Raw genomic sequence first — 122,096 nt, 5'->3', positions numbered from 1 at the left:
TTCTCATTGGGGGAATAAGCAGAGTAAACACACCATCTGATTGAGAGGGCCCAGTGCTCATTACCAGCACACTGTCACCTCCACACCCAACACTGGGCCAGTCTCTCCCTATATAGGGTCCACACACACACACACACACACACACACACACACACACACACACACACACACACACACACACACACACACACACACACACACACACACACACACACACACTGTGCGACCGGTGACGCATAGATGATTAGTGTTCCCATCCATCTCAACTCTCAATGGATCAAGTAATTGTTCAATCATTGGATCACTGCTATATAAGAGCGTTTGATTTGCCAATCAATCAAAGAAAATTAATGAAGCTATCAAACAATCAGGTCATCTATCTATCCATTCCATATACTTATCTCTCTATCTCTTGCCATCTGCATCTATCTCATTGTCTCCATCCCATCTCTCTCCATCGTCATATCTCTCTATCTCGGTCTGTATCCGTCTCTATACAGCTGTATATCTCTCCCTCAGCCCATCTATTGCTCTTTCTTTCTCTTTCCTTCCTCTAGCAGGTTCATGCAGCAGTACAGGCTGAACTAGATCACAATGCATCGTCCCACCAGGGTGTCCTACTTCTGGCCCTCGGAGGGATTCACCGCCCTGTTTCCACATCGCTCCGGCAACGTCGACCGTGAAACAGTACTCTCTTCCATCCGGAGGAAGACGTGAGATGCGTTTTACACATTTTACTCTGTAATGTTCTTATTCCGTGTTAAGGCCTGAAGGCTGAAAACAACCTAATTATCAGATTCCCCGCAGAGTGTCACTACTCTGGGAAGCCATACTCTGGATGGCTCTGTAAGCGATGGTAATTTGATTGAAGACGGCGCTCGTTTTTGAAGCAATGTCCATGGCTTGTGGAATGTGACGTTGCGTGTTTTGATACAAGCCGCATAGATTTAGAGGCCTATTAAAATGTGATATAAGCGAACGTCAAGTCATTTCCTTTTTCTTCATTCTTCGATGCATTGGTGTGATGCCCCATGAAATGAGGTTGTTAACTTCATTAGGTATCTGTCGTTCTCTCTCTTTTTTATGGATATTTTTCCATATATTTACACGCAAAATGTGCACATGTGGTGAGCTAAAGAACAAGATCAACGCATATCATCAATACTTGAACAAAAACAAGTTAAATACTCCACAACCAAAACAACGGTTTCCGATAACGATATACAGATGCATCATGGCTCTTAGAAACACACTTTACACTGTGCCCTGTGCAATCAGTACAGTGAGAGACAGCCCAACCAAAACAACAACAACAATCACTAGTTCAATGGATAGTTAGCCGAGTTGTCCCTAGAATCCTGTTACAATCATAGAGAGCTAGTCTTGTGGCATTCTGCAAAGAATACAATGTTCATGTCCTTAATCGTTTGCAATCATTAGTGGTGCGCTCTCTTCCACGGGCAACGGGTCTGCGACAAGAAGTATAGGTTGGTAATGAAGATGGCTGGCGCCTGTAATGGAGATGGCTGGTCTTAATAGGGGGAGTTGGCTAAGCTGGAGATCACCATCCAAGAGAATATCAGAATCCCCAGCAATATGGTACTGCGACCTTCTGCTGCATAAATAATGTTCTAACTTGGTCCGAATCCTACAGATATGCATACATAAGATTTAGCATAACGATCAGCGCTGTGGTGATCGGAGTTCCCGGTTAAGCTTGCAGCATACTTCAGAACGACGTGAATGATGTGATCGTGGAGAAAACATTGAAATGCACACCTCGCCAAACTTAATTTTCAGGCACTTCTTGTCGAATGTGTCGAATGTTTCTTTGCTTGCCGAAAGCACCGCAGATGAAGGCAATGGAATGTACTGTGTGATGAGTTAGAAAATGAAGGCGGAAGGGTGAAGGCTTTTAGCTTCCTTGTCTCCATGGAGACCCCACTAATCAGTGACCAAACCAAAACCGAGTGTTTGAAGACAAACAAGTTTATCTTCAAAGAACTTATACGGCTTTGGCCATCAAATGCCAGGCCATGTGAAAATGAAAATCGCCTTCTTTCTCAATATGCTGCCTGCTTAATACAGAATGACTTCCTCTCTCCATGGAGAACACTTGCCGTGACCTTGGCCGTGTTGGAAACAATGACTCGTCATCAACCATTGAGCCCAACTCTTCTTCTTGTACCCATCCGAGTCCCATTGGCACGCCGGGTTTAGCCGCTAACACTAGCATCCCTTCAGAAGAAATTCGGTTGAGCAGCCAAATCTGCCCCACTGATCCCATTGATGTCTGAGCTTAGCCCTAATTGAGGAGGTGCATAACTCCTCATAGTCGTCTCCTAAACAGTTTTCCGCAAGACGAAAAAAGATTTGTCATTTAGCGGGAGCTCAGAGGACTCGCCCTCTTTCAAGATCAATGTTCATTTCCGACATCGACAACCCTGGTCCGTACCACTGTGGCATAAGCAGATGCTGTCATCAACGCTAGCTGTGACTTACCAACGTGCGTTATCGTGGTAGCATATCCTCTTGTCACCGCTAGCTGTGACCTAGCACTGTTCTGTATTATGTTAGCATACCTTCCTGTCAACACCAGCTACGACTTACCACTGTTCTGTATTGTGTTAGCATACCTCCCTGTCAACGCTAGCTGTGTCTCACCACTGTTCTGTATTGTGTTAGCATATCCTCTTGTCACCATTGGCTGTCAATTATTAACTTTCTGTATTGTGTTAGTATATCTTATCGTCTGCGCTAGCTGCCAAGTTACCACTGTTGTGTTATAGTACAACATTGTTTTTGCTGTCGTGACAGCAATGATACCACAAGGAGGAAAATGAACGACAAAACTGTATACGTCACGCAACTGTTGTGTGTGTAGTGTTGGCTCGGATGACATGCGCACACGCACCAGCACCAGCACACATATTGATATCTTAACCAATAACACGGCAGTGTAAGTGTTCACGGGTCATGTGTTTTAAATCAAAAGTGTCTTTTCAGCAGATGTTAGAGTTAGCCGATAGCTACTCTAACATCTGACACAGAGCGAGACACAGAGAGACACACACTGACACAGAGACACACACACACACTGACCCGAAGTGTCAGTGTGCTCACTTTAGACTGAGGGCTCGGCAGAGAATAACCCGGGTCATCATGGAGGTCATGTCCTATCATCTCCACCCTGGCAGTGGGTTGACCTTGGGGTGCATTCCCCTGGTAAGGATCCCTGGATGAGTCAGCTGTTGTTGGTTTAAGACAGTGGTGGTGGACCAGTCTGGCTGCTGTATGTGAATAAGGAATAAACCACGCTGGGCTGTCCACTTCGACGGACTCCTGGCATGGTTTATTCCGCTTATACTATAGTTATCAACTGGGATTTGATATTGGTTATGTTCATCTAATAATATTATTGGATTTTTATTTATCCACTTATTCAACTGAAATTAAAGTATTCTTATGTGGCATATTGTTTCCCCGTTGTCAGCGCATTGATTCAGTATTGTTCAATGAAAGAGGTGTCCTGAAATTGAAAAATAACACTTTTGAGCAATCAGACTAAAGGATCAAGCAAAGCTGTGGTGTCTGTGCCAGTATTAGATTCATATTCATATTTATAATCAAGTTCGATTTTTCATATTATTTCTCCTGCAGTGACTATCGTCCTTGAATAACAATCTAAGTACTTACTGAAGAAACCAAAAACTGAAGAAAAACCAAGAAGAGTTTTCAAGTGCGGTTCATTTGACCTATAAACTCGTCTCTGCGGTCGGCAAGGTGGGGGTGGGGGGTGGGGGGTGGGGGGGGGGGGGGGGGGGCAGCATAGTTGGTGGGGGTATAGACCGTCTGAGGTCATGAATGGGATACATGGCCTGAGGGGAGATACTTATCGTTATTTTAAACAAAGGATGCATCATGGGATTTTCTGGAGGACATAATATTGAGTGGACTCAAGAGAGTTTTAGCACTGTGAAATCAACATAAATATACTGCAGTGTTTCCCCTATAATTGTACAGACCAATGAGGACCCCCGCCAGGCAAAAAATATATATTATTTAAAAAGAAAATAACGCAGTGCTATCTTTATCTTACTTTATGCGAGTGAAAACAGAGTCCCTTTAATTTACTGCAGAGTGTATGAAAGAGCAAAAGCTCTAGCGTGGCATATCTATGCAGGTAGGGATGCAATAAGCTACATTTTAGCTTCGATATAATTAGAATATAAAAAATAATAAGTAATGAAATTTGAATGGAATCATAGAGAAAGATTGCCAGCTCTGTGTTCATGATGTGCTACAGTTTGCAAAGTTCATCTATTTTTATGCAATAAATGCACTTTATCATCCTCTCCTTGTGATCACTTGATATACCTTGATATACTTGATAAGGGAAAAAAACATTTTTTCCCTTATAAAAAACAACAAATATAAATTGCAGACTGCCTGCTGTGCCATCTCACCGAAGCCTACTGCACCAATTTGCCACCCCACGCCTTGTCTGTTTAGGGTTTTTTCATTGCGTACCTCCGGTCCTGAAAACAATTCTAGAAGAAACACTGTACTGTAACAAGTATCGAGTATGTGTGTTACACAGGCTTACACTGCAGTACTGCACAGATCTGTTAGAGGTGTGTGTGTGTGTGTGTGTGTGTGTGTGTGTGTGTGTGTGTGTGTGTGTGTGTGTGTGTGTGTGTGTGTGTGTGTGTGTGTGTGTGTGTGTGTGTGTGTGTGTGTGTGTGTGTGTGTCTTTTATATGGATCTGTGTGCATGCTTCTTTTTATATGGGAGTGTGTTTGTGTGTGTGTGCTGTTATGGAAAAATTGAATATGCGTTCTCAGTTGTTATCCATTGAATCCTGGCAATGTTTACTGAGTTGTTTTTCAGACTCCCAAAGCGTGCCTCCGGCTCTGCAGAATATACATTTTTCTCCCGCATATAAAGAATATGAGTCAGTGTTCAGGTTCATTTTCACTAATTGGCGTGTAGTAGACATTTCAATTGCACAACTGTGTGTGTGTGCGCGCGTGCACTGATTGGTCACTTCCTGTTCTCATGCTTGGGGCAGTGTAGCAGCCATCAATAGCCTGCTCGTACCCTTAGCGGTGGAACACGTATCAGGGTCAGTGGAGAAGCCTGGAGCCTGGATAGCGCTGTCTTCGAGCCACGCTCAAGTGGAAACTACAAGGCGTCTGTCTCCAAAGGAGGCAGGCTTCAACACACGGCCGGTGGCGTTGTGTGCACACGTGTCCCTCGCCCGCTCACATTTGTTTCAGGGAACAAACTAATGTGTTTCTGTCCTCCACGGCAGGCGATACCTCTGATGCCGTGGTGCCGTTGTCTTGTGGGCGCGCATGCACACACACACACACGCACACGTGCACACACACGCACACCAACACCATTGCACGCACAATCACACACACACACACACACACACACACACACACACACACACACACACACACACACACACACACACACTAACACAATCACACAAACACACCATCACACCATCACACACACACACACACACACGCAGGCACGCACGCATGCATGCACGCACGCACACACACACAGAGGCACTGAACTCACTGAACCCATCAAATCCTCAGCTTTGGACTTCCAACCTCTTGTTCCCATGTCATGCTACCACATAAGCACTAGAGTTTAAGGGCAGATGCTGTGTCATTTTGCTGTAATCTGAGTCCAAAGTGTGTGTGTGTGTGTGTGTGTGTGTGTGTGTGTGTGTGTGTGTGTGTGTGTGTGTGTGTGTGTGTGTGTGTGTGTGTGTGTGTGCGTGTGCACAGCCATCTCCATCAAGCTCATCACAGAGAGGCCGATTACAATATGATGTCATCGGATGGGATTTTGACCACACGGTCGGGGATCCGATGGCTGCTGAAGAACTGTACAGCTGAAGAGGACATATAGCCCATACAGGAACTTTGAGTGTTTGAGCAGTGCTGACACTCTCCATTATTAATGATGGATGTATTACCTGTCTTACACTCGTGCACATACCTGCCTATCTCAACACAACTATGTGTGACTTGTATTGGAAAATGTGAGGATATATATGTTTTTCCTGAATTTGTGTTTATTGTCGAGCGTGTGCGTCTGTCTGTGTGTAGGAGTAGTCTGTAGTTCTAAAACAAACAAGAGATTTCTCTGAGGGGCCTGTTTAGCAGCATAGTATCATAGCAGCCATGATGGGCTGTGATACAAAAACTGCCTTATACATGTCCCTGTGTCTGTGTCTGTCTCTCTCTCTCTCTCTCTCAGAGAGAGAGAGAGACAGAGAGAGAGAGAGAGAGAGAGAGAGAGAGATTAGAGGAAGAGAGTGCCCCCTGTCACTCACTCTGATCCTTCCTCTAATTAAGGAAGTGCTTTGAAAGGGTTACTCAGTCCATCAACGGCCAACATAAATCAACCAGCCTCTTCTCTCTGACGAGTCTTCACAAGCAGAACGCTTGGCACGGCAGCACAGGCTGTCAGATGTACCGCTGAATATTCATGAGCGGTTTCGGTGGCGTTTTTTTTTTGATGTGGTTGTTGTTGTTTTTCGCTAGTGCCTGCCTAGCGTGTGCGGGTGCACGTGCTCCACACAACACTTGTTCAAGCGTGCCTTTGTTTCACGTCGTTTGTACCATTAGCAGAGAGAGAGAGAGACCCAGCTGGAGGATAAAAGCGGTGGATAAAGATGCGGTGGATAAAGGTTTAACAAGGGTCGGAAGGTTGTGAAGACTCGTCTAAGTTGAAGGTTTTTCTCTTTCTTGATTTTTTGTGGAGCTAACGCCTGGCGTCTTATAGGGCTAATGGAGAACAGAACGGGCAGCTTAGGCAATTTCATGGCCATAGTGAAGAGGACGATAATCCGTTTAAATTGAAAAATGAAAAGCCTATGACTGCCTCGCTCCGCTTGTAATTAAATCCTCTGGTTACATGCGTGGACCCTGATGGTTTACACGATTAGGGTTGGGTTTGGAGACGGGATATTTCTCCCAGTCAAGTCTGGCTCTCTACCACCGCCACTGTGACGAAGAACAATGTCTTTGAGTATTTGTTTACTGATTGCCACTGGCCTGCCTGGAGCTGAACAAAAGAGAAAATAATGGTGGATTCCGATCTTTTTGTCATTAAGTTGTTATTTGTGACGCACATACACACACACACACACTCACACGCACACACACACACACACACACACACACACACACACACACACACACACACACACACACACACACACACACACACACACACACACACACACACAATGAGGCTGATTCCACGACATGGTTGGTGTTGATGGGAGGGCAGCAGAGTCAATCTCACTCCATGCCATCCACTCATTGGACCTCTAATGCATTCATCATGGTGCAGCTGGCGGTAATGTGTGTCAACTAGAGGCCACAAAGATAACCACTTATAGAAGTTGTTGGTGAGTGGCAGGATGTGGGCCCAGTGGATAGGATAACCTGTGGGCATCCTAAAAACGAGAGACCCACAAACCCTTTAGGGCTTGTACAACACAACGTCACATCGACACAGCGGCCATCTCCATTTTGGTGCCTAGGTGAAATGGTATGTTGGTTATTATTTTGGTACTGGTAGTAATTATATTTTGGTAATTGTTTTGCAATTGATTGTGAAATAGTTTGTTGACATTGTCTTTGAAACTGCCACAGCGTTTCTCATGTGAGACATGGTTAAACATGGTTTTCCTAAACCTAGGTTATGGTATATTTCAGTTGGATTTTACTCTTATGAGTCCTCTCAATATGAGTATCACCAATAAAAAATCCCATGATGCATTCTGCCGTACAAGCCCTCCCTAATGATATGTCTGAATGTAAGCCACTTTGCTTAAAAGTATCAGCCAAATTATTCAATAGTAAATCCTTTGGTTGGTTTGTTTCTGGTTACTTTGTCCTATCATTGATCACATATGTTGGTGAACACATCTCTAGGCATGTCTAGCAGTAGTTCTGTTTTTCTAAACTCAACTCAAGTCTAGCGGTTCCAGTTCTGTATATGTATTGGTAATTCAGCATTCTCTCTATTTCTGTTGTTGTTTATTTTGCACCCGCAGTCGCTACAAAATGCACACGGGACCTGCCCTGCTACCTATATGGAATCGTGAACCAATGGTGAACCGATGTCTCATGGCAGTACAGGGCGCAGAGGCCAAACAACTGTAACCTTCCAATAAGAATCTTTACATTCTGAAGGAGGGTTACTGTTGAGACTCCCCACCCCCCTTATTTTACATGGAAAAATACATTTGATTGGGTAAGCAACACACAGCTGGATTTCAGTGATCTGTGATTAATGTATGGCTTACTTTAAATATACTTTTGCTCCATGTTGAAACTAATCCGAAATGTTTTGTCCGTTATTGTGGAGGATAGATTCTCTGAAGATCTCCATGGAGATACAAACCTCCTCCACAAGCCCGGTCTGAGACCTGGCATTTGAAAGTCTTGACCCAACCTCTCGAAGGGTGTATTTGTCTCCAAAGGCAATGTGTGTGCATGAGCATGTGTCTGTGTGTGTGTGTGTGTGTGTGTACAATATTATACAATATGCCCCCAGCACTGCCCTTCCACATGGTTCTATTCAGCATACCATCTGATATGTAATGGAGATCACTAACCATGTTTATGGATGAAGTTGTAATGAGACATGCTCCTTTGAACTTTAACACCACTCCACCTCCATGTCCACATAGCATCTTCCTCTGAGAGCCTGAGCCTTTCTCTGGTTGCTAGAGAGCGTACGTGGACGCCTGCGGATGCTTACACAACCACAGCATAGCCTAGCATCTCTAACCCAAGAGTGTTTCGGCTTTTAGGTTTGCCGTTAGGTCGACTCGGGTTAAAAATCTCTGAACTTATTCTGAAAAGCACAGCCGTCTTCGCTGTTTCTTTATCGCTGTTTCTTTATCGTCAAATCACATAAGAGGTCAACTGTTAAACGAAAATAAAAAAAATGAGTATGATGTTGAAAGTGTTGCCTATAAATGATCGACTCTACAGTCAGTTTCTTTCACAAAACAAAACTGTAATGTTTTTCGTATTCAAACGATGCTCATCCCTCATGGATGTTATCGTTACTATGTTGCGCTAGGAGCTAAGGAGCTAACATGGCTAGTTGTCATAAAATCTGTAAACAAAGCATTTTATTTTTCACCACTATTCACCACTTCTCAGCGCCTCGCCAACACACTTCTGCCAAAGAAACCTGCTTTGCCGAGACGGGCTCTGATATAGCAAGCCCCTTTTGCTCTGTAAGCACATTACAGAAACGTTTTATCTTATCGTTGCCAAATATCCCCGTGGATTTCCATTTATCTGGAAGAAAGCCGGGATTGCTTTGTTGAATGGTGCTGGGTTGCAAACAAGCAAACACACTTGTGTGTGTGTGTGTGTTTGTGCACAAGCATTCTGTCATGCCCCAGAATTTTCCACTTGCAAAACTCCTCCAAGGTCGAATGCATCCCAGAGGAAAATACTGTGCCCAGAGGAGTTGTACAGAGGAGTCTTACAGAAGAATTGTACAGGGAAGTTGTAAAGAGGACTCCTTCAGAGGAGTTGTACAGAAGACTCCTTCAGAGGATCCTTATAGAGGGACTCGTACAGAGGACTTGTTCAGAGGAGTTTTACAGAGGACTCACAAAGTGGACTCATACAGTGGATTCATAAAGTGGACTCATAGAGTGAATTTGTAGGACTTGTACAGAGGACTCGTTTAGAGCACTCGTATAGAGTCTATTGATGCAGCACCAGCCACGTGCAGCCTCGCATTGGCAAGACGAAGAGAACATCAGTGGATGTCGTCGACTTGTTACCCCGTCCCTGGGGGTGTGCGGTTGGCCGACCGACTGGACTGGACCCACACCAGAAGGCGACCTCTAGAAGAGACTATAGGAAAGCAATCTTTGTTGTTAGGTTCCAACAGGACAGAATGACGGTATAGTCTCGGCCCTCTTCTGTTTCATCCGCACGCCAGCACTGTGCGACTCGTCCACGGTGGTTCTATCACTCTGATGAGACGCGGCTCTGCTAGGCTCGTCCATAGGTGATGGTCGGAGTGATGGTGGGGGGGGGAGGTCCACTCCTGCCCCCTCCCCATGATGAGCTGTGAGGCCATGAGGCTGGCAGCCATCAGACCGTCGGACACCATCTGTGGCCCCAGCATCACCCAGCCGTGACTCACCCTTGAATTGACTGTTTGATTGCTGTTTAAAGTGGCAGTAGGTATACTGTGGGAGCCATTATTTGACTTCCATTGGTTAGAAATGGCCTAGCCATACATCAGCTATTAGTGAGGGAAATGCGCTGGGAGAATAACCGTTGAGTTCACCGTGCCTGCCTCTGTATGAGCCAATTTAGATTTCAGACCTTGCCTGTCAATCACAGATGTGTGAAATGCAACACTTTTCAATGGCGGAGTAACGAAGAGAGGCAGGGAGTAGAGAGGGGGGGAAGGGACGTCTATTCTGCTCCCTCTCTACAACTCTCAAATCTTACCCACAGCAGCTTTAATTATCATCTATGTTACATCGATATTACTGTTGGACTTTTGCTGCTGTAACATCTGAATTTTCTCTCAGGATTACAGTTTGCTTTGTCAGTTTGGTTCTGCTTTTGTTATTAGCACATGCGGATGGTGCTTGCAATTGGGGTATCCTTGTTAGTACCTTTTCCTTGAGGGTCATGTTCACATCGGTAAATTTGTAAATATTGACGTGGGAAGAGGTGATGAAGTGCTCACTCTAAGTCTATATACATCGTCAACCTTTTTTTATTTAATAAAATGGTACCACAAACAAGTTAATCTAACAAGACTCTCTATAAATCCACCTTATTATCAGTTCATTGCAATGGAAGGTGTAGCCAACAATCTGATTTGCATCCTTTGGTGTTTTTTATTTTCTTTCCGTGAGCAGCTGATTCTCACTGTAATTGTTTTGTGTAGGAAGAAGCACTCTGGAGTCCTGTCTGTAGTTTGTGTTCGTACTAATTGGGACAATGTGGCACTCGCACTTTGACGCAAAGCCAAACACCCGCCCAGCTAAGTGAATGATTCAGTTTTAATGAAGTGGCACAGCTAATACTTGAAATAAGAAGGTGACTTCATGTCCCCATGAGTGGGTGCTCCACAAAGAACTTTCACTGAGTTAAATAGTAGCTCTACTTATTAACCTGCCATGCTTATTCAAACTAAACCATAAAAGTAAAAACTCGCATCCAACAAAAAAATAAAATAAAAAAGGGACACTTTCTATAAACAAGCATTTCAAACGGTGTCCTCCGATGAATTGATTTGGGTTCAATCGCAGTACGGACGTGCCGACCCCAACGCCCTGGCCAAACACATTAACAAACACCCTTGATGTAAACAAGAACACGCTCGACTCCACTCAGTTCATAAGAGTGTGCCCGTGTTCATAAGAGCCTGGTCGCGTTCATAAGAGCGTGCCCACGTTCACAAGAGCGTGCCCACGTTCATAAGAGCGGGTTCGTGTTCATAAGAGCGGGTTCATGTTCATAAGAGCGGGTTCATGTTCATAAGAGCGTGCCTACATTCATAAGAGCCTGCCTGCTCGCACTCATCCTCATCATCGTGTTCAGAAGAGCCCGGTCGTGTTCATAAGAGCGTGCTCGCGTTCATGAGAGTGTGCACCGCGTTCCCTTTCTCTTTCTGTCCAGCGGTTACCACTTCCTGTCTCCCTCCTTGTCCGCCTCTACTTCACACCCTCTAATTTACACTCGCTAATAAAGAGGGTTTTCACGCAACGCGATACGCCAACGATTACAAGAGAAGCTCTGTTGTATAAGGGAGGGGAGCTGGAGTATCTATGTATGTGTGTAATTAGCGGAAGCCAAGAGGCATTGACAATAGATTGTTGACTGTTAAATTGCGGTTATCTCCTTAAATTGGCTTTCATCTTATTGAAATCTTCAGTGTGCCAACGCAGTCCAAATGTGTTTGTTTAACAGAACATTGTGCATGTGTGGGTGTGTGGGTGTCTCTGTGTGTTATATACAAGGCTTGCTAAGTTAAAGAACATGTAATTGGAGTATTTGTACTTTTTTATTTAATAATTAATTCTGCATTATTCTGCCTTCTGTAGAAACTAGTTTGCCATTGCTATAAGAGGGAGACTTTGTAAAGTATTACACTTACAATTGAAAACAATTCTGCTCTGTATTTTTCTTCTCAGAAAAATAAAAAATCCTGCATAATTATATTAATATTAACAATCATATTCATGTTTATCAATCCTTTGCGTTACTTATCTCTAGTTTGCAGTGTATTAACCAACTGATCATGGTGCTAAAGAAGGAAGCAGGTGGGCTGTGCTTAACCTTGGCAAAGCAGAGATATTAAAGACGAGATGAGTAACGACAACCAAGGAGCCAGAAGAGAAGCAGAGACGTCGAGATGATGGTGGTGATGACGATGGTGATGATGGTGATGATAATGACTCATGACTTTGATGTCTCCCCTGTGTGTTGGATGATGTTCATCAACGATGTCAAAAGCAATATGAACAACCAAACCTTTCCTAAAACATTATTACTAATCTATTGCTTACTGGAAGGACCCGTTTTAATATTGCCATCTCCATCCCGCTCCACACACACACACACACACACACACACACACACACACACACACACACACACACACACACACACACACACACACAGGGGGTGAACATCTTCAGGGTTTTGAGGTTGGTTCTGCTGGTTCCCGGCAACACATGGGGTGATATATAATGAAACATTGCTCTTGTGCCAGTCGATAAGGTCTTGAAGTCCAGAGCAAAACCAACTCACTGCCACTGTAAGGAAATTCTAGCTGAATTCTCTGTTGAATGTTACGGTTGCCACAGAAATACCTGGATTTACATCACATGCAATATATTCTGCATCTGGAAGATGTCTTTGCAAAAATATAGGGGTGTGTGTGTGTGTGTGTGTGTGTCTGTGTGTGTGTGTGTGTGTGTGTCTGTGTGTGTGTGTGTGTGGGAGAGAGAGATTGGAAAGCCGTGCAGATGCGAGGAGAAACGGCTAGTCTTTTCCCTCGGGGGCTGAAGACACGCCCCCCCTCGGGTTGGCCTGCACAGATCACGGTTTCCAATCTCGTGACCACTAACCGGAGACTGGAGATGTAGGGGGGAGGGGCGGGGCCTACGGGGATTACATTGTGATCTGCTTATCATGAACGGATGAGACAAGCCTCCATGTATCTATACCATGCAGATCCATAACCTCTTAACCTATCCTGTTTCAGTATTCCTCTCCTGTGCTGTTTCTCCTCAGACGCCAGGGGACTCAACAGGAAATGTAAGGTGGCACAAATGGATCAGGGCACGAAAACATGCTTTCATGGCTGTGGTGTGGCTGGCGTGCATGGAGATGGAACAGGGTGTTATGCTCGGCTTTTTTTCTTTAAATCAAGTGCATGGATGACATATGGCAAATGGCTCCTTGATGAGGATGTCGCAAATGATGGACTTGCGTCTGTTGTGGAGCATCTGATCTTACCACACACACGCATGCATACACACACACACAGACCAAAGCAGGCTGTGTTCTTATTAACTCGTTAGAAACGCACTTCATAATAAGCCCTTATTAAGTAGAGCTGCTTCGTTGCCGGAGGACATGATGAAGTGGGCGCGTGTACCATAAGAAAGTGTTACTAATAGATGGAAGGAACGTAACGGCGTGCGACAGAGGACCTGCTCCGACCTGAATCCGGCCACCTGTATGACTTCATGAAGGATAATTTATCTGTGGAGCTAACTAGCAGTGTCAAACGCTCTGGAGACAGGGGGTGGGTGGGCTCTTTAGCTTTTATCACCCACTCACCGGATCAGGGGAGGCAGTCAGCGAGATTATTAGCTGATGATATCCACTGAGAGAGAGAGAGAGAGAGAGAGAGAGAGAGAGAGAGAGAGAGAGAGAGAGAGAGAGAGAGAGAGAGAGAGAGAGAGAGAGAGAGAGAGAGAGGAGAGAGAGAGAGAGAGAGAGAGAGAGAGAGAGAGAGAGAGAGAGAGAGAGAGAGAGAGAGAGAGAGAGATTTCAGTTTCCTTAAAATGTCTCCTGTAGTTGTTAACTGGTGTGCACAGCTTGCAGGAATCAGAGATTGCATTTCGGTAGCTAGGATAAGCAATGACCTTCTCTCACCTTCATTCCGAAGCGTCTCAGCCCATGATTTATAATTTGTTTGCGGTTGTTTAATCCAATAGTCATAATCCATTGGGTGCTCAAAGTGCGCTTGCCGTGAATGACGCTGCGCTGCCGTGGCGACGGATGGCGATGCCATCCGTCGCGCTTCAGCGATGGATGGCGTGAGAACACTTGTTGCTCCTGGTGATGAAGAGGAGGGGCTTTTAGTGAGGAAGAGGAGGGGGTGTTGGGGAGGAAGAGAAGGGGGGGGGGGGGGTTAGAGAGGAGAAGGTGGGGCTGTAGGTAAGGAAGAGGCGGGAGGGATTGTCTGTTCCTGTGCATCCAGACTGAAGGACAGTGTGTGCCTGCAGGGCATCAGCCACTTGAACAGCCGCTGACTGCCCATAAGCAGTGACTAGCAGTGGTTGTTGCTGCAATGTGTTGTTGCCTGTGGTAAAATACGTTATTATATATGCAAACTCGCTCTTACAGTAGAAAGATATAGATAAGTATGTGTGTTTTTCAATATCGATATCATGGCATATAGGTTCTCACATATAGATTTGATATGTTTTCCAGGGCTACAGGGATAGCCCAAGCTACAGTAGATGTTGCTTATAGGGCTTACAGGCGCTAAGGAAAGCCTGAGCTACATTAGATGTTGCTTAGAGATTACAGGCTGGAGGATAGCCTTAAGATAGTTGTATTTGGTAGGTTGCCGGTGACTTGCATGTCTTAAGCTCTAATCATGTTTCTCTGTGTACCCGATAATGATCTAGCTTAACTTTAACCCCTGTGAGGAAGAGGAGGATATCTTTCTAAGGAATAGCGGGGCCTGATCCCGATGGAGGTCCTGCAAGAGAGGCGAGCAGAGGGGAGGAGGGAGAGAAAGGGGGGGATCCAGTCATACTGATCAACCGGCCGGTGGAACCAGGGGGGCGGGGCGAGAGGCAGGCGGGAAGCCTGCTTGGCTGCCTCTACTGTTGGGATTCCCAGCCGTGGGGAACACTGCCCGTGTGGAGGACACGGAGGAGAGAGAGAGAGCTCTGCAGCTATAAGGACTGGAAATGTGAAGAAGAGAAAATAAATGTATGAATGGCATCTAAGCAGTAAGGCCGTGGTTGGGAATAACTCAGGACGAGGGGGGAAAATGTCATTGGTTGGATTAATTGGTCTCCACTAAACCAGATGTCCGGATCCGGTTTGTTGTCTAAGCTCAGAATGGAAGCAATCCTGTATTGGAAACTGTTGGTCTGATGACGGCCGATTATTAAACAATCATCAATAGATGATAGATTATTATATGAAATGCTAGTTGTCAGGTTCAAATGACAATACAGGTAGGGGTGATCAAACCATCATAACCCTAGTCTCTTCTGGCTTCACAAAACATCGGTTATCATTACCGATATAATTTGTCAAGATCCCTTTGTGCTGATACTGCCCAAGAGCATTTGAGCTGCATCACCACAAACATTAACAACAGCAGAAGCAGTTTGGTCTCGTTGATGAAACATTCTGTGAAGGACTTGTATATAACGATTCCTGTTTTATGTCCACTCACTCTGCACGGACACGACCCGCATTGATTCTGAAAGAGAAAGTGCTTTTTTTGAAGCCAGGAAGTATGGTTTAAGAGCGTGTTTTGTTTTTGGGTTGACAGAGAAATGAACATTGGAAATTGAAATTACCTTGAGCAAAGGAAGGTCTTTGCTCAAAACATTAGGATCATTACTGATAGTGATAGTGATAGCTACAGTACTCCACACTGTATCCTGTATGATAAGATTAGATGGTCATCTCTGGCTGAGAGAGGTATTAACCATTGGTGTTCATATTTTTATAAAGCCCTTGCCGGAAAACTGCAATTTCAATTTCATTCAACTCACTCCATTTCACTCGTTCCAGGACTGATCTTGGAAGGACAGCTTCAGTAAAGCGGACTCATGGAATATCTTGATCAAGCAACGTCACCTAAACATGGACACTTTAAGAATGTTTTTTTAATTTATTATGGTGTATTCTTGTCATTGTAAATGATGGTCCCTCTTAATGGTTCCTTCCGGGACATTAAATAAAGGTTGAATGAAAGTTGCCAACTGGACATTTTTTAGCACAGTCAATATTTGGCATTGATTCCCTTTCCCTTGTCGATTTACCATGAGTGATGGACTGTCGATTTCGATATTGACACCCCAGCTCGCTCAAATTAACTTCCTCTAGAACGGAAGCAATAAAGAAACCTTCTTGTACCGTCCCTCAAGAGCCAATCAGAATCCATTTCAACAGTAACTCAGAATAGACACACACACACACACACACACACACACACACACACACACACACACACACACACACACACACACACACACACACACACACTTAACTAACCAATTAGTTAACAGACTAGCTGGCTGACTGAGATTTACAGTGAGTGGTAAACACCGCCCACCAGTGTCTCCGTCACAAAGCGGACATTAACAACATCATGTAGGGAAATATAGCTGGCTTGGTACTCTGTCCCAACACCACCAATCTTCATACACATGTAATATAATGCCAGCTAAGGGCTTCAGCTCAGTCAAAACAGTAATTATCCGATCTGTCTGTCTCCCGATGGAAGAATAACAAAGACAAAATGTCTCTTGCTCCTGGAGACTCAATAATGACTGTTTAAACTTCGCCAAAAATTAAAATGGTGTGCCAAAAAGTGTCATTAATCTTCGAGTGTCTTTTCTTTCTCCCTATTTAATCAATGAGAACCATATTTAAACATGAGTTTGTCAGTGTGAAAAATATTGAAATCAAATACTGAATATGTGCAGGGAATGGAGTAATGAAGGGGGAGGGGTTGGCATCTGCCTGCACATGAGAGAAATCCATACTTCATGAGAAATAAATGACAACTGCACCTATTATGAAGAGGACAGTGTATTTTAGCAGTGTATCGGCCGATTCTCTGTAAACACACGCACACAGACCTTCACACACACCTACAGGCAACACCAACTCACTCACTTACTCATGCACCCACCCACAGTTATAGACACACACCTATGCAGACCAACTCACTCCCTCACAAACTCACGCACCCACACTTATACACACACGATTATGCACACCAACTCACACACTCACCCAAGCACCCACACACACTTATACACACACACACACACTTATACACACACACACACACACACACACACACACACACACACACACACACACCTACGCACGCCAACACACTCACTCACTCACCCAAGCACCCACACACACTTATACACACACACACACACACACACACACACACACACACACACACACACCTATGCACGCCAACACACTCACTCACACACCCACCCAGACACATACACACACACACACACACACACACACACATTCGTACTTGTGAGTTGTATCACGCTGAAGCGTCTCTGTATTCAGAGTATTGTATAATTGTATATCTAGAAATAAACAACTTTGTTAATCCATCCGATGAGTAATGGCCATCAGCTCATCTGGAGATGAGGAATTCATTATTCCTGCGTGCGCTTTTCATTACGAATGCTCACAATTACTGTGTGATTGTGATGTGGTTTCACTAAGTGTTCTGCTACTTTGCTCCTCGCTTATCCTCTCAGGAGATGGATGAGCCAGCATAAGAAGAAAGAAACTGGAAAGAACATCTGCGTTCAATTCGTGTGTGACATTTCAATACGTTCAGTTTGACGTACGAATCCCGATAACGCGTTTGCGGAATCAAGCGCGCGGGAACCGATTTTACTCGTGGATGAGAAGTGTATTGTTCAACCGATAGACACTTCCCACTGAGGTGTCATCATAGGACAAAGACAGGTGTCACTCACGACACTAAATATGAGTCTGCTACTTAGTGTAGTCTACCACCAGTGCCCCGGTGCATCAAAGCAGCAGACCCGTAATCAGTGTTGATGAGCGACAACTGTGTCCTCATCCCAGTTCTTGGCTTTGTTTGAACCCCACGTGCTCCGTCGGTATAGGTTGGCGAGCGGCAGCCCACTTCCTGCTGGGCTGCCGGTGCCGAAGATGTCACGCCGCCAGAGAAGGAGCCATTAATAAGAGACGATGTGGAGAGAGGAAGGGCCAAGCGTGAAATTGTCAATCTGGAAAGTCCATGTCCCGCTGGGTCTCTCCCACCGCGACCCACCGCTGGTTGACGGGCAGGGGGGGCTGCCTCGTCAGTGAGTTTAGGAGTGATCAAATAGCAGGACGTAAGTTCAGTCTATCAGCATTAAAATCATTCCTATTTTTAAACTGTAGGTCACCCGGTGTGGCAGGAGAACTTCCTGCCCAGGAGATTCCAAAAAATGCAAACTGAGGTAGTTTTTGTTTTTAAAGTTGTTAGGTGTTTGAGGGTGTTGTCAGAACAGCTGCTGTTGTTAGGGCATGTGCATAGCCCATAGAAAACAGACTGGCATTGTTTGCCAGAAGTAGGCCTATATCTCTGATGTTTGACAAAGTTTTCCCTGTTGGAAAACTTTCTACATTTTCTTCCAAAATAACTCACAAATCTTCACATAACACCTTGTGAGACCGAAACTGAATGGTTTTCAACTGAAGAACATGATTTCTGGGTTCAGGCCTGCCATTTAACTTTTACCCTTAAGCACATGATTGACGGATTACATGAATGAGACCTTAAATGAAAACTCATCCCGTTTTAATGGGTTTGTTTTATGGGAAAAAAGTATTATAATAACTGAGGTATCTCGTGTAATACTGATTGTACTGAATACTGACAATTCAATATGCCTACCATTCTAACAAAGGTGAATAAATATAGTTCTTATTGAAGTATCATTTTAAATGGAATATTATCCAATCAGAATCATGGCATTTCCATGTCACAATGGTTATTCCATGACTAATTACTCATTTCAGTACTACAAAGCCACTCAAAGATGCTAAACGGTGATGTTTAATTATTGCCCTGCTTAGAGCAGCGGAAATGAGCAACCTTTCTTCATCTGTGAAACGATGCCAACCTCATGCATTATGTCCTTTGAAATCATGACAAAAACCTTTTGAAGTTTGAAGATCACAAAACAATTACGAAGACAATCGGTGAGATGTCACAAGGGTGGACGTGGCTTATCTAAAATAGAAGGTGGCACAAAATAAATTCAGTCCATTTTTTCCCATGAATTAGCATTCCTGTCTTCTACTCCTCACTACCAAGGCTCCTACAACTACGACTACCACTACTACTACTTATATACTAATCCCACAATTACCTTTACTAACAACACTCCTGCTTAAAAGCCTAATCCTGAAAAAAAAAAAAAAAAAGGGCCTCAGAGTGAAGACTGGGAGGTTACATCGTCCCCACCGCTCTTACATCTGTGTATGCCCAAACCGCGTAGGACGCACGTCACGATCTCCGACGGGCACCGCTGTCTGCGGGAGGCGCTTTAATCCCCCAGTCCGCCCAGCCTCGTGCCAAAGCATCTCCGCGGCGCGCGCCTAAGATCAGGCTCCGCTCGCGCCGAAGAAAACCGCTCGCGTGGGAACGTCAAAAAAAGGGACGAACTTTGTGTTATTACTAAGGGCATTTTCGTGCGTGGACTTTGCGAAGAGTAGTTGTTATTTTTTTCATTATGGCATGCGTTGTGGCCATACATGTGCCTGGGTGAAAAAAAAACTGCAACTCCTTGGTTGTATTTGAAACCCATTCGGCGTGAGTATCCACTTCGGCCGTGCTGTGTGATGTGCTTTACGTGTTTATGGGCAACAGTAAGACGGACTGATTTGCCCAGATCATTCCGCAAATGCCCCGTGGACTGTGGATTTATCCCGTGGACCCGTGGGCTGCCGGAGTGGGAGACCAGACCGTTGTAGTTGGACAGCATGATCTCGCCGGTGTTTCACAAGTGGAGGAGCGCGCGGTACTTGGGGATTATTACCACGGAGATGTTCCTGCTGCCCCTGATCTGCTTCTTACATTCGGCCGGAGCGGCGCCACCCGTGACGACGGAGCAGCTGGACATGGGGGTGGTGAGTAAAGACCCCCGCTCTGTCCCCTCTCTCTCTCGCTCTCTCTCTCTCTCTTTCAAGACTTGCTCTGAATCCTCAACACCTTGCTGCAAACCTCACTGCAAGGACCGTGTGCACGCACACACAGCAGCCTGCGTGTGCGTGTGTTATTTGACATCCAAGGAAAAAAAAGTCTAAATTGCTTGAACACATGTAGCCTAGAGTTGAATGTGGGCACAGTGCCAGGGCAGCGCATGCATGTTTGATGTGTTAACGGCTTCATTAAGACGCGCCAAAGACGGGTTAGTTCCTCGCTCCTTGCGCTCGGTTGACGTAATATTTTTGAGGAAAGATAAAACTGTACGAGCTGTATGTAACTTTACCGGGTCGATAAGGGGACACTGCCAGATGAACGCTGCGTGACACCACGGAGGCAATCGGGCATGTAATTTAAATATGAGCAAACCAATTAGAATGTTTGTTACATTGTGCTGTTCTTCGATTGGCCAAATCATTTGACATCAATTAGAATAAGCCTAATTGGATAATTAATAACGAGGTTGTCATGAAGCCTATTGCGATAACTGCGTGACTATAATGAGCAAAAAAGGAAATTTGCACATTTGAGGAAAATACGGAAAAACTAGTGTCGTTAATTTTCCCACCAGATATTGAATTAATTATGTATTACCGCCGAGGTCCATTGTGGAAACTCAATTTATCATCTGAAATGTGTGTGTGTGTGTGTGTGTGTGTGTGTGTGTGTGTGTGTGTGTGTGTGTGTGTGTGCGTGTGTGTGTGTGCGCGTGCGTGTGTTAAGCTCAGCTGGACAGGCCAGTCGGTGTTCTGTTTTGTGAGATGTGAGGGAAAGCCAGGGTTATCCAGACGTGACAGATGAGCACCCAACAATGCTTCCTCACCCTCACCAATTGGGTCCTTCCCACCCGTTGTCATGCGCTGACTCGCTGCTTTCTCGTGCGTAATTACAGCCGCGAGCGTCAAAACAAAAGTGCACATGGATTGTTATTATTGTTATTTTCCCGGAGGTTTTTTCGCCGCGCGTCAGCTAAACCAGACGCGAGCAACACCTCACCCTGTCAGTTGGAGTGACACACACACACACACACACACACACACACACACACACACACACACACACACACACACACACCGAGAACACAATTTCTCAATGTTAAACATTACCCCAATAGTTTATGTTCCATTCAGACCTTTTGCCTCATATCTAACGGAGTAGCAACAGCATCTCCTCAGAGCAGAATCAGATGATGGTGGTGCTGATGATAGTGTTTCTTCCGCACCTGCCCAAATGTATTTCTATCATTGTTCTCTGGGGTGCTGCTTTAAAGGGGATTAAGTTGAACATGAAGCCTGAACATTGTCTCAGTGGTAATAAGCTAGCGTACGATAAGGAGATCCGCACTTGACCTACATTCCTTCATAGTCTAATAATTCAGCGTTCTGGTTTCATACTGCATAATATTGTTTTCTGCTCTGTGTGTGTGTGTGTGTGTGTGTGTGTGTGTGTGTGTGTGTGTGTGTGTGTGTGTGTGTGCGTGTTGTACCATTCTCTTGAAGTGCATATCCCTCTGGGAGCTGGCGGGGCAGCGAGGGACGCACCCAGCCGGCCCAGCTTTAATACAGATCCTCATTTTGGTTTGTAATTTCCTTAATGAGAACACCATCTGGACACACACACACACACACACACACACACACACGCAGCTCCTTGCTCCGTGCAACATATTTGGCTTTCTTTCATCTCAAGTCAAGTCCGTTCTGTGTGTCAAACCCGTAGAGATGTTCTCCACAGACTTCACAGGCCCACATTAACCCCCCCTTACCCTCAGGATCTAAAGGACCAGTACTCCCTTGAGGAGGTCCACCCGATCAACCCCCTCCTTTCTGGGATAATTAGAGGGCAGTAGGTGCTGCACCGCGCATGTTATGTTGTCACACGAGCGCCGAACAAAGCAGAGACTGAGTGAATGAATGACAGTTATTGTTTTTGGACATCGGGAGTCGCCATAGCAGGAGAATAAATCTCAATATTTACAAAAAAAAGGAAAACAGACATTGGAAAAAGTGTGTTGTAGTTAGAAATGGGCCTTTCATCAAGTCCTCCATATGTCTGTGAGGACCCTCAGCCGGTCTCCCAGTCGTCAGCTGGCTCTCTGCCCCACATCCCTGCTCCACACAGTGGTCCTCACCTCGGTCTCTCCCTGGAGAGGCTGGTACAGCCTTAGACAGCCCTTGTTGTGGCCCCTGTTCCCCCTTCAAGCTACTTCAAACAACCTCACCCTGACACACCCTAACCCCCCCTCCCTCGGGACCACGCAGCGCAGGTACTGACACTGGGGCAGGACTAATGGAATCACCAAACAGAATCACTGCACGCACACGCATGCACGCACACACACACACACACACACTCTCTCTCTCTCTCTCTCTCTCTCTCTCTCTCTCTCTCTTTCTCTCTCTCTCTCTCTCTCTCTCTCTCTCACACTCACACTCAGAGTGTGAGAGAGAGAGAGAGAGAGAGGGGGGGGGTCAAGGAAAGGGAGTGTTAGGCTAATGTGCGAGAGCAGTCTGGTCTCCTCCAGTTAAACAAGTAGCTAACACAAAATCAATGCCGCTTACTGCTCCGGTGAGTCTGCCATTTCAGGCTCTAATGAATCAGCCCGGAGATGTGCACCTGCGCGCCGCTGGAGAAGCGCAGTGTCTTCATTGTGCTTCATCGTACAGATGTGGCCCAAAACAAAACAGACGACGGGAGATGCTCTGTACCCATTTGGGGCCCAACGTAATTGCTTTGTGGTCTATACATTTGTAATTATTACATCTTGTGTCCTGCCGATTGATTACAACTGATTATAGCCATTTCAGGTGGATTGAGACCGTGTCCCTGTGCAGCTGGCCGTGCACGGGCTCTACATAATGTCTCTGTGGTGGTTTAGTGTTGGTTTAAATGTAGACGTGGTTTGGGGCTGTGCGATTAAGGGAAAACGGACACGCGAGCAGGGTCTCCATCTCTACTTTGGTAGAGACTACTTCTACTTTTTTTTCTCGGTTGTACCATTAAATGGGGTTTCCCGTGGACCCAATGAACTCCTTGGCTGATGAGATTCAACACAAAGAGTGTCAACATGTTAAACTTTTTCCACACTCCCCCCCCCCCCCCCCCCCCCCCCCCAGATGTGTGGTCTCGCGATTTCCGCACACTTTCTCTCAATGGAAAAAAATACATGATCTGCATGTGGTTTGGGCCGCTCAAAGGCCTTCCAGAAATAATAATAGAACGTTTCGCCTGCTCGTATTTATAGTTATAATTGAGTCGGTTTCTTTTTTTTGTGTCTCCGTAACCACGTTTCGAGCAGTTTTCCCCTCTCTTTGAAGTGGGTAAAATGCCAAGCGTGGCTAACGGCGGCGCGCTATCGGCCGTTCTGCCAATGAGTCCCAACGGTCTGCCTGCCCCAGGAAGTGCCCTGAGCTCGCCCGCCGCTGGCCTTCAGCCCCCCCCCCTCCCGCCCCCCCCCCCGACCCCGGTCATGGATGAGGCCTCGTGATGGGGAGCCGTTCTGTGTGTGTCTCTGCTGCGCTTGCTGTTCCTGGCGGGGGCCGTTCGGGACACTTTTAGCCCGACTCTCCCTCTTCCATCAGCCGGCCTGACCTTGAGGAGGCGAGGCGCCCCCGGGCTCAGATTCAGGCCGGGAGATTATTTCAGGAACGGTCGAGAGGGAGGGACTGAGGACGAGAGAGAGAGAGAGAGAGAGAGAGGACTGCAGTGCTCGGTTTAACTTTGGTTGAACTGTTTTGCTACCGTTATGGCGGGCCGATATGGCAGCCGTTGCACTTCTAACCGTCCCTGGGAGGAGGGATCCCTCTCTCGCTCTGTTCCCTCTCAAGGAGAGGGAAAATTTTGGGGGGGCTAGGGTTAGGGGGTGCCATAATGTGTGCCCTGTGAAGCCCTTTCAAACTGTAACTGTGATTAAGACTAAGAGCCATACAAATAACTTTCATTTGACTTGGCAAATGAGAGAATCTATTACTGATTGGAAGTTGACAGAGTTAGGCAAATATAGAGGAAAAGAGAAAGAGGTAGCTCTACTCATATCCCATATGCAAGCATCAGAGTTACAGGAAGCAAGTTCTATAATCATAAATCCAATCCTATAATCACTACTCTAATCCATTTGGCATTCTCAAGTCTTGCCAAGTCTTGTGTAAAGATGAGACTTTATGTGTCGGTGGAGATTGACCGATTTACCGGTACTGTCAGTTTGTAATCTCCCAGAGTCCTGTTGTGCAAAGTTCTTAAATGTCCTGCCTTGCTATTCGCTGCCCCTGAACCTTCTGGAATATACCCTCTGCCAATCGATAACAAGAATAACAAGATGTTTGTATTCAAGCTCCATTCCTAATAAACATCATGTGATCATAAACCCACGATACAAAGTAAAAGCATGAAGCAGCCAAAGCACACGTAGACGATATGTAGGTAGCCGCCCATATACCTTATCATGCTATTAGTCAGTGCACCACATAGGAACGCCATTCCCGATTCCTCTCCGACGGGACGGATGTCTCTTCAGTAGTACGGACCAAGCGGTGCCGCCACGACAGAGCGGGAACAAACTGCTTTTCACAGCAGAACCGCACGCCATCATCTCCCTTCCCCATTGGCTGCTGGTGATTTCATCGAGGTCGGGGCAGTGAGCTGGCCCTCTCCCAGCGCTCCCCGTATAGAAAGCCTCAAACCAGCTCCATGTGTCGCCGTGCCGTGGTCTCCGAGCCTAGGCCCACCGCCTGCTTCCTCGTCCCCAACCAGATCAAGGTCCCGGTGGCCACATGCTATTCTGGAGGGACGACCGCGTTGTAATTGGAGCGGTTTCCAGTGTTCGCCCCGGCTCGCATGCTGCAGCCTGAAATAGCCCACAAAGCAGGCGACGGGCTGCCTTGAAAGCACCATCAAGGAAAACCCCAAAAAGCAATAACAGAGCTGAGTCTCCAGACCTGGCCTGACTTTAACGCAAAGTGGTATCGCTTTCAATGTGTGCGGTTGGATGGTATTAGTGTGTGTGTGTGTGTGTGTGTGTTGATGTGTGTCTGTGTCTTTGTGTGTGTGTGTGTGTGTGTGTGTGTGTGTGTGTGTGTGTGTGTGTGTGTGTCTCTGCTCGCATGTGTGTGTGTGTGTGTGTGTGTGTGTGTGTGTCTGTGCTCGCGCGCGTGTGTGTGTGTGTGTGTATCTGCCTCTGTGTGTGTGTGTGTGTGTGTGTGTATCTGCCTGTGTGTGTGTGTGTGTGTGTGTGTATCCGCTTGTGTGTTTGTGTGTCTGTGTCTCTGTGCCTATGTGTGTGTGTGTGTCTCCGTGCCTTTGTGTGTGTGTCTATGCATGATGAGTTTGTGTGTGTATATATGCATGTGTGTGCTTGCTCTTGTTTGTTTGTGTGTGTCTGTCTGTGTGCACGCATGTGTGTGTGTCTGTCTGTGTGCACGCACACATTTGTGTGTGATGTGTGTCCGTCTATGCGTGTGCGTGTGTGTGTGATAATTATTCATAACTGGTCCTCGATTGTTCTTGCTGCTTGTGCATAATTCCCTGAGCTGATGTTGATTGACGTTTAAACTAATTTCACGTCAAAAAGAGCTAACCCTCATAAGATGACGGACATAATTGGGCTGTAAATGAATTCATAGTGTGTATAATGTGCTGGGAAATGAGGGTCAAGATGGCAGTCATGCAGAGAGTAGTACTAACTTGAGTACTTACTGAAAACATAAAACATCAAAACCCTCAGCTCTCAACAGTAACACACGATTTTATTGATAAGTCTCAAGAGAACGGCACTCAATATGAGAGAGAGAGAGAGAGAGAGAGAGAGAGAGAGAGAGAGAGAGAGAGAGAGAGAGAGAGAGAGAGAGAGATCAAATGTTGAAGCATCCTCACAATGTTTCATCTGCCCTGCCAGGTGCACTTGCACTATGCGCACTGAAAGTGGGGGGATGGGTTACTGTTGAGCATCACAACAAGTCAGAGACGGAGGTGCCAACGAATCCTGGCTGCCTGATCACAGAGTTCACAAAGTTTCCCACCATGAAAAGGTCCAAGCCTTCGGGTGCGCAATTTAGAAAATCTAGAGTAAAGAGGAGATGGAAATGAAAGCCCAATATAGTGGTTTGTCATCTTATATTAACATTATAATGCCGTTTAGGTGTAGGTGATGCTTCATATGTAGTCGCTAGCTAGCTACTCTGCAGCAGCAGCTACAAGTTTTGCTTGTAAAAGCCTAACTTTATCTACTCTATAACTGTCCAGATGCACTCTCTGGAATATCTGCAGGAGCCTCCAGCTCCTGAAGAAGGGATATCTGATCTCGACTATTGAACATAGCACCTTTTAAATCCATGTTGGTTGAAGCAAAGAATATTTTCTTGGCCCCAAATCCTTATCTCGCCTGGGGCACCAAAATGGCTAACCGGACCTTGACAAACACACACACACACACACACTTTGAATTATATCAAAATTGGAAAAATTTTGTCTTGTTGCTCTAGTAGCTTTTATCAGTCAAACACGGTTAACCTCTCATGTCTGTATGTGCTGCCTGTCGTATCAAGGGGATGATACTTCCTGTCCCCTCTTTGATGTGTGTTTTGTTGGCACCCAGCTTCACATTTAGCCTCTGCTAAATGACTAAATTAAAAGGTGTCAATGTAGCTCTGTCACTCTAACAAACCTGTGTGTGTGTGTGTGTGTGTGTGTGTGTGTGTGTGTGCGCTTGTGTGTCTGCCCTTGTGTGTGTTTGCTTCTTTGCCCTGCATGCCTTTCAATGAATTCTACCTGTATGTCTTTTATTTCCATCTGTGCCGTGGTCTTCTTCATTCTTTTTGTATTATCATAAGCGACGGAGCAGAGCTCACATGCAATGTGTACTCCACAATGGGTTTAGAATTGTAGATTGATTGGCTGATTTTATTAGGGACCGAGCAGAACCTGCAAGGTCCCTATTGTTATTTAATTTGAAATTACTGCAATCTGTGTGTACTTGATTTCATTTCCATATAGAATCCTGCTAACTTGCCATTCCTCTATTTTTGTAATCAACAAACATCTGTATTTATTTTCTAATCATGGCTGATTGAAAAGGCTGATTTGAAGATATATGTTCCGTCATCACTGGAAATGAACAGTTCACTGTCTATTATAACAGCGTGTGCTGCACCACTGGCTTTCTTGATTACCCCCATTGATTTATGAATATGATTGCATCACAGTGGTCCCATTGGATTCATAACACAATGATATGAGTATGGTTTAAACCCTGTAGGCATTAGACTATTAACAAGGAAAGTCCTCTTCTGAGTTGTCTGACAAATACAATCCTGATTCGCCTTGGTGTTAAAAATGTAGGCTACCTTCGAGCAATATCATATCATCCAGATATGATTTTATGTCTTATTGTAGCGAACTCTTCCATTCAAAGAGACTTGGTAACACTTTACAACAATGATACATTTATTAACCCTTAATGATATTGGTTTAGCTCAGGAGGTAGAGCGGGTTGACTTGTTACTGGAAGGTTTTTAGTTCGATCCCCGGCTCCTCCTGAGCAAGACACCTAACCCTAACGGCTCTTCGCCTTGCATGGTTGACTTCACCTTCAGTGTGTGAATGTGTGTATGAATCGGATTGTGTGGATTGTGTGTATGGTTTTGGATAAAAGGACTGAATACCTAAGTCAAACATGAGCATCATTAGTAAACATGAACAACATGAGTAAAGGGTGCATACCGGTGGACCATGAGGGTCGACCACCAGAACCTTCCCTGAGTTCTGGGGACAAACGCCCTGACTTCCAGGCTACCCTGGCCCCGATTCACCGATCAAAATGGAGAAAATCTATGAATTCGTCATCAGTAAAGTGAAGACCACAAAACATTGGTCACATGTCTTTGTGTGTGTGCCTGTGTGTTTGCATGGCTGTGTGTGTGTGTGTGTGTGTGTGTGTGTGTGTGTCCCTGAGTTTGTCATTCGTAAAATAAAGATCGCAAACACTGGTCACGTACAGCTTCAGAAATGCCCATGTTGTTTGCGTTCCCCTTTGTCGTTCTCTGCGGTTTTGCGGGTGTAGTCGGTTCAGACGACAGCGGGCCTTTGAGTTAGAGTGTTTATGTCCCCGCCAGCATTCTGAACGCCTCACAGGCCCGAGGGGAAACCGGACACTTCCTCGGTTATCTGTTTCAAAGCCTTCGCTACACGCTAGTGTAGACGCCAAGACAAGACGCTGGCACCGGGAACCGCTTTGGCCGGCTCAAAGTGTTTGGTCCTCACCAGAGGGACAGTGATGTCATGGAGATACAGAGAGCCCAGCTGGTTTGATGAAGCTGTTCAGAGGGGTGTACAGAAGGGTTTCCTCTGTTGAGTTTGGAGTACGTCTCTCTTGTGTGTTTCTTAATGTTAGCGTTACTGTCAAGCCGCTCTGTTCCATCTCTTTTCCATTTCTTTGCCTGACGATAACTCCACTCCACTTACCAAGCATGAAACGTAATGCTCTGCCTTTCAGAATGACTTACTGGAACCCAGTCAATGTTTAGTATTCAGTATTTGATAGCATACTGAATACTATAGACAATATTTTCCTGAGGAGTAAGGGTTGTTATTGTGGGACAAGTCAGGGGATGTTGTTGTGGTGGATATGTCAGAATGCCTATTCATCTTCGATAACGGTACAATATCCTTCAAATAAAAATCCCTCTGAATCAATGGAAACAGCATCACTGAGTCCTGTCAGACGGCAAGACACACAATGTGTTTTGTTATGGATTAACCCAGATTATTGTCAACCCTGTGGCTGTAATCCCGTACCACCTGTTAACCAATGAGGAGCCTGCTGAGAATAAGTGTGCATCACGGTCTACAGCATCACAGTGCCTAGTCGTCATCTCGGTGAGAAACTGTACCTGCATTCTCTGGGTTTCTCTTCCTTGTTGTTTGGGTGACTTGGAGGATCGGGGGGGGGGGGGGGGGGGGGGGCGTGGCGTAGGGGTGAGTTAGGGGGGTGAGTCTGGGGGGGGGGGGGGGTTGGGTCTGCAGTAGGGGTGAGTTTAGAGCAGGGGTGAGTCGGGGGGGGTGGGGGGGGGCGTAGGGGTGAGTCGGAGGGGCTGGCTCCACTCTTTGTGAGCACCGCAGGGCGTACGGCTGTGTTTGAAGATAAAAAAAGAACAACAAGAGTTTCACAGAGCACATATTCACAAGTGTGTGTGTGTGTGTGTGTGTGTGTGTGTGTGTGTGTGTGTGTGTGTGTGTGTGTGTGTGTGTGTGCATGCCTGTGCTTTTTGTTTGTGTGTCTGTGTGTGTTTGCGTAAACATGTTTTTGTGTGTGTGTGTGTGTGTGTGTGTGTGTGTGTGTGTGTGTGTGCATGCCTGTGCTTTTTGTTTGTGTGTCTGTGTGTGTTTGTGTAAACATGTTTTTGTGTGTGTGTGTGTGTGTGTGTGCCTGTGTGTTTGCAAGTCTGTGTGTGTGTGTGTGTGTGTGTGTGTGTGTGTTTGCCTGCATATTCACGTGCATGTTTGTGTGTGTATGTCTTAGGGTGCGTGACAGTGTGGGTGTATACTAAGCACATGATAAAAGGCCATGTGCCTGCATTCTTCAGCTGAAAAGTGAGGGACAAGTCTGTCTCCATGGCGAACATCCCTATAGCAACCAAGAGACAGCTGTCCCAGCGCTCGATACCTGGGGCTCCTTGCTCACTCCTAGGACAAAGGTTTATTAATACACAGACACAAACACACACATGCACACATACACATACACAGACATACACATACACACACACATACACACACAGTATAGTGTTACAGGGCTCCCTAACCAGGCCCTTATGGACACCCTGGCATGTGAGTTTTAGGCTGCTGCACCCCGACACACACACACACACACACACACACACACACACACACACACACACACAAACACAAGCACGCAGTTACGCACACACCAATGCAAGCACACAGACACCCACACCAATGTATGCACACACACACATACACATACACACTGACACTGACACACGCACTGACACTGACACACACACTGACACACAAACACACACGCATGAATAAGGACACAAGCATGCATACACACTAGGGATGTGAATAACTCAAATTTTTCCTGGTCGAATAATCAGTGGGTGGTATGAACGAATAATTTATTATTCGATGTGTGCCGACATTCACAAAGGCAGCCATGGATCATCGGCAAGAAATCACTCTTTAATATCTTTAACGCAAAAAAAAAACTTTAACAGTGATCAGTGTTTGTGTTGTATGCATATATATTAATATTTATGCTTGTGTATTGTGTATATTGTTTTTCTGTACATGATTAATAATAATAAAAAAAACAGTAACAACAAAACAACAAAAATAGTTCTACAGAACCAACATTAGTTCCGTCCGTTAATTCTTGTTTATTTGAATGGGAAAAAATGTTAACGGTCCAAATGTTAAAAATCGGCTTTGACCCTCGGGAACGAATAATCGAATAATTGAATATTCTGACCCATCCCTAATACACACACAGGAAGAGTGCTGGGAAGAGTTGATTTAATTGATCTGGTTTTATTTTGACCAGACTCTGGGATCCTGACTACTGAGGGATGTCACGTAAAAAACGTGAAAATGCCTGTAAGAAATATACAGTAAAACTACACAGTTACGAAAGTTACTAAACAATTGGGGGAGAATCATATTTGCGTGGAAAATGTAGAAGTCTCAGCAATCACAAAAGCACTGCATAAAGTCAAATTGGATTTATGGATTTATTTCCGGTTCTCTCCCCATCTGCCTTTATTTTTTTATCCCCATTGACAGTTACTGCGGGGTGCTTAACTTTGATGGCGTGTCACTCCTGTTATTATTCCAAGTCCAGTAAAACAGTTCAGTCATCCCGTGCTTGGGTCAGCAGAATGGTGATGGCTTAACGCACACGACACAGCGCTAAGACGGGATTGGATGGATTGTGCTGGGGAGCGGGGCAGGCCCCGACGCCGTTTAATGACATTTGGACTGCACACCAGATGAGGGACGCATCAATTTACTGATTGAAATACCGACTTAAGCAGGAACGGTGCCATGCTCTGCGTCAATAGGGGTGGGCTTAGCTGTCACACAAAGAGATTCAAGTCTGTCTCTTAGTAAATACTCACAAGAATATTAAGGGACGGGGTGCGGCAGGGAACAGTTTTGAGACATTTATTGTGAATCTGTTAACAAGGGCGGTTCTGTAGATATTGATATGTTTGTTGGATTGAATATTTTGTGTTCAGGCTTGGTAGGGTTTGGTTTCAGACGGTCCAGCTGGGTCCGCTGTGGCTCTTTAAAAGACCGTGGCCGCAAACAGCTGACTATCGGCGAATAAAATGTAGCACACTCTGTAGGGCCGTATGATTTGATTACACTAACCCTGACATTGATTTTTCCGGCTTGTAAAAATGTTTAACAATAAAAAAATAATTTATCTTTGAGCCGACCTGATGAGTTATAGTACTGCGGAAAACAAAGAATCCTGATGCTCACATCACACACAATCGATCGTTTTTCCCCCCATCCCTGCAGAACACCTATAAGAATCTCCCCTGCACCCCTGGCTCCCCTCTGCCATCACACGGAGGCTCCGTCGGGTCTCCTGTGAGGCTGGTCCCAGTGTGTCCACCCTCACACACCTCTGACTATCGGTCAGAGGTGTGCAAGGGATGTCCAAAGGAAATTCTAAATGGAGAGAAAGTCGTTTGTTTTGTACATTTGTGATTACTGCGACTCTACTCTGATTCCCAAGAAGATAACCCAACGATTAAATCAATTAAAAAACAATTTATTCCAATGTGATATTGAGTGATTTGGGCTATTTCACAGACTATAAATAACAAGCATCTGTCAGCCAACACTTGGCTACTAGCTTAGCATCCACAAAACACCTTTTGGTCGTGTATTGACGACATCTCTCGCTCGCTCTCTCTCTAGCACTCGCTCTCTCACACTCTCTCTCCCTCGCTCTCTCTTTCTCTCTCACAACCAGCTGTCTTTAAAACCCAGCATTACGTGATCCACTTAGCAGCTGAGTACCCCCCCCCCGACACACACACAAACGAACACCACACATACACTATCAGATGCACAGACACGCCTACATACACAGACAGACACGCACACACACACACACACACACACACACACACACACACACACACACACACACACACACACACACACTACTCGAATATGATAACAGATGCAAATTGGACACAAACATCCTTGTCAAATTGTCCGATATAGATGCATACCTCATTTGCTTCTTTAAACACAGCATTGCAAGGTTCATTTTCTTGGCAGTGAAAATGGGATTCTATCACATCAATATGTTGTCTACTGACCAGAGAATAGTAAGTGTTTACGTGAGGTTATATCAGCTCATCCCTGTACTACCAGAGAGGAAGGGGCCTCGTGTGTCGCTATAGCAGACAGAGCCCGCTGTGGATGGCTGCGCATGTATATCTGCCTCTCTGCCAAGCTGAGGAATTACACTTTCTGTGCTCAGTCTGCACCTCATAACCTTGTGGTTATGAGGTGAACCCCCTGGGAACCCCCTGGGTTTATATTAGCTAGTTCGGAAACAACTGTTTTACCACACACAGTCAGAAACCATATAACTGAATATACAAAGCTTCACATATGTTTTAAGTTAGCTATTTGGATAATTATGTCATGATTCATGAAAGACCAGAATATTGCAGACAATGTGTCCCTCTCATTCATGGCCTCTCTTAAGATATTTCTCCTGGCTATAAACAAATAAGAGACAAATGTCTTTGAAGGGGTGCCACAGCGTATCTGAGGACCATAAATACATACGTGTTGGTATTTCAACACTTCATTCTATAAGCAGAAGCCATGACGAAAACAAGTGTACATGTGGATCTCTTTCTCCTATGAACAGTAACAGTACAACCACCCAACTGTTAACCAAAGTTGTGAAACACATTAATACACACAATCAGTCCCTCTTGGCTTTTGAAAACGGATATGGACATCCCTTGCTCCTATATTAAGTCATGTATATCGCTTTCACGCAATCTATAAACAGCCATGAATGGTCGGCCATGCCTACAAACATATAAATATAACTTCCTGGCTTTCCTGACATGTACATCTATTTCCAAGCCCAATCCACACACACACACACACACACACACATCACACGTATGATTAAACACCCTTTGGATGTGCTATACAGTGTAGGCTCATATGAAGAGGACCTGATCCTATAGCCAAATCAAATCAATGATCAATAATCATCATAAATGGCATCAACCATAAATCCCACCCTTTTACTGTGAGTTCTGGGTGACCTTGCTGAAATCCTGAGAGACTCTAAAAAACGAAAACAAAAAGGGGAATATCAGCTCATTTCACAGATGGAAGGAGATGAGATACGTTCCCAGACGTCAACACATGCTCACCCTGATTAGGGGACTGGTTTTGGAGCTGAATGGAGAACGGTTGTGATTCCGTGTTTAGAGGACATGCCACCAAAGTTGACGTGCCATGTTTATGAGTCCTACGACCTACTGTGTAAACCTGCAAGGTCACGGGCCTGAGTGACTGGTCTCATGTCACGGTGTTAAACTCAATGTCTCAACTCACATTCCATGGTGAAGTGAGGTGGCTGTGTACTGTGTGTGTGTGTGTGTGTGTGTGTGTGTGTGTGTGTGTGTGTGTGTGTGTGTGTGTGTGTGTGTGTGTGTGTGTGTGTGTGTGTGTGTGTGTGTGTGTGAGCGCATGCCAGTGTCCATGCGTTGTTGTTTTTTTTATGTGTTTTTGTTGAATGATGAATGTTAAAATTAAAAAAAACATCATAATCTGCCAAATTATATTTTACAACTGAATTCATTCAGTTCTGCTCATTAAGTTGTTTAATTAGCTTTAAATATGCACAAATTTGACATGTTTATCTTTACCGCTGTAAATACTTATTGAGTCGAAGCCAGAAGCAACCTGTTGAAGTCCGTCAAAAGAATATTTCTGTTTCTTAAAGTGCAAGTTATACGTGGGTTGACACACAAGTAAAGGGTCAAAGGTCAGCAAAACAGTTTGTTGTTCACCACAAACTAACAATATTACACTTGTGTTGAGATGACCAAATGTCATGAGTACATATCCACGTCAGTAAAAATAGTGTGTGGCTTAACCCTTGACACCAAAACCCAACACGTTAAACTCAATAACCTACACACACGCACACACGCACACACACACACACACACACACACACACACACACACACACACACACACACACACACACACACACACACACACAAGGAGGCCCTCTCCCACACATGTACTGTACATCCTGCACACTCTGAACGCTCTTGTACCGCGTGTGCTGTGCCGGGATATGAAATACGATGTGATCAGCCTTTCAAAGTACAGCACACTTCCCCACAATGGCCCGCGTACAAGAGCCTCGGGACCCCAACCTGTGACTCACCACGGGCCCATTCCCACCGTCATGCATGTGAGCTGGTGAGCAAATCATCCTCCCACCTGTTTCATTGTGTGTGTGTGTGTGTGTGTGTGTGTGTGTGTGTGTGTGTACCTGTGTGAGTGTGTGTATGTGTACCTGTGTGTGTGTGTGTGTGTGTGTGTGTGTGTGTGTACCTGTGTGAGTGTGTGTATGTGTACCTGTGTGTGTGTGTGTGTGTGTGTGTGTGTGTGTGTGTGTGTGTGTGTGTGTGTGTGTGTCCGCAGTTTCTATTCACTGTGACCTACTAAATCTGCCAATTTTGATCCTTTTTGTCATTGTTTTTTCATCTCAGTCTCATCTTTACTTCTAGAGACTGGTTTAGGCCCACATCCTGATAATACATTTATACACTTTAATCTTTTCATACCCTTATCTTAATGAGACTTAAATGGGAGGCTGAAAACAATGAAAGCATACAATCAATATCGGGGCAAAGAATTATGTCCTCTTAACAATGTAACTACACATGTAACAGCCTACAACATCATGCACTTAATATGACAACCCTATGGGTTGTGTCATATAGTTGTCATATAGTTGTCATATAGTTGTCATATTCCTAACCTTCATCCCGAAACCTCCCCACACAGTAGTGTAGTTACACGCTGCTGCAACTACACAGCAAGTACAAAAGGTTACATTGTTGTCCCGTTGTTTATTACACAGCACGCTACCAGGAGACTATGGTGCCAGTTGGAACCGGAATGAGCCAGAGAAGGGGGAAAATTGGTAACAAAAAAAATCATAAATTGCGGAAGAGTTGAATGCTTTCCTGTGGGTGGCTCTTTGACATAAAACACACACACACACACACACACACACACACACACACACACACACACACCGAGAACACACACACACCGAGAACACACACACACACACACACCGAGAACACACACCGAGAACACACACGGATGAATAGACATTAATTAGCAGAGGCGGGCACTGGGAAAGAGAGGGTGTATGTTTGTATTTGTGAGACTAATCACTGTGTAGAGATGGCTGGTGTCAACAGGAGGAGTTAACCTTCTTTTCATTGTACATAAGGCGCCTTTTCAATCCAGCGCCCAAATTACAGCTAAATTAAACCTGCATCTCTAATGCTTGGCAACTGAGCCAGGCTTGTGTTGCTGTCAATGGTACTTTCCTCTGCTGCTTTGTCACATTATTACATTATTGCATACATACCCACCCACACACACACACCACATTCCATTCATTTATTTGAACAGCACAAAATTGGAAAATCCTTTATCTCTGAAACCCTTGCTAACCTGCTCAGAGCTGGACAGAGCAAGGCTAGGTGTGGGGCTCTTCTTACCCAAACAAATGTAAAGTAGGATGTCGCTGTGCAGTGCTGATATCTTGTTATCCTCGTGCAAGGCTTTTAGTGTCGATTCTGTTTTCTCTTCTGTTGGCGCTTCACATGGACAAAGGACTTTTAATGTAGTTGTCATCTTTTTGGCAAGAAGGTATTCTTATTCAAGTAAAATAACATTTGTGTATATATGTGTGAAATGTGTGTATGCCTGGGCACTTCTGGGTATGCCTGTGCCTCTTTATGTGTCTGTGTGTGTGCGTGCATGTCTGTATGGTTGTGTGTGTGTGTGTGCCTGTATGCGAGACAAGTGCATGTTTATGCCTGTGTGTGTGTGTGTGTGTGTGCGTGCATGCGTGTGTGCGTGCACGCGCACACACACACACACACACACACACACACACACACACACACACACACAAACGCGTTGATCAGCATCGAAAACCCATCTGCAGCCAATTCAACGCACATCATGTCGTCACGCGTACAACAGTAGTCCCAAGTCCCTCCACCGTGACCGACCGCAGCACATCTGCAACAGCCCCGCCCGTCTACATCCGAACCCTCTGTGGTCCTCTCAGCCTCTGTCAGACCTTCAATGAGACCAGCAGCAGCTCCACATTTAGCACCGGCACTGGGCTCGTTGGGAGGAACAATGGGGACGCTATGGTGGCAGAGTTCTGCCCCGAGGGTCTTTTGAAAGAGTGCTGGGGGGCGGTAAGGGTCGGGGTCGGGGGGTTACGCACTTCCGTGTGACGGGGCTGAAGATGAAGGGGCCACCCCAGCTGTTGGTCGTCGCTCATAAAGGGGAGCATTATGGGATGGAGGGAAGTCGCAGGCAGGCGGTCACAACAGGTTGCCATGGAGATGGTAATGACAAGGGGTGGGTTTGAATGTGTGCATACATGCCCAGATGTCATGTGTGTCAAGTGTGTGTGTGTATGTGTGTGCAGTGCGTGCATGTGTGTGGGCATGTGTGTGTGTGTGTGTGTGTGGGCATGTGTGTGTGTGTGTGTGTGTGTGTGTGTGTGTGACTGGCTCGCAGTGTTGAGGAAAGTCCGGATGAGTGCTGAGAGAGGGGGTGACCTGCTGTGAACTCTGACCTTTGGGAAATCAGGTTGTGATGGAAACACAGCTGACAGGAAGTGTGTTGAGGGTCTGGGAATAGTAAGGAGGGAACTGGAACACACACAAACTCACACACACACACACACACACACACTTTTTCCCTTTGTTAATTTGAAATGGCATGTACTAGCATGGAACATTGACATGTATTTTCCCAAGCAAAGGAGAACCAAACAAAATCACAAAAGCCCTAACATGGAAATGTTTAACCCTTCATGAAAATCTGGGAAAAACAGATAAAAGTGCTCTGTTTCGTATGTGTATGCATTGTGTGTGTGTGTGTGTGTGTGTGTGTGTGTGTGTGTGTGTGTGTGTGTGTGTGTGTGTGTGTGTGTGTGTGTGTGTGTGTGTGTGTGTGTGTGTGTGTTGGCCTCTCTTGCACTCTCCTATTCACACTCAATAGTTTTAAGAGTTCTAAGCCGCTTTCCCGCTTCAAGCCGGACTGTGCCTGGATTACATCGACACCAAGGTTTAGGATTACGAAGTGACATATATATATGTTTATACATGCACATGCACATTAAAGCGCGCACACACACACACACACACACACACACACACACAAAATGACACACTAGAGTGAGAATGAGCGATAGAAACATTAAGAGTGATGAATTATAACCCAATTCTCCTTTTCATTATCGGAGAGCCAATTAAAATGCATTATTATTTGTATTCGGTATTTCAAGAAATGCACATAATATACACCGAGGTTACCGTGTATTTGTTGTCAGGGAGAGTCAGAGGCAACCTTTACACGAGTCCCACCGGACAGCGTGACAGCAGGTGTCCTCCAGTGTCCACTGGGAACACTGGGAACCGCCATGGAATGTAAAAAGCCTTCCATTGGAGAATGCCTTGAACTTCAAAAGTGTGTTATTGGTGAGAGAGAGGGGGCGGGAATATCCGTTTCAGTTACATGAGAGGAGGGACTATAGAGGGATATCTGTTTCAGTTACACGAGAGGAGGGACTATAGAGGGATATCCGTTTCAGTTACATGAGAGGAGGGATTATAGACGGATATCTGTTTCATTTACATGTTTTAATATAGTTTTGTTAAATTCTTCCCCAAGAAACTCCACTATATGTATTCTTCTTGTCTTTGGGATTCTGCTTGTCACGTTATTCTTGTTCCGGGGAGTGGTGTGCATCGCTCAAAAGAAGTTTGACAACGTGAAATTGCGTTCGGGTAAAAAACCGGGACACCGCTACAATCTCTGACTCTCTACCACCCTTCAATGAGATATAACTCTGTACTCCTCCACGATTGGCCGACACTTAGCCATGTTTACTGTGTTCTCTTCCAGGGTTGGTTGAGTAAGTTCGGCTACCTCCCGCCCCCGGACCCTGTGACTGGCCAGCTGCAGACCAAGGAGGCCCTGAGCACAGCCATCAAGGCCATGCAGAAGTTCGGAGGGTTGGCAGAGACCGGAGTCTTAGGTAAGAGCTGGGAGGGAGGGTGGGAGGGAGGGAGGGAGGGGCCTAGTCCGATAAGGTTATTTAATGAGGTGTTTCAATTCTCAATTAGAAACCTTTGAAATGAACATGGTTCATAATAGGCTTGGCTACTTAAATGACGATGATGATGAGTCTCGATTCATTATAATCTTCATGATAGTAATTGAATAATAACCGGTAATGTATGGTAATGAATAGTATCCACCTGCAAATCACCCTGAATCTACTGATTGAATATTTTTAGGGACTGATTATTCTACTCTGTTCTATTCTTATCTTCATTGTGTCATACTCTATTCCTACTCTACTGTGTTCTCCTGGGTTCCAGACCAGGCCACGCTGGGCCTGATGCAGACTCCCAGATGTTCTCTACCAGATGTGTCGGAGCCAGAGGAGACAACGGGCCGGCGGAGACGCAGCCTGACGCCCCCCAACAAATGGACAAAGAGACACCTCTCCTGGAGGTCAGGATACTACAATACTGCACTATAATATAATACTATACTATAATACTACTCTACACACCTCTCCTGGAGGTCAGGATACTATAATACTACACTATATATACTATATATTATACTATTATACTACCCTACATACCTCTCCTGGAGGTCAGAATACTACAATACTATACTATAATATAATACTATACTATAATACTACACTATACCCGGGTCGGCTTAGCTCAGGAGGTAGAGCAGGTTGACTTGTAACCAGAAGGCGGCTAGTTTGATCCCCGGCTCCTCCTAGTGTCGATGTGTCCTGAGCCACTTAACCCTAACTGCTCCTGACAAGCTGGCTGTCGCCGTGCATGATTGCCTCCGCCGGCGGTGTGTATTAACCGTCGTCAGTTACAAGCCAGCGTTGTAAGCTAAATGCCGTAAATGTAAATGTAATTCACCTCTCCCGGAGGTCAGAATACTACAATACTATACTATTACTGTAATACTATACACCTCACCTGGAGGTCAGAATACTATAATACTATACTATTACTGTAATACTGTACACCTCACCTGGAGGTCAGAATACTGCTATACTAGAATATAATACTACACTATACACCTCTCCTGGAGGTCAGAATACTATAATACTATACTATAATATAATAATATACTATAATACTACACTATAATACTACACTATACGCCTCTCCTGGAGGTCAGAATACTATAATACTATACTATAATACTATACTACAGTACTGTAATACTACACACCTCTCCCGGAGGTCAGAATACTATAATACTATACTATAGTGATGTAATACTATACACCTCTCCTGGAGGTCAGAATACTATAATACTATACTATATATACTACACTCTGATACTATACTATAATAATATACTATAATACTAAACTAAACTATATTATAAAACTATACTACACACCTCTCCTGCAGGTCAGAAAACTATACCCCCCTCCTGAAGGTCACAACCATGACATACTCTATCAAACCTATATAGCAGCATATTGCATGTAGTATAGTTACATTATATAATAATGAGGACAGATGGTTAAAGTGATTCTTAAATGTCCGGCACTCGTCTGAATTATGACACACATAAATAAACAGAAGATAACGTCCCAAAGCATGATGGTTTTAATATATGTAGCAAGCGCTAATCTAAAAATAAGTGTGCTATAATTCACCGGTCCTCTGACCTTTCTAAACATCAGCGCTGGATTCACCCAAGCAGGGAATTCATGGACAGAAACCTCCCTCCCTATAGGATGGTAACTGCTCTCCTCATTAAAACACACACCATCTCATCATGCCCTAATCCAGCCCTAGTGAGTTAAAAACCGTGAACCACATCCCATTCCTAGCTGTTTGTGGGGGATACTGTGGCTGTGGCGGTGTCTAGTCAGGAGCTCTGTGCTATACCCGGATGTCTGGGTTCTCCTCTCTGTGTGTAGCCGTCAACGTCACTCGGGAAACGATGCAGCAAATCGAGTTAGAAATTGGCAGACTTGGACGTGAGGTGGCTCAGAGCAAGAGCGGAAGGCAGCAGGTGGAATCTCAATGCGGCGAGTGTGGAGCCTGCAGGCCGCCGAGGTGCAAGACTCCGCAGCCTTATCGTTTTGGGTATGATATAGAGAACGCCCGGGAGCTGGGTGTGTGATTATGTGTCGTGGGTTTCATGTTAATAACCGAGCTCGAAGCTCGCTGCGCAAACGGATGAATCGTGACCAATCGCTGTTACAGTTACGTCACCTGTCGTACCAGGAGAGTAGAGAGACCCTGAAGTAGCTGGTCGATGGTTTCAAGGGCCTACACTGCAGATGCACAAAAATTGCTTTGCTCCTCTGATGGGCCTATGAGAATTATGAGAAAGTTCCTGTGGTTCTGAAAGTGCAGTATATTCGTGCTATAAAATGCAAGGATTGAATCTACGAATGAACCAATAGGAGGCGGCCATTTTCTACTGTGGGGTCATGAGATGAAGCCTGTCAGCTGCTGAGTATTCCGAAGTTGTGAAAAACAGTGGGATATATAACCCCATTATAGTGGCAAAGATTAAATATTGGGCACAGGAGCTGCCAGATTGGCGTGTCACAGAAGAGGAATCGTGTGTGCGTTGCGTGGTCTAGTGTCGACCGGCCCCTTCATGTTGTCCACGGCGTCGTCAGAGGGATTATTCCCCGAGACAGACATCCGTCTCGGTGACGGAGTGAAAGGCAGAGTGCTAAGCCAGTCAGTCGATGGGCAAAACCAACAGGTCTGCCAGGCCTTTTAGGAAGCAGCCCCCCCCCTAAATTTGCCCCCTACATTTTCTTTGTATAAATTAATGTATTAATTTTAGATGCATTCATCTTTCTCTTTATATTCATAATTTTTAATCCATCCAGTCACCCAAACCCTATTTTTTGGGTTAGCTGTGTGGTGGACTCTGTGGTGGTCTCTGTGGTAGCTCTCCAACCCATGTTAATTGTGTGTGTGTGTGTGTGTGTGTGTGTGTGTGTGTGTGTGTGTGTGTGTGTGTGTGCGTGTGCGTGTGAGAAAAGTAGTCTTGGGCCTTTGATGTTGAGTTTTTCAGCTTGAAACACACACTTAGACATGGGTGCACACACATTCATTCCATTGTCTTTACTCTATCTTTCTCTCACATCTCACAATCTCTCTCTCTCCCTCTCTTGCACTCTCTCTCTCGCTCCCTCTCTCTGTACTCTCTCTCTCTCTCTTTTACTCTCTCTCTTTCACTCTCTCTCTCTCCCTATCTTGCACTCTCTCTCTCTCCCTGTCTCTGTCCCTCTCTCTATACTCTCTCTCTCTGTATGCTCTGTCTCTCTCTTGCACTCTTTCTCTTTCTCTCTCCCTTCCTCTCTTGCACTCTGTGTCTCTCTCTCTCTCTCTCTCTCTCTCTCTCTCTCTCTCTCTCTCTCTCTCTCTCTCTCTCAATGCTTTCTCTCATATGTGCATGCCACTCATCTTCTGCCTTCCTGTCAGTGCTCTGTTCCCTGGCTCAACTCCCCTCTGTGTGTCAACAGCAGGCTCCATACACCACAGCGCAAGGAGAGCACATCTGTCCGTCTGTATTTATAACACATCAGGGGTCTGTCTGATTATGTTAGGATATACGGACCGACAGTAGAATCAGTCATACTGTATTTAAAGTGGCAACCTCACAATATGATATCACAGGGATTTTGACTGCCTAAACACGATGTATTGTGATTCTGAGAAGTATTGCGCTACGATATTACGATTTATTTGTTCGATTTAGTATTTTGGTGGTTTAACTCTTCTCGTATAGTTTATGTTTTCACCCCGTCCCTCATTTAAAGGACCTTTGTTTCAATGCCAGTTAGTTTGTTATGAGCCATTTCAAAACCAACCCTATAGTGGCATCACAAATGAGAGTGTGTCACCACAGATGCATTACGGATAGATAAGCCTGTAGCAGGCTGCCCAGTGGATCTTGCCTTTTTAGGGGTGTTTGTTGCAGTGGTAATGTGTGGTTTGACTTGTCTTGGACAAAAAACGAAAAAAACATATATATGTGATATTCTCTTCACATTTGTTTCCTCCATGCTGTTTACTTTTGTGCATACTTCATTTGGTATTTCAGGCATTTATTTTGTCTATGTGTAGGGTAGTGTATTGCATTGACTAGGGCAAGCATGGTTGTCAAGTTGGTCCTAGTTTTCCCCCATTATCAAGAAGAACGCTCCGTGGACTGCTCCCTCCTCCTCTCCCTCCTTTCCCTCCCCCTCTCCCTCCACCTCCCCCTCCTCCTCTCCATCCTCTCCCTCCACCTCTCCCCCTCTCCCTCCTCTCTCCTCCTCCCTCTCCCACCTCCTCTCCCTCCACCTCTCCCTCAACCTCTCCCTCCCCTCTCCCTCCAACTCTCCCTCAACCTCTCCCTCCCCCTCTCCCTCCAACTCTCCCTCCTCCCCATCCTCCTCTCCTTCCACCTCCACCTCTCATACTCTCCCTCCACCTCGTTGCAACCACCAAAGCATCTATTTACCCTTCATCAACTTGACGGGGCTCAAGGTCTGATGTGATGTCAGAGCTCCCACGTTCTGAAAGATGCTTTGGCAGTATCCATGGAAACTGAGAAGAGAATCAAGAAAAGTGGTATGAAACTAAATGTATGTATCCTTCAAAGCAAAAGATAAAACACATGTTTATTTTAGCAGTAGATCATTAAAAAAAAGTTTAAAACCCATAACACGATAAAAAACATTTTTATCTGTTTTTGATGTTGAGCAAAAGTTATTTTGCTCAAAGCAATGACTTGGAGCAAAAGTTTCTGACAGGGAGCTATATTTATAGAGTAACAGTAGGATGAGGAAGGAGGGCGAGGAACTAGTGTCTCCACTAAGATGGAGTGGGTTACTCTGCATGCAGCTCACCTAGCTACATAGTTTTCATGCACACACACACACACACACACACACACACACACACACACATGTACACACGCACACACACACATGCACACACACACACACACACACACACACACACACACACACACACACACACACACACTGCATTCAATTCACTATATCACTATTCCCATCATCAATCTTTGTCACCTTCTCTCAATGTCTCCCTCACCTACTCCCTATTTAGAGCTCATCCATACATCCTCAACACACACACACACATGCATGCACACGCATACACGCACACACACACACACACACACACAACCGCGCGCGCGCACACTCACAAGCACACACATTCAAAACCGCACTAAAACATGAACAAATCCAAACAGAAGTTGTTGGTTGGAATGTTCAGGCACATCTGAGTTCACATGTGACCTGGTTGAGTTTGGTGGACAGAGGGACGATGAGTGGGCTTGTAGGGCTTTTAAGAAGGTATTGGTTGGAAGATTTGGTTGCCAAAAAGTACTTGACACGCCATTTAGCAGCAATAGAATATTAATCGCTCAGTCTCGCTCCGTCTCGCTCTGTCTCGCTCTCCATGCTCTCTATTGATTAATTGCAGACCCCCACAGTGTGTACTTAGTGTGGAGGGAGAGCACACCGCCATCTTATTCACACACACACACACACACACACACACACACACACACACACACGTGCGTGCACACAAGCAAGCATTTATGCATGCACGCACACATACACATGCACGAGCAAGCATGCATGCCCGCACACGCGCACACACACTCTTCATGTGGAAATGAACAATACAAGACAAATCAGAGGGAGTTCAGAAGCTCTCTCTCGCTTTCTCTCCCCCTCTCTTGCTCTCCTTGAATCCCTCTCTCTCCCTCTGTCTTCTCGCTCCCCTTCTCTTGCTCTCTCTCTCTCCCTCTCTTGCTCGCTCTCTCTCTCTCCCTCTGTCATGCTCTCTTCCCGTCTCTTGCTATTTCTCTCCCCTATATTCTATATCATATCATATCATATATCATATTTCTCTTGCTCTCTCTCTCCCCCTCTCTTGCTCTCTCTCTCCCCCTCTTTTGCCCTCTGTCTCGCACTCTGTTTCACACTCTCTCCCTTTGTTTCCCTCTTGTTTCTCACAGTCTCTCTCCCCGCTCTGTGTGAGTGTCTCCTCTCCCCCTCTCTCTGAGGTTCATCTTAAACAGGCTTTAAGTGGGCTTTACTTGGTTCTATGCGGCTGACTGTAAAATCATCCACTCCAATCTCTCCTCCCCTGACACTCGGCCTGCACTCAGCAAATAGAGTGAACAATGAAGACGGGCACCAACATCTTTATTCCTCCAAGTCACTGTTAAGGAATTGGGGTAAAAAAAACATGTATAAATCACATTTTTAAAAAACGTTGGTTTTGTTAAGTATTCACATATACAGAGACCCAGCCAGTCACTGCTATGCTTCAGGTTCAGGTTATTTGGTTTAGTTATATACAGTATATATTCTATCCATAGGTCATTTTGGTTGGCAGTAGACAAAGCAACCATCATCACACATCTTTGAAACTACACAGACAGTGATGAGCAAAATAAGTAAGTACTCAGGTTCCAAACATCACTAAAACCGCAAATAATCTATATATTTTTTTAAATGTCATCATTATGGATGAGTCCGTAGTCTCGTCCGCCATCTTGGACACGCTATAAACAAAACACTGCGATTTCTGCTGCAAACTTTTGCCTGCTGCCTGCTGCACTCTCTACCGTGGCTCCACCCCTCTTCTAAACCAAACGAATTACCTCCACTGTGCGAGTTGGTGTTTGACACGGATGACTCCTTGCTGTGCGCTGTGTGTGAAAGGGATGTGAGGCCAATTCCCGGGCCTGATTCGCCGGACGTTACTTGGCAGGGTTTATGTCTCAACGGCTCTCCTCTGTCATTCCATTCTCTTATGTTCTTTAATTCACTCCTTTCCTGGTCTGTCACCGCTTCTTCCTTTCTTTCTTTCTTTCCCTCTTACTTTCTTTGTTTTTTTCTCTGTGTCTGAATGATTAGTCCGAGAGCTGGCAGAGACTCATGATTGCCTAATTTAAAGTTGAGGAAACTCTGTGTGTGTGTGTGTGTGTGTGTGTGTGTGTGTGTGTGTGTGTGTGTGTGTGTGTGTGTGTGTGTGTGTGTGTGTGTGTGTGTGTGTGTGTGTGTGTGTGTGTGTGTGTGTACATACACGTGTGTGTATGTGTGTGTGTGAGAGCTTGTGAACGTGGCCCCTGGCAGATTGCATGTAATCATCCATCGAATGAAGGAGGGGGAGACACTGAGTCTCACCTGACTGGGTGTAATGGGGTGGGAAAGCAGAATCCCTTCATAGCAGCTTTCAGTCTGAGGCTAAAGACATTAAGGAGCGGAAGGATTGTTTGTTTAAAAAGAGGTAGAGAGGGAAAAGAGACACAGGGATAAAAGAGAGAGAGAGGGAGGGGGAGAGAGAGAAATAGACAGAGCGGGAGAGAGAGAGACTGCTCACTCCACTAAGATGGAGTGGGCTACTCTGTGAAGCAAAGGGATAGAGAGAGAGAGAGAGAGAGAGAGAGAGAGAGAGAGAGAGAGAGAGAGAGAGAGAGAGAGAGAGAGAGAGAGAGAGAGAGAGAGAGAGAGAGAGATAGAAAGAGAGGGAGAGCCATGCGGAGAGACTACTGACTCCACTGAGATGGAGTGTAGCCCAACTAAATACACACACACACACACACACACACACACCACACGCACACGCGCATGCACATACACACACACACACACACATGGTGAGAGAGGCTCAGGATTGGCAGTTAAAGAGGTGTTGGAGTTTAAAGGACCCATAATTCACCACCAGGTGTCATGTTAATTATCCATTGCAAAAGCAATGGAACCCTTTGTGACATCACATCTTGGAGTGCCCACTCAGATGAAGGATGGTCAGGTCCGTTCCAACCCCCCCCCCCCCCCCCCCCCCCCCCCAGATGGTACAGTCACCTCCTTCCACGCCCACATGTGATATCACAAAGGGACCCATTCTACAATGTCTTTTCATGGCTAATTAACCATGTGATTACGCATGGTGGTAAGTGAAGGGGCACTTTAAGCGTTTCGTATTGTGATGTCGTTAAAATGAATCTGTCCTTTGTTTTGAAAGTGAACCCCCTTTTTGTTTGTTGGTTTGGCACGATCCCATTCATTACACAACAGCTGCTACCATTTGGGGAACAATTGTGAACTTCTTTCCGAATGTAAAGAGCAAATAAAAAACACACTGTGGCGCCGGCATGTCCAAGAAGGATCCAAGAATCCAAGATCCAAGTTTGTTTATTGCATCCACTCTAAGAATTTTTTCCGTTGAGACAATGGCTTTGGTTTAGTTGGCGTTTGCATTATTTTATAACTATTTATATCATTTTTTACGGGCTACAGTACCCTCATCATCATACCCTTGTGTTAATTTTCAATTAGAATGTAAATTTAACAGCATGAGACAGAACCATTCATTACTTATTCACAATCGCCAAATTCCAACGTTCTCATCCAATCAACGCCCTCACTAATAAGCACTTCCACCAAGACAAACACACACACAGAACAAAACACGCACACGCACACAGAACAAAACACACACACACACACACGCACACACACACACACACACACAAAAAACACACTCACACGCACACACATACAGAACAGAACACACTCACATAGCACACAGAAAGAAACACTTGCGTGCACACATCTTTAACCTAATGTCGACATTTAAATGCTCAGCACTAAAAACACAGCCCTCCCCAAGCTGCCCCCTGGGAAACAGAGTTTTAATTACTGTTTCCTCTGTGTGAGGTGGCTTTAAGCGAGGAACAATGAAATTGTGATTTTCCACTCACCTATTGAGCAAAACTATTAACTAAATTTAATATTTAATTTAATCCACTTCCTCAGTTCTGTCTGTCTGCATGTCTCTCTCTCTCTCTCTCTCTCTCTCTCTCTCTCTCTCTCTCTCTCTCTCTCTCTCTCTCTCTCTTTTCTCTTTTTCTCTGTGTGTTTGTCTCTGTGTGTGTGTGTGTGTGTGTGTGTGTGTGTGTGTGTGTGTGTGTGTGCGCACGTGCTGAACAATATAATGAGAGGAATAATGAGACACAAAAGACGAATCCAGAAAAAAGAGCTGGCTGTGTTTTTCCGGTGTGAGAAGCTTGCAAGGTTTTAACCCTAGGGCTGCGTCTCCACGCTATCAATTTCTCATTTAAAATTTACTGGATGGTCTTTTCATGCCGTCTGTTGTCTTTTCACCAGTCTAGTCTGACAGTCATTCTTGAAACAAAAGCCAAAGTGTTTCAAACACATTTCAATAATTCTGAGACAGAGCGTGAAAGAGGGAGAGACGCAGAGAGAGAGTGAGTCAGAGAAAGAGAGAGATATATAGAGAGAGAGACAGCCAGACGTGTGCGCTTGCATACGTGTGTGTGTGTGTGTGTGTGTGTGTGTGTGTGTGTGTGTTTGTGTGCGTGCGTGCATGTGCGTGATGGTGTGATTGTGTGATGGAAGAGTCAGGACACATTGTTTGTTGTCCAATAAGCTTTGACTGCTCATTGTCCAGGGGGATTCAGACGGTATTCCCTGGCTATTGTGCCTTTGCCGGCAGGTCGTGTGCACCTGGCCATGAAATGGAAAAGATGATCGACTGAAAGCAAAGATGCAAGGATGGGGGGGGGGGGGGGGTATTCAAACACGATCTGTAATTATCATGCATGAGTCTGCCGCTTCACTCGTTCTTGTCAACCTATCTGTCGTTTGGACTCATTAAACACTTCTCCACGATTGAACCTCTCACGTTCCCCCCTTCCTGAACATCATAATTCCACAGCTCCTGTCGCCTCCTACATTCCGTCTGTACTGTCATTGATTTCTCAGTGTTTACCTCTGGCTCCTCCTCGCTTACCTTGCATTCGGACCATGAGGGATTTGGTCGCTGACGATAGGCCAGACACCGACCCAGTCTTGCCGCGGGGCGTAAGTAAGAGAGTTTCGAAGCTATGGTGAGACTGGGAGTGTGAGTGGGGCAAGTCGATTCACTTGGTTCAACGTTACCTGGAATACTAAATAAAATGTAAAAAAAATGTATTTTTTTCCCGACTGCCATTAGTGCCTTGAAGCACTGGGCTGACTAGCTGTCTCTTGTTGATGTCATCATTCTAACGTTACATATACCCATGATTTTACAGGGAGTTTTAATGCATTGTTATTATTGTCAATGTTTGTCCTGTGAGGACGACAGTCACGTTTCCACTTAGTGCCCCATGAAATTGATCCCTCTGTCTATTTGTGTATTTGTCTGTGTTTACCCGGGCCTATAGCCCACACATGAGGAATAATATAAGCAATCATCTGTCTTTAACTTCAAGGTTCAATCGCGAGGAAAACGGCGGGCGAGGAAGAATGCACCATCTGCACTGCAATTAGCGTCAACATTGTTGCATAACATGGAAATCTGCTCAACTGCTTCCTCTGCTCTGGCGTCTGAATGCTTTGGCGCCCAGTTTATCCTATTGTCCTCTACCGTATTCCCACTCTTAGTCCTCGGCCCCAAAGATACTTGATACACAATACGAACGCCTACATACAATATGCGCAAACAACTTGCTGCCGGCAAGCCACCTTCCCAGCGTCTCCTGCACTTTACCTTATCCGGCGACGCCTGAATTTTCCACTGCATTACGATGCTTCAAAATGCGGTTTCCCTCAACGCTTTCTGCCAAGGCTTAATTAATTCAGAGAACAAATGCTGGAATCCCTTGATTGAGCCGAGGGCGGGGACTTTTATTCTGGAGACACTTGACAGTCGGGGAAAACAACAATGCCAGGCGGGGAGAGAGTCTCTAATAAGTTTGAAGCAAAGCGAAGGCTGCAGAAAAAGTTAACCAAGCGCATTATTTGAGGAAAGTAAGACATTTCAAAGTAATATAACCTTCCTCACCTGTCTGTCTCCACCAGTGTTAAGGCAGTGGTTCCCAACTGGGGCTACACGTACCCTTGAGGGGTTCATACTCGGGGTCGGGGGGTCCCTGTTAAAACAGTCATAGATTTGTCAGGAGGAATCAGCTTTTTTATACAGATACATGAATAAAATTTGTGAAAAATGATGTTCACTGAAATAGAAGTACTCCTCAGACTTTAATTTACAATGCAGAGGTCATTACAAACTGAATAATGCTGCTAGATGATAATAATATAATATAAGTTCAGGTACAGTTTGAAGGTACAGGAAAAAACAAGTTGGAAAACACTGTGCTACTGTCTGCATGTCCCACGGTGTGAGTCATCCTTGGGTCTGTGCGTCCTCATTCAAGGAACGCTCAGATGTAAAACTCCAAAGTGAGGGTTCTATTGGAACCTTCAAACACAACACGGTAGATGATAAATAGAACAACACACCTGTAGCCAAGCACAACATTTCCATCCTTGTCGGGCCACTCGTATGCCATCTCTTTTTCTTCTTGAGCTCAGTTGATATTTGTTTTTGTTTTTAACGTTAGGATTGGGGTTATAAAAACCCCATCTGGGGACACGGTAATCCCAGAGCAGCGTTTGGCTACAAACACAACAGGGCAGTGCATCAGACCGAACGCACGCTGCATCTGTGTCTGCCTCCGTACGAAAACACACTCCCTCACTAACAAGCTAACCAGCTGCGTCTCCCCTCTTCCTCCCCCTCCCGTCCTCTCCCCTCCCCTCCCCTCCCCTCCCCTCCCCTCCCCTCCCTTCCCCCTAGGGTGAGGACGTTCCCCAAGGAGTCGGCGCTGCTGGGGCGGGACACGGTGCGGGCGCTCATGTACTACGCCCTGAAGGTGTGGAGCGACATCACGCCGCTCAACTTCCACGAGGTGGCGGGCTCCGACGCCGACATCCAGATCGACTTCACCAAGGCGGACCACGACGACGGCTACCCCTTCGACGGGCCGGGGGGCACCGTGGCCCACGCCTTCTTCCCCGGGGGCCGCTTCGCGGCCGGGGACACGCACTTTGATGACGACGAGGCCTGGACCTTCAGAGCCCCAGGTGAGGGTGGGTGGGTGTGGGTGTGCGTGTGTGCGTGTGTGCGTGTGTGTGTGTGTGTTCAATGGGACTACGTTTGTTTTCCAACACTATATTCCCTATTGAGGTATTGTTGCATTAAGAAACAAGGTATTGTGTGTGTGTGTGTGTGTGTGTGTGTGTGTGTGTGTGTGTGTGTGTGTGTGTGTGTGTGTGTGTGTGTGTGTGTGTGCTATAGTGTGTGTCCAATATATCTACGGTTATATTTGGACTCCTTCACTTGTGTGCAATGCCAGAGCCATGAGAGTGACATGGAGCACACTGTTGGAGTGGTCGACGCCAATCACTTTCCGTGGTAGATGAAAAATAAATTGAACTGGTGTGTGGTTCATTTGATAAATTGCCCTTTACTCATGGCCTGGATGATGGAGCCAGCGTCGTGTTTGTTGCTGTTGAAAACATAATTCATACAACCTCTCTATTCCTCTCCATCTCGACAAAGTGCTTTTTAATCAAGATTTACTAGTGCCGCAATGTTTCATTTATTGGTGATGGGAGCAAAACAAATAAAACAAAAAGGCATGAAAACATTCCTACATTCAAGAGCGATTTCGTCCATTAAAGTAGACGTGATGAAGTGGAGTGATGCTCTGATTCGTTGCCTTTTTTGTTATTTGCGACGATTACTGAATAAAAGTAAAATTAAATATTCTTTCATTCCTCCGCGGCTCCGGGCATTGTTGTTTTTGAACATGAAAACAGATTCTCAATTTCTTTGAACGTTTTGTGTTGAACAAAACATGTTGTGTTCCACGAAACATCTTTGTGTTCCCCAAAACATCTTTATTTTAATCAAGCCGTTCTCGTGTTTTCTTCTCACACAAGCAGGAAACAAACAGAAGTTAACCCGGGACATTCCCGACGTTCTCGCTAAAGAACCTTAACGATGCTAACAACCTAACGATGCAAACGACTTCACATGAGTCACGTGCACAATCAAGTCCTGCCGTGCATGTGCGCACACCAATACACACACTGCTATCATCTCTGTTCTTCTGCTTCTTAAAAACTCCAATTTAGAGAGGGGGGGGGGGCGAGGGAGAGCAGGGAGGGGGGAGCTCGGAGCTAGTGACGGAGACTTTATCTCATGCCCAGTCGCCCAGATGATGGGGAAAGAGAGTTGGGATGTGTGTGTGTGTGTGTGTGTGTGTGTGTGTGTCCAACAGATGGTCTCACTCTGTTCCTACAGATGATCACATGAATCATTCATTCTCCAGTCATCTTCATCCTCTTCATCCTGGGTTTGCTTCCCTCTTTCATCCGCGCTGAGCCGTTGATCTTTCTCTATCCATCTCTGTTATAAAATAATCACAATCAAGAATATGGTGTGGAAAAGGAGGATGTGGTGGGGGGGGTGGGCGATGGGGGCAGGAGGAAGGGAGGAAGTGTTTGAGGGAGGATTTGACCGACACACTTCCAGTTCCAGTCTGAAACATCACAAGTGTCTGGGGGGAAAGTAAAGTCAAAGCCTCAGAAGAGTCTGGAGACTGACTCCCTGCTCCCCAACGGAGCGTGTGCTCCAAGTTGACAACGTCAACGCTCAGGGCAAGATTGAGATTAAGGTACGGGGGGAAAAAAATCCACCTCACATCGCAGGACACCAAGATCAACAGAATGTCAGCGTGCGTCGCTCCGACATCGCAATCTCACCTGACAATCGGTTCGGGGGTAAATTTGGATTTTCCCTTTACTTTGAAACTTCAAATGTGTATTTCTGTCTTATCCTTGTGTTCAATGACAGACGGTTTTTTGAACTTTTTGTGAACTTTGAACACACAGAGGCACACACACGTTCACAAGCACATGCACACACTATTTGAACACTAGTAATATACCCTGGGTGTGGGTGCGAGTGTGAACTGTCGGTGTATGCAAGTGCAGGTGCAAGTGTTTTTGTATCTGTGGGTGTGTGTGTGTGTGTGTGTGTGTGTCTGTGTGTGTGGCGTGCGCAAATGCTGCGTGGTGTGCACATGTGTGTGTGTGTGTGTGTGTGTGTGTGTGGTGTGCATTTGCGTGCGTGTGAGCTACTGTCTGCATGTGTGTGTGTGTGTGTGTGTGTGTGTGTGTGTGTGTGTGTGTGTGTGTGTGTGTGTGTGTGTGTGTGAGCGCATCAGTGGGGCTCCTGGCCAGCCTGTCTACCCCAGCTGGTGAGCCAGTGTCTGGGCCAGCACATGCCCCCCCCCCCCCTCTCTCCCTGTCAGGGCTGTGGAGCATATGCTACAGGACAGCCAGTCTGCTCCACTTAGCCCCCCACACACACACACTCACACTCACACTCACACTCACACACACACACCACCAGGCCGGACAGGGGAGATGGAGAACGCACGCCTGTATGTGTATGTGTGTGGTTGTGTGTGTCTACACATGTGTGCATGAGTGCCTGTATGTATGTATGTATGTGTGTGCGTGTGTGTGCTTGCCTGTGTGTGTGTGTGTGTGTGTGTGTGTGTGTGTGTGTGTATGTGTATATCTGTGTCTATGCATGCATGTGTGTGTGTGTGTGTGTGTGTGTGTGTGTGTGTGTGTGTGTGTGTGTGTGTGTGTGTGTGTGTGTGTGTGTGAATAGCACAGCAGATGGGGAGGCGAGGGCCTTGGCTTGGGGGAGATAAATGAGCGGAGGTGGTGTGGGGGTCACAGAGACATGGCTGGAGAGGGACCTCTATATGTCCTGAGTGTATTCCTCCCTGTGACGTCATCCTCTCGGAGTTTGGCAGCCAAACTTCTGATTTAACAAGACTTCCTATGTGCTTCGCCCGCCAGAAGAAAAGTCAACTTATGCTTTTTTTAGGTTCACATTCAGGTTTAATGCAAGATAAGAATGATTACATATATTTTTATTGACTTAACGTTTTTTTTGGGATTTCACGCCGTAGGTAACATTCGAGAGTTTTGAGAAAAGGAGCAGAAAAGAACAAAAGAGAGCAAGGTGGACGTGTTTCTCCGCCCATTGAGAAGTTGTGCATTTCGCGTGCATGTGCTTGACAGGCAAGATGGATTCCTCAAACCAATCAGGGAGCCGATGCCCGGATTGGTTAGCCTGGAAATCCAGACCCACATCTAGAAAGCTGTAGGGTCTGGCAACGAGTAATGAAAAAAGCCCAACTCGAGGGGCTGCACAGAGCATGCATTTGAAAATATCACTGCACGCAATTGGATAACACTACGACCAATCAAAAGAATACAAGGGGTGACGTATCCACACCAGCGGAGCTAACCAATAGATAAGACTCTTGCCGTATCCGGTTGGTAAAACAGCAACGCTTTTGGCCCGCCTACTGTATATCAGATACACCGATGTGATTGGTCATGGGGGGGCAGGGGAATCGGGGAGTGAGTATATTGCTCATACCGATGGCTTTGTCATTTCTTACAAATACACTCAAATCATACCTCTTAAATCTTATCTTCAGCACCTTTTTAAAATATTTGTATTGTTATTTTATATAATAACAAACATTTATGATAGTGGTTGCACTTGACATGCTTTTTAATTTATGGACTGGACATTTTGAGTTGGTTCAGAGATGGGAGGTAAATCCTCCCCGTAAAATCTGGTTCTTTTGCCAATTTCGCGCTACTTAACGTCCGTCAGAGTGAAGCGCAGAGGCGGAGGAGAGCAGGTGGAGGAGGGAGGGTATCTCTGGTCCCATTCCGTCTGCCACACAGACGTCATTATCAGCGTTTTGTTCTGCCTTTAGCCCCGCTGCGTGACCCACCGCAGTGGCCACGGAGGAACCAAATCCTCACGTTGCTGTTTGGGCAAATTAAAAAACACACACGCACAAGCATCTCCCGAGAACGCGTGGATTGTGTTTGCTCAGCGAACGCTGGTTGGTGGGTTTCAGCAGGAGTTGCGTAGACGGATGCCCTTATCAAACCAGTTCGTATCTCACTAATTACAGGGGGCTAATCCACCTTCCCCGTCCTACTCAAACACACAGACTGAGGAACAGCTTTTAAACTCAGGCAATTAGTGTGTGTTCTTCATAATAAAGAACACACACACACACATTATCCCCCCCCCCCCACACACACCTACGCGTACTTCACACAGACACACACAGTCACACTTCTTTCCCCACGTCTCCCGAACCTGCGCACGCGCACACACACACACCCACTGTTCTATTCAACTGGCCATTTGAAGAAACGCGTCAAACGCAGCCATTGAGCCAAGCAGTCCCTCCCCTGCTGCCCGCTACTCTGAGGACGGCCAAAGCGTCCTCAGAGTTGAACTGGATTAAAGTGCAGTTGTGCGTGCAGCACTTCCACCAAGATCCAAGTCACGACTCAGAGACCCAGATCTGTAGAGAGCTTCCTGTGTTTATACTCCCACACAAGCGCACGACCAAAAATGTACATGAACCAACGAACAAATCAGCAAGTGATTGACTGATCAAGTTAATCAGCGGCCAATATTATCCAGAAATAAATCAGAGGAATGATTCAGAGGTTTTGTCCAGACAAAGCATTATGATAACAAACGCTTGAAAGTACTTCCAAATCCCCATGAAATGCTGAAGAACTGAAGAAGTCATATCTGGTGACACTTGTTCACACAGGCACGCTTATTTGAACCGTGTCAGTGGCAATAATGTAATATTATGTAACGATATCAAAGACTTTAAACGGCTAACATTAAAAAAAAAACATAACAACTTTTTGTCACTTCTGCATGAATCAAGTCGTGAAGGATCGAATCACATTCCATCCTCAGTTTGCACACCACGCAGATAGCCTTAAGTTTAATTAGTGTGTGAATGTGTCCCGGTATTACACCCTGAACGCCATTTTGTGTTAGCGGCAAGAAATCCTTGCTTTCTCCAAAAAGAAAACCCACTGTAGTGGACACCATTACTAAGGCAGTAGTGAGACCAGCACCTGCTCTACTTGATATCCGTAGATGTAATACGCATCCTCTCTATTTCAGCGGCAGGGTGAACCAAGGTTAACAGCTCGAGGCGGTGTCATGTCAGCGGCAGATTGTTCTGGAACTGCAGAGTCAGGCGCCGGAGAACAGAATGATCCCCCTCCTTTCTACACTCATTTCCTAGTGCACCTCGTGGGACGCGCCGACAGTGTTGTGTGTTTCGCAAGACTTTCGTGAGACTAACGCGCAGTTCAGTGTTCAGACGTACGCGGAAAAAGGAAATGAATCATCTCCGTATCGCTGACATCCGTGTAAACAACGCGCCGTTCTATTTGCGTTGTGACACTTGGGGGTGAGTGGCGAGAGATGAATTCTAATGTTCCCGGGATCCTAAGGGATGGAGCCACAGCGGTGTGGGATGTATCCCGGTAGCTGGGCTCGCAGCAGCGTTAAACAAAACAGTTACAGGTTGGGTTGGATCGAGATAAAGCAGCAACGTGATGACAGGTACCGCCTCGCTACGGTTTAAACATGCAATCATGCCACTCAAAACACCCGCCCGTTGCATCGCCATGACTCTATAATTCTATCTCCCGATATCACTGTCTCCCCTCTCTCTCCCTCTCTCTTGCCCTCTCCATCACTCGTATCTCTTGCTCTCTCCATTGCTTTAACTATCTATCACTGTCCCCTGCTTCTCTCTCTCTCTCTCTCTCTCTCTCTCTCTCTCTCTCTCTCTCTCTCTCTCTCTCTCTCTCTCTCTCTCTCTCTCTCTCTCTCTCTCTCTCTCTCTCTCTCTCTCTCTCTATGTTTGGCTCTTGAGTCCATCAAGGTCTTTGCCCTGTTATTACATTGATCAAAGGCAGGACGTTTTGCTAGCCAGAGAGGCCTGAGTGCTGGGTCCTGGCTATGAGGTTGTAAAGAGCAAGGTGTGCTCGCTACCCTTCCCTCTGAGAGTCTTTCTGGCCCGACTTCCATGTGTAGATCACAGTGGCTACGAGTCACGTTCTCCTCGGTCTCCTTCATTGCGCTCCAACACAAGGTGTTTCCTAGCCAGGGGCCAAGCTAAAGGCTGACAACAACTTAAGGCTCCAGCCCACACTGCCAGGGAGACGCCAAGCTTGCTGACCTCAAACAGCCAGCGCTAGCCTTCGTGTTTGACGACTAAATAATCTCCTTGATCCGCTTGTTGTTTCCTGCTTCAAAGGGGCCCGACGGTGTGATTCATGCAGGTTTGATTTTTTCTCTTTACGAAATGCTAACGAAGTACCGCCTCGAAGTGCACTCGCCGTCTCACCGTCAGGGGCTTTGATTGGCAGCTTTGGGGCTCAGCCAACAGTACATCACATCCTACAGACGTCGTTCTCGTACAAAGCTACTCAGGATGAAGACATCCGCCGCGGGCTGTACACGGAAGTGCACGCGACAGCACACAATTTATCTCTCCATAGTCCGTATCCGCTAAACACATCGATCCGTTGACCGTGCTTCGCTCGCAACGACCCCCCCCCCCCCCCCCCCCCCCCCATCCATCCAAGACTTTAGCAGGCAGTGCACTTGTGGAGGAGAACCGTGGCGAGGTCATAAGAACAAAATTATGCTGAGAAAACCAACACACACACACATCTCTTGCCACTAGCTAACCTCGTTTTCTGCCCTTCTTGCACCTCGACTTGCTTGTGACTCGCCGCTATCTCAGTAGATGAAGGCAATGCATATGTTAATTCTTGCAATAACTTAACATACTTGCAATAACTTAATACTTGATCTTTCTTGTGTGTATATATATACTTGCATTGTATTTGATTCTATTTTAAGCACATAACTGCAGAAACACAAACATTTCACTGCACATCCTGTATGATGATGTGTACGTGACAAATATAAACCTTTGAATCTTGTGTTTATCGTGACGGATAATCAAGGCCGGTGGGATTTTGATTTCGTTCCACAATCTGATTTTTGATTGGTCTTAACTGATGGAGAGTGTAGTGACAAAACCAAAACCGCATTGATTATGAAACAAGTTTGTCTGCAAAGAACTTCTTTGGTCTTGGACTGCTGAAAGAAAATCTATTCCTTGTTGCTGCCACTTTAATGATCTGCCTATGGATGGCAGCGAGGGAAACGGTTTAATTGGCTGAATGTTATCATCAAGCTTTATTGTGCTTGTTTCAGTATGAATTCACTGATTAATTTACACAGGTTTGTGGTGGTTGATTGAAAAGTTTCCATTGTGCTGAATGTCTCTTCTCTCTCTTGCTCTTCCTCCCCTCTCTCTCCCTCCCCACTCTTTCCCTCCCTTTCTCTCTCCTCTCTCTTCCCCTCTCTTTCTCTCCCCCTCCCTCCCCTCTCTCCCCCCTTTCTCCCTCCTCTCTCCCCCCTCCCTCTCTCTCTCTGTCTCGTCTCTCATCCGCCCTCTTCCTCCCACTCTCCCTCTCTCTTCTCTCCCTCCCTCCCCTCTCTCTCCCCCTACTTTCTCTTACCTCTCCTCTCCCCCCTTTCTCTCTCCTCTCCCTCCCTCCCTCCCCTCCCCTCTCCCTCCCTCCCTCACCTCCCTCCCTCCCTCCCATCTCAGACTCCCACGGCATGGACCTGTTTGCGGTGGCGGTCCACGAGTTTGGCCACGCCATCGGGCTGGTCCACACCTCGGCCCTGGAGTCCATCATGAGGCCGTACTACCAGGGGCCCGTGGGAGACCCGCTGAAGTACCAGCTGCCCTACGAAGACAAGGTCCGCGTCTGGCAGCTCTACGGTACGGCACTGGTGTGTGTGTGTGTGTGTGTGTGTGTGTGTGTGTGTGTGTGTGTGTGTGTGTGTGTGTGTGTGTGTGTGTGTGTGTGTGTGTGTGTGTGTGTGTGTGTGTGCGTGCGTGCGTGCGTGTGTGTGATAATACATGAATAGAGAAAAATTATTAATTAAGTATAAAACAAGGCAAAAGGAGAGAGAGGGAGAGAGAGAATATTGAGTTTTATAGCACTGAGATAAACGAGAGGTTGTAGGGCAAGGTCGACTTCCTGCAGATTGAATTAACTGAATTGAATGGACTTTAATTGTTTTTGAATTCAATCGAGTGATTCGCCGACATTCACAGGCACTTTGGAGAGGACAAGATGTGCAATAAATTTTATTAATACATGTTCCAAACCAGAGTTCAATGAATGACGCCCCTCAAAGAAAGTGGGAGCGCTGAACACACAACGCGGTGACTGAACGACTCAGCTCCCAGCACAAGCTCACGCCAGCTCACCCATAGCCGAGCGAGAGAGAGAGAGAGAGATGAGGTTGAATGAGGTGGAGCGCCCCCGGTGGACATCCATGGAACTCACCGTCCCCCACAATACATGATGCACAATATCTGAGACATGATCGGGTACAGCAGAGCCGATCCAGACTAAAGACAGTTAACATGGGAGGAGGGGGGCTGTGGATGATAACTACCGGTGTTGATCAGGTTCTCCAACGTTCTCTGCTCACCACAGAACGTCTAGAATGGGGGGGGGGGGGGGGCTTCAAATGTGCGTTCCTGTAGAGCGAGAGCTTTGGAGGGAGCGAGTGCCAATAGAGAGACTACCGACGGAGGATATGGCTTTGTCATATTCTTTGTACAAAAAACATTCATTATATTTGTTCTCCTTGTCTTTGCTGTTCTTCTTCCGGTTGTGTCTCTATTAATTTGCGGTAATTGCGTTGGGGGTAGACTACAGACATCATAAAAATCCCAAAATATCATGACCTTCTCTCAGCCTATGTTGGCGTGAAAGGTTTGATTGTCGCCTTTTGTTTGTGATTGGACGTTGGGATTCTAGCGCGTGATTGGTCAGAACCAAAGTGATGCTGTTGCTACTGATCACAGGCGCGTGCGTGACTTGTCCTCCTGGCTGCTTTCAGGGGTCCGGGACTCCGTCTCACACACCAAGCGACCAGGAAACCCCTCCCACACCGAGGAACCCCCCGTTCTGCTGGACCTCCCAGACAACAGGTCCACCGTCCTGTGAGTACACACACACACACACACACACACACACATGCACAGGTACACACATGCACACACACACACACACATGCACACACACACGCATGCACACTCACCCAAGCACACAGACTTTACTGTCAGTAGAACGTTAAAATGCACACACATACAGACACACACACACACACACCACACACACCAACACAACCAAAAAAAACATACACACACAAACACACAGTAATAGCCGTCAAACATTAAACACACTATCAGTCAAACATTATAATACAGACACACACACAGGCACACACACAGGCACACCGTCCTGCCACTGAAGCAGTAAAACACGAACCCGTCGTCATCACCTCATCACCGTCTCACCTTTGAGCAGCTCGGCTATCATCTGAGCACATCGCTCTGACTCCACGGCTCCTCCTGAGTTCACACAGAGCCGCGCAGACAGTGCGCCATGACGCGGCTCCTCCTGAGTTCACACTAGGGCTGAACGATTAATTGCATTTGCGATAATATCGCGATATGACAAAACGAGATTTTCTAACCGCAAAGACTGCGATTTGATTGGTCACGTGACTTGCGAGTGAGCCGAGCGGAGCAAAGCAGTGCAGGCAGGGAGAGACGCTGCGCTTTAACCTGCTGCACAATGGCCTCAGGCTGGTCAGAAGAGCGCAAAACTGAAAGTTTGGTACCAAAGAGGGGCGGCACATCAGTTGTGTGGAATTATTTTGGCTATAACACCTCAGCGCACCAAATCAGCCGGCCGAGACCTCGCTAAAGAGGTGGTCTCGGTTCGCTTGAGATGTGAAAGCGAACGCACTGCGGTCCGATCCAGTTCTAAAAAGCATATGCCTCTTTGAACGTAATAGGCACCCGCTCAAGCCACGCGCATTATGGGAATTATTGTTTGATTAGCGGTAACAGCCAGGGACGTGCACAGGAGTTTTGAGGGGCAGGTGCCGAATTGTTGACGGGGGGGGGGGGGGGGTTGGATCACGGACGAGCGCTGTTGCGGGCGCGATTGTTGACGGGAGGGGGGGTGGGGGGTTGGATCGCGGACGAGCGCTATTGTTGACGGGGGGGTTGGATCGCGGACGAGCGCTATTGCGGGCACGATTGTTGACGGGGGGGCGTTCGATCGTGGACGAGAACTATTGCGGGCGCGATTGTTGAAGAACACTCAGAGGGCACTTTTTAATACGAGGCAAAAAGGGCAGGGCTCAAGCACCCCTAGGGCCCTATGTGTGCACGTGCCTGGTAACAGCACATTGTCGGACCGTCGGGTGAGAATGAGTCGTGGCTCAACATGGAGCAAAGAGGAGACGGAATGTCTATTGGATATTTGGGCAGACGCCCACATAGAACGTATGCTGGCAAACACACATAAAAATGCAGATGCATTTAACACATTGAGCACCAGGATGAGGGAGAAGGAGTTCGAAAATAAATCTGATATTGTTTATTATGAAACAGATAGATTTATTGCTTGTGTCCGTTGAAAAATACATGAGAAGATTATTTACAATTAGATTATTTTCCAAAATCGTTCAGCCCTAGTTCACACAGAGCCGCGCAGACAGTGCGCCATGCTGGGGGGACGCTTGTTTTCGTGTCGTACCTCGACCCTCTTTGCACATCAAGGGGGACGCAGATGCAACATCCCACACCGCCGTGTGGCTTGCGGGGATTAAACAGAATTACACGCCGGGTCTGGGGCGTAGCGAAACACGCTGCCAGCGGGAAGCCCCGGCGCTCGAGCACTTCTCCTCCCGCAGGAACAGCAGATAGAGCCAGACGCTGTTCGGTTCCACCGTGGCGTGCGCCGGCAGGCATTTCTGAGCTGCGCTTCAAGAGCCCTTGACTGTAAAAAACGTATTTGACAAAGGGTCGAACCTTGGATCTGTAGTGTCTGTGACGCAATGAGACGTCACAAGAAAAGAAGAAACAGCTCTGTTTGTTAAGACCACGCGCGCCGAGACCTTTTCTGTGAGGTGAGGTGAGGCTGTCCACTGGGTCCATTTGGTCAGTCATGCGTTATCCGCCATAGCCCTGACTTGTGAGGGTTCAAAGGAAGGCCCTGCGGCCACTAGGACGGATCGGACGCACGAAGAGTCACGACCGCACGCCCTCGCCTCGTCACGTCTGAACAGTTCCTCCACCGTCACATGGCCACGTGCAAGGCCTCCGTCCGACCCGCAGACGGCAGCGGTAATGACGATGGAGATTTGAACGGAAAACCGTGCGTCCCGGGTCAATGGGGAGCGCTCAGGCCGCGGATCGCTGGCCACTTAAAAAGGGCAAGTGACGCACAAAGCCACGGCTGCTGTGTGTGTTCTACCGTCTCAAATCCACTCAGATGCAGGAGTGTCTGTGCTGTAAACAAGGCGCACACACATATACACAAACACATACGCATACAAACACATACGCGCGCACACACACACACACACACACACACACACACACACACATACATAGACACATACATAGACACATACATACACACACACACACACACACACACACACATATACACACACACACACACACACACAAACGCAAACACATATACACACATGCAAACACACACATGCACTAAATATCCGTGTGGTTCATCATGTATGAGTCAGCCCCTTATGTATCATATGTCACTATCTGTTTTAATGTGATGTCCATCTGGAGTGGTGTGTGTGTGTGTGTGTGTGTGTGTGTGCGTGTGCGCGCGTGTGTGTGTGTGTGCACATGTGTGGTGAGGGGTGAAGGTGGACAGTGGCTCAGTGTTAATGAGCGCTGTGAACAGGGGTCTTTGTCCCTCACAGCAGTGGTCCTGTGTGTGGTGCTGTGCTCCTGGCCCATGCCCAGCCAGCTAGCCGCATTAGCATGCAGACGACGTATCGGGTGGGGTTGGTGGGGGGGTAGGGGGGGGGTGGGGGGGGGCGGCAGGGGGGTGAGTGGTAGCAGGGAGGAGGGATGAATACGCTGGAGAGATGCTTAACTGCTGAGGCAGAGATACAGTCTAGTGGACAGACACACACTCAGACACATCAGCATACACACGCACACACACACACACACTCTCAAATACATACACACACACACTCTCAAAAACATACACAGACACACACACACACACACTCTCTCTCACATACATAGACACACACACACACGCACACACACTTTCACATGCATACACACAGACACGCATACACATACTAGAAAACATACAACACAACTGTTCTGTAAGAGTTATTGTACATTGGAAGGTATCTAATAATCTCTCTGTCTCGCTCTCTGTCTTTGTCTCTGTCTCTGTCGCTGTCTCTGTCTCTGTCTCTCTCTCTCCCTCTCTCTGTGTCTCTCTCTCAGGTTGGGAAGAGACACCCCAGACAGATGTACGAGCCACTTTGATGCCGTGGCCCAGATCCGCGGAGAAGCCTTCTTTTTCAAAGGTACACAAGCCCCACAGGGAGGACGATATCCAGAGCTGGAGGGAGAAGGAGATGGAGCGACCAAAATAGATAACATAAGGGTTGAAAAGGAGGGTGGGAGAGGGAAGTAAGGAAAAATGTCCGCCTTTAATAATGACTGCTGGTTTCAAGATGACTATGTTAATATCCATCCCTGTGCCAGTGTGCGGGCATGCGAACCACCAACTCCGGGCACTAATTAAAAAACTATCCTAATTGCACATGGGAAGGGGAACATCTCCACAGCAACTAAATCCGTGATCCTCGCCGTTGGTTCATTCAATCTGTCCTGAAGCGCTGATAAAGTGAGCGCACGGGCGGAACTTCAAGGATGACTTGTCATGCCGCTGTCAGCGGCTGGATCTTGGCTCTGCCTCTCACGTTGGAGTGTAATTGGATCTGTCGGACCACCGTGGCTAGATAGACTTTACGGAATCCTGCCCGGCAGAATTAATTAGTCTTAAGTCGGCGATAAACGTTCAGTGGGAACGAGAGCCAGGAGAATCCCAGTTCCTGTTGGCCATGAATCTCTTTACGAAAATGCACCGTGTGAGCACGACAAAACCTTGCATCATGCGACTAACTGAAGAATCATTGGGATTTGATCATGTGTCATGTCATGTTATTGCTTTAGAAATATTTATACAACGGACGCTTTGTGTTCCATAGCAGCAAGTGTCACGTCACGATCGCTCCGGCTAGGATGGGCAGCCAATAGAAAACTACAACTGTGGAAAAGGTGTTTTTAACAGGAAGTAGCAGACTTAATTACAGAGAATTTACCCTGTCTAACGTTAATTATTTTAGTGCAAAAATGACACAGAATGTTGACCCGAACTGAACTGTGTTTAGCTGCAAAGGTGATTTGGGGGTTTACTCAAACTTAATAGAAGCAAATGGTTGGTTACCAGTACTAAATGAAGGTCACAATGGTAATCGGTCGTCATCTGTGTATACCAGGGAAGTTCTTCTGGAGGCTGACCCGGGAAAGGCACCTGGTGTCCCTGCATCCCGCCCAGATCCAGCGCTTCTGGAGGGGTCTGCCTGCCAACCTGGACGGCCTGGACGCCGTCTACGAGAGACCCGGGGACCACAAGATCGTCTTCTTAAAAGGTACGCACACTCACACACACAACCGCATGAGATTGTGCTCAAGTAGAAGTACTGTTACTTAGATGAGACTGTACTCAAATTGAATTAGTGTTACTGAGATGATACTGTAATCAAGTTGAAGCACAGTTACCTCGATTAAATTGTAGGCTACTCAAGTAGATTTATTTTTATTTTAAACACTACTTTGAGGACAAAGTTTTAACAATGCATTATTACAAAATCTCTTGCATTATTTAACTCAAAACCTACAGAAGTAAATGTTAAAGCCAAAATTAAAGTAAGAGGTCAGTCATTTTAAACACTTTGAGGACAAAAATGACTGTCACTTTTAGTAAGTAAATGTCAAAGCCAAAATGGTTGTGGGCTCAAACCAAAAGCCTGCAGTCTATCTGCCGGCATCCTTGAGCAAGGTGGCTGACCCCATCTGTTTATTGTAGACATGCATCGAAATGAAGAGTCACTGTGAGCTGCTTTGCTAAAAGTGTCCTCAAGTCAGGGGTCCTCAACCACTGGGCCGCAGACCGGTACCGGCTGTGGAGATTTTGAAATGAAGCCTACAAAAATAAATAAAAATAAAACAAATAAGAAAAAATAAATCTTTTTTTTTTTGTATATGCTTATCGCATACTGTTAACATACGATGAACAAGCTCATCTTTAAGCTTTTATTGGCTTGATGTTTACACAGTATATCACAGCCGTGTTGATAGACTGTTAGACTTTTACTGTCTATTAATAAAACCGTGTTTATATTCTAAATAATGGCCCTACAGTATCTGTATTCATTAGATTAGATGAGGCAGGCATTTAATGGTTTGTGTCCTGGTCGCTGCATTAGCGACCCCTATTGGTTGATCAGGGTGTCTGCACCCTCCGCCAGTATATGCATACTGAGCTTCAGTAATAAAAAAGGTTGAGGAACCCTGCTCTAAATAGCTAATTATATTATAACAAGGGCATTTGTTTTTATTTTGTGTCATTGAGCAGATACATATATGGAGAAGAAAACTGTGGATATACTCTGTAAGGGAGAGCAAAACCCACAATTAACTGAGACTTGGCACATCTTGCCAATGACACGATAAATGAATAGCCCTAAGCCCTTAATTACAAGAAAATTCACTGCCAATTAGATCCCATTGCTCTATTTCTGTTGATGTTTTTCAGTATTTCTAAATATTGTGGCAGTGGAGTCTAGCATATGTTCACCATGATAATTTCATAGGCCGAGATATATGAGTTAATGCAAAAAAAAAAAAAACTTACTTTCTTGGATCATGATATCGTATGAATTGTTTCTGGATAAAAACCTTTATTTGTTTATACAACCCACTAGTGGAGACGTTTGACTGACAGGTCCCAGTCCCGCCCAATCCCCTACAGGTCTGAAGTACTGAGTCTTTAATCTCATTGGTGGAGACATTCATCTGACACTTCCCCTGTCCCGCCCATTCCCCTCCCCTCCAGGTCTGAAGTACTGAGTCTTTAATCTCATTGGTGGAGACATTCATCTGACACTTCTCCTGTCCCACCCATTCCCCTCCCCTCCAGGTCTGAAGTACTGGGTCTTTAAAGACAACAACGTGGAGGAAGGATACCCTCGACCAATCAGCGACTTCGGCCTGCCCATGGACAGCGTGGACGCGGCCTTCGTCTGGCCACACAACGACAAGACATATTTCTTCCAGGGCGTCCACTACTGGCGCTATGACGACCACCTGAGACGCATGGACCCGGGGTACCCCAAAGACGCCTCGCTCTGGAAGGGGCTGCCCCCCAACCTGGACGACGCCATGAGGTGGTCTGATGGTGAGGGGGCTTCTGTGCATGGTCCACACACAGAGAGAGAGAGAGAGAGAGAGAGAGAGAGAGAGAGAGAGAGAGAGAGAGAGAGAGAGAGAGAGAGAGAGAGAGAGAGAGAGAGAGAGAGAGAGAGAGAGAGAGAGAGAGAGAGAGAGAGAGAGAGAGAGAGAGAGAGATTTAAAAAGTGAATAGATAAAATGTCTACTTCCTCTCTGCTCTCTCTCCTCCCTTTGTTTCTCTGCCATTGAGAAGTGTGGCAATCCATGCACTTGTGTTTGAAAGGCAAGATGGATTTTCTGAACTAGAAAAACACAGAAAAGATGCCCTGATTGGTCAGAAATTAACCGGGAGTCTCATAAAGAGGGAGGCGCAGTCAACTCTAAAGGGATATTCTCCCAGCACATTTCACTCACTACTATCTGACTGTGTGCTAGGCAATTTCTTATTTATTAACTCAAAGGATGTCTCTTTTAATTGTAACTACAGGACCTGTTAAACAGGAAATCTCATTGAGAACAAGATTAATTTCTACTGAGAGATCTGTATTCCAATAAACATATATAAAGAAATTTGGCACGAGAAACACCAATGTAAATACACACATGCTGTTTGTATACATTGCAAGAATGTGTATGAGCTAGTGGATCAGGTGCCATGTCCCCCCCCCCCCCACACACACACACACACACGTGATGTGTGTGTGTGAAAAGCGTGATATAAATGCAATGAATTATTAAGTATGAAGAAGTGTAAACATTCTTATTTAAAGTATTGCCCGTACGTCCCAACCTAATTTGATATTCATTCGTAGCTCAAGGGAGACGACTCATAACAACAACAAAATCATATTGGTGCTGGTCCACATTTGGATTTCATGACCTGCTTTTAAATTATGGCACATTACTCTAGAGGGGTTAGGGTGGTCTCAGCTTACAGGGTGCGGGTTTGAAGCCCAGTATACCTTTCTTTGCATCATTAATCACACTCAGTTAAAATAATCTATAAAAAATCGACTAATATCACGAAGTAGTAAATGGACTAGTCATATTAATTATAACATCCGTAACAATGATAAGATAAATACAGTTGATTGATATTATTAAATCAGTTATTTAAATGAGACAATGATGTACTCGTGTCGTTGTGCAGCTTGGAACACAATTCATTTTTTATCTAATTTCGTCCACCGTCATCTGAACATATTATTATCCTGTGTCTCGGGTAACTGAGATGTGTTTTCATGTCGGCCCCAAAACGAGCTAATGATGCAAGCCGCGCTTGTCACTAAAGGAACACCCTGCCTAGCCCGAAGTCATCCAGAATTTCTATTCCGTTTCACTTCATAATCAGTCCGAGTTTCCATCTGATGCCTGTCCACCAAAAACAATCACATAGCAGAAAACATGTCATTCCCTTCAGTTTTCTAAAGAGCTTCAATAGACCTAAGATAGATAGAGTCTCTGTGTTTTCTGTTGATTGCTACGGTAACACAGAATCCATCAGCATATCTCTTTCAAGTTGCCTACAAGATGCTGATTGACTTGGTGACAATTCAAGCCAAGTGTCAACCGACACCAGACTCTTCTGGCCAGGATTCAGGGGTAGGTAAAAGCCAATCCCAGGCCAGACCCTTTTTGGAGCTCTTTACTTCTCTACTACTCTCTGTTATTTTGGGTCTAAAACCAAGTGTGTGTGTGTGTGTGTGTGTGTGTGTGTGTGTGTGTGTGTGTGTGTGTGTGCGTGTGCGTGTGCATGTGCGCGTGAGAATATGGAGCGGGAGGAGAGGGGCTCAAGAAACACTTTTCTTTGAAGTAAAGTGGGGGAACCACAGGGATACGTCTATGCATGCACACACACAAGGCAGGGCCACATCAATGGCTGGTGTGTGTGTGTAAACAGAAGGACAATGAAAGATTTAGAAATATGGAAGCTTAAGGAGTGCAGAGAACAAAACATGATCTTATCTGGTCAAAGAGATGATTCAGAATGGCATGTACAGAACCAAATAATGCATTTTAATATTCAATGTGCGTCGATAGTCGCTACCTCTGCATTCGTGAAGGCTGAATTTGAGAGTGCGTGTGTGTCAGAGTGTTGTGCGAGAGCAATCGCGATTTAAAAGCGGGCAGGAGCATCTAAATATGTATCTCATGACCGCTGATACCCTGACCCCTGGTGGCTCTCTGTGCTCTCGTCTCCTGTCCAGGCTCCTCCTACTTCTTTAAAGGGAAGGAGTACTGGCGTGTACTGGCCAGCGACATGGAGGTGGAGGTGGGGTTCCCGCGGCTCATCGCCAAGGACTGGCTGCTCTGCACCGAGATGCAGTCGGACTCCCCCAACGCCGACGGCAAGAGCGCCGTGGACAGCGGCGGCGTTCAGCAGCTCCCCGACCACGCGGAGAACGGCTACGAGGTGTGCTCGTGCACCTCTGACATGGCCTCCCCGCCGGGGGTCCGCTCCTCCCCTCCTCTCCTCCAATGGCTCCTCCCACCTCTTTGGACGCTCCTATTGGCCCTCGGTGCCGCGCCCCTATGATGACGAAAGTCGGAGGAGCTGAAGGGAGTTGAACTGAAACCAGGACGTCTCACGGTTGAGTCGGCGGGACGAAACGACAGGACGAGAGCCTGATTGGGTGGAGAACCAGGGGACCGGTAACTTTTGAACCAACTGGACCGCTTTTGTTTTTAGTTGTTTCGGTTTTTTATCGGCCATTTCGTCATTCGCCTGTCATTTATTGTCTCCTAAAAGTAAAACAGGGAAAAACTCTTATTTCCGAGGGAGCACTTGTCTCTTTTCATCATATCTTTTTGCAGTTAATCACAAATGTGATGAGGCGTCTTACTTGTTCCAGAGCTTGTTGGCAATGATGCTGTGTTCCAAGGGCGTGAACAGTAGTAATGATCTTAATGATCAAGTTAAAGGGGTAGTTCAGGATTTTGGACATCGGGTCTCATTTCTAAGTGAGCCAGTGTGTTATTTATCATTGGAGACCGTTTTCAACACTTTTCATTCAGTCCTTCTAGTTGCAGAAATCGCTGGTGTTAGGCTAGCGCAACTCGAGGGGAACTGCTAGCCTGCCAATAAAAACAGTTTTACCCACTCCAAAGTACACCCGATGCAAACCAATTATAATGCCAGTCTATCGATGTAAATGTCTGTGTTGATAGAATAATATTAGAAATAAAACTATCCTTGTATCGCAGTGATCACATTACATTTTGGGGGACTACTTTCTCAGCAGTGGCGGAATTTCACTTTGCTCCAGTGTAGCAACCAATTCACTACAGCGGAAGGTAAACAGAGAAGCGCACTCCAGGTAATATCAGTCCGCTGCTGCCGTAGCTTGCTTCCAACTACAGGGATTATAAAGTAAATGCAATGTGATGCAAGGGTAAGTTTATTTCTAACACTATTCTATCAACACAGACATTTACATTGATAGTCGGGCATTATAATTGGTTTCCCTCGGGAGTGGGTAAAACTGTTTTTATTGGCAGGCTAGCAGTTCTCCTCGACTTGCGCTAGCCTAGCACCAGCGATTTCTGCAACTAGAAGGACTGAATGAAAAGTGTTGAAAACGGTCTCCAATGATAAATAACACACTGCCTCACTTGGAAATGAGACCCAATGTCCAAAATCCTGAACTACCCCTTTAACGTCAACATCTTAGCCATTTTTTTAAGACACTTTTATCCAAAGCAACTTGCATTGAGTACAGTGTATTAGGGAGCAGGGTAGGGGCTGGATGACTTGCTAAAGGAGGCTAACAGTAAGGCTACGAGATTCAGGGATAGACCCAAGCCAAGATAGATTTTGGGAGATGCTAGCTAGTTGGTAAATAGAAGGTATAGTAATGGCATTGTAGGCAATGCTTACTGATTAGTATTGTTCTGGTGGTAACAAAATGCACAGGTTCATATAACTAGCTAGTTAGCACGTAGCAAAGACAGATGTAAGGCATGCTGGGATGGTAAAAAACACAAACACTGTCTTCAGATATGCACCGATGTAGATAGATTAAAGGCAAGGCAAACTGCTCCATGCTGTTTATTTATGGCTATTTCCGGTATTTCCAACAAGTGCTTTAATATAATGCTTCTACAATGTAATGCCAGAACTAGCCAGGTGGTCATTTTACTCTTATAGCCAGTTTGCATACCTGGACTCCCCATGACACGGGCTAGAAGTACAGACACGGGGCTAAAATGATGGACAGTATACTCTCCCCTTTGAGTTAGAACTGCGCTTCAAAGAGGTCTTTTGGGCTCATGGTTTTCGGCAGCATTGGATAGGTTTTGGTTCTGTTGTATTTCTTTGGTGTAATAAATACAGATGGATTGTGATGATTTTGTTTATAAAAAATCGAGTTGCCGATTATTTCATGATGTTCAGACCAACATGCGCATTAACCACCACTGGACCCTCCTCTTCGTCACTTCAAGATCCCCTCCTCCTCCCCCATGGCTAAAGGACGAAGAGGGCTGTCTGATGTCTTATAAACCTCCGAACTCTTGAGCTGGGTTGATTTGATGGCTTTGTTCCTAGGCCTACTGTTAAAATATATTTACATACAATTTAAATATAGACATTGATATATTTGAAACAAGAAGTCAAGTGTCTGTTGGAAACAACAACTGAGATATATAGATTTTGAGATGTTTTCTAATGTCAAATATTTTTGTAAAAAAAATAAAATAAAGAGAAACACTAACTTAAATTCACAAAGTTATACGAGAATTTCTTTTAGAAAGTGCGACAGAAGATGATCAATGCATCGACAAACTGGGAGGCAGACAGAAAGACAAATATGAAAAAATAAATGCATCAGAAATCTTGGAGAAATTACATTATGTTTGTCTGTTGCTGTTTTACTTTTCTATTTTTCATCCTGGCTGCCTTCACATACCAAGGTATGCAAACTGAATACTGAATCATTAAGACACATTTCAATAGTTATTTTATTATTTTGTAGACCTATAAGATAACTTGTTTAACTCCTTGTTTGTCTCCATTGTCACAGCTCATAGGTATAGGGTCAGTTCAGTCTCATTAATAATGAATGCACAGAGAAGGATTCACAAATGTATTTTGTAATTTATATATAAATGACTCTCTTCTCACAAATACATTTCAATGCACACACAAATGGATATCGGTATGTATAAATGTAAAATAAATCCATAAACAAAAATAAGTTTCACAAACACATTTCTGATCCACACACAAATGTGTCTTGTTTTAAATAAATGTAATATAAATCCATAAATAAAAAATATATTTGCAATTTTCATCAAAAATGTATTTGGATGTTGTTACATTTATATACAAACTGTTAAACTTGAATTTACAAGATGCTTTTCATTTGTGAACTTGTTTGCATTTGTGTGTCAACTGGTCTGTATTTATATGTGGATTTTTGAGACTCCTGACGTGGCTGGATTCACGAATGCATTTTTTTCAACAAGGAACTCTCTGTAGCCAATCAGATGCCTCCCTCGTTTTCAGCCAATCCATCCGGCTAAACTGATGGGGATATTCTCTGATATGATGAATAAAGACTGCGTTGAGTCTCCGACTCTCTGGTACTTCCACAACAAGTGAAGACTCGTAGTGGGGGTTATCTCGGCCATGGGGGAGACGGAATTGGGGGAAAGGAACTTTGGCTTTGACTCTGAACAGTGACAGGAGGAGAAAGGGATTGTTGTCGTATGCAGACTCCCGGAGGATCTCCTCCCGCCGATTGATACATTAACGTTACGAGTTCAGTCAGAAGTCAACAGCTGAAATATGGATGATGAATCGTCGATCATCGAGGTGGAAAAACACTGTGTCCTGTCCTGTGACGTCTCAGCCGTAACGTGTCTGGACCACTTCCAGTGAGGATTGCAGTACAGAACACAGCCACTTCGCTGCCGTGACACTTCCGTGACGGTTCTGGTGGAAATTGGCCTTGAGGGACTGCAGTCATGTGATTGGCTGAAAACGAGGGAGGCATCTGATTGGCTACAGAGAGTTCCTTGTTGAAAAAAATGCATTCGTGAATCCAGCCACGTCAGGAGAGTCTCAAAAATCCACATATATTTATGGATTTATATTACATTTATTTAAAACAAGACACATTTGTGTGTGGATCAGAAATGTGTTTGTGAAACTTATTTTTGTTTATGGATTTATTTTACATTTATACATACCGATATCCATTTGTGTATGCATTGAAATGTATTTGTGAGAAGAGAGTCATTTATATATAAATCACAAAATACATTTGTGAATCCTTCTCTGTGCATTCATTATTAATGAGACTGAACTGACCCCATACATAGGCTCTTAGGATTGAAGAGAAAACAGCCAAAAAGAAGAGGATGATAACGCTCTTTCTTCTAGGCAGGACACCATTTCCTGATGTATTTATCCACCACATATTTCACATGTACTCTGTACATGTGAAACTGTACAAATAATTATTTCTTATTCAACTGCGCTCCTAGTGATTCCTACAACCTTGGACCGTTAACAAATCTTAATCAGTGCCAACTACTATAATTATAATAGAAGTAGTAAATGTACTGCAAACAAACACAAAATGCTCCATAATGTAGGTAACGTTGACCACAGTGCTGAAAACCTATATATTTAACTATATATACATTTATTTTATTTTTTTCCAAAGTGACTTACATTCAACGATGACTATAACCAAAAAAAGTGCAAGAATCATTTGAATACACAAAAATGCATAACATAAGCAAAGCAACTCCTTTTACGTGCTACAATGTAGAAACGCATGCATATATACATGTGTTGTATGCATGTTATGATGGGTTGAGTTACAGACTGGCCTGCAATGCTCAGCAGAGCACCAGGAGTGGTACATTATGTAAAGAGCTACCGGATGGGACTAGTCTAGTCTAGTGCTACTCTGGTGAAAGAGGTCACTATCATGGCTCAGTCATGCCTTAGTCTGAGTAGGCTTTTCATGGGGAGGCGATGTCCTATGTTGCCATTCCGAAATAATTTCCGGCTGCAGAGGAAGTCATGTTCACTAGAATTAATGAAGTCTGTTGCATACTTTATTGAATAGGTGAATAATATGGTAGAACTGTCCTTGGTCACATTTTTATTTCATGCTGCAATTTATGCAAAGAGGCACCTTGCCAATGCCGAATCATGTCTGAACAGTCGCTTGCTAAGTGAAATTAGTATTCCTTTGACCCCTGTTAAAAATGTTGTGAATCACAAGCCTGAACTCAGAAAAAGTCAGTATATTCAAGCAAGCACGGCTAATCATTCCTAGGGTACAAAAGCAAGCCATTCTCTCTCTGCCGCTTACTCTGTCTCAGTTTTGACTGTGCAGCTAGCCGTGCATTATATTGAGTTATGGGAATGAGGGTGGTCTAAAACGGTGGTCGGGTTTGAAACACATTTCAACCCACATTGTAGCCTACTTACTCACCGACCGTGGTGTTTACTCTGTGGGACAGTGGGCTCCAATGGCTAGACCCTCTCTGTGTTGTTTATTCCTCTGGAGGGAGAGAGGTGCACAAGCCACTTATGTTGGTTCTGCACCATTATGTTGTTTGAGCAGGAGAGGCGTACGTTCTGCACTTAGAGCACAGTGGGCGTTTAGAAGCCCTCAGAGAGCTAATGTCAATCACTCTATGAGGCTTTTCACCACAGAAAAACACATAAATAACACCTAGACTACGACAATGCAGAAACTAAAAGGGATGGATGAATACTTAATCCAGGGTGACTTCCTCTTTCATTCTGCAAACTATGAGTGTTGGCAACAGAAGGTCAGCTGACCTTGAGATAGGTTACACAGTGAAAGGATACTTCTGTGGACCAAGACTTTCCATAAAGCTTTATACCATCATTCTGAATGACTGCATTCAGCGCCATCCATTATATCAAAATCTTGTGCTTCCCTTTACTATGCTAACAACCTTTTGTACATGCCTGTATTCAGGAATTTCATGAGTGGCAGACATTCCATTAATTGACTGACTTTATGGTGGAAAATAATGGAGGCTTCTCAGCCAAATGTTTGGAAAACCAAGTCAACAGGGGGGCTCTGTTCCGGGCCCTGTCCCTTTTGTCGTTCATAAACACCTCCGATACGGGGGGTTCCGTGGATCAAAGCAGGCATTTTTCTGACCTGTGACATTGATACAGTTATCTCTCTGTAGTCAATGACATCAGTATAGTTCTCAGTTCACTTAGATATTAAGGGTAAGTATATACTGTAAGTATATAAGGTAAATAATGTTTCTGTAAAGCCAAACGTTAAACACCGTATTCATATTATCTGGCCTCCTTCAGTCAACAAATGCTTCCATAAGATGAACCCCGGTTACCTCTTTGTTGTATAAGTGGCCCCTGGGAGGGATGTCTGGCTCACGTCACCAGGGGAGGGGAAGACGAGGAGGGCTTTGTGAAGAAGAGGCCCTCCTGTGGTTTCCCCTCCTTGTGTTTTCATGATGCTTATTCTGGCAATGTCAGCTGGTTGACTCCACTCAGTTAACTAGTCCATACACCTATTAAAGTCAGACACTACCAGCTTTATTATTATGACTGTATATGCCACAGACAAATAAAGTGGTATTGTTAACTATTACAATGGATTTTTTACTGTTTCAATTTATATCGGTTTTACAGGGCTCATCTCTTAAAGGGACACTTCACCCATTTGCATTAAGCTTTGCATCGTTAGAAACCCAGTCATATTTTTGAATGGTCCTGCATCATTCCCTCATTTTCCCTTGAGATGGCCGTATCTGCCTCTAACACTTCCTGCTTTAAATGACGCAAAATTAAGATTTTTGCGTCATTTAAAGCAGGAAGTGTAAGAGGGGGAGGGGGCTCTAAAAAACTACAAGCACTAGTTCCAGTGGGTGGGACTTAGAGGTGTATGGCAAAACAGTATAGAGAGTACACCGGTGTGAATTTGCACTACGGTATGGACTTTACCGTGTGACCGGGGTGACCGGTAGATCACACGAGCGCTAAAGAAGCAATGATGTAGAACCAGAGACGCAGTCGTTTATTCATAATACCATCTGGAGGCACACAGAGCTTTTGGCCGTGTTCTATAAGATATTCTAGAACACTCCGGGAGCTCCGGCGGGAGACCTGGAGCTCTATATCAAAATAATATAATATATAGATCTATAATATAATATATAATATCATGGCCAAAAGCTGTGTGCGTCTGGATGATATTATGAATAAACGACTGCGTCGGGTTCTCCGTCGTCTCTGGTCCTTCCACATCAATTTGAAGTTGTGGTTGAATCTGGACTTAGAGAGTCAAAGCCAAAGTTGCTTTCCCCAATTCCTTCTCCACCATGGCCGAGAATCAATACACGGTTCTTATTTTGCAAACCCGGCCGTACCCGCAAATTACATTCCGCACCCAACCAGACCCGCTATAAATTGATATAGACGCCCGACCTGCAACTGAAGGAAAATTAGAAACATTAGATGGAATGCCGGGGAATTACACTATGGTGTTTGGTGTGGTGCTTTAGATTGCTGTGCAAAAAAAGCACATCATTCACTGTGGATGGTTTTAGTTGACTCCTCCGCTCCTGAATAACATATCCAGCACCGACAAGTCTCGCTCGCCATCGCAAGACCCGCGACCGACCCGCAGTGTTCAGGCGTTCGACCCGATCCCGTGTCCGACACAGCCTACATTATTTTTCACCCGTTTCATCCAAATTGTGCAGGACAGACAGGACTGAGATAACCCCCACTACGAGTCTTTACTTGTTGTGGAAGTACCAGAGATGTCCGAGAACCCGATGTAGACTTTAATTCATAATATCGAAGGTGTAATTCATATCCGAAGGTGCACACAGCTTTTGGCCGTAATATTATATATTGTACTATATAGATACCTATATATTATTATATTATTTAGATATAGAGCTCCGGGAGACCCCAAATGGCAACAATCACCTTCTCCTCCTGCTGCATTCACTCTGGACTGCAGGGAGTAAACGCTGATTGGCTGTTATGTTATGTCCCTCAGGGAGTGAACGCTGATTGGCTGTTACGTTACGTCCTTCAGGGAGTGAACGCTGATTGGCATTGTGGGAGTTGTCGTCTTCAATCCACAAGTGCCAAAAAGTCACTGTCTGCCTTTTCTCGGTCAAGAAGGCACCAAATTAGAAATTTATGTTACTATTCGACTAAATATATGACCCACTTTTAATACATATTCATGTCTCCACTGGTGAAATTCTCCTTTAAACACATGTAAGTCATGGTGGTTTAAGATCAGCTTAATAAACAAGGCGATGAATGGATTTTAATCAAAGACCTCACTATAATTAATGTATAATTTGTAACTTCATGTAACTACAACAGTGTTTCCCATTAATTACTTAGACTGTGGCGGCCCGCCATGGTCTAATTTGTCCCGCCAGTCTCAGAATGAACCGAAAAAAATTCTTACACTTCTCATAATAACATAATTAAGATCTGTAACTTGTGTTTCGCGCCGCTGCTTCAGCAAAGCATCTCTCACTCCCAGTTAGCCGGCTCTGCCCCTCCCCTCCTCACTGTACGCGGCGCGCGCACACTCATACACACACGCGCGTGCACTGGAATAGCGTTACCTGACAGCATCCGAGACATCAGGACACCACATCGTTTGAGGTAAGTAACGTTAACAAACTTTACAGTATCCACTAGTACAAACACAATTTTATCCTGATCAATGTACGACAGCAAACAGATAACGTTATTGCAAAAGTTTATTATTGATAATTAACATTGACGTTCGTTAGTCTCGATTATGTCAACTGATATATCCAGCTGCTTGCCGTGAAAAAGTATGTAAAGTTGTATCTAGCTAGCTAACGTTAGCTAATTATCTAACGTTTATGTTATTACCAGAGACGGTTCAGAAAGTATAAATGTATCTAACGTTAGAGAATCTTTGTTATTACCAGCGGCTCTGACAACGTAAGTTAACTTAACGTTTACAAGGCGTCGCGGACGAGAGCCCCGCGACTCGCGAGCCTTGTAACTATCGTTAATTATTTTCAGCATCTGAGGAGCAAGTTGCCTCACCATGTAACATCAGGCTTTTTTTGTTAATAAAGTTGAAGGGTCAACTGAGAGAGACTTCTCCACAGTGAACAGGGTAAGGACAGAGGGCATGGCAATATGTTGCTGAGATGTGTGCCAAACATTTAACCCATTGCACTTACATGATGAACTGCATACTCTTCTTAATTAAAAGAGCAGTGTGCTCAAAATATTTTCATTCATTTGGCTAATTGTAGTTATCTTCATTTTCAGGTCAAATCAGACCTTCGTAACAGGCTGCAAGGAGAGCACCTGGCTGCCTGCCTGAGGGTCTCGATCAATGGGCAGAGTCCAGAGGCATTTAATTACCAAAGGGCATTAGAGCTGTTTTTCTCAAAGGCCAGGAAAATCAAATGTCCGAATTCGGGGTGCAAAGTTTGTAAATAGGGATGATGGGATTAATTATTTATTCTTTTATTTTCAAAAAAATAAACTAGTTCAACACAGTTAACCACGTTTGCTTAATTTCTTTGATGGCTCAGATGTTTGCTCTAGTTGATTTTGTGTTTTCACCATTCGTATCTATACAACCAATGTGTTTATGATTAAATTGTTTACAAGAGCATACAGGTCTTCATAAATCTAGCCTCTTAATTTTGCTTTCAAAGTCCACCAGATCGATGCATTTAACTTTAAAATGTAAAAAAAAATCTTACGGGGGAGCATGCCTCCCGACCCCCCTAGAGGGTCCAAGATCCAACCATAGTCTCTCAAAATCCTGTGGGAAACACTGCTACAATGTTTAATATGTAACCCTTTTGTACATAATTCTTGCAGAATTACTGTATTACTGTGTATACTTCCCGGGGGCGGAAAGATAAATGTTAATGAGGAATGGGTAGGGCTCGTAGTTTAGAACATTGTGATTGGCCAACAGGGTTACACATTTTGTGGTTATCTCCCAGAGCTCAGGTGGCACTTGGGAGTTCTTTGCAAACTCATGTTCTATTGTAACTCTATGCAGTTACAATAAAGCCTTGCTCATTCAACCCTAGTCCTTCTCGACCACTTGTATTTTGTTAAGAGTTAGGTTGTCGGTTTTATCCACAACAACTTCTGGACCGAAAGATCGAAATGTGCACTTTTCTAGGCCCCCTTTCAACAGTGGTTTCCATCTCACCCCCAATGGCCGTTAAGGTCGGGAGTGAGATTTTCACCATTGTCTTCCACGTTCTATTTCAAAGCATGTGTAACTATATGGGGTTGGTATATCAGGTGAAGCCTCCTTGTGCTCAGCAGTGTGGGGGGTCTTATTGTTAAGCACATTGTTTTGTAAACATGTTTTTTTGCATTGCTTAATTTAAGTTAACTCTGTCGCTGATGTTTGACCCTCTCTATGCACGGATGTTTAACATGTTTTTGTACCTTTTGATAATGAAAAATAATATATTTCTTCATAAAAGATTATTCAACCGACCGCGGTGTTAGGCGGTGAGGAATAGGGATAGCTTAAGTGTGCTTATGGTTAGGGTCAGTACTGACATCACACAGAGGGGGCGGTGTTGAGGTGCTCATTAGCGTTCAATTGCAACAGCTGAGGATGCAGGTTGATCTGAGAGTCTCTGGAGGTGGCTCTCTGCAGGACTCGGGTATAGGACCTAACCCGAAGTATCCTTCGGTTTGGGATGTTTTGCTGTCAAAACACTACAATGAGGGAACTTTTGGTTGTTAATACACGGGGAAACTGAACGACGGGAATCAAAGCGCGTGCGGGTCACGTGGAGACGAGGTGCCGGTGCGGCGACAGAGACAGTGACAGCTGTTCGCCTACGGTGGCTGTGGACCTGCAGTGAGTACCTCTCTCACCTAACCTCCTATAGGTACGATTGCGCTCACCCAGGGAAAGTGGGGACAGACATAAATGTTACGGGCTGTCTACCCGTAATAACGAGTGCAATAGGTCTGGCGCGTAACATGTTCTGCTACATGAAGTAAGGTTTCATGCTGACAATGTGAATTAGATTTAGGCCACTGTTAGATTTTTCAGTGATGGAAGAATTTGCATAAATGTACAGCACAAAATTCGTACTATAACTTTTTATCGGATATTGGATCAACGTTCGCCAAATGAAAAATCGACATCAGGCAGGTTCTGTAGGCTACTTTAACCATCAATTACATAAAACATACAATGTTACCCCATTACATATTTGGGATAATTTCAATGCATAATGTTAGTTATCAAGAAACAGGTAGTTGTCCTTTGTATCTTCAGAGGCTGTTTTATGGAAACAAATCATTACCTACAGATTATCTTTTCAGAATTATTTGAGATCTATTCATCCTGACGCTGATGGGAAAGAGAAGCAGTGTTGAAAGATGGCCCATTTTTCTTCCAATTTTTTTATATTGAGGTGAAAGATTAATGGATTTAGTGTGTATCTTTTTGTGTTGTTGGATCCATGGCCTGTTTACAGCATTGCAGTTCCATCAATGGCCACCCGGGTGCGCCAGACGTCCACTTGGTTAAAAGAATAGTTCTATACTGGCGCTCTCAGTTTGGCTATGAATGAGCTCGCGTAAATCCAAAACATATTATCTTGAATGAACAATTCCAACCACTGAAGAATGATTTATTCAAAGCAGTTGTTGCGCTACATATTATACAGTTGGATTAGATCAGATTCAAACAGAATTCATTGAAACAATGCCTAAAATGTCCATGGTAACATTGAACATACTTTGACAAAGTAATTACATTGTCAGAGTTGTGGTGAAACATTTCAGTGTACGTTTCATGGTGTAGCAGTGGTCCTAAAAAAAAAAGGCCTCCGGCATTGAGAGAAGAAGCAGTTTATGAAATGGTGCGACACAAATTCACCGTAAAGTCAAGCAGGTAAAGACAGTAAACGGGTTGCATTGATTAGAATTCTTTCTTTCAAGGGCCAGGCTCACCTCTTATGCATAGGGAACCTTCAGAGGAGGAAAACACAAGCAGAAGGTAATGTTAGTGTAACAGCTTGATCACGTGTCAGATGTTCATGTACTGGCTCGGTCTACAATGTCTGTACTGTCTATGCGAGGCGCTTGTAGGATTATGAAAAATTAGCAGCAGCTGATCCTTGTTTAAGTCATGAGTGACTCTGTGCAAAATGGGGATTAGGTCACAGACCTTAATGACCTGTCCTAAGTTTTTCTATAATATAATTCATTGACGAATTTCACAAGCAATGAAAGCGGGAGTAAATCATTCCATTTACCAATAGGAACACAGATAATTGTTTAGAAGATCACACATACTTATTCCTGAACTAGCTCATTCTTCTCGTCCTACAGAGATGTGAGACATAACCACCTTATTTTCCTCTTCCATCAGCAGCTCCTTTCCCAGCATGACTTGCTCTGCCTGGTTCAGCTTGGCCCTCTGGATTCAGGATAATAAAAATCAGTATGCGTCATCTCTTCTCCCTCAGTATTTATACATCAGTGTATTAAAAAGAAAGAGGGGGGAGGATCTGTGGGCAAGTAAGGGAATTGAATATATCAATAAATGTGTTGTCCTTGATAAAGAAATATTCCTAATTATTACCTCAGCTTCAATGGCTGCAAGAATTTCATTTTTGCCTGCAAAAACAAACAAGGCTTTTAAAAACAGGATTCAATAAAATGTGCACGCTAATGTTTTTTTCTGAAGTGAAAGTGAGCCTTTGACCACATCCCTGTTCCTCACCTGATGCCGGCGCAGGGTAGGGCCTCTCTCTCCATGGCAAGAGGCTTATGCTTTGGACTCTGGAGCAGTGGACCAGGCGGTTGCTACTGCTGAGGAGGCTGAAGGGGTCCTGGGGGACACTGGAGATGCCCGTGTTGTCGCAGATAATCCTGGCCAGGGAGGCAGTGCGCAGCACATTTCTCTGGCTGGGGCTGAACACGCCCGAATTCTCGTACCACAACCTGTCCACGGCAAAGACCTCAATGTTGTTCATGAGATGGATCGTGCCTGGGTAGTGAAGTGGGCCTCCCATGATTTCCACATACACTACAGACCCCTACCCCGCTCCTGCTCCTCAATCACCTGCCTCATAATTCAACTCAAACTTGCATCATCAATCATCCTCAAGTTTATCTAGATTAAACCGGGTCGCCCTTCTTTCCGTTTTGCACCCCAACGTCAATCCGGTCTGTACATGTCTGCATGCGTACCTGTCTCCCTGGCGGATGTTCTTGAACTGGTTGGCGATGAGGCAGGAGAACAGAGGGCCCACACGGCCTCCCTTGACCAAGGGTTCTGCCACGCCTCCCAGCCACACGTCGATGTTGCTGGGTGTTCCGTACAGCTGCAGGAGCCTGGTCGCCAGGCCCGCGTTGTTCAGAACCCGAGCCAGCTCGGCCTGGTTGCGAGGCTGCGACAGCCCACACAACTTACGCCACGCGTTGTAGCCTAGTGTGTTTAGTAAAAGAGGTGGATTTCCATCAGATCGCAAAGCCTTTGCAGCATCAATTGAATAAAGGTAAACTGAATCAAGCGAGCAAAGAGGCAGCAGACGAGAGGAGGAGAGGCTTTTAGGGGATAGGTACCAGGGATGGCGTGGTCCCGGCTCCTCTGCATGTTGAGTGACCCCAGGTCCAGAGCCAGCTCCATGACAAACTGGAAGAGCCTCTCCCGCAACGCGTCCACCAGCACGGGATTCCGAACGTTCAGTTTGGCAGGACGGCCCGCAAGACCTCGGATCAGGGGGTCGATCCCGCCTGTAACGAACCAACAACAATGTGAAGAAAACGATCTTGCTTGAAATTCATGTTTCTTGCAAACACTGTGTCCTCTCTGCTCACCTTCGAATACGATCCTCCAGGGGGTGAAGAAGGCCTTGAAGAGCGGCACGTTGGGGATGCGGGCGTTCTCCCGGTTGTTGTTGTCCAGGCGAGCTAGGAAGGGCTGGATGGCCAGATGACCGAAGCGGTAGGCGGCGGTGGCGAACACGTTGGAGATGCTGGGGTCCACTTTGGGGTTGTAGCCCGGGTAGCGGCCCAGCTGTCTGGACATGGCCTCGTCACCCACGATGTGGGGCAGGTAGTCCCTGAAAACAAACACCTAAGGAGGAGGAAATAAATGTGGTGAGGAGGAGGAAGTACACGTATTGAGGAGGTACGCGTGGTGAGGTGGAGGAGAAACTCTTGTTGCTGAGGAAGATGAGGGAAAAGAGGTAGAGGAGGAGGGACACATGTTGAGGGGGGGAGGGGAGGAGAAGTACAGTCAGTAGAGGATGTATTGTAGATGTGAGAGTAGAGGAGATGGATAAAGAGGTGCGGGGGTGGGGCTTACCTGAGCGTACGCGCCCATGATTTTACGAGCCTCTTGGTAGAGGGTCTCACCGTCCCACTGCGGGTTTAGCTTCTTGAGTTCGCGCGCCAGACGGTTGTGTTCTCGCATGAACAGGGTGTGGAGGGACGTCAGGGCAATGTTCTCATCGACACGCACGTCACCTGGAAACACGACACAAGCCGTACACAATCGTATTGACACAACACTAGTCGGGAGTCTACAAACTGTTTGCCAGTTATGATAGTGATAGAAACAAAACGGAGAGAGAGAGAGCGAGCGCATATATGTGCCAACCTGCAATGAAACAGGGCACCTCCTCGGCATTGCTGTCGTTTGTGACTCTCCTGCGTGTAGCGCACATTTCGGGCAGCAGGGGGCTGAACGGCAGCAGCTCCCGGCCGTTGTCCCTGAACTTGTCGTTGACGCGCAGGAGGCCCGCATCGCTCGTGAGGTTGCGGAGGTTCAACGCCAGCTTCTCCTCCGAGCCGTACACCTGGCCCAGGTCCAGGAACGCCGTCAGGGTGTTGATCTGCTCCCGCTTATTCGCCACGCCCCCAAAATTGAATGCCGAATTTCCGGTTCCACACACAGGCGCCGATCGGAAGACTGGGATGCAGCTGTCTGGGCCAGTTGGCAAACGGGGGTCCCCGCGGGGGATCTGTGTAGGAGAGTGCCGTGTACAACATATAAGTCGTACTACACAATAAAAGCTCCAACAGGAACCCAGTCGGTGACCATACCTGAATGGGGAAGCAGGGCTCGGAGCGCTCGCAGCTCTCGTCACAGTTGAGGCCATTGCTGAAGGAGCGGATGCTGGGGGAGAAGGGTGTGAAGGTGAGGTCGTGGTCGTTCCACTGGCCGAACAGGGTCGTCATGTGGGTAAATTCAGTGTCGTTGACCACGGCCCTGTCCGTCGTCGCCAGGATGCGGTTGGACACCTCTCTGACCTATGGAGGACGGACACAGCCGTTGTAGATAGACATTTTATAGTGGCCGCACGTGGGTTTTACTGGCACGCGATGCTGCTGCCGCCGCCGCCACATGGGCTGACATACCAGAGGGAGAACGAAGTTGTTGAAGCGACGGGTTCTATCCCAGCCGTTGGGCAAAGCGACGCCGTCGTCGTACTGAGCGGGGAGCAACCGCTTGAAGGGGGTGTTGGAGGCCCCCAGACGAGGGTTCATCCTGTTGACAGCACGTTGAAACCCTTTTACTTTGAAACTTCCCTCTCTCCCTCCATTGAAGTGTGCACATGTTACTTGTGGTTGGGGGATGTCTTAAAATCTGTAATGAGTTGACACACACCGTCCGCCTCCACATCTAGTTTTCACAATCTTTCAATCATTTTTCATCACTTCTGTCCACATATCGTTGGTGGTAATCAACGGCATTTGCATTTATTTGAATTGTAATGTTTCAAAATAACCGTAGAATGGGGAAAAACTCATCCTTTGTCTGCACTACAAGCTGACGGGAATAAAACAGTGGCTCTTACATGTTGTTGCAGACGCTGGTGGCGGTCCTGTACTTGTCCAGGTTCTGAATGGTGCCACAGGGCGGATCGCTGACCCTGGCTGCACATCCAGAGATCCTCGAGAGAACCTCCAGGTCTTCACGAGGGAGCAGATCTGGAGGACAGCAGACATAGGTTCAGAAAACGGTGTGGGTGGGTGGCAGTGTTGGGGTAGTTACTCTACAAAAAAGTATTAGTTACTTATTACTAGTTACTATTGTAAATTGTAAAATATATATATATCGTTACTGTAATCCATTACTTTGTAACTCGTTACCCCCAACACTGGTGGGCGGGTATGTTCGAGTGAGGGTGTGTGTGCATGCACAAAGCCCATGTGTGTCGATATGCATGTGCGTGTACACATTCACATCGTGTATGACCCCACCCGGAGTCACCAACACCTCTCTGCCACTTTACCTGCCCTTATAATAAATCTCCTGCATGCACACAAACAACAGAGCGGCGTGCACCTGACCTGTGGCGTTGAGCGAGCGTTTGTGCACGCGGTGGACGCGGTCGTGCAGCAGGCGCAGCGTCTGGGCCATGTAGTCGGCAGAGCGCACGGCCGAGCGGGCGACTCCACGCGGCTGCTTCATGAGACGCAGGATGTCCGCCGGTGCGACGTCTTGACGACGAACCCTGCTCAGACTCCTGGCGGGGGAGGGGGGGGGGGGGGGGGAGGTATGGTTATGGTACAGTTAAGGTACGATGGGAACCATAGCAGTATTAACATGATTATCATCAGGTTAATTGTGAAAGACAAACGGGTATGTAATGGTCATTTTTTTCTATCCATCACCGTTGTGTTTATAGTTGAATCATTAGACGAATGGAAAAGTGACTTTAATGCATAAAGTGGAAGTATCCTGTTACAGTATCCTTTTCTGTAAGGTGATTGTTAAAAATTCTCGTTAAGACAGAATAAGATTAAACAACAACTCACTCATCTCGCGAGTACTTGTAAGTATCATCCACCAGTTTTTTGGCCTCTTCAAAGCACTCCATAAGATAGGGACGACCCAGACCTTCAGATACAAGAGCATTAATCAAATAACCATAAGATAGAACTTCAAATACAAGAGCATTGATAAAATAAACCATAAGATAGTAGAAGTTAAGGACAATCCAAACCTTCAGCTACAACAGTATAATAAAATGGACAAATGTATTCAAAACGTCACGTTTTTGGAAGGTAATTGTTTAAAAGCTTACTTGATGGGTTTGAATGGGCCTGCATCACGCAGATGCACAGCGTTACAACGCAGACAAGCAGGTTCATCTATAATTGAACATAACACAGAACATCAACCATCAACGTTAAGCATGATGCGCCGGCTAGGTCCCTCGTAGAAAATAAGTCCTCTTACCTCTGCACGGGCAGCTTAAAGTACACTGAGAACAATGTGAAGGTGTTGTGAAGACTGTCCCAGTGTCAGCCTATTTATAGGGAGAGTCTTGGGCCTCACCCCCAGGGGTGCTTTCAATATATCAGTAAATCCTAAAGTTCCTACTTCCTAGTTCCTAAGTTCCCTTTCTAGCTGAACTGGATTAACTTAAATGTATCATTCAGTCAACCAACTTCTTGTGCAACAAAAGCTTTAAGTAGCATCTAACTACTATCATACTAACTAACTAACCTTCTATTTGTAGCACATAAGTTTTTTTTTTCAGATTGAAAAAATAACCTTACACATAGCCTACAACAGAGTACAATAGTTAACCACTCCTAATATTAAGCAATAATGTGGATGTAAAAATGTGCTTAACGGTTGTGCTCTCTGTCCTCTCCTATGACAAACATTGTATTTCTGGTAATAAGGAAAGAAAATCTTTTTTTTCCTTGGTATTCTAAAAAAGGTAAGGTTATGTTAAAAATATTAAGCCTTAAAATCCTTTTAATCCACCACATCATCGTCGAGGGAATTGATTCAAAGTCTTTAAATACATAATATGAGACACAGGAGAAACCATGCAACACTCTTACTGAGGAAAGTGGACCATTTCTGCTTTAAAAGACATTTCATTGTTATTAGTTATGTCAAATAGGTTTGTTTTAATGTTCTTAAAACATGCTTGCTGTTTCTCTCCATCAAGAATCGCAACATTTGAGTTGCAACCGCCACAGGAAAGTTGCAATCGTCTATCCTACCTATAGTTCCCCTTCAATGAGGCAAACTGTGTAGAAATAATGATAATGTAGAAATTTTGTGTAACTCTGTTAGGCAACTCCATGACTAGACAATAGTCAATGCCCCTCAAGCCCATGAGATGCTCAGTGTAGGACAGTCTGGCACCAGAAACAATAAGAACTACTAACTCTACAACTAAACAAATAGCAAAACACAAATATTTGGTGAGGTAGTGACCTAAAATTTTGCCTGAGATGTGAGGCCTGCTTTGCCGCTTTCTGGAGAAAAGCAATCATGTTGAGTTATTGGTTGCAAAACATAAAACCTACACTTTAATACAAACACAATAAGAAATTGAATCTGCAAACAGCATTTTACGGGGGCCAAGCCTAACAAAGACCATTAAGACCCTGATAGACCATTAGGACCATGAAGACCTTTTTTGTTTGCAAAAAGCTCAAATCCCGATTTGGGATCTGGCCCCATATGTCGTCATATGGGGCCAGGTTACCTCCCCTTTCTCTGCTTGGCCCGCCCAGAGAATTTGGCCTGCCGATCAGACAATGAGCTAGGACCGTGCGAGTGGCACCTGTCTGTGTGTCTGAATACACACATTGTAGAATTTCTATTCCGTTTCATTTCATAATCAGTCCGAGTTTCCATCTGATGCGTTTTTCAAAGACCGGGAGGTGTTGGGTCCACCAAAAACAATCACATAGCAGAAAACATGTCATTCTCTGCTCCCTCTGTTACGGCTTCAGTAGACCCAAGATATAGTCTCTGTGTTTTCTGTTGCTCGCTACGGTAACACAGAATCCATCAGCATATCTCTTTCAAGTTGCCAACAAGATGCTGATTGGCTTGGTGACAATTCAAGCCAAGTGTCAACTGACACCAGACTATTTTGGCTGGGATTCAGGGGTAGGTAAAAGCCAATCCCAGGCCAGACCCTTTTTGGAGCTCTCTACTACTCTGTTATTTTGGGTCTAAAACCAAGTGTGTAGAAGCTTTTTACCTTTACCCTGTGTGTGTGTGTGTGTGTGTGTGTGTGTGTGTGTGTGTGTGTGTGTGTGTGTGTGTGTGTGTGTGTGTGTGTGTGTGTGTGTGTGTGTGTGTGTGTGTGTGTGTGTGTGTGTGTGTGTGTGTGTGTGTGTGGCGGGAGGAGCTCAAGAAACACTTTTCTTTGAAGTAAAGTGGGGGAACCACAGGGATACGTCTATGCATGCACACACACAAGGCAGGGCCACATCAATGGCTGGTGTTTGTGTAAACAGAAGGACAATGAAAGATTTAGGCTCCTCGGCTCATCGCCAAGGACTGGCTGCTCTGCACTGAGATGCAGTCGGACTCCCCCAACGCCGACGGCAAGAGCGCCGTGGACAGCGGCGGCGTTCAGCAGCTCCCCGACCACGCGGAGAACGGCTACGAGGTGTGCTCGTGCACCTCCGACGTGGCCTCCCCGCCGGGGGTCCGCTCCTCCCCTCCTCTCCTCCAATGGCTCCTCCCACCTCTATGGACGCTCCTATTGGCCCTCGGTGCCGCGCCCCTTTGGTGACGAAAGTCGGAGGAGCTGAAGGGAGTTGAACTGAAACCAGGACGTCTCACGGTTGAGTCGGCGGGACGGAAGGACAGGACCAGAGCCTGATTGGGTGGAGAACCAGGGGACCGGTAACTTTTGAACCAACTGGACCGCTTTTGTTTTCAGTTGTTTTGGTTTTTTATCCGTCATTTCGTCATTTACCTGTCGTTTATTGTCTCCTAAAAGTAAAACAGGGAAAAACTCTTATTTCCGAGGGAGCACTTGTCTCTTTTCATCATATCTTTTTGCAGTTAATCACAAACGTGATGAGGCATCTTACTTGTTCCAGAGCTTGTTGGCAATGATGCTGTGTTCCAAGGGCGTGAACAGTAGTAATGATCTTCATGTCAAGTTAACGTCAACATCTTAGCCATTTTTTTGACACTTTTATCCAAAGCAACTTGCATTGAGTACAGTGTATAAGGGAGCAGGTTAGGGGCTGGATGACTTGCTAAAGGAGGCTAACAGTAAGGCTACGAGATTCAGGGATAGACCCAAGCCAAGATAGATTTTGGGAGATGCTAGCTAGTTGGTAAATAGAAGGTATAGTAATGGCATTGTAGGCAATGCTTACTGATTAGTATTGTTCTGGTGGTAACAAAATGCACAGGTTCATATAACTAGCTAGTTAGCATGTAGCAAAGACGGATGTAAGGCATGCTGGGATGGTAAAAAACACAAACACTCGTTTGTACGTTTGTACGTTTACATGTACAGCTTAATTCGATTAAAGCCATAGTTTGACTATGCTCCTCAATTGGTCAACTGCAATTGTCCATGTATACATGGCGGTGAGTAAATCGATTCATTGGCTGAAGCGTGTCATACCCTGGTACGTTAGGTGGCACTGTACCCATTTCAACTAGTGGTAATAGAGCCACCGGTTGACCTCTTTACGTCACCAGCAACAACAAACTCAGGCGGCATTCGAGATAGTTTTCAGCAGACAGCTGTCAGTTCACTTCGGGTCCATATCATTCTGTCTCCGTCGTATGCAGACTCCTCCGGCTGCTCTGCCGGCGGAGGAGTCTGCATACGACCGAGATGTCGGAACAATGGAGCGTCGGAGAAATTATATGGACCCGAAGTGAACTGACAGCTGTCTACTGAAACATTGCTTTCTCCTCCATGTTCGTTTCAATCTGGACTTCAGAGAGTCAAAGCCAAAGTTAATTTCCCCCAATTCCTTTTCCCCCATGGTTGAGATAAACACCATTAGGAGTCTTTACTTGTGGAAGTACCCGAGAGTCTGAGAACCCAACGCAGTCTGTAAGCTTCATAATATCAGAGAATACCCCCGTCAGACTGAGTGTTGGCAACAGAAGGTCTGTTGCCCTTGAGATAGGTTACACAGTGAAAGGATACTTCTGTGGACCAAGACTTTCCATAAAGCTTTATACCATCATGTTGAATGACTGCATTCAGCGCCATCCATTATATCAAAACCTTGAGCTTCCCTTTACTATGCTAACAACCTTTTGTACATGCCTGTATTCAGGAATTTCATGAGTGGCAGACATTCCATTAATTGACTGACTTCATGGTGGAAAATAATGGAGGCTTCTCAGCCAAATGTTTGGAAAACCGAGTCAACAGGGGGGCTCTGTTCCGGGCCCTGTCCCTTTTGTCGTTCATAAACACCTCCGATACGGGGGGTTCCGTGAATCAAAGCAGGCATTTTTCTGACCTGTGACATTGATAGTTATCTCTCTGTAGTCAATGACATCAGTATAGTTCACTTAGTTCACTTAGATATTAAGGTAAACTAAGGTGATATTAAGGGTAAGTATATACTGTAAGTATATAAGGTAAATAATGTTACAGTAAAGCCAAACGTTAATCACTGTATTCATATTATCTGGCCTCCTTCAGTCAACAAATGCTTCCATAAGATGAACCCTGGTTACCTCTTTGTTGTATAAGTGGCCCCTGGGAGGGATGTCTGGCTCACGTCACCAGGGGAGGGGAAGACGAGGAGGGCTTTGTGAAGAAGAGGCCCTCCTGTGGTTTCCCTCCTTGTGTTTTCATGATGCTTATTCTGGCAATGTCAGCTGGTTGACTCCACTCAGTTAACTAGTCTATACACCTATTAAAGTCAGACACTACCAGCTTTATAAGTGGTATTGTTAACTATTACAATGCATTTTTTACTGTTTCAATTAATATCGGTTTTACAGGGCTCATCTCTTAAAGGGACACTTCACCCATTTGCATTAAGCTTTGCATTGTTAGAAACCCATATTTTTCATATTTTTGAATGGTCCTGCATCATTCCCTCATTTTCCCCTGAGATGGCAGAGCTCCGTATCTGCCTCTAACACTTCCTGCTTTAAATGACGCAAAATGACGATTTTTGCGTCATTTAAAGCAGGAAGTGTAAGGGGAGGGGGGGGGCTCTAAAAAACTACAAGCACTAGTTCCAGTGGGTGGGACTTAGGGGTGTATGGCAAAACAGTATAGAGAGTACACCGGTGTGAATTTGCACTACGGTATGGATTTTACCGTGTGACGGAGGTGACCGGTAGATCACCCACACGAGCGCTAAAGAAGCAATGATGTAGAACCAGACGTTTATTCATAATACCATCTGGAGGCACACACAGCTTTTGGCCGTGTTCTATAAGATATTCTAGAACAGTGGTTCTCAAACTTTTTACCATGAGTACCACCTTAGAAATGATTTGGCTCTCCAAGTACCACCGGAATTAAAATAAAGTTTACAAAGAAGGCATTAATATTAATAATATGATTTATTATTCACATAACTTTACTTGACTGAACAACCAACTGTAGACTATGTAAACTCATGTATTGTATTTAAACACTTGCAACGAGACAATACTAACAACAGGTCAGAATATAATGTTTAGGTTTGAAGGAGAATGTAGCCTACTCAGGCACAAATTGAAAATTAAGAATAGTAGGCCCTACTGTGACCTTCTCAAAGTAATCCTGGGGAATGTACCCATAAGAATAATAATAAAAAAGAAATTGGTAATGGCGACTCTGGGCCTATCATGCTTAGTGAGAGGGGTGTGCGTGGCTCTGTAAACAGAGTTCTGTGATGTCTGGGTCGATTGAGGTTAGCTTTAGCCTCAGACTTGGTTCATGATGTGTCAATAAGCCCCACCTGTGTTGCGCAACTTTACCGTGCATTCACGTCGCAGCCGCGATTGCATTTGGATCACGGCAGTGTTTCCCACAGACCAGGGGGGTATTCCATCAAAGTCGCTAACGAAAGCGGTGATTAGTTGTTTAAGCCTGGTTAGAACTAGCGCCAACTTCCACTTGAGACTAAAGCCGTTCCATCAACGCAGTTCAGCCGCGCATTGCTCAGGTTAGTTCAAACCAGGCTCACATTATCGTGGATTACGCGCGTTCACGAGATATGTAACCAGCCCAGAACCGTGAATGTCGAATCATGGATCAAATGTCCGAAAAGGACCGAGCGGGATATTTTCCAGCGGCGAACAGAAGCTGCTTGTGGAGGAGGAGTAGGCCTACACGCATATAATAACTCAAAAAGGGAACACCGTAACCATTAATAGAAACAGGGAGGCTGCCTGGCACAAAAATCGGCGATCTGTTGAATGCATAAGTAGTATTAAGCGTAACATATTTTAATTTAATATTGACCATGGATTTAAAAGCAGGGAGATAGTCTCGAGTTAACGTGTCGGACTTGTAGGCCTACCCGGTCGTCCGGGGTTCTATCCCCACGCAAGTAGGCTAATAGTAGCCTAATATAGGAAGCATTACTAGAGAAGTCAAATAACTTTTCATGCCATTTATTTTCCATTTCTTTGAATATTCTTAATTAGGTAATTAATAAAATTAATAAAATTAATAAAGGGAATTACAAAATGAAGCCAACGCCAAGAATACTACACATTAGAACTCGGGTCGCACGTATCACAGGGCAAGTGCTAGACCATTCACCCAGCCGCTGATTACTGATAACGCGATAATACATAGATTTGTGTAAAAATGTGTTGAACAAATCGCCACAGTAATAATAGATAGCAATTCATTGAATTATTTCATTTGCGTCATTTAATCTTAGACCCTTAGTGAAAATATACGCTGTTTGTACTTATATGTAGGCCTACATTTATGACAAAATTGTGAGGACTGTGCTTGGTGGAACCTTCTAATGGTACAATTGTTGCTAACAGATGGATTTCTCTGAAACACCGCTCAAGTTAGCCTGACAGTTAACCTGCTCCCGACCAGGTTAGTTTGGTCGGATAAATTGCCATGGTTACTTAGCGGAGATTCCCTTAAGTGACGTTCATGGAACGCAACTCCAGCTGAAAGAAGCCCGGCTTTATGTTTAGCTTGATGGTTGTTTGGTCGGATAAGTTGCCATGGTTACTTAGCGGAGATTCCCTTAAGCCACATTAATGGAACGCAACTCTAGCTGAAAGAAGCCAGCAAAATAAGCCCGGCTTTGGGTTTAGCTTGGTTGATGGAATACCCGCCAGGTAGCAATGTGTGGCGGATTTGTTGACGGGGGGGGGGGCATTATCGTTAATAGAAAATGCGGATCATTTTCTTTCTCGTGTGTCGTTTTTCGCCCGTGCCTAAAACCGCCACTGCTTATAATGCTAAAGCCCAGTTCAGACCAAAGATTCGCGACGCAACTGCTTGCAACTCGCAACTCCTTGCGACTCCTTGCGACGAGACGGGCTGAGACGTTCTAAAAACGGGGCAGTTCACACTGCTGCACCGGGCGGCGATTAGTTTTATTTTGGTTGAGAGTAGGCCTAGGCTAGAGTTGCTGTGTTTCGCCATTCTCCACTATTTCTGCATTGTTCGCTGGAGCTTAGTTTGTTTAGATCCCGCTAGTTGGATACATTGCATTCTTTCGTAGTGGCGACTTCTCGACTGCAAGGGAAGCTCGGCTTCCCCTAAAATTCCCCGAAAATTAAATGGTCAGATATATACTGTTGTGTTAACATTTCATTGATTAAAAATGCGTTAGAACACGTTCATCTCGAAGACGAGTTCGTTCAGAATCAGCTGCTTATCGCAGGTCGACTGACTCGATGTCCTTCTCATACACTTACGTGTTTAATTTGCGTGTGTTTAGACAGATGGGCGTGCACACACGCGCACCAAGCATCACCCGCATTCATTCATTATTTTAAACACTCACTCGCGGTAAAACTATGTTTTCTCACGATCAAATACTCATCAATCCTAAAAGTAATGGGCTTGTACACGATGTCTTTGTCAAGAACATTGTGTTTGCTGTACGGTGTTTGCAGATGCATTGATTTAAAAGTAGGCCTACAATTTACCGCTGTATCAGCTGTTCTTTCCCAAATCATTTAACCAATCATTTAGGCCTACCCTAAAACTAGATTTTGTTTTGGAAGCCTGGAATATACTTTCTCGAATGTATTATTGTTATTATTATTATTATTATATTAACGCATACCTTTAGATGATCAACTGAACTTGATCAACTGTTTCAATGTATTTGTGATTTGATCTTGTGTGGGACGGTATTGATTACCCAAACAAACATATTGCGTCAACAAACGAAAACCAATCATCAAACAAGAAACAGGTAGTTGTCCTTTGTATCTTCCCAGGCTGTCTCATGGAAACAAGCCATGACCTACAGATTATCTTTTGAATCAGAATTATTTGAGATCTATTCATCCTGACGCTGATGGGAAAGAGAAGCAGTGTTGAAAGATGGCCCATTTGTCTTCCAATTTTTGGAAAGATTAATGGATTTAGTGTGTATCTTTTTGTGTTGTTGGATCCATGGCCTGTTTACAGCATTGCAGTTCCATCAATGGCCACCCGGGTGTGCCAGACGTCCACTTGGTTAAATCGCGTAAATCCAAAACATATTATCTTGAATGAACAATTCCAACCACTGAAGAATGATTTATTCAAAGCAGTTGTTGCGCTACATATTATACAGTTGGATTAGATCAGATTCAAACATAATTCATTGAAACAATGCCTAAAATGTCCATGGTAACATTGAACATACTTTGTTGTTAGTAGTTAGTTAGTTGCTTAGTTGCTTAGTTGTTGCGCTACATATTATACAGGTTAAAAAATGTTGGATTACATCAGATTCAAACAATTGATTTGTGCAAATACATTTAGTGCATAAACCAAACAGAAACAAAATGCCTAAAATGTCCATGGTAACATTGAACATACTTTGACAAAGTAATTACATTGTCAGAGTTGTGGTGAAACATTTCAGTGTATGTTTCATGGTGTAACAGTGGTCCTTAAGGGGCCTACGGCATTGAGAGAAGAAGCAGTTTATGGAATGGTGCGACACAAATTCACCGTAAAGTCAAGCAGGTAAAGACAGTAAACGGGTTGCATTGATTAGAATTCTTTCTTTCAAGGGCCAGGCTCACCTCTTATGCATAGGGAACCTTCAGAGGAGGAAAACACAAGCAGAAGGTAATGTTAGTGTAACAGCTTGATCATGTGTCAGATGTTCATGTACTGGCTCAGTCTACAATGTCTGTACTGTCTATGCGAGGCGCTTGTAGGATTATGAAAAATGAGCAGCAGCTGATCCTTGTTTAAGTCATGAGTGAATCTGTGCAAAATGGGGATTAGGTCACAGACCTTAATGATCTGTCCTAAGTTTTTCTATAATATAACTCATTGACGAATTTCACAAGCAATGAAAGCGGGAGTAAATCATATCCAATAACCAATAAGAAGACCGATAATTGTTCAGAAGATCACACGTCCTTATTCCTGAACTAGCTCATTCTTCTCGTCCTACAGAGATATGAGACATAACCACCTTATTTTCCTCTTCCATCTGCAGCTCCTTCTTTCCCAGGATGATCTGCTCTGCCTGGTTCAGCTTGGTCCTCTGGATTCAAACAGGATAATAAAAATCAGTATGCGTCATCTCTTCTCCCTCAGTATTTAAACATCAGTGTATTAAAAAGAAAAGGGGGAGGATCTGTGGGCAAGTAAGGGAATTTAACCTATCAATAAGTGTGTTGTCCTTGATAAAGAAATATTACTAATTATTACCTCAGCTTCAATGGCTGCAAGAACTTCATTTTTGCCTGCAAAAACAAACAAGGCTTTTAAAAACAGGATTCAATAAAATGTGCACGCTAATGTTTTTTTCTGAAGTGAAAGTGAGCCTTTGACCACATCCCTGTTCCTCACCTGATGCCGGCGCAAGGTAGGGCCTCTCTCTCCATGGCAAGAGGCTTATGCTTGTGACTTTGGAGCAGGGGACCAGGCGGTTGCTACGGCTGAGGAGGCTGAAGGGGTCCTGGGGGACACTGGAGATGCCCGTGTTGTCGCAGATGATCCTGGCCAGGGAGGCAGTGCGCAGCACATTCCTCTGGCTGGGGCTGAACACGCCCGAATTCTCGTACCACAACCTGTCCACGGCAAAGACCTCAATGTTGTTCATGAGATGGATCGTGCCTGGGTAGTGAAGTGGGCCTCCCATGATTTCCACATACACTACAGACCCCTACCCCGCTTCTGCTCCTCAATCACCTGCCTCATAATTCAACTCAAACTTGCATCATCAATCATCCTCAAGTTTATCTAGATCAAACCGGGTCGCCCTTCTTTCCGTTTTGCACCCCAACGTCAATCCGGTCTGTACATGTCTGCATGCGTACCTGTCTCCCTGGCGGATGTTCTTGAACTGGTGGGCGATGAGGCAGGAGAACAGAGGGCCCACACGGCCTCCCTTGACCAAGGGTTCTGCCACGCCTCCCAGCCACACGTCGATGTTGCTGGGTGTTCCGTACAGCTGCAGGAGCCTGGTCGCCAGGCCCGCATTGTTCAGAACCCGAGCCAGCTCGGCCTGGTTGCGAGGCTGCGACAGCCCACACAACTTACGCCACGCGTTGTAGCCTAGCGTGTTTAGTAAAAGAGGTGGATTTCCATCAGATCGCAAAGCCTTTGCAGCATCAATTGAATAAAGGTAAACTGAATCAAGCGAGCAAAGAGGCAGCAGACGAGAGGAGGAGAGGCTTTTAGGGGATAGGTACCAGGGATGGCGTGGTCCCGGCTCCTCTGCATGTTGAGCGCCCCCAGGTCCAGAGCCAGGTGCTCGACAAACTCGAAGAGCCTCTCCCGCAACGCGTTCACCAGCGTGGGACTCCGAACGTTCAGTTTGGCAGGACGGCCCGCAAGACCTCGGATCAGGGGGTCGATCCCGCCTGTAACGAACCAACAACAATGTGAAGAAAACGATCTTGCTTGAAAGTCATGTTTCTTGCAAACATGAATGTGTCCTCTCTGCTCCTCTCTGTGTCCTCTCTGCTCACCTTCGAATACGATCCTCCAGGGGCTGAAGAAGGCCTTGAAGAGCGGCACGTTTGGGATGTAGGTGTTCTCCCGGTAGTTGTCGTCCAGGCGAGCTAGGAAGGGCTGGAGGGCCAGGTGAGCGAAGCGGTAGGCAGCAGTGGCGAACACGTTGGCGATGCTGGGGTCCACTTTGGGGTTGTAGCCCGGGTAGCGGCCCAGCTGTCTGGACATGGCCTCGTCACCCACGATGTGGGGCAGGTAGTCCCTGAAAACAAACACCTAAGGAGGAGGAAATACACGTGGTGAGGAGGAGGAAGTGCACGTATTGAGGAGGTACGCGTGGTGAGGTGGAGGAGAAACTCTTGTTGCTGAGGAGGATGAGGGAAAAGAGGTAGAGGAGGAGGGACACATGTTGAGGGGGGGAGGGGAGGAGAAGTACAGTCAGTAGAGGATGTATCGGAGATGTGAGAGTAGAGGAGATGGATAAAGAGGTGCGGGGGCGGGGCTTACCTGAGTGTACGCGCCCATGATTTTACGAGCCTCTTGGTAGAGGGTCTCACCGTCCCACTGCGGGTTTAGCTTCTTGAGTTCGCGCGCCAGACGGTTGTGTTCTCGCAGGAACAGGGTGTGGAGGGACGTCAGGGCAATGTTCTCATCGACACGCACGTCACCTGGAAACACGACACAAGCTGTACACAATCGTATTGACACAACACTAGTCGGGAGTCTACAAACTGTTTGCCAGCTGAGAGAGAGAGAGAGAGAGAGAGAGAGAGAGAGAGAGCACGCGAACGTATGTGCCAACCTGCAATGAAACAGGGCACCTCCTCGGCATTGCTGTCGTTTGTGACTCTCCTGCGTGTAGCGCATATTTCGGGCAGCAGGGGGCTGAACGGCAGCAGCTCCCGGCCGTTGTCCCTGAACTTGTCGTTGACACGCAGGAGGCCCGCATCGCTCGTGAGGTTGCGGAGGTTCAACGCCAGCTTCTCCTCCGACCCGTACACCTGTCCCAGGTCCAGGAACGCCGTCAGGGTGTTGATCTGCTCCCGCTTATTCGCCACGCCCCCAAAATTGAATGCCGAATTTCCGGTTCCACACACAGGCGCCGATCGGAAGACTGGGATGCAGCTGTCTGGGCCAGTTGGCAAACGGGGGTCCCCGCGGGGGATCTGTGTAGTAGAGTGCCGTGTACAACATATAGGTCGTACTACACAATAAAAGCTCCAACAGGAACCCAGTTGGTGAGCATACCTGAATGGGGAAGCAGGGTTCGGCGCGCTCGCAGCTGTCGTCACAGTTGAGGCCGTTGCTGAAGGAGCGGATGCTGGGGGAGAAGGGTGTGAAGCTGAGGTCGTGGTCGTTCCACTGGCCGAACAGGGTCGTCATGTGGGTAAATTCAGTGTCATTGACCACGGCCCTGTCCGTCGTCGCCAGGATGCGGTTGGACACCTCTCTGACCTATGGAGGACAGACACAGCCGTTGTAGATAAACATTTTATAGTGGCCGCACGTGGGTTTTACTGGCACGCGATGCTGCTGCTGCTGCCGCCACCGCCGCATGGGCTGACATACCAGAGGGAGAACGAAGTTGTTGAAGCGACGGGTTCTATCCCAGCCGTTGGGCAAAGTGACGCCATCGTCATACTGAGCGGGGAGCAACCGCTTGAAGGGGGTGTTGGAGGCCCCCAGGCGAGGGTTCATCCTGTTGACAGCACGTTGAAACCCTTTTACTTTGAAACTTCCCTCTCTCCCTCCATTGAACGGTGCACATGTTACTTGTGGTTGGGGGATGTCTTAAAATCTGATGTCTTAAAATCTGTAATGAGTTGACACACACCGTCCGCCTCCACGTCTAGTTTTCACAATCTTTCAATCATTTTTCATCACTTCTGTCCACATATCGTTGGTGGTAATCAACGGCATTTGCATTTATTTGAATTGTAATGTTTCAAAATAACCGTAGAATGGGGAAAAACTCATCCTTTGTCTGCACTACAAGTTGACGGGAATAAAACAGTGGCTCTTACATGTTGTTGCAGACGCTGGTGGCGGTCCTGTACTTGTCCAGGTTCTGAATGGTGCCACAGGGCGGATCGCTGACCCTGACTGCACATCCAGAGATCCTCGAGAGAGCCTCCAGGTCTTCACGAGAGAGCAGATCTGGAGGACAGCAGACATAGGTTCAGAAAACAGTGTGGGTGGGCGGGTGTGTTCGAGTGAGGATGTGTGTGCATGCACAAAGCCCATGTGTGTCGATATGCATGTGTGCGTACACATTCACATCGTGTATGACCCCACCCGGAGTCACCAACACCTCTCTGCCACTTTACCTGCCCTTAATAAAACTCCTGCGTGCACACAAACAACAGAGCGGCGTGCGCCTGACCTGTGGCGTTGAGCGAGCGTTTGTGCACGCGGTGGACGCGGTCGTGTAGCAGGCGCAGCGTCTGGGCCATGTAGTCGGCAGAGCGCACGGCCGAGCGGGCGTCTCCACGCGGCTGCTTCATGAGACGCAGGATGTCCGCCGGAGAGACGACCTCTCGACGAACCCTGCTCAGACTCCTGGCGGGGGAGTGGGGGGGGGGGAGGTATGGTTATGGTACGGTTAAGGTACGATCATGGGAACCATAGCAGCATTAACATGATTATCATCACGTTAATTGTGAAAGTGAAACGGGTATGTAATGGTCATTTTTTCTATCAATCACCGTTGTTGATTATAGTTGAATCATTAGACCAGGGATTCCCAAAGTGTGGTACGCGCACCCCCAGGGGTAGGCCTACGCGAGCTGCTACCAGGGGGTGCGCGAGATGAAAAATGTAATGGCGGTCTGGTGTAATATTACCTCGTTTTTATTTATTTTATCTGTTTCGAAGCCTATTCTCTTTAATGTTGTGGATCGTTTGTAGCTTCATTGCAATTTAATTCAATGTAGCCTACTGTCGTTCTAATTTCCATAACCCTTGTGTTATGGAAGACAACGGTGTTCCATAACACACTTTTCAATTTTCGCTTCCAAATATTTATTTAAAAACGAAAACATCTGTTTTAGTGCGTGTGTGTTAAATTAAATGGGTTTATATCTTAAACAAATAGTTCCGTTGCAAATAGGAGGCGCGCAGCATCAATATCCTAACTAAAAAAAGTAAGTCGGCCAACGCAGACACATTTAGCAGATTGTAAATTGACATGAGACATTGTAAACGTTCACAATCCTGCTCTATGCTCTGTGATATTTTGTTTATCATCATTTCTATTAACTTCTGCGTGGCGCACACGCAACAGTTGTCATGTAGATCGGTCGTCGGCCCGTCTTTTGCGCGGATCACACATGAGCACCAGAATGTAAATTGTCATGAGACATGAAACGTTCACAATTCTGCTCTATGCGCTGTGATATTTTGTTTATCATCATTTCTATTAACTTCTGCGAGGCGCATAAAGTGGTCATGTAGATCGGTCGTCTGCCTGTCTATTGCGCGTATCACACATGAGCAGATCTTGCACACAACGTCAGTCGTGTCCCTTGGCTGTCCTATTTGTTGGATATTTGTTGATGTTGTTATTGTCATGCGTGTTCTGGTTATTTGCGCATGATTAAACATGAGTCTTTATATGGCGATAAAACAAAGCTTTGTTTTGTTTCCTTATTTTTGAAGTGGGGATTGGGGGTGCGCCAATCCGGTTGGGACGTAGAAGGGGGTGCGCAGGGAAAAAAGTTTGGGAACCGCTGCATTAGACGAATGGAAAAGTGACTTTAATGCATAAAGTGGAAGTATCCTGTTACAGTATTGTTTTCTGTAAGGTGATTGTTAAAAATTCTCGTTAAGACAGAATAAGATTCAACAACAAACTCACTCATCTCGCGAGTACTTGTAAGTATCATCCACCAGTTTTTTGGCCTCTTCAAAGCACTCCATAAGATAGGGACGACCCAGACCTTCAGATACAAGAGCATTAATCAAATAACCATAAGATAGAACTTCAAATACAAGAGCATTGATAAAATAAACCATAAGATAGAAGAAGTTAAGGACAATCCAAACCTTCAGCTACAACAGTATAATAAAATGGACAAATGTATTCAAAACGTCACGTTTTTGGAAGGTAATTGTTTAAAAGCTTACTTGATGGGTTTGAATGGGCCTGCATCACGCAGATGCACAGCGTTACAACGCAGACAAGCAGGTTCATCTATAAGTGAACAAAACACAGAACATCAACGTTAAGCATGATGCACCGGCTAGGTCCCTCGTCGAAAATAAGTTATCTTACCTTAAAGTACAGCTTAAAGTACACTGAGAACAATGTGAAGGTGAAGTCCCAGTGTCAGCCTATTTATAGTGAGAGTCTTGGGCCTCACCCAGGATTGCTGTCAATAAATCAGTAAATCCTAAAGTTCCTACTTCCTTCTTCTAGCTGAACTGGATTAACTTAAATGTGTCATTCAGTCAACCAACTTCTTGTGCAACAAAAGCTTTAAGTAGCATCTAACTATCATACTAACTAACCAACCAACCAACCATTCTATTTGTAGCATATAGGTTTTTTTTCAGATTGAAAAAATAACCTTACACATACAACAGAGTACAATAGTTAATCACTCCTAATATTAAGCAGTAATGCGGATGTAAAAATGTGCTTAAGGTTAACTATCTGTCCTCTCCTATGACAAACACTATTTCTGGTAATAAGGAAAGAAAATATTTTTTTCCTGGTATTCTAAAAAAGGTAAGGTTATGTTAAAAATGTAGGTGTTAGTGGGCCCCTAATACAGTACTTGAAGACGTTCAAGAAATTCAGCCTTGGTGCAGAGTTACAGCCACTACGAGCCAGTCCCACAATGAGCTCTCCACAAACGTGCCGTTTTTAGAGGCGGGTCAAGGTGGAGGGTGGGGGTGTGGCCCTGAGCAGCTTGTGGCCACGGTACCATGCACTAGTGTTTACAGTGGAACACTGAACAGTCCGGGTGCTCCGGCGGGAGTCCTAGAACTCTATATCTATATAATATCATATTATATTTAGATATCTATATTATATTATATATATTATCATGGTCAAAAGCTGCTTGCGCCTCTGGATGATATTATGAATCTCAAGCGACTGCATCGGGTTCTCTGACGCATCTGGTTCTTCCACGTCAATATTAAGTACCGCGAAATGGAGGAGAAAGGGATTGTTACCCGCGATTGTTGCCCGGGGTTGTCTGCATCGGGTTGGTTGAGAAGGGCAGCGGTCCATCGGACCCTTGCGGTCCGACAGTTTAAGTGAAAGCCAACACGGTTTAAGTGAAAGCCAACACGGCATTCTGGCGACCTCCTCTCTGATGGCGTTCCTACGGGCTTCTGGGACCCGGTAGGGTGGGACGCGCACTGTGACACCTGGGGCCGTTTTAATATCATGTTGGGATACCGTGGTCCGGCCGGGTATCTGTTTTCGTCTCCCACGGGGACCTCCGGTATGCTGCGCCGGGCAGCCAGAACCAGGGGAGCCGGTACCGGTGGGGAGGTACAGGTCCGCCACTGCTTCAGCAGGTTGACATGGTAGAGCTGGGTGGGTTTGTGTCTCCCGGGCTGCCTTACCCTGTAATTCACCTCTCCCACTCTGTCGACCACCTCGTATGGCCCCTGCCACTTGGCCAGGAAGTTGCACTCAGCGGTTGGTAACAGGACCAGGACCAACTCCCCGGGCCGAAATATGCGTAGCTGGGCCCCCCGGTTGTAGACCCGTGCCTGGGCCTGCTGGGCCTGTCAGAGGTGGTCCCGGAAGGTGGGCCAGACCTGAGCCATGCGACTCTGCACCTGCTTTACATGGTACACCATGGAGCGATATGGGGAGGGCCGACTCTCCCAAGCCTCCTTGGCGAGGTCGAGGAGTCCCCTTGGTCTCCTCCCATACAATAACTCGAAGAAGGAAAACCTTGTGGAGGCTTGGGGTACTTGGAGCACATGAGGCAGGAGCTGGTCCCAATTCTTTCCGTCAGTCTCCATGGCCTTCTTGAGCATTTGCTTGAGGGTCTTGTTGAATCTCAACAAGCCCATCGGTCTGGGGGTGGTACACTGAGGTACGAAGCTGTTTCACCTGGAGAAGCTCTTTCATTACCCGTGACATGAAGCAGGACCCCTGGTCTGTTAGTACCTCCCTGGCTATCCCCACCCGACTGAACAGAAGCATGAGCTCCTTAGCTACGGTCTTAGCGGTGGCGGTGCGGAGGGGCAGGGCTTCCGGGTACCGGGTGGCATAGTCCACCATAACCAGTATGTACCTATGACCCCGGCTGGTCTTGGGGAGCGGCCCGACAATGTCCAGTGCTAACCGGTCAAATGGTACTAGACGGTTTCGGACCGAGGGTCTCTGGGCCGTGTGCTGGCATTCCGGGCAAGCCTGACAGTACTGGACGACATCTCTCTTCACCCCAGACCAATAAAAGCGGTCTAAAATCCTTTCCCTTGTTTTATCCATGCCTAGATGTGCCCCTAACATATGGGAGTGTGCCATGAACAGGACTTTGCTAACATACGGGCGGGGTACCACTAGTTGTTCAGTCAGTACCCCCCCTCTCTCTACTACCCGGTACAATAGGCCCGCCTTGGCGCTGAAGTGTGGGTGAGGTAAGCTACTCACCGATTCCCTTGCTTGGCCTTCATGGGCGAGGACATGGCTCCAGGCATGCTTCAGGACATCGTCCTGTAGCTGGGCGCTGGCGAACGGTCGGTCCGTTCCTCCCCCCCCTTGTTGGGGAAAAATCTCGGAGAGCTCGTGAGAGGTGAGCTCTCACATCCTCCTGGGAGGGAGGTCGGCTCGGTGGCCGTCACTGTGTCCGGGGTGTCTAGGAGAGGCTTAGAGTCCGCTCGGTGGGGTCCTCCTGTTGAGTGGCCTGGGGTGCCTGGTGGGGTGGGCCATCCCCCCCCCCCCCCCGGTCCCGTCACCCTCTCCAGACGACTCTGCTGGGGATGAGTGGGCCACCCAAGCACCATAAGCGGGGCAGCCTGGTCGAACGTGCGTTCGTGGCGGTACCCGACGTGGTCGGGGGCCCGGTTCGGGGTTCCACAGCCGGTGGAATATTGTGCAGTCCCTCCCAATGAGTAGGGGTACGGGGAGGTGGGGCACAATCCCGGCCCGTACCGTAAACACCCCTCGGGGGGTTCGCACCACCATTTGGCATGTTTCGTACGTGCGGGTGTCCCCATGCACACAGGCGACATCCATGGGCTCCCCCCACCTTTCATCCGCTAGTTCCGGCCATAGGAGGGTCACGACACTGCCGGTATCCAGGAGGGCCTGAGTGTCCTTACCACCTACCCGGGCTGGGAGGTTTGGGGCACCTTGCTTCTGATGTGCCAAACAGGTTGTTAGGAGACACAGTCCTGCCCATCCCTCGTCGGCGAAGGTGGAAGGCATGGAAACATCCAGGCTTCCGGGGCATTGGCGGGCTAGATGACCTAGCTGTCTGCAGTTAAACACCGTCGATCCTCTCGGGGTTCCTGGGAGGGGGTCGGCGGCCTCGGTGGGGGTGCACGTTGAGAGGGATCTGGTCCTCAGCGGTCCCTCCGCATCTCGACGGGTCACGATGGGGTCCAGATGCTGGAACTCAGTTGCTGGGCGACCTGCCAGTTCTACAGTGTCGGGGTTCTCCGGGCGTCCGGCAGGAGCTGACGGATGGTGTTATCTATCAGCACCCTATCCAGGATGCTGGGTCCGTCATCTGCCGTGAGCCACCTCCGGATAAGCCTACCATGTTGGGAGATCTGAGTCCATACGGCGCCTCTGGCGTCAAATCGCCAGTCATGGAAGCGCTGCACCCGGGCAGCGAGGCTATGGCCATAGTAGGCCAATATCGCCTGTTTTATCGCCGGGCACTGACTGGCCCGCTCTGGTGTTAGATCCTGGCTTTCCTGCTGGGCGGGTCCGGTGAGGAAGGGGGACAGTATGTCCCGCAGAAGGACGAGGCTCTCGGTGGTGTCTCTCTGGGCAGCGGCTGCCAGAGCTTGGTCCCGCTGCTGACGCTGGGCGGCAGCCGTGGCTGCGGCTCCGTCCGGGTTCTGCATTGACGTGTGGGCGTGTACTCCAAAAATATTGGAAACCTGTGGTATACTGTGTCCACCGCTGCCCCTCTTGATCGCCTGGGGCGTGGTGCTGGGGCCGGGTTGCCACAACACACACACATGATCGGATGGATATTCCTATATAGCCTATTATTATAGCTTACATACTAATATTTTAAAACATAAGAATGCAAAATGCATTCTGGGATATTTATTGGTCCCAAGTCACCTCCAATGTATCCTCAATGGAATGGCCAGTTTAAGTTTTAGTGTGCTGCTTTTGTGCTGTTTGTGTATGTGTAGTTGTTTGTATAGGTATGTGTATTTATTGGACCATGAGTCTGAAAATAAAGTTGATTGATTGATTTAAGAACACATCAAGAACACTTCCAGGTTGTTCGACTGTATTTGACTTGATGCAAACTTTGAATTGGAACAGTACTTGGGCTACGACTGATGACGTTTCACAAGAACGCAAGTACACAAGTACAGAAAATAATGCGAATTGAGAAACGGCCATAGGTTTTTAAGGCAGATTTGTTCACCATGAGGATATTCATGTGTGAACAAAGTCAAAGGGGTCACGAGATATGCTCTTTAAAAAATGAAATTTTTGGATTATTGCTATAGCGCCACCTTTGGGCCAATCAGTGTAATATTTCTCTGTTAATCTTGAGTCAGCCTCTACAGCTGTAAAAAGTTTCATAAAAAGCGTGCAAGCGGTTTAGATTGTAAGTCAAACGTGGCGGAATAATAATAAAAACACCAACAATAACAATAGGTTGCCTCGCACCTTGTGCTTGCCCCCCTAACTACTTGGCTGTTGGAGTCAAGAAATACATACCATAAAGGATCCTGATCCCTTACAGCAGCAAGTTTTATCACTTGCACGAAACCTTTATCTGAGGTGCGGCCGTTTAGGAAGACAGTACACAAGTAAACTTTTCAGGCTCATATATTGCAATATGTTATGAGCCTGAACTTACAACCACTCTAAAACAGCCTCTATAATTTGCTAGGATATCTAACTTTTCAACCATTTTTAAGACTGTGAAACACAGCGACACACCTGCAGTATTTTGCTAAATGATCGAGATGACTCACATCTCCAATATACTCATATTCTTAATTGAGTTGGCCTGGAAATATATAACTTTCTTCAAGATTGGGCTAGTGAAGCCATGCATTCATGAAATGCAGGGTCCTGCATTTGCCAGACTATGTACTTTTATTTACATTGGATCAGGTTAGGCTTGTACCAAACAATAATCACGTCTTCACTAGAACACTGAACTGCATTGACAATCTCACTGTCACTGCAACTGACACTTATCATACATCCTTTCTAGCACGTGGAACGTTCCAATCTCCTTAGAAAACATTACAAATTTAGCTATTCTGTATAATGCCATTCAGTGGACTCTATCATCAAAAGCACCCTAAAAGCTCAAAACGTAGTCTACCACACTGTTATAACTACTAAACCATTTTAAGACCTTACCCTTGGCTGTTGGGACCTGCCTCTGTCCTGCTTACAGGTTGCATAACTTCCTTCCCCCTAATAAAAATATGTTGTTTTTGCATTCTTCCTGTTTGTTGATCTGAGCTGACGCCTTGATCTGCCTCAAATCAAATATTGAACTGCTTTTGGTATTTTCATACACCCCTGACAGTAGTTTGAAGTAATACAACATTTTAATAATTATTACCTCCCACTATGTGTCAGAAGCAACAATAACATTATAACCTACAACTTTATATTAATAATGCACCTTTATGACCATTTCTTTGTCAAATGGGTTTACATTTTCTATGAAACTACCTACTTTGATTAAAAACATCTTTATATTTAATAAATTCAGTTCTTAATGTACAACTGCAACAATATAGGTTAAAGAATAAGAGCTCAAAACTAAAAAATAAACCATTGTAAGAGCTCACGTGTAGCACTGTTCCTCCACCTGCCTCTTACCTGCTAACACTTGCTGGTTGTATGACTTCCTTCCCCTAATAAAAAGCATAAAGAGAAAATATATAGGCTAGCACTGCTAGTTTGCTGAGTTTTATTATAATGAAATTAACCTATTATCTCAATGTGTCAAATGTAGCTATGACAATGTCTTTGTAAATATTTAGTGAGTCATTGTTGTCCTTAAACAACAACATACATTAGGCAATTTTGTTCATAACATAGATGTTCAAGTTGAAGATATTGATTGATATTGCTTTCCTAATCACCTTCTCCGCCCCTCTCAAAGGGCTGCTTGGGCCTTAAGATGACCTACACAAGGTAACGTATAGAAAGTAGAAGGTAACATACAGAAAGTAACAGTGTGTGTGTGTTCGCGTGGGCTTTATCAGCCTATTGTATTGTGCTGATAAAACCCAGCAAAGGGTTCCATCCTGTCCCTCCTCTGTCCACCTGTCCATCCTCTACCCATCCTTCACACCAGACTGGCTGCCCTCCATATATAAGAATCAGTGGTTTGCGATGCTCCACACAGGGATGTGACAACGACACACTACAAACTTTGTATCAAAGATTTGAGGCTGTGATGCTCTAGAATCTTTGTATCGTTCACGTCACGTGCAACGTGTGACGTGAACGATACATGCAGACTGCATGTTTTACATTGTTACTGCATGATGCAGTAACAATGCAGAAAACACAGTAAACACTGCCCGTGAGCTCCAGCTGTTTGCGGGATTCCCTCGCGCAACTGGTGGCGGGGTTCCCTCCATGTCAACAATGGATACGTCATTGATATTCCCCCAAAATTCTGGCATGCCAAACCTTTCGTTGTGGGGTTTTTGAATGTTGCAGACGAAAAAATCGCAGATTGCAAGCATGTCACATTACAAGACCTTGTCTCGTCGCCGACTTTTCAAAATCGTGTAAGATCCTGCAAATTTGTTGGCGACAAACAATTTGGGGCAAAGTCTGTCTGAAATTGTGTAGTCTGAACCAGTCCTAAGGGTTTTCTAGTACACTGGAAATGTTTTGAGACTGTGAAAAGCCAAGAGGTTTGTGTGGAATATAAACTTATCTGGAAAAGATACAGCACAGAAAAAGAAAGTAGAACATAAATAAATGTATATTTGTTTTACATTTATTTGATTGTTCTGAACATTTCAATTTATACAGGTTTGTAAGCATTTAAAAAATACATTGTTTATGGGGAAATATCAGTATAGCTCATAGTGTGTGAGTTAAGTAATTCCACAGTGGAGGCACCGCCTCATTATTTCTTGATTCTTTCAATCAAATTTTAAAAGCCTGTGATACTAACTATCTATTGGTAAACAGGAGATTTAGCCAAATCACCATCAACTGCTAAGCACTTAGGATCCTGTTCATTAAAATATTTATATGATGCCAGTACCATGCCAGTACCATCATCTTCAATCTGATGCAAGCTACTACAGGGAGCCAGTGGAGGTCCCGGAAGAGGGGGGTCACATGGGAGAATTTAGGTAGGTTGAACACGAGGCGCGCTGCCGCGTTCTGGATACGCTGCAAAAGTTTAAACGCAGAGTGATGTTCTCGACAGTGACCAGTAATAATAGTAATAATAATACATAGATTTTATATAGCACTTTTCTAGGTACCCAAAGACGCTTTACAAAAACACAAAACAAAAAGGATACAAATGGACAATACATACAGTACATACATGCATACAGACACATACAGATACTCAAAAACAACAATACAGAGAGAGTAGATAGGAAAATAAGAAAGAGAGCGGAAAATTGGTGGAAAATTGGAAAATTATTCATCAGGTGTTGTGTTGTAACTGATGTTGAAGAGATGGGTTTTGAGATGACTTTTGAAAGATGGCAGTGAATCAGAGTTACGGATGGCCAGGGGGATGGAGTTCCAGAGGGTAGTAAGTCCATGTGTGGGCAATCTTTCCCTGGCATTAGGAGGAGCTCAGTCTTGTTGAGGTTAAACCTCAGGTGATGGGCAGTCGTTCAAGTGCTGACCGCTGCCAGACATTCAGATATGCGTGTTGCAATCAGGGCTTTGTCAGAGGAGGGGACATAGAGTGTCGTCAGCAGAAAAACCGTGTGATGTAATTACAGAGCCCAGAGATCTGGTATAGACGGAGAACAGAAGGGGCCCCAGTACAGAGCCTGCATGCATGCAAAGTAATGTAGTGGGTTGTAAAGTCGATTTATCCTATTTTGAATCTGAGCCTTAAATACATTTTTAAAGACGTAGGAAAAGGTGTGCATAGAGACAAAAAATGTGCTGTATAGGTTAAACAAAGGCTATTGCATGAGTGACCTTACTGGTCGATGATGTACAAGACAGCAATAGCCTGAACAAGATAGCCCCGCCCCCAAATTAAGTGTATTGCTTGAGATGATGTCATCTGGAAACTTGATCAGCTGTTTGGTTTTATTTATTTTTGTCATAAAGCATTAAACATCTGCTTTTGATCAATAGGGTTTTGTTGGTGTTGTATATAAAGCAGATTTTTGATTTTGATTGCATATTGCATCAACCATTGATAACCAATCATCAAACTAAGTAAAAAACAGTATCCTGGCAGTATCCTGTTTATCTTCCCGGGCTGTCAAGCCATAAATAGAAACAAGCCATAACCTACAGATAACATTTTGAATCAGAATTATTTGAGATCTATTCATCTTGACACTGATGGGAAAGAGAAGTAGTGTTGAGAGATTGCTTATTTATTTTTCCTTTTTTAAAATTAAATATTAAAGGATTTGAAGGTTATTACAAAACAATTAATCTTGATTGAACCATTTCAACCACAGAGGAAGAATGTATCCAAAGCACTTTTTGCGTTTAATATGAGACAGGTTAAAAAAAATTCAAGATGTGTTATAATATGTCAGATTAAAATTGAGTAACAGACAGAATTGATTAGTGCAAATACATTTAGTCAATAAACAAAACAAAAACAAGGCCTAAAAAGTCCATGGTAAAAATCTTACCAGCTCTGACAAAGTACTTTATGTAAATACTAAAATTCCATTGTCAAAGTTGTGGTTAAACATTTCAGTGTACTATATTTCATGGTGTGGTCCTAAATAATAACAGTGGTTCTAAATAATGGGGTGATTTTTATATTAGCAAACAGTATTTTAAAAGATAGAAATATAGAAATAAAGAAAAAACGGCTGTGAAGGAAGAATTGGTTTGTTGAATGGTGCATGACACAAGTTTGTCATTAAGTCAAGGAGGAAGACAGTAACCAGGTTGCGTTGATAAGAATTCTTTCAAGGGCCAGGTTCACCTGGCCCTTGGGAAACCTTCAGAGGAGGAAAACACAAGCAGAAGGTAATGTTAGAGTAACAGCTTGATCACGTGTCAGATGTTCATGTACTGGCTCGGTCTTTAATGGCTGCACTGTTGTAAAGCTATGCGAGGCGCTTGTAGGGTTTAAAACAATTTCAGCAGCTGATCCTTGTTTAAGTCATAAGTGAATCTATGCAAAAGGGAGATTAGGTCACAGACCTTAATGACCTGTCCTAACATTTTCTATAATATAATTTGCATTTTCTCATTTCACAGCTAATGCATGCATATCATATCCAATTACCAATAGGAACACAGATAATTGTTGAGAAGATCACACGTCCTTATTCCTGAACTAGCTCATTCTTCTCGTCCTACAGAGATGTGAGACATAACCACCTCATTGTCCTCTTCCATCTGCGGCTCCATGCTGCCCATGATGTCCTCCTCTGCCTGGGTCATCCTGGTCCTCTGGATACAAACAGGATAATACAAATCAGTACGTGTCATCTCTTCTCCCTCAGTATTTATACATCAGTGGTATCAAAAAGAAATGTTCATGTACTGGCTCGGTCTTTAATGGCTGCACTGTTGTAAAGCTACAAGGCGCTTGTAGGGTTTAAAACAATTTCAGCAGCTGATCCTTGTTTAAGTCATAAGTGAATCTATGCGAAAGGGAGATTAGGTCACAGACCTTAATGACCTGTCCTAACATTTTCTATAATATAATTAGCATTTTCTCATTTCACAGCTAATGCATGCATATCATATCCAATTACCAATAGGAACACAGATAATTGTTCAGAAGATCACACGTCCTTATTCCTAAACTAGCTCATTCTTCTCGTCCTACAGAGATGTGAGACATAACCACCTCATTGTCCTCTTCCATCTGCGGCTCCACAGTGACCATGATGTCCTCTTCTGCCTGGGTCATCCTGGTCCTCTGGATACAAACATGATAATACAAATCAGTACGTGTCATCTCTTCTCCCTCAGTATTTATACATCAGAAATGTTCATGTACTGGCTCGGTCTTTAATGGCTGCACTGTTGTAAAGCTACGAGGCGCTTGTAGGGTTTAAAACAATTTCAGCAGCTGATCCTTGTTTAAGTCATAAGTGAATCTATGCAAAAGGGAAATTAGGTCACAGACCTTAATGACCTGTCCTAACATTTTCTATAATATAATTTGCATTTTCTCATTTCACAGCTAATGCATGCATATCATATCCAATTACCAATAGGAACACAGATAATTGTTGAGAAGATCACACGTCCTTATTCCTGAACTAGCTCATTCTTCTCGTCCTACAGAGATGTGAGACATAACCACCTCATTGTCCTCTTCCATCTGCGGCTCCATCCTGCCCATGATGTCCTCCTCTACCTGGGTCAGCCTGGTCTTCTGGATACAAACAGGATAATACAAATCAGTACGTGTCATCTCTTCTCCCTCAGTATTTATACATCAGTGGTATTAAAAAGAAAGGGGGGAGGGATCTGTGGGCAAGTATGGGAATTTAACATATCAATAAGTGTATTGTCCAAAATTGGATGCAAAAAATACATTAATAATTATTACCTCAGCTTCAATGGCTGCAAGAATTTCATTTGTGCCTGCAAAAAGAAACAAGGATTTTAAAAACGTAAGAGGATTCAATAAAATGTGCAAGCTAAAGGTTTTTCTAAAGTGAAAGTGAGCCTTTGACCACATTCGGGTTCCTCACCTGACATCTCCTCATCAGGGCCCTCTCTGGGCCTCTCCCTCCAGGGAAAGAGGTTCATGCGTGGGATGCTGGAGCAGCGGACCATGCTGTTTGTAGCGGAGACTAATCTGAAGGGGTACCGGGGGACGCTGGAGATGCCCGTGTTGTCGCAGATGATCCTGGCCAGGGTGACATCACTCAGCGCCTTCCTCTGTCTGGGGGTGAATACGCCCAGATTCTCGTACCACAACCTGTCCATGGCAAACAGAACTAAAAGTTAATGAGATGGATCATGCCTGGCCTAGTAAAGTTGGGCTACGGGGTTAGAGTGGGGAGGGGGTCCACATACAAATACTTTCCCCCCTACATACCCCTTAATTCAATTCAAACCTGCATCATCAATCATTATCCAAAGTTTATCTAGATCCCACCGGGTCGTCCTTCTTTCTGTTTTACACCCCAACGTCAGTCAGTGAGTCCGGTCCGTACATGTCTGCATGCGTACCTGTCTCCCTGGCGGAGTTTCTTGAACTGGTTGGCGATGAGGCAGGAGAACAGAGGGCCCACACGGCCTCCCTTGACGAAGGGTTCCGCCACGCCTCCCAGCCACACGTCGATGTTGCTGGGTGTTCCGTACAGCTGCAGGAGTCTGGTCGCCAGGCCCGTGTTGTTCAGAACCTGAGCCAGCTCGGCCTGGTTTCTAGGCTGGGACAGCCCACAGTACCTACGCCACATGTTGTAGCCTAGCGTGTTGAGTAAAAGAGGTGGATTTCCATCAGATCGTGAAGCATTTGCAACGTCATCTACACAAAACCAATCAAAAAGAAGAGAAGAAAGTCTAAGGCACTTAGAACCCTGACCTCGTAGGTCGAGCCCATTCTTGGTTTCAAAGTGGAAAATAATAGGTTGCTTTGGTAGTTTAGTGTGTAAGCAGCCGGGTATACTCATGGTTTAATAAAAGGGAATTAAATCAAGCGAGCAAAGAGGCAGCAGGCAAGAAAAGGAGAGGCTTTTAGGGGATAGGTACCAGGGATGCCGTGGTCCCGGCTCCTCTGCATGTTGAGCGACCCCAGGTCCAGAGCCAGGTGCTCGACAAACTGGAAGAGCCTCTCCCGCACCGCGTCCACCAGCGTGGGACTCTCAGTGTTCAGTTTGGCAGGACGGCCCGCAAGACCTCGGATCAGGGGGTCGATCCCGCCTGTAACAAACCAACAACAACAATGTGACGAAAACGATCGTGTTTGAAATTCATGTCTCTTGCAAGCACTTTGTGTTATCTCCGCTCACCTTCGAATATGACCCTCCAGGGGCTGAAGAAGGCCTTGAAGAGCGGCACGTTGGGGATGAGGGCGTTCTCCCGGTAGTTGTCGTCAAGGCGAGATAGGTAGGGCTGGATGGTCACGTGGGCAAAGCGGTAGGCGGCGGTGGCGAACACGTTGGCGATGCTGGGGTCCACTTTGGGGTTGTAGCCCGGGTAGCCGGCCAGCTTTCTGGACATGACCTCGTCACCCAAGATTTGGGGCAGGTAGTCCCTGAAAATCAACACCTGAGGAGGGACACATGTTGAGGAGGAGAATAAGGAGGAGAAACACTTGTTGAGGAGGAGAAGAAGAAGGTGAAGGATGGACAAGTGAGGTGGAGGAGTAGGAGGGAGAGAGAGAAAGACACGTGTTGAGAAGGGTACGTTCAGTAGAGGATGTATCAGAGATGCGAGCACGAGTGAGAGTAGAGGAGATGGATAAAGAGGTGCGGGGGCGGGGCTTGCCTGATTGTACGCGCCCATGATTTTACGAGCCTCTTGGTAGAGGGTCTCACCGTCCCACTGCGGGTTTAGCTTCTTGAGTTCGCGCGCCACCCGGTTGTGTTCTCGCATGAACAGGGTGTGGAGGGACGTCAGGGCAATGTTCTCATCGACACGCACGTCACCTGGAAACACGACACAAGCCGTTTGAATCTTAACTTGTCGCGAGTCTACAAACGGTTTGCTAGCTATGATCGAGAGGTAGAATAGAGAGATAGAAACTGACAAACAGACAGTGATCAATTCTGAGTGTTAGAGATATATAGAGATAGATAGAAATAGATATGAATATATACGGGGGGTTTTCGAAATTTTCACTGTACACCAAAATCTATGCTGACGGACTTTATGGGTCCCAATGGCAAAAATGTTGAGCATGCATAATGAGGCATGTATACCAAGTTTCAGAATCGTTCATCCATCGGGCCAGGCAAGCTGAACGTTTTGCTCAAACCGGAAGTTATCGCGCCCCAATCTATATTTTGGCACCAAACCTGTTTACCGGGGATATGTACCCCACATTTGACCAGTCCAAACTTTTCACAAGTCCACCACGGAGATATAGGTCTTACCAGTCAAATATAATAATACCCAAACCTTAGAATAACAATAGGTATCCACAGATACTCTGTGAATACCTAATAAAGAGATAGACATAGCAATATATAGAGATAGACAAAAAGATGGATGGAGATTTATAGAGATGTTTATGATATACATATACAGTATGCGCCAACCTGCAATGAAACAGGGCACCTCCTGGGCATTGCTGTCATTTGTGACTCTCCTGCGTGTAGCGCAAATGTTAGCATGCACAGGGCTGAACGGCAGCAGCTCCCGGCCGTTGTCCCTGTACTTGTCGTTGACGCGCAGGAGGCCCGCATCGCTCGTGAGGTTGCGGAGGTCCAACACCAGCTGCTCCTCCGAGCCGTACACCGTGCTCAGGTCCAGGAACGCCGTCACGGTGTTGATCTGCTCCCGCTTCTTCGCCACGCCGGCAAAATTGTATTCCGAATATCCAGTTCCACACACGGGCGCCGATCGGAAGACCGGGATGCAGCTGTCCGCGCCAGTGGGCAAACGGGGGTCGCCGGGGGGGATCTGTGTAGGAGAGTGACGACGACGGTGATGTAGACCACAGCGTCACTGTCTAAACATATTGGTCGTACTACACAATAAAAGCCCCAACTGGAACCCAGTCGGTGACCATACCTGAATGGGGAAGCAGGGCTCGGAGCGCTCGCAGCTGTCGTCACAGTTGAGGCCGTTGCTGAAGGAGCGGATGCTGGGAGAGAAGGGTGTGAAGGTGAGGTCGTGGTCGATAAACTGGCCGAACAGGGTCGTCAAGTGGGAGTATTGACTATCGCTGACCACGCCCTCGTTCGTCGTCGCCAGGATGCGGTTGGACACCTCCCTGACCTATGGAGGACGGACACAATCCGTTGTAGATAGACATTTTATAGTGGCCGCACGTGGGTTTAACCGTCACGCGATGCCGCTGCCGGCCGCGTGGGCTGACGACAGCATCATACCAGAGGGAGAACAAAGTCATTGTAGTGACGGTTTCCCTCCCAGCTGATGGGCAAGGCGATGTCGTCGTCGTACTGAGCGGGGAGCCACCGCGTGAAGGGGGTGTTGGAGGCCCCCAGGCGAGGGTTCATCCTGTTGACGGCACGTTGGAAGACTTTTACCTTACGACTCAAAGCCTAGTTCTCACAATCTCTCAATCATTTTTATATTGCTTCTGTCCAAATATCGTTGGTAGTGATCAACTGCATTTGCATCAATTTGAATTGCAATGTTTCAAAATAATAATAGGTATATATAAGTAATAAGTAATAAGTATAATAGGAAACACTTGAAACACTTTGTCTACACTAAAGACTTAGTTATGGTTCCACGTCGACACAATGCAATGTCCACGCAGGCACTTCAGCGCAGCCATGAGTCTGTTTTGGTTCTGCGTCGGGTTTTAGTTAGCGGACCAATCACAGCGCTTGCTGCTGCGTCGCCTCGATGCAAGGTTACAATTTCCTGGAGGCGCACGTCAGGCCCTTGCGGTGGACCCAAGGAGGGTCTGCAAGGACGTAATGGATCCGTAAACCCCCTTGCGTTGCGTCGACGTGGAACCACAACTAAGCCTAGCCTAACTAAGACAGGAACAAAGCAGTGTAACGGTCGCTCTTACAGGTTGTTGCAGACGCTGGTGGCGGTCCTGTACTTGGCCAGATTCTGAATGGTGCCACAGGGCGGATCGCTGACCCTGGCTGCACATCCAGAGATCCTCGAGAGAACCTCCAGGTCTTCACGAGGGAGCAGATCTGGAGGACAGCAGACATAGGACAATACTTGACAGTACTTGACAATACAATACAGACAATAGCAGGCAACAGAGCGGCGTGCGCCTGACCTGTGGCGTTGAGCGAGCGTTTGTGCACGCGGTGGACGCGGTCGTGCAGCAGGCGCAGCGTCTGGGCCATGTAGTCGGCAGAGCGCACGGCTGAGCGGGCGTCTCCACGCGGCTGCTTCATGAGACGCAGGATGTCCGCCGGAGAGACGACCTCTCGGCGAACCCTGCTCAGACTCCTGGCGGGGAACGGAGGGGAGGGGGCGGGGGAGGCATGGTTAGATAAAGATGGGATGAATAGCAGTATTAACATGATGGTCATCATAACATGAAGAAGATAATCATAAAAATAGGTCATGAAGCGAATAGGCTCTTATGGTTACTAATTAATTAATTAATTATGAAAGCGAAACAGGTATGTAATGGTCATTTTTTCTATCGATATTCGTTTTTGTTGTGATTATAGTTTAATCATTACACAAATGGAAAAGTGACTTTAATGCTTATGGTGGGAGTATCCTGTTACAGAATTGTTTTCTGGTGATTGTTTAATTCTCGTTAAGACAGAATAAGATTCAGAACAACAAACTCACTCATCTCGCGAGTACTTGTAAGCATCATCCACCAGTTTTTTGGCTTCTTTAAAGCACTCCATAAGATAGGGACGACCCAGACCTTCAGATACAAGAGCATTAATAAAATAAACCACAAGATAGATAGACCTTCAGATACAAGAGCCTTGATAAAATAAACCATAAGATAGACCTTCAGATACAAGAGCATTAATAAAATAAACCATAAGATAGACCTTCAGATACAAGAGCATTAATAAAATAAACCATAAGATAGACCTTCAGATACAAGAGCATTAAACGGGTAGTTCGGAATTTTGGACATCGGACCTCATTTCCAAGTGAGCCAGTGTGTTATTTATCATTGGAGACATTCAGTCCTTCTAGTTGTAGTCCTTCTAATCACTGGTGCTAGGCTAGCGCAAGTCGAGGGGAACTGCTGGCCTGCCAATAAAAACAGTTTTACCCACTCCACAGTACACCCAAGGCAAACCAATTATAATGGCCAACTATCGATGTAAATGTCTGTGTTGATGTCTGTGTAGAATAATGTTAGAAATAAAACTATCCACAGACACTGTGAATACCTAATAAACAAACTTAAAACTTAACCTTGAACAGAAAAAAAGAAGTTAGGGAAAAGAAAAACATCACAGTAGACCAACATTTTAAAAACATTCACATTTTTTAAAAGTTAATCGTTTAAAAGCTTACTTGATGGGTTTGAATGGGCCTGCGTCATGCAGATGCCCAGCATTAGAACACAGACAAGCAGGTTCATCTATAAGTGAACAAAACATACCGAGCATCAGCCATCAACGTTAAGCCTTCCATTGTCTGACACACGTTAGACAATAATGATGCTAGGTCCCACATAGTCCTCTTACCTCTCCAGGTGAAGCTAAAAGTACAGTGAGAACAATGTGAAGGTTGTGTGAAGACTGTCCCTTTGTCAGCCTATTTATAATGAGTGTCTTAGGCCTCACCCCCAGTGTTGAGGTTTTCATGTGTGGTCAATATATCATTAAATCCTATAGTTCCTACTTCCTTCTTCTAGCTGAACTGGATTAACTTAAGTTTATCAATCGACTAATCAACTTTCTTGTGCAACAAAAGCTTTGAGTAGCATCTACTATTTACTATCATACTAACTAACTTTTACATTGGTAGCATATTGTTATTTTTTCACATGGAAAAAAACAATTTCCAGATACAAAAGGGGTCATCCACACCTGATATTAACAGATAATTGTGGGTGTAAAAATGTGCTTCAAATACTTAAAGTCTTTAAATACTTAAAATGAGACGCAGGAAAGCCATGCAACAATCTGACTGAGGATAGTGGGGAGGATAGTGGAACATTTAACTCTGTTAGACAACTAAATGACAAGACAGTCAAGCCCGTGAGATTCTCAGTCTGGCACCAGAAGCAATCAGAACTAACTCTACTACTAACCAAATAGCAAAACACAAACATTAGGTGAAGTTGTGAAGCCTGCTTTACTGCTTTCTGGAGAAAAGCAGTCATGAGTGATTGGTTGCAAATGCACCAGCTGATAACATCTTTAAAAACCTACACTTTCATAGAAACACACAATACTTGGCTGCATGTTGCTGTCAAGGAATAACATACCATAACATTTCCTGATCCCTTACAGCAGCACGCTTCATCACTTGCAGGAAACCTTTCTTTAATAGGTGTGAGCGTTCAGGAAGACAGTACATAAGTGGTGCACATGCACACACACATGTACACAAACTATTACAAACCATGTACAGTTTATTACAACCAAATGTATCCCTTATCATGCTCATATATTGCAATATGTTCTGGGCCTGAACAATCACTTGAAAACAGCCACTATAATTTGCTAGGATATCTAACTTTTCAACCATTTTTAAGATATTGATGGCTTAGTCCAGAATCTTAAAAATAAGAAAATATTAATCTCTGGGTTGTACAGTCAAACGCGATTGATGATTGAGTGCCTATTGTGAAACACATAGACACACCTGCAGTATTTTGCTAAATTATCAAGACGACTCAACATGGTCTCAAATATGCTCTTCTTAATTGAGGAGGCCTATGCTTTGACAAACTGGAAATATACACTTTTCTTCAAAAAGCCATGTGTATTGCTTGTGTCAGCTTTCTTGAAATGCAGGGTCCTTCATGTCTTGAAAATGCAGGACCATATCCAAGGACTCTGTACTCGGATGTGCTTGGGATTAGGTTGGTAAGGCTTGTCCCAAACAAGAATCAATGTTCTACTGTCACTTGTCATACATTCTTCCTAGGTCCGTACCAATCTGCCTAAAAAATAAATTCTGAAACATTACAAATGTAGCTTCTCTGTATAATGCCATTCAGTGGACTCTATCATCAAGAGCACCTTACAGTATAAGGGCTCAAAACGTAGTCTTCTAAACCGTTATTGTGGATAACTATTGTTATTCTAGGGTTTGGGTATTATTAATATTCCGGATTGGTAATGCCTAGATCTCCGAGGTGGTGCACTATCATTTGGCAACGATTGGCACGGCCGCCCCGATGAATTCCATTTTTTGAAACTTGTTTGACATGTCTTATTTCACATGATGAACATTTTTGTGTCTTGAACCCAGAATGTCCGTCAAGATAGATTTTGCTGTACAGTGAAAATATCAGGAAAACTTAAACAAACTGCATCCTCTGAACCATAGCTTCAAATAGCGTTAAATGTAAATCTAACAGCTTGGATTTACATTTATTGACTTGCGTGGGCTCTGAATACCTTGTGTGACTGCTTGCAGTCCTAGTTTCATATTAGTCTTGTTTCCACGTTGGACAATGTTTCACAGATATCTCCCAGAGTGTCACACAATATCCTTGATATATCTGGAAAAAAAGTGTGAAATATGTCCATTCTTTACACCAAGACTAATCGGAACTAAATCTGTCCTATTTCAACCGGCCAATTTGTTTTGCAAGAATCCCGGTTGTAATGGAAATGGAAGCTAAGGGGACTTTACGCTTTCAAACAGTGTTCAAACACACGGAAGGAGAACACGGAAGGAGATGAGCAAATATGATCAGTAATATGATTCTCTCCATCATACAAATGAAATGTCAAATATTGTCAGTAATTTGACATTTGGTAATACTTTATCATACAAAACAAACCATCAGGCCGACTGAATGCCCGTCGCGGATTAGCAGCCATGTTCATAATTTACAGTTAGCAGTTATACTTGATACAATGATACATTCACTAAATGTATAATTTTTTGGGAGTCCAGAACAATTGGCCCTCATTTTATTCAGATTACGCTGCCCTCTGTCTAGTTGTTTTACAATCTTGCTATCAAAGAATAAACTCAGCATGACACCATTTTCGTTACTCTAATTTAGATGTTATGATTTGGGATTGTTGTCGTACTTGTAAATCTCTTCAGATTATCTGACTATACAAGATCAACTGAATAAAAGATCACCACAGGATGAACCGAATAAATTATGAGATGATTAAATACTAAACTAAATAAATGATAAAATGACGATGATACAATTACTCAATTATAAACAGACTATATGAGTGATTAGCTGACTAATTAAGTGATAAGCTGTTCAAATGTAGCCTGGGAAGAGAGAAAAAAAAGAATTCCTTGGTTGAGTAAATTGCGACTGGGTTTTATTCTTCAGACACAAATATTTCCAAACAATGTGTCAGCTGCAGTGAAAAAGTGAACACATGAAAATAAAATACAGAATGTTTTCGACATTGTTAGAGCGTCTCTTTTGGCCACTAGTGTGTAAGTGTCCTATATATAATATATACTGAGGAGCAATAAGTAGCCCAGGTGGTAGAGAGGCCTGCTCTGCAACTAGTGGGATTCCTGGTGCTGTTCATAGAGTATGGAGGTGTGAACAGGACTCACCAACCCTGACCTGGCTGACTAGCTGCCGGTTGCTATGGTTGTTTGGTCGACGGCACCGTCAACACCTTTTGTCTATAATATGCTTTTACTGTTTTGTATAGAAATCTTGTGACCCGCGGCCTCTGGGATTTCGATGACATTTACGATGGTGAAAGAACCGAGAAGGAACAAGGAACAGGACAAGCGACAATAAAGAAATGACGATGAACAGAACAAACCCACATGAGTTTGAGGTTGGATTATACAAAGGCAAGAGTAGTTTACCCTTCCCCTCACAGGTTCTTCCACTTTGGATTTGTGTTTTAGTACATTTCTGTAGAAGATGTCTTTGCCTCCTAATTTTATATTATTTATAATATATTACAACAACAAGATAATCTTCAGTTTAGTCGTATTGCCAGCTAAATTGTCTTTGTCTTTAAAGAAACACAACTGGAATATAGACACTTGTCTATTGTGCAATATAAACTACTTGTGATGTGCTGTTCATCATTTATGTTACATTTGACCTAACCGATTTATTAAAAATTCGAATTTATTTATTATTGGTCTGTTTTCAACTTTCTTTAGCGTCATATACAGTATCAATCCAGGAACCACAACTGATGTTTTCTCTCCTAGAACAAGTGCCTACAACTGGCCTATGGTGGGTGCTTTTACGTAAAGGCGAGCGTGTCTAATGCATTGTTTACCTGCATTGTTCACAATCCCAAACTGCACCTATACTCGTAAGTAGTTAATAAGAAGGTCTACTTCTGGTAAATCGATAGCTCAGCTTCTTATCAAGTGTCTGGTAAAATACCTTGTAACTTTCTGTATCCTCTGGTCTCTGGATCTTCAGTGTGCTTGTGTGGACCCTGCACACTTTGGAACGTGCAAATGGTGGGCTGCGCAGATTGAGGGCCATGAACACCATGCACGCTTTGGGCCGTGCACACTAACATACAAACATAAATAAACAAACAATCATGTCGACCTTAACAAGGAGGGACAGAAACATAACATTACATTTATTTAGCGGACGCTTTTAAGTTTTCTTTTCTTTTCTTCTTCTCATTGACAAGCTGCAGTCTGCAAAGATACATATCCAGCCTGCCTGCGGTGGATGACGTGAAGGGTTTGAAGACCAGCCCGGCCGCTGCGTTCTGGTCGCATGGCACCTGCAGGCAGGAAGGGAGTTGCAGTAGTCTTCTAGACACGAGTGAGTGGACGAAAGCCTGGACCAAAACCTGGGTGGCCTTCTGGGTAAGGAACGGACGTATCCTCCTGATGTTTCTGCAGGCAACGTCGAGAGCAAAGGACAGCTGGTCATCCAGTGTCACACCCAGGCTCCTTGCCGTCCAAGTCACAGCCACCAAAGAGTTGTCAGTATTGATGGAGAGGTTGTGGACGGGCGATGCCTTCCAGGAAGAGTAGCGAAGTGTTGTCCAGATTGGACTTCAAGCAGTGTGTCGACATCACTGAGAGATGTCAGCCAGCTAGCAGAGATTTGTGGAAAAGACAGAATTAGGTGTTTGGCATCTGCATGCAAGCGGCCTTGCTGGGGAACACTATAGGACTGTGTGTGTGTGTGTGTGTGTGTGTGTGTGTGTGTGTGTGTGTGTGTGTGTGTGTGTGTGTGTGTGTGTGTGTGTGTGTGTGTGTGTGTGTGTGTGTGTGTGTGTGTGTGTGTGTGTGTGTGTGTGTGTTTTGTGTAGTGTGCAATATCTGTGTGTGTAAAATATGAGGCTGATGGTGATAGAAAGTCCAAAGAACATAGGGTGGTTAAGCCACTGTGACAGGATTTCTTAGAGGCAGATAGCTGCCTGATAACAATACTGCTTATCACAGTTTCACTGGGTTCCGTGATCAATACCTGATTCATTTGAAATAAACTGCTCTCAGTGTTCACTGTGGACCGAGGTGGTGGGGGTGGAGGTGGAGGTGCTGGTGCTGGTGGTTGTTGATGGCGGAACTGCAGATGATGGTTTGTTCAAGATGGTTTAAGCAACTGGGCCCTGATCACCAGGGCCAAGTTGTTCAAAGGTAATCTTACCGGATTACATCGGATTGGATGAAATATTGAAAATGGGTTTTTCAAAAGAAAAAATGGATTCTGAAATCCAATCTTGGTTTAGATCTGGTTCAAACCTTCAGTATGTGTTGTTCTTTATTATTATTATTTTTTAACTTTTTAGTAGGATTGGGATAACTTTGATCCAAAAAATCATGATGACCCTGACCCTAGCGGAAGCATGGATAAAAAAAATTTAATGGGATTTATTCCCATAAAATAATCCCCCATATAGCTATCAATATCGAAGAAAAACTATATATTTAATTGTTCATGTGAGTCATTTCGTATCACTGTATATTAATTATATATAATTTGGTAACCCTGAAAGTTTGTATCTGGATCAAGGTGATCAAATCCACTTTGAAAAACTGGTAAGATGATCCTAGATAGCAAAAACAGACATCTGGGGGAAGTAAGTCACCTGATTGGCATAGCAGACACACACACACACACACACACACACACACACACACACACACACACACACACCACCTTCTTTCTTGGATAAGAAAAGGCGTCAACACTCACAAAATCCCTCATTCTAGATCTAATAATTAGAATACTAAATTTTACCATTGGAGCA

The 122,096-nt window shown here is 45.4% G+C and overlaps 4 protein-coding genes across 6 annotated transcripts; 1 reads left to right on the top strand and 3 right to left on the bottom strand.

The window, feature by feature from the left end:
• The first annotated feature begins 19,886 nt into the window (after window positions 1–19,886).
• On the top strand, window positions 19,887–68,856 carry LOC311367822 (matrix metalloproteinase-17-like). The gene is made up of 10 exons (XM_084486653.1): window positions 19,887–20,225; window positions 38,562–38,694; window positions 39,041–39,176; window positions 50,363–50,649; window positions 58,137–58,313; window positions 59,450–59,552; window positions 62,910–62,992; window positions 63,971–64,123; window positions 65,674–65,931; window positions 68,132–68,856. The coding sequence occupies exons 1-10, from the start codon at window positions 20,079–20,081 to the stop codon at window positions 68,458–68,460; spliced, it is 1,806 nt and encodes a 601-aa protein (XP_084342779.1). The 5' UTR covers window positions 19,887–20,078; the 3' UTR covers window positions 68,461–68,856.
• A 10,980-nt stretch (window positions 68,857–79,836) lies between these two features.
• On the bottom strand, window positions 79,837–85,201 carry LOC311367819 (eosinophil peroxidase-like; the record flags this gene model as incomplete). 2 transcript variants are annotated; one of them, XM_084486649.1, is made up of 16 exons in its annotated part: window positions 85,169–85,201; window positions 85,014–85,080; window positions 84,745–84,826; window positions 84,277–84,452; window positions 83,781–83,913; window positions 83,341–83,470; window positions 83,026–83,232; window positions 82,580–82,943; window positions 82,286–82,446; window positions 81,796–82,054; window positions 81,541–81,711; window positions 81,166–81,403; window positions 80,696–80,916; window positions 80,555–80,589; window positions 80,321–80,389; window positions 79,837–79,938 (listed from the first exon to the last, which is right to left on the bottom strand). In XM_084486649.1, the coding sequence occupies exons 2-16, from the start codon at window positions 85,078–85,080 to the stop codon at window positions 79,924–79,926; spliced, it is 2,328 nt and encodes a 775-aa protein (XP_084342775.1). In that variant the 5' UTR covers window positions 85,169–85,201. The 2 variants fall into 2 exon arrangements, with proteins under 2 accessions (XP_084342775.1, XP_084342774.1); XM_084486648.1 differs by lacking the exon at window positions 79,837–79,938 and having other exon boundaries at window positions 80,282–80,389.
• Window positions 85,202–93,549: 8,348 nt separating this feature from the next.
• LOC311367820 (eosinophil peroxidase-like) lies at window positions 93,550–99,987 on the bottom strand (the record flags this gene model as incomplete). 2 transcript variants are annotated; one of them, XM_084486651.1, is made up of 14 exons in its annotated part: window positions 94,270–94,380; window positions 94,548–94,582; window positions 94,689–94,909; window positions 95,159–95,396; window positions 95,534–95,704; window positions 95,813–96,071; window positions 96,303–96,463; window positions 96,598–96,961; window positions 97,044–97,250; window positions 97,365–97,494; window positions 97,820–97,952; window positions 98,179–98,354; window positions 99,652–99,733; window positions 99,921–99,987. In XM_084486651.1, 14 exons carry the CDS (start codon window positions 99,985–99,987, stop codon window positions 94,270–94,272), a joined length of 2,355 nt encoding a protein of 784 aa, XP_084342777.1. The 2 variants fall into 2 exon arrangements, with proteins under 2 accessions (XP_084342776.1, XP_084342777.1); XM_084486650.1 differs by lacking the exons at window positions 99,652–99,733; window positions 99,921–99,987 and adding an exon at window positions 93,550–93,925 and having other exon boundaries at window positions 94,309–94,380; window positions 98,179–98,312.
• A 10,420-nt stretch (window positions 99,988–110,407) lies between these two features.
• LOC311367821 (eosinophil peroxidase-like) lies at window positions 110,408–116,320 on the bottom strand (the record flags this gene model as incomplete). Its single annotated transcript, XM_084486652.1, has 14 exons — window positions 110,408–110,518; window positions 110,696–110,730; window positions 110,841–111,070; window positions 111,325–111,562; window positions 111,847–112,017; window positions 112,107–112,365; window positions 112,585–112,745; window positions 113,358–113,721; window positions 113,833–114,039; window positions 114,153–114,282; window positions 114,809–114,941; window positions 115,031–115,206; window positions 115,561–115,657; window positions 116,254–116,320. The coding sequence occupies 14 exons, from the start codon at window positions 116,318–116,320 to the stop codon at window positions 110,408–110,410; spliced, it is 2,379 nt and encodes a 792-aa protein (XP_084342778.1).
• Window positions 116,321–122,096: the final 5,776 nt, after the last annotated feature.

This window comes from Micromesistius poutassou (assembly GCF_964030765.1).
Source record: "Micromesistius poutassou genome assembly, chromosome: 22".
Lineage (NCBI taxonomy): Eukaryota > Metazoa > Chordata > Actinopteri > Gadiformes > Gadidae > Micromesistius > Micromesistius poutassou.
This window is presented reverse-complemented; position numbering and strand designations above follow the sequence as displayed.

Coding starts and splice junctions, on each gene's coding strand:
- LOC311367822 (XM_084486653.1), top strand. CDS start 20,079: ATGATCTCGCCGGTGTTTCACAAGTGGAGGAGCGCGCGGTACTTGGGG. Junction 62,993..63,970: donor AGAAGCCTTCTTTTTCAAAG/GTACACAAGCCC, acceptor TGTGTATACCAG/GGAAGTTCTTCTGGAGGCTG. Junction 65,932..68,131: donor CGCCATGAGGTGGTCTGATG/GTGAGGGGGCTT, acceptor TCTCCTGTCCAG/GCTCCTCCTACTTCTTTAAA.